The sequence below is a fragment of the Harmonia axyridis genome, chromosome 1 (assembly GCF_914767665.1).
Source record: "Harmonia axyridis chromosome 1, icHarAxyr1.1, whole genome shotgun sequence".
NCBI classification, from domain to species: domain Eukaryota; kingdom Metazoa; phylum Arthropoda; class Insecta; order Coleoptera; family Coccinellidae; genus Harmonia; species Harmonia axyridis.
Window position 1 is genome coordinate 87449538 of NC_059501.1, and position 144179 is coordinate 87593716.

The 144179-nt window shown below is 36.3% G+C and overlaps 1 protein-coding gene across 2 annotated transcripts; it reads right to left on the minus strand.

Annotated features, from left to right (window-relative positions):
- Positions 1 to 31021: 31021 nt before the first annotated feature.
- Positions 31022 to 119421, minus strand: LOC123688704 (homeotic protein distal-less-like). Of its 2 annotated transcripts, none has more exons than XM_045627335.1 (5): positions 118663 to 119421; positions 108321 to 108502; positions 42465 to 42639; positions 37962 to 38265; positions 31022 to 31939 (listed from the first exon to the last, which is right to left on the minus strand). In XM_045627335.1, the coding sequence occupies exons 1-5, from the start codon at positions 118970 to 118972 to the stop codon at positions 31921 to 31923; spliced, it is 990 nt and encodes a 329-aa protein (XP_045483291.1). In that variant the 5' UTR covers positions 118973 to 119421; the 3' UTR covers positions 31022 to 31920. The 2 variants fall into 2 exon arrangements, with proteins under 2 accessions (XP_045483291.1, XP_045483292.1); XM_045627336.1 differs by having other exon boundaries at positions 37958 to 38265.
- Between the last annotated feature and the right edge of the window lie 24758 nt (positions 119422 to 144179).

Sequence of the window (144179 nt, forward strand, 5' to 3'; positions counted from 1 at the left end):
TGCCACAATCGATTTATTGAAAATCACGTTTGGTGACCGCCTAATTTCACGTATTGAACATGTGAATTGGCCTCCAAGATCTTGTGATTTAACACCGCTAGACTACTTTCTGTGGGGCTATGTAAAGTCATTGGTCTATGCGGATAAGCCACAAACCCTTGACCATTTGGAAGACAACATTCGCCGTGTTATTGCCGATATACGGCCACAAATGTTGGAAAAAGTCATCGAAAATTGGACGTCCAGATTGGACTACATCCGAGCCAGCCGTGGCTGTCATATGGCAGAAATCATATTTAAAATGTAATGCCACAAGATTATCTTGCGGATAAATAAAATTAATGTCAATGGAATAATCCATCGTTGTTTTATTGCAATTTCTATAGCTCTAAAAAAAACACCCTTTATCTCTAATTCCGTTTCGAACTGAGCAACCACGTGGTGGTGTTCCCTCTCAACTAATTTCCGTAAAATCCGCCAGAAAAAAAAAATTGAGCACAATCACCCATTTTCACAAACTCCCATACTTCTAACGAACGCTGTAAAAGAGCGTAGAGTGCCGAGCTACCGCGCTACGACGCGATCTGTCTTGCCGGCCATCGGGCGATATTTGGAATTTCGCACGATTTTTGACGCGGCACTTCAAAGGGAATACGGGATGGTCAGAAAAACCGCTCCAGTTGCATATCGGAGGACCGGACTCGTCCCTGCAAAAAATCAGGACGATGCCGCGAATCCGCGGCGGGTACGCGGACGTACGCGCACCGCTTTTTACGCAGTCCGCTCTATGGTCTAGCTGCTAAGGGGGGACACGGATTATAGGGTTTGCACGAGGGTAAATATCGGAACAATTGAAATGCCGCCGATGTCAATTTTCCTTAGAATTGTAGATAATTAGATTTGGAATAGATCTTAAAGTTTGTACAGAGTGTCTCAAATTAAATGCTCACCGATAACATATCGAAAACTAAATACTCAGTGAAAAAATCTTCCAGGACCACTTGATTTCTTTTTTCGAGAGAATAAGAAATCAGAAATCATATGATTTCTGATTTCTTATTGTCTCGAAAAAAGAAATCATTGCTCTCCTCCCGTTCAAGACAATATCTAAAAAATACCATCACATTTTATTTTCCTTTTACAGGTTGTTCCAGAATAACGTCAGATAAATTCAAGGGGTTATTCCTTGCATTATTCCAAGAAAAAATATATCAACAATATTGTTGATATATTTTTTCTTGGAATAATGCAAGGAATAACCTCTTGAATTTATCTGACGTTATTCTGGAACAACCTGTAAAAGGAAAATAAAATGTGATGGTATTTTTCAGATATTGTCTTGAACGGGAGAAGAGCAATAAGGAAGGATTTAATCGCATTTAATCTATTTCACATCTGCCAAGTATCAACAATCACCTCTTTTTCATCTTAGTTAAAAAAAAAGTATATATCGAATCAATTCATGTACATACTCTTAATTGGTTTCCATTGATCGAAGCCTCTAGTTCCCTTAATTGGACAAGGCGGTAGTAAAGTTATCAGGCATATGATGAATCGCATAAGATTCTTGTGGTATTCATATATTCTTTTGAGAAAGAGCAATACAAAAAATAGTTAACTTCAAACTATTGAGCATATGTAGATGAGTCTCAGTATAAGGTCTACAACTTTGTTTCCGTTGTTTGAAATAAGTTGTAGTCAGAATAAATAGATCGTAAATATCATACAATAAGTTTGGGTATTTGTAAACATAATGCCATAGAAATGTTAGTCGACTTGTGTCTTCATCATAGAATTATTCTCGTAAGTATTTGCACAAGTGCATAAAAATTACCGATAATTTTGCATGACAGCGTGTTGGCATAAAAACTGCATGAGTCCGACACCGAAGGTGCGAAATTATCCTGTCAATTTGATGCACGAGTGTATTTCTGGGGAATATTTCCCGAATAAACTGTTAACTTGTCAAAGTGACATAGATTCCATAGATTCGAACTGTGTAAGATGCATAGAAACCATGCATCTATGAACAGAACAATTATCTCAGTGCTATTTCGTTTCCTACAATGCAATTATCGCTGTAATTTTCGATAATTGCATTCCATTTACATAGAATTTTTGACAGGAGGGAAATATTCGATTAAACATGTCAGCTTACGAGCCAAATTATCATCATTTGCGGGAGGTTTCAAGTTTTTGCTCCAATATGAAGAAATCTGCCGATGAGGCTCATCGAATGATCTCAAATACCTATGGTGAGGCCACTTTCAGTGAGAGAACGTGCCGAGAGTGGTTTCAACGCTCAAGAACGGTGATTTTTACGTCGAACACCAGCATGGCGGTGGAAGAGAGATGGTTTTCGAAGATGCAGAATTGAAGGCATTACTTGATCAAGACTCGTGTCAAACACAACAAGAATTGGCAGGATCATTAGGAGTGACGCAACAAGCCATTTCAAAACGCCTGAAGGTCGTGCAAATGATTGAGAAACAAGGAAATTGGATGCCGTACGAGTTGAAGCCGAGAGATGTTGAACGCCGTTTGTTTGCTTGTGAACAGCTGCGTGCAAGGCAAAGACGGAAGGGTTTTTTTCCATCGCATTGTGACAGGGGCCGAAAAATGGGTTTAGTACGATAATTCCAAGCGCAAAAAATCATGGCCATGCTTCCACGTTAACGGTTAAATTGAATATTCACATTTCCAAGGTCATGCTCAGTATTTGGTGGGACCAGCTCGGCGTAATATATTATGAGCTGTAAAACCCGGCTGAAACAATCACAGGCAATCATTATCGAACGCAATTAATGCGTTTGAGTCGAGCATTAAAAAACAAACGGCTGCAATATAAAGAGAGACATGATAAAGTGATTTTAGAGCTTGACGATGCACGACTCCATGTTGCGAAAGTGGTCAAGATATACTTGGAAACCTTTGGAATGGGGAGTTCTACCCCACATGCCGTATTCTCCAGACGTTGCTCCTTCGGTGTATCACTTGTTTCGACCAATGGCACACGGCCTGGATGATCAGCACTTCCGGTCTTATGAAGAAGTAAAGAATTGGATCGATTCGTGGATTACTTCAAAAGATGACCAGTTGTTTTCAACAAGGGATTAGTACGCTGCCCAAAAGATAGATAAAAGTAGTGTCCAGTGCTGGACAATACTTCGAATCATAATAATACAATAAAGCCTCGAATTTCGGAAAAAAAACATCGAAAGCAAAGTTAAATGCCTATGTAGCAGTTCAAATCTGAACGCGTATGTCCACCTTTACGGTAATCCGAGAATCCCAACCGTACGAATGTTTCTGCAAACGGCATGAGGAATAGAAGAGGAGGACAACCTATAACGTGAACCCGGCAACGTACACAGGGAAGCGCAAAAAAAACGCACTTTCCGAGGTGCGCACCGAGTGTACCATGGGAAACTGACGTATACGTATTGTCAGCGGCGACATTTCGAATTCTCGGAAATCGGAAAAGGTTTTTGCACAGACGTTGCGTCTCCGATGCACGAGGAATTCCTACGGGCTGAACCGACGTGAAATGGTGGAGATATGCGATGTGAAAAAAACCGGTATACCGAATCTAAAACGTACGGAGGAGTTTCTATCCTGGAACTGAGTCTTCAGGAATTTTTATAGGGTTTGCTGGGACGGGCGAATGTTACGGTCTTTTATGGTGTTGCGGTATAGCAACACCCTGTAGGGTTGGTGAGTTTGTCGTTGAAGAGAATATGTTGAGATTCGAATTTAATAGGATCGATCTTAAAAACTAATGTTGAAAATAATTTGAAAATTCGATCCATTACATCTTGATAATGATACATCTCCGAATTTAATATTCTGTTGAACGATTGGTGGTAGCATTTTCAATAAGAAAGGATGATTCGGAATATACTGAGTGTTAATAAATAGTTACGAAAAAATTTAAGAGGAGATTTCCAGTCAAAAACTTGGGTGGATCTCTTCAAATTTTTGTTTATTTGAGCAGACCCCGATCAAATACAAAAAAACAGAAATTTCAAACTAGCGAAAAGGAACTGAAAAATTTAGATAGCTTGATTATTTCTTTACATCATCTCTGAAATTAACTGTCTCATATTTATTGATATAGGTATATCATTTTATTTCAATATTCCTTCTATAAAGACATTTTCCCTGTTCAATATGACAGTATTAAAATGTCGAATCTGTGTAAAATTTGGCTGCCCTCTCCCCCTTATTAAATTTGACATATACTTAGGCTAGAATAATTGCAAGATCAGGAGAACTATAATTGTCGCCTATCATTTCGATTTACTAAATAAGAAAATATTGGGAATATTGGACACAATTTTATTCTATTCGTTAATTTGTAACAACGCCGACGTTTCGAAACAGTTCGTTTCTTTTTCAAGGCTAGTTACGACAAACAATATTGTACGCTCATTAAAATCATGAAGACAATTTTCAAGGAATCGAAATTCTTTCACACCTCAGATAATCAACATCAATGATTCACTTTGCCCCCCCCAAAAAAAACCTAGTTACTCCTTGGCTCCCCTGTTTTTGAAAATTGGCGTCGCCACTGTCATAGACATTTGCAAGTAAAGTAGAATTGAAAATTATAGATTCCTCAGTTCATTTTAAGAAAAAAATGGCCTATAAACATGGACTCACAAACGCTTCGTTTTGAGATTCAAAGTGTTAAAGTTGATTTTTTTCAATTTTTTTTCTAATAGCACCTTCCCTTCACAAAACATATTTTATCAATCGATCTTCAAATTAATTCAAATGAGATATGATTACTCTAAACCATGAACTTATATTCGGCATAGATTTTCCAATTCAAAGTTTTTATCATATATGTGATATGCTAATTTTGAATGCAAATCTACAGGGTGATATGCTTTCTGGAATAGTGCCCGCTTCTTCAATCTAGAACGTTTTTTTTGGTAGACCACTGGTAATTTAGAACAATGTAAAAATAAACTTTGGGCCAGTACTACACTTGCTTTCTTGTAGTTTTCTTTTATCTACTACCGATTTTGAGAAAAAAAAATCAACCAATTATCTAGTAATTCTCAGGAAAATTCATATTATTATGAATGTTCAGTTAGTCAGCTGTGATGAATGCATTGATTTTAAGTTTTGGTACTTATTCAATCAATCTGTAGCGAAGATCAATAAAGATTCGATAAACTGGTAAAATCATCACAAACAGGACCACCGCCAGACATTTTGGCGCCCCGGCAAAATAAGATTTCGCTGTCCTGCTTTGCCATATTTATCTTAATTTTCTTTGAAGGAGCCTCTGTTATTCTCCTCAGCCATCGTTTCAATTTCTTATGAAATCGTATTTCCCAACTTTGAATCACCTTGTGAAATTTATCAAAGAACGTTTTGTCGATTATATCAAAACACGTCCTGCATTGTTTAAAAATATGACGCTCTGTAAGTCTATAGTAAAAAGACGACATAATTCCTGAAGGTGCATTTGAGTACCCATGGTATGTTCTCTGAGAAAACATTTTTGTATCAGAATATATGTCTTTTTTATCAACTGACTGCGTCCCTAAAATTTGGCGCCCCAGCAAAATGTCCGGCAAATTTTACAAAGAATTAGGACTATAAGAAACACCCTGTATTTCGAAAACATAGCGTTTGCAGTCCTATGTTTATAGGACTTTTCCTAAAATTATCCACGAAATCTGTCATTTTTCTTTGTACCCCAATTGTAGGAACACCTTGTATGTTCTCTTCTTTTACATACACAGTTCAAGTTTAGTTGTTCCTCATCCAAAAACGAAAGAAAAAAAATATATCAAACAGAAACAGATTGATAACAACAACCCCCCCGAAAAACTGACATATCAACCGACCCCCTACCCCTAGGCGCGACCGGGTGGCACGCGTCAAGAATTAAAATATCGCAGATTGAAATCGACGAAAATTATAGTAATCGCCTCCTAAAAAAATTACACGTTACGTACAGACGTCACACGAGCGCCGGGATCGCATCAGGCTGCCCTTAAAAAAGAAAAGGAGCTGGATAACGGTTTTCCACTCGGCACAAAAAAGCCGTTTTCTAAAGGCCGGACCCATCCGTCAATGGTCGGAGTATCGGATGTCGCTCGAACGGTGAATATGCGATTTTTTAGCGATCCTTTATGAGCTGGGTGGGTGTGTCGGCCTTCTTCCGGACACCCTGTACTCGGGTCGGGTTCTGAAGGGTTCAGAGGGGATGAGGTTACAGCTTGGAAGCTTGGATGGAGAAGATCTGCATGCTGTGAGGTTGAGGGAGTTTTTTAGGTCGGTTAGATCTTTCATTGTGTGGGGACTTTAGTTGATGGTTTAAGTGTTTTCTTCAAAAATTACTACAATTCTTCTTTGATCGACTTGGTGGGAGGAATCAATTTAATTAAAATTGAATACTAGTCATTCTAATGTTCACTCTTTCATTATGTAAATTACAATTATTTCTCTACGTAGTAACTTCTTCAGATTTCTTGCATTTTTTGAATATGCACCATTCCTAAGAACTAAGTAAGGACTAAGAACTACGAACTAAGAACTAAACCTAAGAATTCAGTGGCGTTTATGCACTCTTTTGTTAGTTCTTAGTTAAGGCATGCGCACGTGCTCGAACTACTTTCTATTTGTTCTATACTTTGATGTTTGACATTGATATTGATTGTGAAAAAAATTAAATTTAATTTTTTCAGATACACCTAATACTTTCAATCGATAAACACGAATAACAGAACATAAAATGATAGAAACTGGTACTCGTTAATATTGAAATTCTATGCGGTGCATGCGCAGTTATATATTTTACCTAAGCACTTAGTTTTTAGTTAAAAAATGATCAACTTTCTAGTGCTAGTGTTAGTTCTTAGGTAAAATGCATAAACGCCCTCATTGATTTGTTAGCGTTCAATTCTCAGTTGTTTGTTCTTAGGTTTAGTCTTGGTTATTAGGAATGGTGCATAAACCCACCATTAGTGATGGACAAATTTCATATAACTAAGAGCATTATATTGCAGTCTACTACAGAGAACAAACGTACCAATTTCAAATTTTTCTACAATACATTGAATAGTGCGTTGACTAACTGAATAATGGCATACATAAATTCTTCCTAAATTTAAATATTTATGGAATCCTGACAATATGTCAAAATGATAGAGCATTCAGTCTGGTTACTGATCATTAAAAAATGATTGAAATTATTAAAATCGCGAGAGTTGAGTGTATAATAAGTTCTACTAGATAGGTACCATCCCAATAAACGTTCGAAGCATTCCACTTAAAAATATCCCAGATAAGCTTGCTATCCTGAAATAGCCTGTTTTCTGCACAATCCCAGACAGCAAAACTGCATTTTCTCGGATGGCGATTCCATATCGAATATTATTTAGCACGACGCAATGCAACATTAATAACGAATTGACAATTCCATCGGTCGAGAACATCTCGAATTGTCGAGACCAATGATAAATTACTTCGAAGATTAAGTTGCTGGGCCACAATAGCCAAACAGCCTCGATGGCAAATGCGATTGCCTTTTCGCTAAAGAATAAGGTTCTCTCGCATCTGTTAACCCGATATGGTGGAAGGTTCTCCTTCGTGTCCAGAGAAAAAGGATCTCAATCTCTGGAATTCCAGCATCCATGTATCTGCAATTGTATAGAGACGCCAAGGAGTTACAAGCTGTTGCAACACTTGACTTGCGAATAAGATAATCCTGATTTACATTTTCTGTAATCGTCTAAGGAATACCCTAATGAAAAAATCAAAGCATTTATTACGCAAGCTCCCGATTACATACAGGATGTTTCCAAATTAGACGTGAACCTTGAAGGAGTTCTTAGTATCACTCATTTGCTGTTGATCAATATTTATTGAAAACCGAAAATCAACAATTTCCGAGATATTTGAGTTATTCTGTTTTTCAAGAATGTTTTCTTTGTTTTTCGTCAGTTTGGGCAACTTCTCCGGGAAAGGTGTATTTGTTAGACGATTATAGAAATAGAAATTGCTTTTATCTTGATTTCTGAATCCTGAAAATGAGCTCCATAAAATATGTATATCGATGATCAGATTGAGCGTAAGCAGGTTAATCTATTGTATCAAAAAGGGTTTGCTTCGAAGGCAATATAATATACAATAAATTTGTATGAATAATTCATGTTACTAGTCTCATTACAATATCCAGTACTGTTTTGATATATGGGTGTTTTCCACTGAACGGATTAATGAATTAATAAAAAGTTATAATTATTATTTAATCGTTTTTCATTGTAAAGATTACTTTGATTCATTGCATTCTTACTCTGACATCTTATCTGAGCTTAGAATTAGATGTTGTTTGAATATCTTGAGTTTTCAATGATCTTTTTATGGGAAAAATTAATCTGATCGTACTCTCAAAATAACTCGCACTGTAAAGGGATGAAAATGCAGCTGAGCAAGTTATTATTTCAAATTGACTTAATCGTAAATACTTTTAGGAGTATTTCCGATTATTATAGCATCACTTGATGAGAAGTAGAGGTATTTTGAATTTTTGGAGAATTTTTATATTTCAAACATAATTTTTCATCAAATCAATATATAACATCTAATCTATGATCAAATCAATAAATAGGATAGGAGTCAAATATCTAATTTAAAAAGTCGTCTTGGAGATATGATCAATTTTTTTGTCTTCACGTTAAGCACATTTTCTGTCCTCTATACTCACTTAGATTTTAAGCATTGTCTGTTATTAAATTTTTAGAATGTCGCATTCATCAGATTATTTCAAGAATGTTTTCCAAGCATTTCAAGCATTGTCCTCTTATTTATACAACTTTCGATATCATGAAAACTGCGTCAAATAGAAAACGTCTTACAAGCATATGATTAAAGTATTTATCATTACCAGTAAATTGATTGATTAGCAGGATCCCAATAAATGATGATACGATAAGAGAAACTCATTTCTGAATTTTCACGGATTTCCTTCGTTTGAGTGGAATTTCCCGCGTTTACCTTGAAACCTCCAACCTACCATACTTTCTTACGCCGTTAACCAATCACGTTAATTTGTATCGATTAGAGAACAAATTTTCTGATGTCGAAATACCGATCATTAATATATGTTGCAGACACTTCAATTGCTACTTGTAAGTTCGATTTTCCCTGCCAATTTCGAAAATTACGATCGAAATTGATGAATGATTCGCATTGACAAAAAATGCTATGCAAATTTTCATGATGTAACACTTGCGTGATTTCGTTTATTACTTTAGTTTTTCAACGCTTGATTTTTTATTGAAAAATGCGGTTGTGAGTCCATCTCTTGGAAGTAGATTGGACTCTTGAACCTATAATTAATTTTTGAAATATAGATTGGTAGTATCTATGACATTCGGACTTTAAACACATGCAATCGATTTTCTTTGGACAATTTTTTTTTGAACAATAAGAATTATAAGACCATGTTTCTGAATTTTCTTAAATGCAATTCGATGATGCTGATTTTTTTTTGTCTTTGCACAAGCGGATAATTTATGATATTTCAGAAGGTTAACACATCAGAAAAACGTAATTCATACTTTCTATAAAAGGTGATCCAGAATAAAGTCGGAAAATTCCATTTTATTTTGTTTAGCGATGAAGTGCACTTCTGGTTGAATGGCTACGTCAACAAACAAAACTGCCGCATTTGGAGTGAAGCTAATCCTCAAGTGTATGTCGAAACACCGTTGCATCCAGAAAAACTGACTGTTTGGTGCGCTTTATGTGCTGGTGGAATCATTGGTCCGTACTCCTTCAAAAACGATGATGGCCAGAACGTTACAGTCAATGGTGATCGGTATAGAGCCATGATTACTCACTTTTTCATTCCTGACTTGAACAACCATGATGTCCAGGAGCTGTGGTTCCAACAAGTCACACAACTCGTGCCACAATCGATTTATGGAAAGACACGTTTGGTGACCGCCTAATTTCACGTTTTGGACCTGTGAATTGGCCTCCAAGATCTTGTTATTTAACACCGCTAGACTACTTTCTGTGGGGCTATGTAAAGTCATTGGTCTATGCGGATAAGCCACAAACCCTTGACCATTTGGAAGACAACATTCGCCGTGTTATTGCCGATATACGGCCACAAATGTTGGAAAAAATCATCGAACATTGGACGTCCAGATTGGACTACATCCGTGGCGGTCATATGCCAGAAATCATATTTAAAATGTAATGCCACAAGATTATTTTGCGGATAAATAAAATTCATGTCAATCGAATAATCAATCGTTGTTTTATTGCAATTTAAAGTTATATAGCTCTAAAAAGACACCTTTCATAAAATAACTAATACTATGCGCAACCAGTTGTTAAAATACTTTTGAATGATCGTCAAACGAAATGGCTCATGAACATCTTTGCTAGTCGAATCAGATGCTGGTTTTAGTGATATAAAATGTCATGATAGCTGGAAATATAGCACCATTGAAGAGAGTTATTTGGAAATTCATCGACACATAAGAAAATGAGTGTTCATGGGATTGTTTTGGGGAAACATTCGGACATATTTACAATTTTACTTTAAATGTTAATATGAATTGAATTAGGCAATATAAAATAATCTTGAATTAAGTTGGCCTGTCTCCAAACCTACAACTGTAACGCTGTAGTGGCATCACTTCCTTAAATAATTCCAAAACTACACCATTGAAAAAACTAAATAGAGCCAATAACAACACGAACAAGTGACAAACAACAATCGGACCGATTTAGAAATCGAGAAATTCCCATCAAGAGTGGCGTGTTTCGCAACAGAAAATTTTCCACAACATCCAAGCACACACAAGGATATGCGGAATCTCGTCGAGCGTAAAATGAGCGAACAATATGTGAGAATTTCCTCATGGGCAGTCAGTCATGTCATCGCCCAACATCCTCTTCATATTTTTCAGAATCCGATTGTCCTACAAAAACATTCCGGCTGCCGGAGTCGAAATAATAGAAGATTCGACTCCATAAATAATTCGTTTTCGGTAATTTACGTGCGCGGAGGTGCGTAACAGACGTAATTGACGGCGTTTCGGCCATTTTTTATTACAACCATCGAAATTCGATAATTTCCCACCCAGGTGGAAGAAATCACTTGTCTTTCATTATTTCGACACCAAGGCGTTCTGTTAGGAAAATTGTTCAATTAGATTTTATGTTCTGATAACTTTCGGAATAATCTGTGTTCTGTGAATGATGCATGTTTATGTAATTATTCGTCTCTTATGCATTCTTGATTTTTTTTAAATTTATGACTGTGTTTATTACTTTCTAAACACACTGGTAAATTAGGGGAAAGGACAATATCTCAAAAAAGTTTGTATACTACCCCTATTCTAGCCGAGTGACAGACTCTTTCCACGACATATCGCAAAACCTATATTTAATAATGACACTTATATTTATTGTATTTGAGAATTATCGAAATTGAAAATCAGAGTGGAGTTTTTCCGTGAAGAATTTCCTTCAAAATTTTTTTCAGAAGAATTTCATTTTCCATTTCCATTTCATTGATGAATAATAGGAATATGCCAGAATTAGTATAGGGTGTTTTTTTTTCGAGGTATATAACTTTAAGTTGGCATCACTGTTCAAGATGACGACCGATTTAACAGCTGTCAAGTGATTTATTCTCAGTTTGGTTTGGCAATTCATCATGAATAGACTCACTCCTGAACAACGCTTGCAAATAGTGCAATTTTATTTCGAACATAATGGTTCTGTGCGGAATACGTATCGCGCACTACGTCCATTTTATTTTGTTTAGCGATGAAGCGCACTTCTGGTTGAATGGCTACGTCAACAAACAAAACTGCCACATTTGGAGTGAAGCTAATCCTCATGTATGTCGAAACACCGTTACATCCAGAAGAACTGACTGTTTGGTGCGCTTTATGGGCTGGTGGAATCATTGGTCCGTACTTCTTCAAAAACGATGATGGCCAGAACGTTACAGTCAATGGTGATCGCTATAGAGCCATGATTACTAACTTTTTCATTCCTGAATTGAACAACCATGATGTCCAGGAGCTGTGGTTCCAACAAGAAGGCGCAACATGTCACACAGCTCGTGCCACAATCGATTTATTGAAAGACACGTTTGGTGACCGCCTAATTCCACGTTTTGGACCTGTGAATTGGCCTCCAAGGTCTTGTGATTTAACACCGCTAGACCACTTTCTGTGGTGCTATGTAAAGTCATTGGTCTATGCGGATAAGCCACAAACCCTTGACCATTTGGAAGACAACATTCGCCGTGTTATTGCCGATATACGGCCACAAATGTTGGAAAAAGTCATCGAAAATTGGACGTCCAGATTGGACTACATCCGAGCCAGCCGTGGCGGTCATATACCAGAAATCATATTCAAAATGTAATGCCACAGGATTATCTTGCGGATAAATGAAATTCATGCAATCGAATAAGCCATCGTTGTTTTATTGCAATTTAAAATTCTATAGCTCTAAAAAAAACCCTTAATTTCAAATTATATCGGGTACATTCCACTTGTATTATTTGAAATTTTGCAGTTGTAGGAAAAGTATAGTGAACAACAAGAAGGGGAAACCTCCAGTTTTCTCACGAGTGTGAAAGTTTGTGAGTTTCCTCGTTCATTGGAAATTTCATGAAAGGAATATGATGCTGCAACCGTAGCCTTGACGGCCATTTGGCTAATATCGTTTTCCATGGTTAATAGCATATTCTTTACAATGAAATAAACATCGATTTTTATCATCATATACTCGTTTGTTCATCAAAATAAAACGTCTTAATGAATCACCCTTCAGTTTATGGAGTATCAAGATCAATACTTTTTACGTTTGTAATTCTTGTATGGAGCCCCATTATTTTTTGTTGATTTGAATAAACTAATTTACACTTGATTACTGAAACAATGAAAGTGACGTTGATATGAAAATGAATAATTTTACTACATCAGTTTAAGTGAAAAATTTTTGACAGTCCTAACAACCATTAAAATTTTGTCATTTGTGTCATATGAAACAATTTCACCAAATCATGTAAACATTGCATTGCTAATTGCATTGAGTGCAATTATCAAATCACTATGACAATACGATTGAGTTTGACAACTTCATTCCAAATAAATTTAAAAATGTCACGTTTTGGTGATGCGGTTGTTCAAAGTATAAATGCGTTAATCAAAGAAAACATTCCTAGGAATAGGTACCAAGGAACGAGCTTTAGATTGTTATAAAATTATCCTGTCTAGGAGACCATTAAAAATTACCATAAAAATTGCGTTAACTATAATGCGTTTGTCGTTTATATTTGAGGTGTCCAATATTTTACTCACTTAGTCCTGGGTCTAGCACTTTTCTTAACATTTCCTCTAAAAATTCAACTTCATTCGTCAACATTGTCAAGATTCATTCTGTCCGAACACGATAAGAATATTTATCAGCTTTCACATCTGAAATAATATGTATGAAAATCTATCAGATACATGCTCAATCATAAAATATCAATAATACCTTCAGATCGGGAAATCTCTACTGATTTTGTTAGGAATGAATAGAAATCATTTTGCCAGAAACATATGAAAAACTGTCAAAACCGAGGTAAACAGGATGAGCGATCACAGATTAAAGTTGTTATTGTAGGTTGTCAACAGATAATCAGGTGTGTCGATTTTAGTTAGATGCGCGCAGATACGAAAATTGGCAGAAATTGCTACTTGATTCCTATTTCAATATGAACCAATTCGAATAATTTCATTTGGATCTAATGAAAGAAATTTAATGGAAAACCCTTTTCCCCACGACTGCTATTGACTATAGCTCTTCTTATTTAAAATTTGATCACAATATCTCAGTATTTCATTACTTGACATGTAATAATAATTTTGCAACACATGGTTTCTCAAGAATTTTGACTGAAATCATTACATCACTTGTTGTTATGGAGTTAATATTACGTATTACGCAAAGTTTTCAACTCCGCCTGTGGTGGGTGTTGGGTGGATTGAGTAGCCCAATAGCTGCCACTGCCGGTCCCAAGCCCGGATAAAGGAGGAGGGTTGTAGGGTGAGGCTAGCGACCTACCCTACGTAATCAAAAGAAACACTGCTCACAGAACCCAAACCGAGCCTCGGAACACGACGGATTTACTGATAACGGACCAAGCGAGAGTAAGGAACACGAGAGGTAACACGAAGATGAGAAGGAAGAGGAAGAGGACACAACTGAGGATAGGATGCTGGAACGTAAGATCTTTTAGTGGAAGAGACCAGGAAATCATTCTAGAACTGCGAAACAAGAAAATAGACATCTGCGCAATCTCCGAGACGAAGAAGAGAGGGAAAGGAACCGAACAGTATGGCGACTACATCTTGATATACTCCGGGAGGCCAAAAGAAACTAGAGCGACGTCGGGAGTGGGAGTACTCATAGATTACAAATATCAGAACATCATCAGTGACATCGAATATCGGAGCGATCGAATACTAAAAATCAGTCTGAAACTGGAAAACCACTTCACACACATAATATCAGTTTATGCACCGGATACTGGAAGGCCAACACAGGAGGCCCTCGACTTCTATGAGCAATTGCAATTAACAGTTGACAAGATACCCAAGCAAGACCAAATTATTATCATGGGAGATATGAACGGGAGAGTGGGTAACGAGGTAATTCCAGGAATTAAGAACGTATTCAACGAAGAAATCATAAATGACCGGGGAGAGATGCTCATCGAATTCTGCACCTACAACGAGCTAAGAATCAACAACACATACTTTCGTCACAAACCTCAACATAAGATTACTTTCCGTGGGAGCAGGGGTGTAACTTCTACAATAGACTACATCCTTACGAATAGAGCAATTGTACCAGAACAAGTGTTAGATATTAGATCATTAACATCGGCAAACATAGGGTCTGACCACAATTTGGTGCTAGGTGTGATATCTGGAATGAGAAGACCAACAAAAGCGGACAAACAACACGATCCAGTAACAAAGTTCAACATCGAGTCCCTAAAAACAGAGAGCATACTCGACTTATATAGGAGACGTTTGACAAACAAAATAGAGGAAACAACAATCGGTGACCAACATACGGTGAACGAGGCGTGGAAAATACTCCTAAAGAACATAAATGAAGCAGCCGAAGAAGCGCTGGGGAAGAGAACAATCAAGGCAACCTCACATCAGCGGAGAGAGAAGCCCTGGTTCACATCGGAAGTAAAAGATCTGGCACAAGAAAAGAAGGAGGCACATCTAACCTACATAAATAACAAGACGCCGAGAAACTTTCTAAAGTATACTGAAATTAGGAACAGAGTCAATAAAAGAATTAGAGAGATAAAGAAAGAACACTGGGAGAACTTTAGTCGAGAGATGGAAAATGACCTATATGGAACTCAAAAACGCATATGGAAGATGCTCAGAGCCGCGAAAAAAGAGGTAAATGAGACAGTGCAAATACATAACATCACCGCGGATAAATGGAAAGAGTACTTCACAAATCTGCACTCCCAGGATAATGACCAGCCACTAGAAAGGAGACAAAAACTGCGGCGAGAATATGCAATAAGCTTGGAAGAGGACAAGCGGGTTACAACAGAAGAAGTGATGGACGAGATGAAACATCTCAAAAACGGAAAAGCTCCCGGTCCAGACAACATTCCTAATGAACTGTTGAAACAAGGAGGAATAAGATTGGCTGAACAGCTCACCAAACTGTTCAATAAGATTCTAGGGAGCGCAGTAATACCAGACGAATGGAAAGAGAGCATAACAATACCTTTATTCAAAAAGGGAAAAACATCAGATCCAGCAAACTACAGAGGAATATCATTGTTGAACACCTCCATGAAACTGTTCACTCGTATACTGGGACAACACATATTGCAACACACCAAGCTATGTGAAGAACAACAGGGCTTCCGCAAGAATCGTTCCACGGTCGACGCTGTATTCGTTGTTAGACAAGTAATAGAGAAATCCATTGAATATGACAAACATGCGTACTTGTGCTTCATAGACTTGAGTAAGGCATTCGACAGAATACAACTGACGGATGTTGTGGAAGAACTGAAGCACAGAGGAATACATCCAAACATTGTAGAGACGATAAAACAACTAAACACAGGCAACACTACCACAGTCAAGACAAGAGCAACCACAACCGATAAAGTAAAGATCAACCTAGGAGTGAGACAGGGAGATAGTCTTAGTCCACTGTTATTTAATCTGATAATGGACAGGATAATACACAAAGTACGAAGGGTGAACCAAGGATACAGAATGGGGAACGAACTATTGAAGATCTTGTGTTATGCAGATGACGCAGTACTATTTGCGGATAGTGAAGACGGGCTGCAATGGTTAATACAGGCATTTTACAGGGAGGCTCTAGAACTCAATATGGTAATATCAATCCCTAAAACTAAGAGCATGGTGATCGCCAGGGAACCCCGCCGATGTAAGCTGGAGATAAATAACAAAATCATCGAACAAGTATTCTCCTTTAACTATCTGGGCGTAACGATATCGCCATATGGAAGCTTAAAAGATGGTGTAAGACATCAGATGAATAAGGCAGCCAGAATATCGGGGGCCCTAAGGAATATCATCTGGAAGAACAATTGCATGACAACAACCAGTAAAGTGAGAATTTACAAAGCATGTGTCAGACCCATAATGACATACGCGGCGGAAACAAGAGCAGAAACAGCTGAAACTAAAAGAATGGCACGAACAAACGAGATGCGAGTTTTGAGGGCAATCACAGGAAACACATTGAGAGACCAGAGAAGAAGCGACGAGATCAGAAAAGAATGCCAGACGGAGGACGTAGTTAGATGGACCCGCGCGAGAAGAAGGTTCTGGAATGAACATGTCTCACGTATGTCAAGCGACAGAATAGCGAAAATCGCGAGAAACGGAAGACCAGCATCCAAAAGACCTGTAGGGAGACCCCCAAAAAGGTGGAAGGACAGCTGGACCTCAATATCTCAAGAACGAGAGGAGGAAAATGGGTGAAACAAGCTAGCAAGCTTTCGTAAAGTAGAAGAAGAAGAAGCAAAGTTTTCGATAACCTATCTATGATCCGTTTTCAAAACGTCATATCATTCATTTTTCAATAAGGTACTTGATTCTTTCTCGGAAAACTTGTTAGTTGTAATAGTTTTTCAATGGTCAAGTCAAGTACAATAACTAAAAACTTAACTTAAGATTGAAAAACAACTACTTCACTTGACTGGATTTCGAGTCAAGTAGCTTGAATATCAAGTCAAGCCGTGAATCCCTACATTGACGTAAACTACCATTATTTAAAATATATTTGAATCGATTAGATAATTCCGGAACTGATTTTTTTAAATTTAAATTAACGTGTATCAGCAGCTAGGCCATTGACACAAGTTACAATGTACTTATCCTCTAGGCATAACAAATAATACAGTTCATAAAATATTGACAAAAAAAGGAAACATTGAACTAAAATGGTATCAATCAAATAAGAGTGTACAATTGACAATCTTTTAGAAATTGAATTGATGCTTCGATTTGAGTTTTCGAGGTGAGATTGTCTCTTATAAAGGGTGTTTTTTTTAGAGCTTTAGAACTTTATATGGCAATAGAACAACGATGGATTATTCGATTGACATGAATTTGATTTATCCGCAAGATAATCTTGTGGCATTACATTTTAAATATGATTTCTGGCATATGACCGCCACAGCTGGCTCGGATGTAGTCCAATCTGGACGTCCAATTTTAGATGACTTTTTAAAACATTTGTGGCCGTATATCGGCAATAACACGGCGAATGTTATCTTCCAAATGGTCAAGGGTTTGTGGCTTATCCGCATAGATCAATGACTTCACATAGCCCACAGAAGGAAGTCTAGCGGTGTTAAATCACAAGATCTTGGAGGCCCATTCACAGGTCCAAAACGTGAAGTTAGGCAGTCACCAAACGTGTCTTCCAATACATCGATTGTGGCACGAGCTGTGTGACATGTTGCACCGTCTTGTTGGAACCACAGCTCCTGGACATCATGGTTGTTCAATTCAGGAATGAAAAAGTTAGTAATCATGGCTCTTCACCCATCACCATTGACTGTAACATTCTGGCCATCATCGTTTTTGAAGAAGTACGGACCAATGATTCCACCACCCCATAAAGCGCACCAAACAGTCAGTTTTCTGGATGTAACGGTGTTTCGACATACACTTGAGGATTAGCTTCACTCCAAATGCAGCAGTTTTGTTTGTTAACGTAGCCATTCAACTAGAAGTGCGCTTCATCGCTAAACAAAATAAGTGCGCGATACGTATTCCGCACAGAACCATTATTTTATATATATAATATAATATATATAATCTTTATTTTTTTCTGACCTTAAATCAGTACAGGTGTACTGGTACCAAGGCTTCAACTCATATAACAAATAAAATTACACTATTTGCAAGCGTTGTTCAGGCGTGAGTCTATTCGTGTTGAATTGCCAAACCAAACTGAGAATAAATCACTTAACAGCTGTTAAATAGGTCGCCATCTTGAACAGTAATGCCAACTTAAAGTTATATACTTCGAAAAAAACACCCGTTACAGTTGACAATCTTTTAGAAATTGAATTGATGCTTCGATTTGAGTTTTCGAGGGAAGGGCGTCTCTCAGATTATCTTTTAGCCCTATTCGACGACGGAGTTCACCATAATGTGGTACTTATTATTTTTGCAGAAATTATTATATTATTCAAAATTGAATGAATTTAACTGAACAGTAACCAGATTAAAAACTTGGAACGACATATAGACAAACAGAAAGAGGCTGTTCGAAAAGCGACGTCGACGTGAATAGAAGAACCAGAACGGACATAGATAGCGGAGGTAATTGGGCCCAATAAAAACCGGTGGTCTCCCAAAGTGCCTTAGCGGGTCAGTCTAATTGTTGCAGAGGTCATATCATTTGATGTTGTTAATGTTTAATCTTTGGTTAAGACAGTGTTCCTTTTTAGCCTGCCCGGTTTAGAAGTGCATGCACGTCTTTATCTCTCTTAGCGGAATTAGCTCGAAGGACGTTTCGACATCCTAATTTAGCATCAGGACGTGGATCTGTACGTATGTGTGTGCGTTTATCGACAGGGACTGGGATTGGAGCATGCTGCTTGTCTTTTGTTCCTTGCGATTGTTGTTGTTGTTCCATATGCACCTGGGTAACCTTCGATGATGGTCTATTTACGCGGATCAAATTTACCTTTGTCCTGCCACGATGTTTTTCAATACGTTTTGCGATTCTGGGATCTCTCTGTTTTCCGGGACGTTGAAATTGATACGTGCAGTTCTATGCGTGTTGGTTGAAGTACTCGTATAGCGTAGATGTTGAAAAGAAGCTGCATCAATTTGATGCAAAAATCGGAGAAAAATTACGGCTATGATGCTGAATTAAATAATTTAACTCTTTTTTCCTTGAAAATCAGAAAATAACGACTTAACTCTGGACGAAAAAGAAGTGACGTGAAGTAAATTTCAGTTAGACATCCAAAATTTACTTACAATAATTCAAAATAACTTTTTGAAACTTTCAAGAATGTCTTTTTTTCGGTTTCAGACCACAAAATATGTCAATCCGATATTGTGCTTTTTGTCTGGAAATGTTAATTTTCCGGCCTATCCCCTCAAAATTGATTCCTTCTGGTTTTTATACAGGGTGTTCCTGAATTGAAGATATACCTACAAAGGAAAATGACAGATTCTTCAGATGATTTCAAAAGAAAAAAGGTCCTATAAACATGAGTCCTCAAACTCTTGGTTTTCGAGATACAGGGTGTTGTTTAGTTAGGATTCTTCTGTTTCAACACAATACGAATATTCACGAGATGTTACTTCTGAAATATACAATGACAATCAGTCCCATACATTCCTGAATCATAATAATAATAACCTTCACATCAGAAAATACCTGCTAATTTTTTTTTGGAATGAATGAAAATCATCGAATTAGCTTATCAAATGATGAAATGAAATATCTATACCGAAGTTGAGTTAAATATTCATAAGAGAACGTGCTATTAGAAAAAAATCACACTTCATCACCCTGTATCTCGAAAACAAAGAGTTTGCGAGCCTAAGTTTATACGATTTTTTGTATGATTCGAGAAATATGTCATTTTCGTTTGTACCCTCAATTTGGGGAAATTCAAGCCAGAAACCAACTTATATCAGGAACATACATAAAGGTCATTTGACCTTTATAATTCAAAGCAATAATTTATGGATTAGAGTAACATAAACCAAAAGATGAAATTGAATCTCTGTCTTTTTCTGGAATTTGTAATTCTTCAAATTAAATTTTTTTTGTTGTTTAATAAGAATATTTTGTTATTGGTTGCTCTTGTTTTTTTTTTCTTTGTAATTTAATATGAGGCCTAAGCAGAGTCCGGGTTACTGAAACTCTGATAATTGAGGCCTTTTGTTGTCCCATATGAGTGTGAGTATTATTATTATCGAATTGTTCATGAGGAATTGTATACCCATTTCACAGAAGAGTAAGACTATGACTACCTCTTGAGAATGCTATCTCTGTATGTATATTTTAGAAGAGAAACAGTTTGTTTCAGTTTACCTACATTGTCCTTAAGTTCAAGTTAGAGAAATAAATATAAAAGTTGATGGTTCAGTAAGTTTTCTGAACTATAAGACATTGATGAGGAAAAACTGTATTGAAAAAAATTGAAAAATCACGAAGCGTAGGTACGTCTGTCTTAGATGTGTTTTGGTTATTCAATTTATTAACCGTTTACTAAATTTGTACATTCTTGAATAATTCATTTTTATTTTGGTTGCCTACAATATTTTGTCAGTTTGAATTGAATCTTTAGACACAAAATGTATATATCAAGAATATATCAGATAAAAAAGGGTTTGGCAAAATGATCTCATAATTTGGATATCTTATTTTGGATATGCTGTTAGTTCCGTAGACAGATGGAGGAAGTATGCAAAAATCTCATTTGCATAGAGGAGGTCTTTTTTCTTGGCAATAATACATGAAAAATTTGTAAGATTATTCATATTTTTATTGAATTTATTCGGCAAAATTTCATTTTCAGCAACATTCATCAACTCTGGTTGTGTCTCCTACATCTGAACATCATCAATGTGCTTTTCACATATTTTTTGAAGATGAGTAGATAGTAAATTGAAGTCATTTCTATCTATCTCACTTTTGCACAACAATAAATGAATCGTTGTCAAAGAAATTAGATTGTTATTCAAAATCGTTATTTATCCATAAAAATCCCTTATATATGATAATGTGGATTGCGATTTAAAAAAAAAATAGTACGTGCACCACGTAGTACAAACTCAAATGCAACATATTTCTAGATTCATCCACTAAGCTGAAAAATTAATTAAAATCCTACAACTCTTTTTCTTCTCAATGCTCACCACATCCTGCAAATATACAGGGTGATATCACCACTCAAAAAAGTTACGCTCATACGATGCTCTCAAATCTCCTTTTCCTCTGTCCCCAATAAGCCAATTCCTGCCACACTAAGAACACACAACAGTAGGAGGAAATAGGCTCAAGTAACCATGGCAATTTCGCTACCGGATAACAAAGTCCATAACAAATTTCTTTATTAGTTTACACGGTGTGAATAGAGGGACCCCGTGGTGATGCTCCACCGGCTGAGGATGCTGTGGGAGGCCTCTATTCTCTTCTGGAGCGAGTCTTCTTGGTCAGATCTTGCGGCCTGTGTTATTCTTCGCTCTGTGATCTCTCGGATTGATTGATTAATGAAATCAGGGTTATTGTTCGGTGGTTTTTGATCGCGTTCAGTCGACTCAAAGGAAATTGATACGGAGATGAGCTAATCTGGACGCCGGGAGCTTTGAATGAGATTGTTCGTGATGATGGCGAAAAAAATTGTTTATAAAAGGATACCTGGGTCACTTTCTCATGAAGGTTTTTTTTGTAGAGATTGAGATGGAGTTGAAGGAACGAATTGATTGGTTGATCTTGTCCATATGTGGATATCGAATCTGGAGAATGCTCAATTTTTATACTTGATATGTTTAAAAAAAATGAGTCCATCTGCAGTTGAGAGGTTTGATCAAAAATTATAGGAACTATTTGCATGAAATTTGGTCTAAAAATCAATTGAGAACAGTATCCCTAGAAACAGTTATTGGAAACTCCCTGAATCAAAAAGTGTATGTACATAAATTCAATGGTAAAGTTCATTGAATTGATGAATTCAGTCATCATATTTCAACCGATGCGATGAAGGGAACCATTAATACAATGAAAATTCGTTCTACATATTGAAGATTTTTTTTATTATATCAAGGAACGTCTTCCATTATTTGCTTTCGATTCAATCTCAGCAATCACTTCTTCATTAGAACCAAATTTTTTCCGGGAGCAATCTTTTGAGGTCTGCAAAGAGACACTGGGAGACCGATGTGGGAATAGTTATTTATAATACAAGTGCAGAAGGCATTGATATTCTTCCACGAGTTCAAAATTCAAAAACGAGCCACGAAGTGGCGAGTTTTGGAATGAACGAGTGGTAGAATGAGCCTTCTGTACGAGTATTATACATTATTTTCTCTAATTCATTGCATTTTCATTGAAATTAATGAAATATTTCCATAAATATAATTTAGTGATTTTTGCATTGTAAAATGTTGGTTGGCAGAACTGATTTCTTTAAGGCAAATTGATGAATTGACAGATAAAGCCGTGGCGGAAAGTTCGGAGTACCAACATAGAATAATAAAATATAACCATAAAAACTGTGCGTTTCTGATATATTCTCGCACGATTTTGTTCTACAAGATGTGGAAGAATGAACGGAATAACCACAGAATTAGAGAAATAATTTTAGTGGTCAAGTAGTAGAAATCACAATTCGTTCAATTTCAACATGTTTTTTATCAATTTGTGACAAAAAGCATTCTCTTGGTGGAAGAGAATATTTTTCATATTGCATTTGAAGACGTTTCATCTCAATAATAACTCTTTATTTAATATGAAACACTAATTGCAAGTTTTACAACAGAAAAAAGAAACAAATGAAATTGAAATTAGTAATGTTTCCGTATATGTGCAATTGAAAATCTCTTGAAAGTACTACAACCAATTGAACCTCTAATCGTATTGGGTAGCTCATTAAAACACACTAGACCCCTCGCCAAAATGGATTCAGTACGGTAAGTATCTAGCAAAAATTATCTCTGGATCTTATATCGTGATCATGAATATCAGAAACATGTTATTTTCTGTGTTAAAAATTTGGTTGCAAGTTATGTCTAATCTTATGCTAAGTTTGATCCAAAGTTCTGAATAGAATTTTTTATCTAGCACTCATCAAATTGATGGCCTCCAACATCAATCTCACTTGGGTCTCCCTGCCACACTTTAAAACTACTCTCATGCCCCTATTTTTAATTTTATGCATTTTTTCATCTATAGTCTATACCTACAATTCGATGAAAAATTGTAGAAAAGGGAGGTACAGAAATCCATATGAGGCACTTCCAATGAAGTGAATTTTTTGCGCCATCTTTTTCATAATACATTCTGCATGTAGTTATTTTATTGACTCCACCCTTTTGAACTCTTCATTTTTATTTATATGTTAACCTTTTTCTATTAATCATTATGAGGCATTTCACTTCACAGAAAATCATAAAATGGCTTTTCTTAAAATTGATCTGTAATTGATTATTTCCAATCAATTAAATAATATATTCAGATCTACGTTCATTAACAATTATATCAGAAATAAATCCTCACCGATGATAAACCACATTGTGCCATCTGCAAATGCTTGACAAGATCATTCATATAAATCAGGAACAATAAAGGTCCCAAAGTTGTTTCCTGGGGCACTCCATACTCATACTTTCACTTAATTAATAATCGTAATAATATTCACAGTTGATATGAATGCCATAACCCTGCCAACTGCTCAATCACTCATTTCGTGGACTTTTTGATGTTTATTGAAACAATTGCCAAATTTTCTATTTGGACTACATTCTTTTGCACACAACTCTAAAAAGTTGTTTTAAAGTTCATTGGCTAGAAGAGAAAGGAAGTCTAAATAGAGACATATAGAGAAGCTTCAAAATGAAGGAATAACATTAGTGTTGTCAGTATTGAGGTGCAATGGTTTGAGTGATACATGTTTTCAAAATTTGGCAAGTCTCCTTTAGCTTCCAAAGATAAAAACATCGTTCTCAAATTGATTATAAAGACTAGCTTTTGGTGACTTTACTACAAGTTCACTTGAATACTATGTCCACTCTTAAAACTTCATATCAAATCGAGCATTGCTACAAATCAGCATGTTTAGATCAGCGAAAACTCTCCACCCAAACATCTCCTTTGTAAAAATATCCCCAATACGAAATCCTCGTCTGAATATAAAATTCCTGTCACAATCGTCAGATCTTCTGCTCGAGTGAAAGAAGAACCGGAAAGAGAGTTGCCTTTCCGTGAGACTGCGCTAATTTCGCGTCCTATAATTTCAGAAATACGTCAGCGTAGGGAGCACCCGTATTCGTATTCTCCTTTCTCCCCGCTTCTTTGTCTCATTTTCGGGTCGAGCTCATTAAAATTCTCGACCCGACGTAAGGAATGATATAATTTTTATCTCATGGGGAGGTGGACGGTATCTATCAGGAAATTGACCGAGAATAACTCTTTGGACTACCGTTAGGTTTTAGATATATACGTAGTTCACTTCTAGATCATGTATGCAGAAGATTGGGTATTCATAATACAGGTCGTCAGCCATTTCGCTACCAGCAAGTTCTTCGGTAATTTGAAGCGGCAAAATCGAAAATACATTTCTTTTTATGTAGTAATTAACTTTTTTCTTATAGATTTCAATTTCAAGAGAAATCAATGAGTGTTTATTTCATTGTAAAAAAGAAAATATGATATTAAAGATGGAAAATTATATCAGCCAAATGGTCGCCACCTCAACAGTTGAAGAACCATCTTCTTTCCATGATAAATTCATACATTTGCGCTTGTATGTCCTCGATAACTTCACGAATTCCATCTTTGAGGTCTTGAATCGATTGTGGAGCATTGGCATAGACCTCATCTTTCACGTGGCCTCTTAAGAAAAAGGTGTTAAATCGAAAGGCTTTTCGAGAAATAACTCGGCCAAGAAGTTTTTTTGCATAATTAGGTTTGTTCCTTTGCTGAGGATGGAGTGGCTTTCCAACAATCATTCTTGAATTTTCCAGGTCCCAAATGCAACTATTCGGCTCATTAACGTAGCCTATGAGGTGAAAATGATTCTCACTACTAAAGATGATTTTTCATGAAAATCCAGATCATTTTGATGCATTTCGAAGACTTAATCAGCGAAGATACGACTAGGACTCATGGCTGCACTTATAAAGGGTGTTTTTTTTAAAGCTATAGAACTTTAAATTGCAATAAAACAACGATGGATTATTCGATTGACATGAATTTTATTTATCCGCAAGATAATCTTGTGGCATTACATTTTACGTATGATTTCTGGCATATGACCGCCACGGCTGGCTCGGATGTAGTCCAATCTGGACGTCCAATTTTCGATGACTTTTTCCAACATTTGTGGCCGTATATCGACAATAACATGGCGAATGTTGTCTTCCAAATGGTCAAGGGTTTGTGGCTTATCCGCATAGACCAATGACTTTACATAGCCCCGCAGAAAGTAGTCTAGCGGTGTTAAATCACAAGATCTTGGAGGCCAATTCACAGGTCCAAAACGGGAATTAAACGTGTCTTTCAATAAATCGATTGTGGCACGAGCTGTGTGACATGTTGCGCCGTCTTGTTGGAACCACAGCTCTTGGACATCATGGTTGTTCAATTCAGGAATGAAAAAGTTAGTAATCATAGCTCTATACCGATCACCATTGACTGTAACGTTCTGGCCATCATCGTTTTTGAAGAAGTACGGACCAATGATTCCACCAGCCCATAAAGCGCACCAAACAGTCAGTTTTTCTGGATGTAATGGTGTTTCGACATACACTTGAGGATTAGCTTCACTTCAAATGCGGCAGTTTTGTTTGTTGACGTAGCCATTCAACCAGAAGTGCGTTTCATCGCTAAACAAAATAAAATGGACGGAGTGCGCGATATGTATTCCGCACAGAAACATTATTTTCAAAATAAAATTGCACTACTTGCGAGCGTTGTTCAGGCGTGAGTCTATTCACGATGAATTGCCAAACCAAACTGAGAATAAATCACTTGACAGCTATTAAATCGGTTGTTGAGCCCTTTCTACAATGTCTTCTCCCTTCTTTCAAAATACAGCATGGGCAATCTTAGCGCAGTATTTTCGATTTTGCTTTAACAGAACCTCTAATTCTCTGACATTATGAATTAAAACTTTTTTGAATCCTGTAGGAAGCAAGTGCCTGGTTTAGTGTTAGATCCATACACAAGCAATATTCTCAGTTGTTCTTGAGGACGCATATGGATTCGAATCTTCACCTCACTAACTTGTTTCACAGCTCAAATTTTCCCAACAATTTAACTATTGCCGACTGAAAAGGTACTTCACAAAGACCTAAAAGTGCTTTAGCTTTGCGTTTAGTTTTCAGTGACTGCAAAATTCCAATGACTGAATCTGTTGAACCAATGGTTGAATATATGTACTATCAAGACCAGCAATTTTAATTCAGTTCAAGATGAAAAATAAATCATTACTCCAATAAGAATTGGAGCCGTTGTTAGCATATCATATTATGATAGGAGAGAAAACTTTTCTAGCTATTGTTTGATGTTTGCAGAACTTGTAGTAGTTCCAGAAATTTTCAAGCATAGTATTCTACACCAGTTACATGAAGGTCATCAAGAAAGGATTGAAGTCCTTACCAAGAAGCTGCGTAAATATTGATGCAGATATTCAGGATTTCATCAGAAAATGTTCAATTTGTGCCGAATATGCTCCAAAAATTCCATTTTTCCGTTGGTCTACATCTAAAGGACCTTGGCAACGGCTCCATATGGAATTTTCAGGCCAATAAAAGGAGATTCTTTCTTCATTTTTGTTGATGCTTATTCGAAATGGCCAGAAATAGTGAACACGAAAAAAAAGACAACTGCATTCGCTAGTCAACTGACTGGCTTTACAGAGTCTTCACGTGGTGCCAACAAGAACTCACCTAGAACTCAAAACACTATCATATATGAAACGAGGAAGGACAAACCAAACTACAAAAAAAAAATTACGAAACTCTCCGCTTCATTTCAACGAGAACTCACCGTTTCAAATTACGCCAGGGCAATAAAACAACGAAACACCTCGTTTGTTCGAAAGTATACTTTTATATTTCTGCCATAAAATCACGGCACATTGTTCCAAGTTTTACGACCCCATTACCGAGTCCGGCTGTACGGCTGGCCACGGAGGCGCCCAACAGAAGCCGCCCGCGACTTTCCCGACGGTTTTCCCGCCCCCGGGCAGCGGACGCGAAAGGGGTATAAAACTTTTTTATTGCGTAATTTCCGTGAGACTCGGCCGATGGGGTACGGTCCGAAAATAGTTAAATTGAATAGCTCGTTAGGTGCGTTGAGGTATAAAGTATGGGTACTTCGGTCGAACTATAAAGTTGAGGAGAAATATGGCCGTTGCGAGTGGTACGAGGAGACAGGGGCGTATTTGGGAAGGGTTTGAAACATTTTCTGAGAACGGTCGCATAAGTGACACTTATGACGGTGAGTACATATAATTGGTAGTTTAGGGGTTTTGCGAAACACCTGCTGGATCTGAACTGAGGATTCACGGCTTGGCTTGATTTTCAAGCTACTTGGACTTGATTTCAAGTCAAGTTCAAGTCAAGAAGTAGTTTTTCAATCTCAAGTCAAGTCAAGTATTTATTTATCAAGTACTGGAATTATGTCAAGCTACTTGATTTTAACAGTTTTATTGTGTACCTAGTATCACATCAATACAAACATGATGAAATGAGAAAGAACCTCTCAAAAACACTTTTATATATTAAACTTATTTTATAAGAGAACCGAAAATATCAACTTTTTGAAGAAGAAATTCGAATTAAATCACTATAAAACATCAGAAATTGAAAAATAATGAAAAAATAGAGTTTCTTAATATTGAGAAACCTCCAGGCTTTGTTTGATTTCATAATTTTCCATCCAGGATCTAAGACAAATGAGGTATCTTATAGATTTGTCGCCTAACCTATTGCGGATTTTTGTAACTGTAAGAGCAGCTCTGGAAAACTGTCTTTCAACAGGAGCTGAAGATGCTGGCGTTGATAAGAAATCCTTGACCATTTGGGCCAAGTTTGGAAAAATATTTCTGAAACTACCAATAGATTTCATAGAAATGTGAGAACACTACTAATAAAGTCACACTGGCGAATGCTTCAGTCTCTCAGCGCTCGAGAAATCCTCTTATTTAGTCTAAGCGCGCTCGAGATTGCAGAAATACATGCCGTGCGACGCGTGCATATCAAGCTCAAGTAATATCAAGTAGCTTGATATCAAGTCAAGCAATAAATATCTAAAATCAAGTCAAGTCAAGCTCAAGTATGTAATTTTTCACGAGCTTGATTTTCAAGTCTAGTAGTTGATTAAAATGTCAAGCTACTTGGCTTGATGAATCCCTAATCTGAAACTGAACCCTTCTGTCGAATTGGAAAAGTTACTTGAAGGCAGCAATAAAGGCTTAATAATAAAAAATCCATATAAATATACAATTTGAGAGTATTTTGGAACAGTTAATTCAAGAACTTTCAAGATTCGATAGACTATTTGCCTCACTCTGATCACCTTTCCACTGAATTGAACATAGCTGAAGTGACGGAAAAGTTGAAATTATTGTGTAGGTCAGAACAGAAGAAAAATCCCTAAATCTTTTGTGTTTCAAGAATAACTCCTATCATTTGAATATGTGCATGGCGATCTCTGATAGGTAATATGCTAAAGGGTTTTCCAACAAGATGTTTTGATTCCTTGTCGATCTTGGGAAGGTAGGTACAACATATTGTGCATACAGACTTAGATCTCAAGGCTTTTAAAGTTCAATTAATACAAAAATTCAAGCCAATCGAACAACAGCTACGTCCTGATTGGGTCCTTGAAATGTATCAAAATGATTTTCATCGAAAAATCATCTTCAGAGATGAGGCACGTTTTCACCTCAGAGGCTACGTTAATAAGCAGAATTGTCGTATTTGTGGTTTCGACAATCCAAGAAAGATTGTTGAAAAGCCTCTCCATTCTTAATGTGTCACTGTTTGGTACAGTTTTTAGACTGGTGGTGTGATTGGTCTTACTTACTCGAAAATGAGGCTGATGCAACTGTTACGGTGAATGGATTGCGCTACCGAGTTTTGATTAATGATTTTTTATGGTCGGAATGTGAAGATATCTATCTGGACGATGTTTATTTTCCACAAGCAATGAAACAGTCGCAATTTTGCAAGAAAATCTCAATCTCAAATCTCTCAAATGGCCATCGAGGTCTTGTGATTTAACATCTTCAAACTTTTTCTTTGAAGCCACATGAAAGGTCTATGCCAATACTCCACAATCGATTCAAGATCTTGAAGATGGAATTCGTGAAAAGGCACACATCTATTACTTTTGTGAAATGAAGTTATTGTAACTGATGGTTATGATACCTGGTTTCGCAGTTTTGACATAAAGCTTCGAAGAGACCCTATCAACGATTCGTGCTCTTATTGCGTGAAATTCATCAACCGAATTCAAATTGAATGATAAAAATAGTACCAGAGTTGTTGAACTCAATTTCCACAAAACCACGACCCAAAAGTTCAACCCAATCAAGAAGTTAACACCCAAAACAACATCCTTAACCCAGTCCGGTCTTTATCAGCAAGTTGTCGGCAAATTCCCGAATTGGAATCGAACTTTATTCATCTGATAGGATTAATGATACGTCCGAGGAATTCCTACGCGTAGTTTTTATCTATATACGTACGCTTTTAGCACCTGATCCCCTGTTAGATCCGCCTCTGCTGATGAAGCCGTAAATTTGTTTTCGAGTGTGACGGAATAGACATATTCGTCTGTTCCGTCATTTTATTGTATCAATAAATTAAGAAACGCGAAGACGAATGTGAGAGGCCCAATCTAGCACCTAAAACTGGCTCGTAAAGCTCATTTTTCGAATGTCTGGCATTTGGACCTGGTGTGAAATTGTTCTCGGTTCTTTTGGAATCGGTGCTCTTTGATTTTTAGGAGGTTTTTTTGATGGTGATTACGTGGGACAATACAACTAAATCTTGTTCGTTAGATGGATATGCCATATTGGGTTCTTGACAGAAACTATTTCCAGAAACGACAAAAAGCTTTGGACTTTGCTAGTCCATTCAGTATTGTTATATCTTTCTAATTTTAAGTTTTTGTGTGTTTGAGTTTTTGAGAATACTAGAGGTCCAAAATTCTATACTCACTGAGAGTATCTCAAGAACCTTCAGACTTAGAGAAAGAATCTTCAAGGATCCCCGATAATACGATATCAGAAACCAGATTCTAGATAACTTTCTGCTCTAGATAGATACTAAAACTTGTTTATTTTTACTTACCTTCTTATTTCTGAAGAAGAATTTGGCTCAAAAGCTATTTCCAGGTTCACTGATGAAGGATTTAACCTCAAGGTTTCTTAATATTATGTTGAATGGTTTGAATATTTGGTGGCTTATATATTCAGTTATCAGTAGACAAAGTTCATTACCAGATTATATTGCCACTTTGAGCAAACAAAATTACCTATATCCAAAAATAAAATAATTATATTGTTTTCTTTCGCAGATTTAAAATTTCAAAATTTTCAAAAGATATTCGACGGCTTTCTTCGAAGATTTCCTCATTGTTGCATCAATCACTTCTTCTTTTTAATTCTTAATTATTTTTATTCAACAAGTTCTTTCTGAAAATAGAATTTGGGGATTCTCAGGAATGAAAGATGTTTTCTCGTTATTTATATATATTTTACACATTTAGAAATTTTCTCATTTAATAATAATATCTCATTCTAAACAAAAGACAGGTTCTGATGGATTTTAACACTACTTTACATTATAAGGTACATCTTCTTGCTTACTTTACACGCACCACAATCATCAACAACTATTAGTTTATGTTATTATACAGGAATCACTAAAATTCAGTATGCAATCGCTGTTTACCTCAAAGAGGCAGCAAAGAAGGGAATGAAATCAACAATATCTGACATTGATCACAGGAGATCGCTCGCTCTCTTCGGGTAAACAGCCTGTACAGTACCACGTCCGAACACGGACGTGGTTTACAATTTTTTTCCGCAACCATTCGCTAACTTTTCAGAAATAAAATCAACATAAAGGTCGGTACACGCCAAGGAGCTACCTGAACGGAGAAAACCAACAGTGGACTTCATCCTACAACCCGAAGGTCACATGATGAGTCACCAGAATTAAAAATATAAATTTATGTACACTTCGCTATATCTACAAGTGGTCATCTCCATGGCGAGTACGATTTAAACATATTCTCGAAGAAAATCGATACATAATCTAAAAACGTCTATCTCCAATTTTGTTTACAATATTGCACCAAGAAGTTACAAAAATGGAAATCATTCGTAAACTGGAACTGTCACTACCGTTTCAACATATCCGTAACTCGTCCTTTTTTGTCGTGGTCTCCTTGCAGGGAAAATATAAAACTTTTTTTTTTGGGAAACTATACAAGTTAGTAACAACGCAATAGACAAAATGTAATAACATATCTAACACTGAATGCTCTTTCGAGAGTCCACTTTCATAATATATGTTTTTCAATTTGTTTATCGTTTACCTAGGTTAGTAACTGATCACTTGGGGTTCACTAGACTGCTGGCCATACCCTGGAAAAGAAAAAAACTTTAGTTGGTAATTTAATCAATTTTTTCAGGTGAGGTGAAAATTGTAATTATACGAGTTGTGAATATGAGTATTTACGAGTCAATGAAAAGGCGCTAAATATTACACATTGGTGGGTTCCATAATGATATCGTAATATAAAATCAATGAAAAATTAGTAGTTCTATGTCAACTGGAAAAAGTTGTTGAAAAAATCGCATTTTCTGAGAGACATGGTAGAATTTTCCAAATTTCAGCCTTAATGTATCTTGTATGCCTTTTATGCACTCAAATAATTATAATCGTGATGATAATACTACTCCAAAATTTAGAAACAAAGTCTAAAATACAGAGTTCCACGAAAAAATGCTTTGCAGAATAATATTAATTTGATTTTCAGATAAAAACTGATGGCAGTGTGGAATGGTAAATATATAGAATGCAAACACCGGTGACGATTCCCCATAATTCTAAGAATTTTACAAAATTATCGTGAAACAAATACTAAAAAATTGCGTGAAAGATGACCAAAGCAATGATACATAATGAGATTGAAATTGTGTGAATGACTGTAATGAACAAGAAAATAGAGTGAATGATTGCGAAATACCAAAAACCAGTGAATGACAATGGACTACCTAATATTTGCGTAAATGACAGTACAATACCAAGAAACTGTGTGACTGACATTGGGAGAATGACTGTGAAGTACAAAAAATAGCGTAAATGACTTAAGTATAAACAACATTCTGTAAATGACAGCGAAGTGATAAAAATTTCAGTGAATAACTGCTAACTACCAAAAACTCGCGTGAAACAAAGGCAAAATATACAACAATTTGCGTGACTGACGGTGAAATACCAAAAATTGTATGAATGACATTGGATTACCAAAAAATTGGCGTAAATGACTATGAAGTACCAAAAATTTGCGTGAATGACGGTATTGTGATGAAAATCTTTGTGAACGATTATGGAAAGCACAAAAAAAATTGAGTGAATACTTGTCGAGAACAAAAAAAAATGCACGAATGACGGTGAAATATCAAAAAATCTAATTGAATGCTGTTGAAGTAACACAAATTCGGGTGAATGACTATGAAGTACAAAAATATCCTAAATAACAGAACAGCAAAGTGAATCTTTGTAAACTACCAAATATTGGCCGGAATGACTGTGAGATACCAAAAATGACGGCGAAATGACATAACCTTTGTCAACGACGTCAAAGGACCAAAAATTGACGTAAATGACGTTGAAGTAGTCCAAATTGATATGAATGACAGTGAAATACCAAAAATTGTCGTGAATTATATTGAAATCATAAAAAATATTCTTTATTGAGTGATTTCAGTATCTTAGTAAGTTTAATACCACTGGCAAAGTTTGAACAAAAAAAATTTTATATAAACAAATGTTTCAAAGTGTTTTTTCTGTTTCGGTTGTTTTCCAGAAAAATCGTGCTTGGTTTTCACCTCCACCGTTCCTGTTTTTCGAATGATTGATGTATTTTTAATTAAAGCGAGTTCTGTTACGCAACCGCGGTCAACGAGAGCGAGAGAGAAGGACCGACCGTGGAAAAAAGAAGAAACGACCAGAGAGCAACATATTCCGCGGAGATCGTGACGTATAGCGAGGCTAATTACCGGTTCTGTGTTCACTTGTTCGTTTGTTCTGTTACGATGTGTTCGGACGTCAACGGCTAGATGAACGTTTTCCTTAATAAACATTGTAATATCGCTCTTGTCTTCTTGAGCTCTGGCCTCAGAGATTGAGAAACGTCGTAGTTAATAGATCGGGGTTGGTTTGTGTTGGCACTACTGTCAGAGACGATGCGGATGATGCTCTGTGGCCTTTCAGTGGCGAGGTTATTTTAATTTTGATATTTTTTTAATTCCGGATCAGTCCATGAAATTGGATGGTATTCAATGTTGAATTTATGCACGAAATTTGAAATCCAGGTCATAAAGCATACATATTTCCTCATTTTGTCTCAATTTTCGGATTACTCTAGCTGAATTGATTTCAAAAATGTATCACATGTACACAATTGGTACAGGGTAGACAAAAATATATAAGTTTTGTGTGTGCTCATAAAGTAACGCGTAACATTCTTCATCAGTTAAATTAATTAAATTTCAGTTTCTGAAGAGGGCAATTTATTTGAAGTGTTCAAATCATCTTCTTGATTTCATAGATACAATGTACTTTTTCATTGATATAAAGAAAATTGTAGTAAACATTGTATTGGTTTAATGGAAGTTGTTCATTGATATAATAAAATAAATTCATCGATATGATAGTGAATTTTCATTGTATTGATGTTTCTGTTCATCGTTTGAAAAATGATGAATGAATTGATCAATACCATGAACTGGATATTATTCATCAAAAATACTGCAGAACCAGTATAGAGAATTATCAAGAATAGGTCAATGAAACACAGCAAATGCATTATTTAGGTTTTCATGCGTTTTACACACCAAATCTTGATAAATTTTTCATGAGTTGGGTTTTTATGTTAGAAAACAATAATTTATAAACAATCTTGTTAAATTTACAATATTTTTTAAAAGATTCATTATCAATTGGACTGGACCCAATTCTGATATCCAAAACTCTCGTCACCCGATTCTAATCAAGGCGCCCCTAGGTCCTAAGGGTCCCCACACACGATGACCCCCCTTAATTAGGAACCCGACTCGTCGGTGACAGATCTGTCGGTTATAATTCATCGCCTGGATCAATTATCGCGAATTATTAGCGATGATTACATGGACGCGACGCGTCAGTAGTTTTCTCCTATTCCCACCGATACCTAATAAACCGTAATCACAAGTTTGTTTATGTCGGTTCACCGCTAATTGGTCTAACGATTTGACCGTTCGGATTTTCTATTAATTTCGACAAATTGACGACTATCGGTTTAATTGGAACGATCTATGGACTCTCGCTAATGCGAGAGATTCGCAAGAAACGCGTTCAGAATTCGCACTTTTGAATTTTTGTGGTATATGGATTTTCTGAAGTTTATAGTTTGAGGCTACGTGGCTTGGCGTTTTCATTGAAGGAATAGAGAATGGTTTGTATAGATTAAGAGCTAAAGAATCAATCTATTCATCTATATTCAGTCGACGCAAGATATTAAGTACCCCCGAAAATAATTCCTAAAAATTAATGATCATTATAACGGGTGTTTTTTTTTCGAGGTATATACCAGCTGTCAAGTGATTCATTCTCAGTTTGGTTTGGCAATTCATCATGAATAGACTCACGCCTGAACAACGCTTGCAAATAGTGCAATTTTATTTCGAAAATAATGGTTCTGTTTAGCGATGAAGCGCACTTCTGGTTGAATGGCTACGTCAACAAACAAAATTGCCGCATTTGGAGTGAAGCAAATCCTCAAGTGTATGTCGAAACACCGTTACATCCAGAAAAACTGACTGTTTGGTGCGCTTTATGGGCTGGTGGAATCATTGGTCCGTACTTCTTCAAAAACGATGATGGCCAGAACGTTACAGTCAATGGTGATCGGTATAGAGCCATGATTACTAACTTTTTCATTCCTGAATTGAACAACCATGATGTCCAGGAACTGTGGTTCCAACAAGACGGCGCAACATGTCACACAGCTCGTGCCACAATCGATTTATTGAAAGACACGTTTGGTGACCGCCTAATTTCCCGTTTTGGACCTGTGAATTGGCCTCCAAGATCTTGTGATTTAACACCGCTAGATTACTTTCTGTGGGGCTGTGTAAAGTCATTGGCCTATGCGGATAAGCCACAAACCCTTGACCTTTTGGAAGACAACATTCGCCGTGTTATTGCCGATATACGGCCACAAATGTTGGAAAAAGTCATCGAAAATTGGACTTCCAGATTGGACTACATCCGAGCCAGCCGTGGAGGTCATATGCCAGAAATCATATTTAAAATGTAATGCCACAAGATTATCTTGCGGATAAACAAAATTCATGTCAATCAAATAATCCATCGTTGTTTTATTGCAATTTAAAGTTCTATAGCTCTAAAAAAAAAACACCCTTCACAATGCATCAATGAAATTAAGTTGATGATATAATAAACAATTCTTTGTAAAATATATTTGTACTGAAATTTGAAATGTTTTTCACACCTAATATTTTTTTCCTAATTTTCAAATGTGGGTATTGAGGTGAATCAAGAAATAATGAATAAAAGCAGACTCAGAGCCTCCAGGTTTTCGGGTTCAAAGACTTCACCGTCCGTCCAAGAAAAAGTGAGACAGCATGAACCCAGGATGTTCTCGGCAATATCAATCTTCCTCGAAGTCGGATAGCAACGCCCGACCACTTTTTTTCTACGCGAAAATTGACAGCTTTATGCTAACTTTCCCGCTGCAAGTTTCTCCGATTCTTTGATCAGGTCCATTGTCTTGAGAGAGAGACCGACAAGAGATTGTTCTAGCCACGCAGGATATTTATTAGATATAAACATTTCGATTCATTGTCGGCGTTGTTTGGTTTTTTTTTTAAGAAAACTTAAAACATGGGTGTAGGTATGACACAAGCCACTGGATGTCGAAGAAAACAGAAACCCTTTAGAACACGTAATTTTTATAAAAGACGCAACTACAACATCAACATTTTTTTCAAGCTATCTCCATACCATTTTTTCACTTCAATTGTTTTTAATGCGACAAGTGCAGAAAGTGGGCTATTGTTGTACGTGGCTTGAAATGATACCGTCAGTTGATTGTTGATCTATGAATTAGAACAATTTAGGCATCCATATTTTCCAACAAAACACCTTATTGAAGTACTGCATCAAAAAACTAGACTATTAAAAATATTTACTGTATGTAGATTATTTATTAAGGAATTAAGTGAAAACTCCATGAAGATCGGTAATTTATAAGAAATATCTCGTATTCCGTTTCGAACTGAGCAACCAATTTTCCAGAATTGTTAAAGGTATAGTTGTATCGCAAAGATTTGGTGAAATTTCTATTACCAGATATAAGATATTTTTGAAAATATTCAGTCTGTCTTAATTTGAGGATTTCAAAATTACTCGTCAATAATATTTACTCAATTTTCACCACTATATCATTACGTTAAAAATAAAAGAGAAAAAAAATAATTTGATTATAATAATATAATAGTCGACAATTCAAAAAGACTGAAACACTCTCAATGCTGTAGTAAAACTAGTTTTTTCACTGAATATATCAATAAAAAAGATATGTAATTATTCAAAAGGACTGAGACCCATTCAGTTGAATAAGAAACAAGAATATTTTTCAAAAAATTACAAAAAAATCTCAACAAATTCTATTCCCAGATATAAAAAAAAAACATTAGGGTTTCAAAATGACTCATCACAATTTTTCATTTCATTCCACCACGATATCAGTACGTTAAAAATAGAAAAAAAATATCATTTGATCATAATATAATATTTAACAATTCAAAAAGATTGAAACCCACTCAATGCTGTAGAAGAACTAGTTTTTTCACTGAATTTATTAATAATTCACCTTTGTCCAAAATAAACGAAATAAAGAAAAACAATAAAAATATGTAATAATTCGAAAGAACTGGGACACATTCAGTTAAAAAGGAAACTTGAATGTTTTTCATTTAAATAGGACAATATTGTAACTACTCCATCCCATATATTTTGGTTGTTAAATATAGAAAGATAAAAAATTTGAATGAGAGAAATTGAAAAAAAAAATGGGAAAAATTGAGCTAAAGAAAATTAACAATTCGAAAGGACTGATACCCATTCGGTTCAATAAAAAAATAGTTTTCCACTAATTGAACTCAATTTTTTTCATTAAAAAATTAAAGAAAAGAAAAAATTAAAAAATAAGAAAATTAACGAACCGAAACAACTGAGATTCATTTGATTCAATAAAAAACTAGCTTTTCACTGAATTAACAGAATTTTTTTTTTCAAAAGGAAAATATTGAAAAAAAGAGAAAAGAATTAAGAAATAAGAAAAGTAACAATTCTCAAGGACTGAGACTCACTCACGTTAAAAGGCCTGGATTGTCCGTCGGATACCACGAGTACTGTGGGAGGTAGTTGTGGGGAGGTGGCGCGTGTGGATGGGGCGGCGCCGGATGGGGGTGGTGCGGGGGGTGGATGGGCTGCTGGGGCTTCACGTCCCCCCAGCCTGGCTTCACGTCGTGGCCCCAGCCCGCCGTCGAGCCGGGACTGGGCGCGCCGCCTCCCTGGTGGCCGGACATGTCCGAACCGGGGGTGGAACTGGGGGCGGGGGACGAGCCGTGCTGCATGTAGCCCGCCGTCGACGGGGAGCCGCTCGATGAGCCGCCACCTGCAACAAAACATAGAAAAAGATTAATATGGATTGGTCTCACTTTCATCAAGATATTGTAGATGTATTCATGTTTCAAATTTTATGTACGTCATTTGTTTTTATTTTTAATTAGTTGTGCTATATTAAATTAGTTGAAATTATTTTATTTCAAGTTTTAATTAGAGTGCTCATTTTTAGTTTTAATTAGTTCATTTTCAATTGTGTGTTGTGCTTTGTTAAATTAGTTTTAATTCATTTCTTCATTTTTAATTAAAGTGTTGTGCTATTTTGAATTAGTTTAAATTCATCACTTCCAAAAAAAAATTGACAAATTCAGTAACATTGGCACCACAAATTTTAAATCCTTTATTGTATCAGAAGGGGTTGTGGCGTTTCTTGCATAATTCTTACAGTTTCCTGTTTGATGCAACAGAAATGCACATTTATTAATCTATTTTTCCAGTAGGATTAAAGATCTATTGAATCACTAGTTGAATGGATCTGGTGGTACCTAACTTCTTTTAACAAGTCTAAAAGTCACTACAAATTGGTTTTCCAGATTGTTATACACAAAGGATCACAACCTGGATTTCTCAATGGTTAAAGTTTCCATGAATTGTTCTGAAAGTATGTTTCTCCTATAAATATTTTGACATTTACTTGAGGTCCACAAACAGAACCCCAAAAAATATAATATGTGGCCTAATAACTAGATGAAATTGGCAAGAACAACAAGCTCTATCTAGTCTGGGGTTGCTGATGGTCACTCTGGATTTGAAGGAAATGAACACACTTGCCAAAAAAGGGGCACAAACTCCTTACATTAGCCCAGAACCTTTCTGTGGTATAGCTAAATATACCAATAAGAAATAGTTTTAGGCGAATCAAAAAACCGAAGAAGAAAACACTTTTCCATGGGTGGATCAAGCCAAGAAGTTTGAAGCTATCCCAGATACTGGAGCTCGTTCGATCGCCCTCTTTGGAGGGCGGGCTGTAAACTACCATAAGGTTGTGGTACAATGAAACCCTTCTTTAATACAAAATGTGCCCCAATATCATAAAACATCTATCTAGACGCACAAAGATATCAGAGACAATGAACGAGCCGAAGAACTCGCAGAAAGTGCTTAACAGGTGAGATCGGCTTGGAAAAGGAACACCACAGGGCAGAAGTGTAGCGATTTCAGCTCAAAAATAACAAATGCCTAACAACTGAGCTTAGGACCGCTGACAGGACACTGAATCTTCGGTAACTCTCACAACTTGTAAGTTGGTCATGGAAACAGCTCAACACATACTGTGCAAATGTCCCCAAAGTGATGGCCTAAGAAGCACAATTCTAGATGAGCCTAGATGGCCTACTACGGACACATTTTTGAGGGGTGATCAGTAGAATCAATTATTGCTCCAGTTGATTATAATGGAACAAATAGTGGGAGACCAGAAAGGAGACAATACTCCTGGATGAAGAATATAAAAGAATGGACAGGAAAGAATATCCAAACGTTGGTTTGAAAGAAAGACGAATTTGTTATGGTTGTCGCCCATCTCCACTAGAAGGGGCATTGTAAGAAGAATTATAAAAAAAGAAAGGAGAAGAGTGAACTAAAGGCTTCAACGATAAAATTGTTCTACATAACTAGAAAATTGCAGCCTTGATTTTGTTGGTTTTGGACTGATCCACGACCTACAAACCTCTTAAGTTGTCCACTGTATGTAGATGTAGGAAAAACCAATTAGATCATGGCTTGAAAAAACCGGGAAATTTCCATTTGTTGAAAAAGTGAACTGCGCCACTTTCAAGATCAAAAAATTAAACCATTGCGTGGAGTTCCTTTGTCTTGTGGAGATTTTCCGAAGGTCAGTCATATTTTACCATTCTGCGATTTATAGAATTGTAGATTATGAGAAATCGCACGATTCTTATCCAATCTCAATGGCGTATACGAGGGTTGGTCGTTAATTGTCGAAATCGTCCGGTCCAACGTTTCAAACGTACTTGATTTGTTCGTGTACAAAAGTTCCCATAGATGACCTTGATTTCTGGAAGTTGTTGAAGTTTAGCAATGACATGAGAACCTGCCGAAAGAAGTATGTAACGAATAATTAATAATTATGCGAGATTGGCAGACCTGTTTTGTTCGTTTCGAAGGAATTTGTTGCAATTTACCGATTGAGTTATTTTGAGCATTTCCATTTTTATGGGATGTTTTTTCCTGTTACACCCGAACTTTCGAGCATTTGATACGCATGAATTCTCACGTTGTTCATTTCCAGAAATAAAATCCTCAACTCTAGGTTTTTCAGAATATCGTGAGGAGAAATGCAGAATTTGATAGGATCAGTATTCCTTGTAATTCTAAATGAGGTGGAAAAATTACTAACACCTGAACAATTCTATGAATCACCACCAGAATCTGTCGCATTTCCTTGTTTAAAAAAAACGCATGTAACTGAATCACAATATGTTAATCCTGATGAATGAGTGAAATAACTCATTGATTCAAACGCAAGAATTTTTTTCGAACAGGTAAGCTTAGAAAATGAGTAATTACACAACAATACCAGTAATTATTTATAGCGGTCTGTACAGCCTTGAAACACCTCTGTTGTCTTTTCATATTCCTTATTCAAAACGTTCCTCATATACACAATATTTTGGACCTTATACTGTCTGAATAGTAGAAATACGATAGGACTATATTTAGAGAAAAAAATACTCGCTTCTTGAATATTCATTCATTGAAAACTAGCAAATACAAGCGGCAACATCACCTTACATGATTTACATATAAGCAATTAATTTAATTAAGAATTTACGTTTCATTATGTCTAAAACTTCTGATACAATTTATGTGGAGATAGATGTGTCCCCTATGAATAACTGATATGAATTTTATGTATTACGTTCACATTGTTGGGTTATTGAAATTGCAGTTTGTTTTGTGCCTGAATGGTTTTGTTGTCAGCTGATCTTTTGTTTGTTTATTTTATTTCGGGACGATGATCAAGAAATTGATTTTTTTGTAACTACCATAAATAATGCAAATAATCTGGATTCAAGACTTCCTTATTTTTCACTTATTTGTGAAAAATAACATAGTAGTCGAAAAAAGAGGAAATGACCTTGATAGTGTACTAGATTTGTACCTATTCAAAACTTTTAATTGTATGAAACTTTTGTGATAGTTTCAATGTATAGGGACAAAAATATTGAAATATTAATTGAGATTTTCAATTTGTTAACCGTTTACTTAATTTGTACAGTTTTAGATAATTGGAATTTTTTTAGTTGGATACAGGGTGTAGTTATATGAATAGTTGCGAAAAAATTCATAGGCAATTCCTTGTCAAAAAATAGGTCATAAAGATTTTTTCTTCGAGCCCCACTCTGCTTAGTTGCAGCCCCCTAAAGATGGCGCTCGAAAAGTAATTTACAATTTGTGAAAAGTTTATAATTGTTTGTTTTTGTTGCAGTTATTTTGTATTTGTATCAGTTCTCAATGAAAATATCGTTTTTACATCCGCTTATTTGATAAATTTAAGTTCGAAAATAATTCCAGCCTACACAACCCAGGCGTATTATCTGTTGATTATATTTTTTTCTCAAAAACCACGAATTTTAACAAAAAATTACAAGAGATCTCATTTGTTAATTATTAATCATTCTATCTAAAATGATTTTCTTATTGTATAATATAAACAAAGACAAAGTTATTGGGGAGTGGCTTTTAATACCCCTTGATCGAATCATAGAGGAACACCACCGAATTTTTTTGAATGACTTTTCGGGTGCCATCTTTAGGGGGCTGTAATTAGACAGGGGGACCTCAAAAAAAAAAGTTTATATGAAAGAACCACCCTATTTTTTGACAAGGAATCACCCCCTAAATTTTTTCGCAAATATTCATATACATCTACTATATCATAAAAAAATATATTGTGCAGGTTCTGGCACAATGTTGCCATAATTTCAGTAATTATTCTAAATGTTGTTTGTACTCGAAGAGAATGGCTCAAACCTCTATCTAGCTTGCAGACTTATCCTGCCGGTATAGATTGTCAAATTGAATAATGGCAGCATTAAAAAGAAAAATGCTTTTCCTGCATTTCACAACACTGCCAAGCATTCACCAGACTTAGCCCAGTCGACCAATTTAACTTGATTTAGCATTTTGTCGTCTCTCAATGAGAGCGCACACATCACAGTCTCTTACCTTGCATCATTCCCTGGCCCTGAGGGCCCGGACTGGACGATGGCAGGTTGGCATTAGAGCCAAGTAGGCCCGCGTGCCCCCCCGGCGTTCCATTGTTGTTGGTACCCCCGGGTACCTGGGCCGCTTTCATCATTTTCTTGTATTTGCTCCGCCGGTTCTGGAACCATATTTTAACCTGTAACAACCGGAGAAGAACATTAGAGTGGACGTTAATGCATGTTGTCTAATTGTTATTTAACTAACGACTGTTAGGTTAGTGGGAGATGGTCGGAAACGTAAGCAGGAACCTGTAATCTACCCTTCAATACCGCGTACTGGAGCTGATGTATTGGTTTTCCGGTTTTGTACCGCAGTTCCTGGAGATGTTAATTTCATATACCTTTTTTTTTGTATTATTCTCTTTTGAATAACAAAAATTATCTTCATTTACATGTATAATAATAAGTCGATAATCTATGCAACTGTAATGCAAATGATTTGATTTTTAATTAATATAAGAAGATATTTTACTGAAACCTTGTGGGTTCAAACAGTTCATCGAAGAAATGCCAAGATGCAAGAAATATTTCAGGAGATATAATATATAGCAAGAATAATTATTAAAAGTGTAAAAATTTAACTTTCCAAAGAAAGATTTAGTATCTTTATATGCTTCTCTTCTTGCTGCAGAATATCCTCAATTGTTTAACCTGCAGATTCCCCCTTGCAAATATTGTGGCACGTGAACTTAGAATGCAGTAGTTTCACGACTTTAGGTATATACTATGCCGATAATTTTCTTGAGTTTCAAATAACGACTGTTGAAAAACCACAAGAATGTGGATAACTTTGATATCGAAACTCATTTGCGGTTAGCAATTTAATGCTAGATTTTTAATGGAAAATATAATACAAAGGTTATAACATCAATCGATACCGTTCTGAATTATGATAGACTATTGTATGCCAGTGTCTGGTCTTCATGAAGATTTTTTAGTGTAGAAAACAATCGAGATGTTTCGAAAAATATCATAATATCTGGAACTATTAAAGAATTGAAAGGAATATTTCAAATTCCATGAAAAACACGACATATTCAAGATAATTTTCTTTATTGTAATTTTCTATACCAATCTTTTCTCTATTTAAGGTTTCAGAAGTTCACATTTGTTATACTACTACCTCAACGAAAATTTCCCTTTTTTGCATTACTTTCTAAATATACCCTATACTATACGCCATTTTTAGTCGTCAGTTACCAGTCCTAAATTATTTCACTATAATATTCGATAGAGGATTCACAAATATTTCCATTAATATACCTACAATAGTCTTTGAGTAGAATGGCTTGAATGTAACAATATTATATGGGTATCTACAAACTTGGTTGTAAGAATACAGTACCCTATATACAGCCTAAAAATGTAGTTAAGATCCTCAAAAATCTAAAAAAAAAAAATCAATTTTCATTCAAATGCCTTTAGCAGTCTTTGGGTGAAATGGCTCTAACATGTCCAAGATATAAGGGTACCCATTTGGTTGTGAGGGTACTGTACCCTATACACACCTTAAAAATGTAGCTAGGATCATGAAAAATCAAATCGATTTAATTCTAGGCCACTTATTGATCAGCCTGAACAACCAACCATCGCCGACATATACAGGGTGTCGCCATGTAAATTTTAATGAACCCGTTGAGGAATGCGAGAGACGTTCTCTGCGAGAATCGGACTTGTCGTCGATGAGGAATGAATTATTTACGGTTGATTCGCAGCGTCTTTGGCTACGGTATAAGTACGTTATTAAAACAGTAGTTTAAATAATTCCCACATTACAGACGTCTTAGACCTGTACGCGCCGTAAAGGGAGCCGCCGATCTGATTATTTCGACCCGTTTTTGATCGGGTATCGCCGCGTTGCCAAGTCTCGCGATTCTTCGGTAGTTACAAGAAAAAATTGGATCTATTCGAATCCGTTTCACTTTTTTTGACCCAGAACTCTCATATACGATTTCATCTAATCAAGTCACGTGAAACAAAATCATTACGACTGTGAGCATTTGAGATCGCGTTGTCTCATCAACTGGTCGTATCGAATTTCTCGAAAGTTGTACGAGTCGACCTTTGTCGAAGATATCGATGTTCAGAAGCTTGGTTACTCTCTCTACCAAAAATTTTATCGTTGTATTTTATCGAAAAGGTTCACTGAGATGTAAAGATTCGATTCGTTTGCTACGAGTGGAATAGTCATTTGATTGTCCTATTTATTGACATCCTCATAGATTAGAGCTTGCCGAAAAGCCTATATGTCTGTCATTATATATTTTCACACATAAATATCTTGTTTTTGCTGAAAACCAGTCGATAAAAACTTCCCACGATATTTCCCCAAATCCCGAGAAAAAATCGTAGAATCGGCAACCTGCCGGGGATGCGAAATCCACGCGTAGAAGAGATTCCCAGGGAGCTCTAATTGAAGGAGAACATCTAATTGAATGCCATTTACAGGAACCGAGTTGACATGCATTAAACATAATAGATTCTATCATTATTATGCGTAATTGACATTATCTGGGAAACATTTCAGCTTTGCACATAATTCATAAATGCCGCCGCTCCGTCAAAGACAGGTGACGTCCACCTAGAGAGGCGGTAATGGTGGCAGATGTCCCTCCAGACGTCAATCGAATGAAGGTCGCGGATGTTCACACGGGCCGCAAGTTTTCTCCATCACTTCCAAGAAAACGCTTTAATCGCCGACTATTGCGAAAATTTCGAGCCAATCGACCTACCGGATCAATTGAACTACTACCGTATTGAATTGACCTACTGACACCTTTGACCTACTGGTAGTTCAAATAAACAACAGTATCAAAAGATCTAGTTTCGTCCGTTGATTCAAAGTTGCAGTCGGTAGATAGAAAAACAGATAACATCACACCTTGTGTAGTTAACATCAGTAATTCTGCGTTTTCGAGTTTATTACCTGATCAAAGGCAAATATAATTCGCGCGATGATTGATTCGAAATAAATTGCTCACTTCTGATGGCAGCACTCGCAGTCATTACAACAATAATTGTGAAATTAAGAGTGTGAAGCGTAACTGCTTCTCTAATCCGTTACTATATCTTCGTGAAGAGCGGATAGAGCGGCTTCAATAAGAGTTGTGCGCTAGGTAAACGTGCCAGCAGGAACCTGGAGGTTTCCCAACAGTCTATTTGCAGGTAACACGTCACTCAACTCTGCGCACTACTCAAAATTCATTTCTGAAATAATTTAAATACATTTGTAAAAATTATATGAGGACTAAAGTAGGAATTTATTGAGCACCAACCGTCACAATAGAAGGGTACTCACATGTACCCTAAGTACTTCATTTTCATAGTAACAACCGATAAAATAAAGGGGTGTACCTACTCACATGCACCCTAAGTACTACTTAGTACAAATGTAAAAAGAAAAGGATACACGTACCCTAAGTACTTCGTACTACTACATTTTTTAAGATTAAGTAGCAAGAAAATAAACGGTGTTCACGTGTAACCTTAGTAAAGTACTTAGTCCCACTAAATTATTAGACTAGCAACAGTCGAGGTACTCACTTACTTAGGGTACTTACACTTACCCCAAGTATTTCGTAATACTAAATTCTTAGAGTGGATAACGCCAAAAAACGGTACCTTCCAACCACTAAATTATAAAACTAACTATAGTACCCTGAGTACTTCGCAACATTAAATTATTACACTAATAACAGTCGAAATAAAAGCCTACTCATAAATACTCAAAGTCTTACTAAATGGTTTAGACTAGGGAACGTCAAAATAATCTATGTTTTCGCGTACCGTAAGTACTTCCTATTACTAAATTATCACACTAGCAATAGTCAGAATAAAACAGTACTCTCACGTACCCTAAGTACTTCGTTCTTGCAAATTTTTAGAGAAGCAACTGCCAAAATAAAGCGGTACTCTCACGTACCTACCCTAAGTACTTCGTACTTTCAAATTTTCCGAGAAACAAAAGCCAAAATAAGAGGGTACGTACCCTAAGTACGTGACCAAGTAGAATTCAAGTCGAGTACCACCGTTCTCTGGTCGTACCTTAAAGTAGATCTCCGGTCTAACACGTTGACATTTCGAGCGAGCTTCTTCCTAGTTACGCGTTCTACTTTTTGCTCTCGCCTACATACACGAAATTTTGCAACCATGATCAGACGAAAAAAGATCGTTTGAGGCTGCAGCCAGAGACATCAATTAAAAAGCGATCTAGGGTACGACTGCCGTTCTCCGAGCTTGGAATAGGTTGGCTGCCATCGTTACGAAAACCGACGCCGCGTGAATTTTTTTTTTCCTTTCGTCGATTCTGGCGATCCCAGTGAGCCGAGGTTCAATGAGTTTTACGAGGCTGCTGTCTCGATGGAGTTATGTAAGTTCAAGAGAGAGATGAAGGTCTCGGAGCTGTATCAGTTGATGAAATGTGTCTTCCACGTATATAAATTACATATATTTATAAGATCTTACACTTATGAGTCGAATAGAGGTTATCACTTCTATCAAACGCTCAATTTTAGAGCTACAGGGTTGGAGTTTGGCATTTTTCTTTTTTTGTTCTCATATAGGCTGTTTTTTTCGAGGTATATAACTTGGCATTTCTGTTCAAGATGACGACCGATTTAACAGCTGTCAAGTGATTTATTCTCAGTTTGGTTTGGCAATTCATCATGAATAGACTCACGCCTGAACAACGCTTCCAAATAGTGCAATTTTATTTCGAAAATAATGGTTCTGTGCGGAATACGTATCGCGCACTACGTCCATTAGCGATGAAGCGCACTTCTGATTGAATGGCTACGTCAACAAACAAAACTGCCGCATTTGGAGTGAAGCTAATTCTCAAGTGTATGTCGAAACACCGTTACATCCAGAAAAACTGACTGTTTGGTGCGCTTTATCGGCTGGTGGAATCATTGGTCCGTACTTCTTCAAAAACGATGATAGCCAGAACGTTACAGTCAATGGTGATCGGTATAGAGCCATGATTACTAACTTTTTCATGCCTGAATTGAACAACCATGATGTCCAGGAGCTGTGGTTCCAACAAGACGGTGCAAACATGTCACACAGCTCGTGCCACAATCGATTTATTGAAAGACACGTTTGGTGACCGCCTAATTTCACGTTTTGGACCTGTGAATTGGCCTCCAAGATCTTGTGATTTAACACCGCTAGACTACTTTCTGAGGTGCTATGTAAAGTCATTGGTCTATGCGGATAAGCCACAAACCCTTGACCATTTGGAAGACAACATTCGCCGTGTTATTGCCGATATACAGCCACAAATGTTGGAAAAAGTCATCGAAAATTGGACGTCCAGATTGGACTACATCCGAGCCAGCCGTGGCGGTCATATGCCAGAAATCATATCTTAAATGTAATGCCACAAGATTATCTTGCGGATAAATAAAATTCTTGTCAATCGAATAATCCATCGTTGTTTTATTGCAATCTAAAGTTCTATAGGTCTAAAAAAAACACCCTTTAGCATCTGCATTTCTCAAAATATTCGGTTACAATTAGGCAACGATATTTCACCCAAAGATTTACATCAAATGACATGTCACTTGCCAGTGAAAATCTACAGGGTGTCCCATTTCCTGTTTTGTTGTACCATTGCTATTTTGACCGATTATTTCGTTTTTCTTGCAATTTCTGGCACCAGCTGCACCTGTGGGAACCTTCTCCGGAAAAAACAGTCCGTTTCCAAGAAGTATCACGCTGTCACAGTCGTTGCATACGTCCTAGAATTCGACAAACGCGAATTCAACGGGACCTGGTTCTGCAACGCCGCGTTCTACCTGTTTATCTAGTATTAGAGGAGAACCGGCAGAAGAAGACACAACGAATTTTCGTTGGGGCCCTAGGGCCCCCTTTCGTTTCCGTTTCACACATGGAGTAACACACGTCACGGATGTTCACACGGTGCATCGCGGAACCCTGGGCGCGCACGGACATGTGGGCCACTCTTGAAGACGACCGCGACGGTCTCTCTAGGAATCGGCCACTCGATGATGATGGCACTTCAACATCAGGACCTGTCAAACAGCTGTTATAGTGTTGCTTTTCGACCGTTCGTAGGTTGAAAATGATGATCGTAGTTTTTATAATATTGAGATGCTTCTGAATTGATGTAAAACCAAATGTGACTTCAAAGAAATCCACCCAGAAAGTCACCGCATTTTGGTAACTTGTTTTTTTTTATAAACTTATCAACCATCTATATACCTATCATAAACTGAGTGAAAATTCTAGGTAACAAAATATCAAAGAAAACAAATCATATGGTCTGAACTAAAAGAGTACATAAATTCAATGAAAAAGTTCAATATATTGAAGAACTCAGTAATCATTTTCAATCAATGAACAGAAACTTTGATACAATATAAAGTTCATAATATTAATGATTTTTTTTTAATTGTATCAAGTAAAAACTTACAATGAAATGTTTATCTGATGAAAAAAGTTATTTTGTCTAGGTAGATATACCAATTTCAGAATCGTGAAATTGATGAAAAGGAGTTCATAATATCAATGAATGCGTAAAGGAATGAAATTTCATTATATTGATAAAAATATACATTGTACCAATGAAATCGATTTGATTTTATTAGATAATTTTTTCTGGTTTGAAGAAATCTTATTTGTCTTCAAATGTAAAAGTTTATTTCACTTTATTTAGGTATTCTTAGTTACTCAGATTCATCTACAATGCCTAAACAATTCATTCTGCAATAATTTCAAATTTATATGCCTGATACTAACAAGTGTCATTCAAAAGAATCAACCTAGATTGTAAGAATAGCAACTAAAAAACAAGGGTTGCGTCATTTTGAGCTACATATATTTTTATGGCGTAGAAAACAATGTACTCAAAAGTTACAAAAATCAATGTTAAACTACAATAGATAATTAAATAATTTTAAACTAAATTGCCACAAATTTCAATACAACACAATAATTAAATCCTACAACAATTAATTAGAAATAAATGGAATTGTTTCGCCATAGTGTGGATTCATCAAGTATTTATATTTCAACTGTTCAATAACACAATAAAAATTGCAACTAGTCTTACGTAGATACATTGTATGTAGTTAAAAAAAGTACAAAAAGAAAAAATAATAGTTACACTAGGTGTTTTCTGCCTGGGATTCCCAAACTTGAAGATATCAAGTTAGATTTTATCTTCACAATCTGAATTTTTATTCAGATATACTGAGCGATATTTTTAGATGTACTCTGCTTCGGTTTCAATTGAATTTAATGGTTATTCTACGAAATATTGACAAAAACATAACAAATTTTTTGAACATTTGTATCTTCCCCAAGCATTTCAAGCCTTATTATCCCAACCAATTGGAGGGAACGAAATCACAACCCAAGCATAAACAAGAGTATAATTCTAAATTTTATACGCATATCAAACACGTCTTCACTAATACAGAAAATTACGCATAAACAGATCAACAAGCATGAATTTTCACCGAATAACTGTCTGAAATCAAATCTCCCCAAAAATTCGACAGTTGCATATGTATGAGAGATCATCAATTTTTTTTCACATAATAACGATAACGATCTGTAAGGAAGACGCTAATAGTGCGTCGAGAAGCGCCTCCATAACAATAATTGGCTGGATAGCAGCAGCCACTACGATTAATTGAAAGAACTGTTGATGGTGTGCGATAGTCGATTTAATGGTAATAATAACGATACAGAACAAATTACCGGACGATATGATCTCTGATCGCGTTAAATGGCCGCCAGTACTGGCTGAAATTAAACGTTGGTATTATTTCTTCTGCAACTCTCTGTCTTGGTCCACGATCTCCTCAACTTTTCAAACGGAACAGAAATGAACGCTCTACGATGAATCGTTTTAATAGTGAGCGTGAAGTGAAATATGGAACGAAAAACGTTGGGAATTTATTAAAACATCAATCGGAATGATTACACTAGGAATTTCGTAACTCCAAAACCATTAGGAGTGAAAATTAATCAGTCTATTTGGTGTGATTATACTATTAAAGTTCTACAATTTCATGATAGGTGGTTTGCTGGAATGAATTCGTTCTGAATGTTTTGGATTAATTTATCGGAATTTAAGCATTGAATTTTACAGATTCTATCGTTCAATTTTGAACAAAATATGTGTGAGTGAAAAGCTCTCACTTTTAGGTTCCATGGTTATTGTGCATAATGTCAATGAGTTTATATAATAGTTTTCTTGTTTTTTTATTTAGAATACCTCTGAATATTCCAAAAATTGAAACTTAGAAAAATGTTGATCTGTCAGCTCTATAAATCTACCATCTTTATTAATCTATCGGTTTTGAATCTTTAGACTGAAAAAAGAATTTGTTCATTGATTTGAAGAACGGCAATTATCAACTCAATTTCATTGATACAATGTAATTCGACACAAATAAAGGGTGTTTTTTTTAGAGCTATAGAACTTCAAATTGCGTATCATGTATTCTCACTTAAAAAATTGTCCATAATCAAATGAACAATTTCAATCAAAAGACTCGCTTACAAAGGCAAAACACACTGAAACCGGCCCGTAAAAATTCTTCCGAGTTTGCTGGAAAAGCGTCCTGACAAAAATTCCTGGCTCGCGTAAAAAAGGCCCGAGCCGGTAGCGTACAATAAAATGCAGAAAATATTTCGCCGGTAGCCTGTTAGTCGAATAGGTCGGTCTTTTTGAAAGGACTCGAGCCTGGCTTTTTCGAATAGCTGAGCAGGTGGAGACGTCTTCTAGAGGAATGGAGCCGTTTCTTGCGCGTTACTGACCTATACGGGACGTCGAGGGTACGTTGCCCGACAGCCCGTATACAGGGCGATCACGCCGGACGAGACACATTAAAATTTCAATTTTCATTATCGTTTCGAATTCAATTAGTTCGTAAGTGCTACATACAGGTAACGCGATTTGTAGTTATAACGGGTGTTTTTTTTTCGAGGTATATAACTTTAAGTTGGCATTACTGTTCAAGATGGCTACCGATTCAACAGCTGTCAAGTGATTTATTCTCAGTTTGGTTTGGCAATTCATCATGAATAGACTCACGCCTGAACAACGCTTGCAAATAGTGCAATTTTATATTTCGAAAATAATGGTTCTGTGCGGAATACGTATCGCGCACTACGTCCATTTTATTTTGTTTAGCGATGAAGCGCACTTCTGGTTGAATGGCTACGTCAACAAACAAAACTGCCGCATTTGGAGTGAAGCTAATCCTCAATTGTATGTCGAAACACCGTTACATCCAGAAAAACTGACTGTTTGGTGCGCTTTATGGGCTGGTGGAATCATTGGTCCGTACTTCTTCAAAAACGATGATGGCCAGAACGTTACAGTCAATGGTGATCGGTATAGAGCCATGATTACTAACTTTTTCATTCCTGAATTGAACAACCATGATGTCCAGGAGCTGTGGTTCCAACAAGACGGCGCAACATGTCACACAGCTCGTGCCACAATCGATTTATTGAAAGACACGTTTGGTGACCGCCTAATTTCACGTTTTGGACCTGTGAATTGGCCTCCAAGATCTTGTGATTTAACACCGCTACACTACTTTCTGTGGGGCTATGTAAAGTCATTGGTCTATTCGGATAAGCCACAAACCCTTGACCATTTGGTAGACAACATTCGCAGTGTTATTGCCGATATACGGCCACAAATGTTGGAAAAAGTCATCGAAAATTGGACGTCCAGATTGGACTACATCCGAGCCAGCCGTGGCGGTCATATGCCAGAAATCATATTTAAAATGTAATGCCACAAGATTATCTTGCGGATAAATACAATTCATGTCAATCGAATAATCCATCGTTGTTTTATTGCAATTTAAAGTTCTATAGCTCGAAAAAAAACACCCTTCATTTTATAGTTTTTAAGCGGAAGCTTTGGGTAACATGCTACTGATTATGATGTTTGTTTTGACACGTACCTAACCAGCCACTTTTTCTATAATTACGTGGAAAATACGCTGGTAGCACTCAAAAGGAGAGACAGACCAATGTCAATTGGTTTGGGTTAGCCTCAAGGTTAGATATTCAGGAATAACAACAAACGTGAGATCTGTCTATCTCCAAGTTTTTGCTTTTTGCTGATTTTTTTTTTTAATTCACGTTGAATTCAATGCACTATTTGTTGATTTATCAATTGTGTGAATTATTATTCTGCAAATGAAAGTGAAAGGTTCTGTTAATTCTGTAAAGGCAAATAAGAGATTTTCAAAACTGCACGAATATAAACAAAAATTGAGCTTTACTTTTTGCTCAATGATCAACCACTAATTGCATAAAACATCCCAGTGCATTTTCAATTCGCATAGGCAAATATGTACCTGCAGATCGAAAGTAAACAGGCAGGAAAGTCCCACATTCTACGTTCTTATGTCACAACGGCAAACAGGAGAGTAGCCTGGACCAATATTTGCTAGAGAGCGAGTGCAAATAATCAATATATTCAGTCGTGTGTTCTATTGCCTTCCACGGCCAACTATCTGAACGCTATAAGTAGGTTAGTCGGTGGTGAGAAAAATATTGGCATGTGAAATATGCCAATATTTTTTTCGCTGATTTATTCCTTAAATTTGAGAAGAATCTGTTTAATTCATTTTAATAATGTATATCTCGGAAACGAGAAACAGAGAATTTTCATTGTTTTTTTGAACAATGAAACTTTCTGTATTACTTAAAGTGATTTTACCGACCCTTGAATTACTTACCGAAATCCTCATAGTACACATAGTACAATGTTCTTCGCATTAAGAAATGACAATCATCAAGTGAGTTTTATTGAAACAATGTACTTTTTTTTTTCGTTGTTTCGAAGAAATATTCATTGAATAAAAGAACTTTTTTTTTAGATTTTTGAAATCGCACATCAACTGTTTCAACAATTTCAATGAATTGAATAATGAACTGGACATTATAATAATGAACATTGAATTCGTTTAATGAAATATTTTCTTCGATACATGAAAAAAAATTATAACGAACAAATTTTCATTATACTAAAGTTTCTGTTCATTGATTATTTGAGGGAATTGTGTTTATAATTAATTAATTATTTATAGTATTTTAACATCGATTTTCATAACTTTGATATCGATAAAAAATGCATCGTTTTCCACAGCGATAAAAATCTTTCTAACTTGAAAGGAAGCAACCTTTGTTTTCCGTTGCTATTCTTACATACATATAAAGTTTATTCTGACGAAGGTTAATCGTTAGTATCAGACTTATCAATTCGCAATTATATTATTAGATTTATGGATAGATCTAAGTATCTAAAAATAACTGAATGAAATAACATAAACTTTTATGTATTCAGCCAAATAAGATTCCTTTCAAACAATTCAAATTAGAGAAAATATCACTAGATATAAACAATTCAGCTTTGCTTTCGTGTTTTTATCGATACCGTTAATTTTCGTGAAAGTTAATTCCGATGAAAATCTCTACACTATGTTCGTAAAGTATGGAACAAATTCATTTTTAACTGAACAGACCATTGTAAAAAATAATCCTGAAACACGTCGATTTTTTATTTTAATTTACCGTATTTTAAAATAATGATCTAATATACAGGGTGAATAACTTTCGAGTAATGAAGTCACCGTAATTTTTTTTAAATGGAACACCCCCATTTTGTCTCAATTTTCCGATTACTCTGGCTGAGCTGATTCCAGATAATAAAGTAGAAAGATATCCTTAAAATTCATTGTATCATTTCTGTTCAGAATTTCATTCTCGATTGAAAAATAATTTTCCAAGTTATAAATCCACGATCGAAGTAACCATGAATGTTCCGTAGATGCTGCGGTGGGCAGAATGTTTAAGGTCACATATTGCCTGGAGTTATTGTTGGAACTCTTTGACACGATAAGGATTTTTTTATTCAAGCAGATAGTTGTTTGGAATTTTCATTCTCCTTACGATTCTACCCGAGGCTTAGACATTTTCCGATTCGCAAGAGAAACACTCCTAAATCACCTCCGAGAAAAACACATCGTATTTCAACGGGGGGAAACTGATGGGCAGTGACGTAGAAAAAGGGGGCAGAGTTCAGGTCCTAGAAGTTCATGATTGATGTCTAGAAATGGATAGGTTACGAAAGCCGATTTGGGCAAGAGCGGTTAGAACCGTCTTGACCGCTTCCATCTAGCGTTTGCCCACGGCGACGGCCGCTGAAGAACATCGAGCGGGGAACTGTTACAAGGTCTCCGAGATGCTGAGTTTCGTAACTATAGGAGGACGTAGCTTTTCTGCCGTCACTATCAAGGTTTCTCAGCGAGAATGGCACCTACATCGCTTTGAAACAATATACGAAATAATTCATTAAAATTTTTTTTTACTATTTCACTCAAATGATAAATTTCCCACGACATTTTTCACCTACTCGCCCTGAGGTTTTTTCAATTTTCAAAGATTTATTCCCTTCATTCTAAATGTTTATCGTGCAAACCTCCATCTTTCAAATCCACAACTTTTCCATCACACTGAGAGAAATCCATATTTTTTTATTAATGAAGCACTTATTTTGAGGTTATTTATTCACAACTATTACAGTAGATTTACATTTAATATATTCATTAATATTTAAATTAAGTATTCAAAAAAGTTTATTAATAGAGAATAAAATATTTGATTACAAGGTATTTGAGAATATTTGATATATTTCGGTGATAAATAATTTACATGAACTTACGTTATCGCCACAAATAACATAAATTCAGTGTCAACAAATTTTCAACTCGTAGTAAACAAACATTTGCGATTTATGAATAAACTCTTACAAGAATTCAATAATTTATTCAGTCAAAATATAGGATTTATTAATAATTAACAAACTAACATAATTCTAGCGATCCAATCTGTGGAAAAGTTTAAGGACACACCCCTCAAAGACAAGCGCATCCTTGAAGGATAGGTCCTTGAACTTTTCCTTTGATTTGAATTTCCTTTTTAAACATAAAATCTGTGTTACTATGGGCTTATTGAACGCCGCTTAGCACATCTGTACCTGTTTAGTTATTAGTGATGTTAGCAGAACAGTTGTTAGAGGAACAGATGCAATCAAGATGACTAGGGTTCACACCCGGATAGCCTCAATATGAGCTCTAAAAAATTACCTAGTTTGGCAAACAGTTCTTCTCAGAGAATTATCAGAGAAATATTACTGAATTGAAATATTTTTTTTTATTCAGCATGAATACATATTATGTACATATAAATAAGGTTTATTAATTATAACTCAATGATATCTTAACCACAACTATATTTATTTCCGTCAAATGGATATTTCTTCAGAATTATTAACATAAGTTATGCGTAAAAAAATGAAGTGTAATAATAAATGATGATTAGTGGTGGGATTTCAAATAAATTATTTATTTCCATGAAACTAATATTTGTTTGTCCATATATCCAATAAATGATTTATTAACTATAATGCATTTTCGATAATATCAAATAAACACTTCTCTCAGTGTGCACTCAAACTAAAAGTGAAACCAAAACATTCCATTATTTCAGAGCCACCTCTTTTCGGCCTTTAATTTAGCGCTCTATCGTGGTAATTAGACAGTCCAATTAGCCTCATCGCCGAGACCATCGATTACGAGGTCTATGCAAGAGGAAGAAAAAGAACCAGAAACAATCGATAGCGACAACTTGTTATTGTTGCGCTGTAGGCGAGATTCGATCTAAACGCTTTTATACAACTTTACATCTTTCTCATTGAATAATGAATGATCGGGAGCAAATTAAGGTTGTAAACGTCTGTTCTATTAACGGATACGAGTTGTTTACGGATTCAGACACGGGGTACGGGGGCTGTACGAAAAATTATCCGTCCTAGAAATCTTGACGGGTATGGAAACTTTATAGGAACAAAAATTTTGATATTATGCAACTAAAATGGTTGAAGACCTCTGCATTTATTGAATCAATTCAGTACTTTGTTGACGTTTAGTTCAATAGGTATATGAGCACCCCTATGTTAGAAGAAATACGATTTTCGTCCAATAAAAACGTTTCTCAAATCAAAGTGTCGATTTAAAAATTGAACCAAAGCGCAGTAGGAATATCTGAGCAAAATTCCGCCACGAACTATATTTATTGAAACAAAATGAAGCCAGCTTTGGAAGGCACCAGCAGGCATCCTATATTCGCTTCGTTGAGCAGGAAGCTTACGGGAAAAAAAAATTGAAACGTAGATGTGAAATCCCGAAACTGAGATGTCTGTGACGACCTTGGCTTGCATCCGATTCTGTGTTGATCGTACTTTGGACCGAACGATGAGAGATGGGAGATTTCAACGATCGGTCGAGAACGAAAAGTAGCTCTGTTTGAATCAATACATAAAATTTGGAGATTTAGATTATCGTGTTACATTTACTGTGTCTCTATAAATAATTTTAACATCGGAGTTGGCCTTGAAATATTTTAAATTTGTCGTTTCATATAAATACTGTTTCCCCTTTAATTCAAGCCAAAGAATTGATATGAAATGATACTGACTGATGGGCACAAGACAAATATAAAGACACTTTCTTCTTTGTTTAAACTTCAATTGAGAAGTAACCAAACAATTGTCATGGTTGTCAATTCCATGACAATTGAAAATTGGATGATATATAGGTAGCTGGAATTAATTGATTGATCGGTTTAGAAAAGCCCAATAATGGCATAAACGTCAGTTATCAGCCAAGAAAAAATGTATTTTCTTTCTTGAGAAAACTTCTCTTGAAACGGTCATTTAAAAATAGAGATAAAAAAACATCCAAAGCGAAAGAAGTAGTTGGGATAAGAATCCCAACTAAGAAGTGAGGAACGGAAAATAATATTTTAAAGGTAACTACAATATTACAAACATTTATAAAGATCCTGTATAACCTAAACATTCTGTATAATACCTATAGTATAAACGAATCGACAGTTTTAGTTTTCGTCAACACGACTGTCTACAGAAACAATATTCTCAATTGCTCTTCAGCGACGCACACGGTTTCGAATCCTTACATCACTAACTTGTCCCCAAAGCTCAAATTTTTCTACCAGTTTGACTATTACTGGCCAAGAAGGTGCTTCTCGACGACCCAAAAGTGCTTTAGTTTTGGGAACTGAGACTGCAAAATTTTAACTAATTTTGTAGTGTATTTCAACAATTCCAGTGCACCGTTGAATAGTGTATCGTTCCATTATTATGATAGTAATGGCATAGTTTTTCCTTGTCAAATGTCAAAAGATGACGGTTTCAAAAGTGACAGTTGTCCAGATAGAGGGTTAATCGAATTGAAACCTCTTATTGGAAAACCCTATCATATTTTTCAACTGAAATTTATACAACCTTTAATGCTTCATGGCAATTTTTTATAGGTGTGATTGAAATTTTCTGGGCAATAAAAGGAAACTACGAACACTTATAGTCTCTTACAACCTTGACTTGGGTCATACCAACATCCTGTTAGAAAATCACCTACCTATTTCCGTTTTTCTCTGAAACAACCTCACCAAAAAACAATTTTTTCTCGAAATCAACGTTGACTCTAATGGAAAAGCAGCAAGAAGATTATGAATGAGATCTCCACGGTTCTTAGGAACAAGATAACAGTTACCAAGGATATCAATCAACAAGAGCCAGGCCGCCGAAGAGAGACAGAGATAGCGAGAGATAACATGGGCATATAATTGAATAGAAACGCGATGGTAAGTTGGTACCTCATGCATACTTAATCTATGCAATATAACTATCGGGCGATTTTTCAATTTGAACCTTGTTCAATTACTCAGAATTGCAACATGCCTAATCCGTTTCTATCTATCAATCATTTTACCAGAGACTGACATCTGATTTTTTATGGTTTCGACCTTAGAATGTTCCTTCATTAGTCGGCAGCGTTGCTGCTGATGAAATCGACCAAGAATTAATGGCTATCTCTGTTTCTTTCGTTCCTAGTGGTTTTTTTTTTATTTATTTGTCGGTTTTTCTTGTAGGTACTGAAATAATAGGGATTTCCTACTTTGTAGCTACTCCAGAGCTCATTATTTTCGATTAAATCCGAATACTCAAGGATATTATACAATTCTAGAGCTGTAAGGAGCAGAAAAATATTCATTTATACCGTTTTCAAAGAATAAGAGAAAAGTGAAAAAAAAGTTGTGGTGAAATTTCAATATCTCAGAATATATACATAATACTTCATTTAAATTGTGTATGTGAAGTTTGCCAATAAAATGAGTTGTACAAATATTGAACGTTGTAGCTCAAAAGTAAATTAGTTTTTTTCTATCCTATAATATAATATAATAATTTTCAACCGATGAACGAAAACATTGTTGAAAAGTACAATTCTATGTTTTCATTGCAGGTTAACTTGGTTTTAAATTAAGGATTCACGGCTTGGTATGATTTTCAAGCTACTTGGCTTGAGCTTGGCTTGATTTCAAGTCAAGCTCGAGTCGAATAGTAGTTTTTCTATCTCAAGTAAAGTCAAGTATTCATTTATCAGTACTTGAATCATATCAAGCTACTCGATTTTTAGCAATTTTATTGTGTAGTGTCACATCAATAAAAAAAATGATGAAATGAGAAGGAACCTTGCTAAAAACACTTTTATTTATTGAACTTATTGTATAAAAGAACCGATAATATCAACCCTTTTGAAATAAAAACATAAATTGAATCACTATACCTAAATCGTAAAAAAATAAAGAATAATATAAAAATAAAGTCTCTTAATATTGAGAAACCTCCAGGCTTTGATTGATTTCATAATGAGGCATCTTATAGATTTGTTGTCTAAACTATTGCGGGTTTTTTTAAATGTGAAAGCAGCTCTGGAAAATTGTCTTTCAACAGGAGCAGAAGATGCTGGCGTTAATAGAAAATCCTTTGCCATTTTGGCCATGCTTGGAATAGTTATTTATAATACAAGTGCAGAAGGCATTGGTATTCTTCCACGAGTTCAAAATTCAAAAACGAGCCACGAAGTGGCGAGTTTTGGAATGAACGAGTGGTAGAATGAGGCTTCTGTACGAGTGTTATACATTATTTTCTCTAATTCATTGCATTTTCATTGAAATTAATGAAATATTTCCATAAATATAATTTAGTGATTTTTGCATTGAAAAATGTTGGTTGGCAGAACTGATTTCTTTAAGGCAAATTGATGAATTGACAGATGAAGCCGTGGCGGAAACTTCGGAGTACCAACATATAATAATGAAATATAACCATGAAAACTGTGCGTTTCTGATATATTCTCGCACGATTTTGTTCTACAAGATGTGGGAGAATGAACGGAATAACCACAGAATTGGAGAAAGATTATTCTGAAACTACCAAAATCTACCAATAGATTTCATAGAAATGTGAGAAAACTACTAATAAAGTCACACTGGCGAATGATTCAGTCTCCCGGCGCTCGAGGAATCCCCTTATTTAGTCTAAGCGCACACGAGATTGCAGAAATATATGCCGTGCATATCAAGCTCAAGTAATATCAAGTAGCTTGATATGAAGTTAAGTAATAAATATCTAAAATCAAGTCAAGCTAAGCTCGAGACTGTAATTTTTCACGAGGTTGATTCTCGAGTCAAGTAGTTGGTTAAAATGTCGAGCTACTTGGCTTGATGAATCCCTATTTCTAAAGTTAGCAAATTTTTCATTAAACCATGACTATATTCGTCTTTATATTTTCTCTTTCAAACCAAACTATACAGCGCGAAATTTTATAGTATAATTTTAAGCAGAGAACATTTCGTTCATTGATCAAGGTCTCGGCATACTCGATAATGCATGTAGATCTCACGGTTTCATGAATATTAATGCGAATCTTGTGGAAAAACAACAGGAAAAGAGTGGAAAGATTACAGTTAGCTCGAAACAAGACGAATCCGTGATCTAGATACCGGGTGTCGGGTTCTGTAGAGCGAGGAGGCCTTGATGCATCTCAGATAAAGTTGGCGTGGGCGTTTTCAACCACAAACAAAAAATGTACGCCAATTTTTTCTTTTTTTTTTGTGGTTTATCACTCTCAGAATACTCACAGTCCGCTTAAAAGTGTCGATTTTATGGGACAACTGTCTTTTATACTACCGCAGGGATGCACATTATTTGGCATTTTGTTTTTATCATCATTTTATCGTGTTTTACAATTAAAAAATATCGAACAAATTTGTCTTGAACTTCGCATTGCAAACAGAAATTCTTACACAAAAACGTTGGAAATTACTCAATTCTTTTAAAAACAGAGAGAAAAGAACACTCAACACTCAACATATTCGAGATTAAATGAAAACAGTTGCACAAACTAAGATTGAAAAAGAATTTGGTTGATATTTTTCGATGTTCAGCTTGAATTTTCTATGATTCTGATGACCCGATCAATAAAAAAATTTCGCATCTAGCCGGAAATTACTGTTATGCATCCACAAACAAAATTAAATTTTGTTCAGTCTTTCATTATCTGCTTTTTTTCAATATTCTACTAGAATTTTCTGGTTCTGATGATGACGCGACCAACACTCCTGATAATGTCAGAACCACAAATTCGATCGAGATGAAATTTTGTGTTTAGATGTGAAATAACAATTTTAAACTTCGTGGAAAATTTCATATTGATCGCTTCGCCAGAGCTAGAGAAAATTCAAGAAGAATATGGAAAAAAAATCCAATATTTCCCTGACGCAAAAATCGTCGAAATTAATATTTTAGGGGTGGATATGAAATATAAATTACAAGCACTGTGCAGAATTTCAAGCTGATAAAATTAGCAGAACCACAAAAAATTATTGAAGAAGTATATTGAAAAGAGAAAACGATATTTTCGAGACAAAAATGTCAAGCTTCGTGCAAAATTTTGCTTTTATTAAGCGATTGAAATGATATTGGTGATTATTATGTATCGCCTTGTATTCAATTAACGTGGTTCTGTCCTGCATTTTTGCATTCTTGTCCACATTTGATAAATCGACGTCCTCTTATGAAACCTGGCGTACGAGGGTCATCCAACAAGTAACCACTTACACTCGGATAACACAAACAGATAACGAAGTCGTAAATGTACCTGCTGCATAAAAAATTGCAGTCTAATTTCCGCCGTGTCGAGTTGGAAGCATCACGCGAGGTTATCAGTTGTGTAACCGTGAGAAGAACCTTGGCTATTATTGTATTTTTGTGTGTGTGTGTCTGTTTATGTGGAAAGGTACGGGCATTGTGCTAAAGTTGCGAAATGGACGTAGATGAATCGTTTGGAGGATCAATTATTGTTTGGAACAATGTCCTCTTTTACATTGGATTGGGACGTTTCAATGATAACCATCCCAGCCATCCATTTGATGGTATCCCTAATTGAAATCTTTTTTTTTTTTTGGGATGGTAGTACTGACGTAATTTTAGATTTCTCATTGGATTTTAGGTTCAACTCATGTTGAGGATGTATTTTTAAACGATTTCCGTGTGTGGTGGACGTAGAAGAGTATAGAGTTTTCCAACAGGAATTATACAATTTCAAATTGTTCCATTGGCCACACTGTGTATTATTTTTTCACATTTCCTATGTCAATTTTGTTCAGTAGGTTATGCTATTTAATCGTGGAAGAATACATGCTTCAACAACATTTCGAAATTTTTAAATTATTCTATCAACATCAGTGTTCATTTTTCAATACTGAGAAGAATTTAGAAAGAATTCTTGGATGATATTATTCAGTTAATCATCGTAATGTAGACAAATTCGTAAGTGAATTTTCTCAACACGATACAAGAGTATCAGTAGGACAAAGACGCACCCAAGAGCATATTGATAAGGTAGTAGCAAAATCCAATTCATGAATTGTGCACCACCTGTACAGTCAAACCACGGTGTATAGAATTTATACCGTGGTCAAACATGATTATTAGATGTGGCGCCACTGTGCTCAACGTGGCAAACCCCCCCTGTCTCAACAATTACACCCTTAGTACGAGAGTACTGAGAGAGTCCTTCTTTCCTTCTCGTCCAGACCTTCAAGTCATCAACACGTGCTCGTTAAGTAACTACGCGCCGCACCACCACACTTGTAAACCTTGTAACCAAGCAAAATATACACGTAAACCCGATACAGTCTATTTCTCGTTCTCGAAAGGGTGGTACTTCACCACGCATTATTCACCACCATAAAGAGTTTTTTGCCTAAAGACATTGAAAACAACCACTCTGTTACGACTAAACAACATTTCACCTTCTCTAAAACTCAATTTTTTTTCTCGGCTACCAATTTCATCTATATAGAACGCAGAAGACAATTCGCATTTACGGAAGTCAAAATAGTTATTTATAATACAAGTGTAGAAGGCATTGATATTCTTCCACGAGTTCAAAATTCAAAAACGAGCCACGAAGTGGCGAGTTTTGGAATGAACGAGTGGTAGAATGAGCCTTCTGTACGAGTATTATACATCATTTTCTCTAATTCATTGCATTTCCATTGAAATTAATGAAATATTTCCATAAATATATTTTAGTGATTTTTGCACTGAAAAATGTTGGTTGGCAGAACTGATTTCTGTAAGGCAAATTGATGAATTGACAGATAAAGCCGTGGCGGAAAGTTCGGAGTACCAACATAGAATAATAAAATATAACCATAAAAACTGTGCATTTCTGATATATTCTCGCACGGTTTTGTTCTACAAGATGTGGAAGAATGAACGGAATAACCACAGAATTAGAGAAAAAAATATTCTGGGGTCATGTACATTTGAGAGCATCCAGAGCATCAATAAATCTATCTAATATTGTGATTCATTTATCCACACTCACTACAAAATTTTCTCTTGCAATACCGTTTCAATATGAAATGATTAGATTCTTCTTGTAATCCAATAACTATAATGAAAGTAACGCTACTCCAATTCACAGGTTTCTTGAGCTGTCATCTTCAGAAACTAAGAGTTACTTAATTAACAGAAATCAGCGCTCAAAAATACGTAAAAACAAGCGCTTTACTCATTTTTTATAAAGGTGGGACCCCATCTCAGGAAAAACCGTCCTGCAAATCGGACCTAAAGGTCAGCACACATGACGTATTCTCTAAAATACACGGTTAACTCTGCGCGAGACTCTGCGATATCTTCACCAACGCGTCTTGAATCCGTATTTTTTCAAGTTGAACCAAACGATCGCTCAAAAAATTGTAGTAGTGAAGGTACGTCGTGACGCGTACAACGACGCGTCCTTTCGCGACCTGTTGCTTCATCCCCACTCCACGACAATCGTCCAACTAATAGGCCCCCATTTATGTGATATCGAGCGATAAAATCCATAGAATTTTTATGTTTTATCGCAGCGCGCCGCGTCCATTAACGAGCTCAGGCCTATTACCGGGATCGATCTTCAACTTGTTAGCGGCCAATTATTGCTCTATTTACCCTTTATCATAATTGATAAGTCCGAGTCCGGCCGCGACAACGACCACTTCGATTGGTTGTAGCGCATTTTTTTTCATCGGCCGTTTCTGTTACGTTTCGACTTTCGGTTGCTGTTCTTGTTGTTGTTTCGACGAAGGGGACGCTTCGAAATGTACACATTGACGCCGTGGGCGATGATATAATCACGTGAGGAAGAATTATTGCGTCAATTATGGTAATTGGTTAGAGTATTGTTCGGTATGTCGGTCTAATTAATTTGATCACGTAATGAGGAGAAGGACTAGAGGGATTTTGGGGGCTACAAATGACGAATGAATTCCCAAATGGCCTGATGAATTTGATATTACCTCTATAAAGATGATCGATGAAAGCCCAAAGCTTAAACGGCACCATCTAAGTGATACATTGATGATGAGATTAGATTAGATAGGGAACAATTCCCACAGAGATCGTTTACCATATTGGAACGTCCATAGGAGTTTTGGCTACCACTTGTAAATTTGCGACCCTATGATCAATTGTGCCCCCATCAGAGCTGATCTCGCCTTTAGCCTCCGTAGTCTACAGCTCGCCATTGGGAAGAGGCTGATTGGGAAAGAGTTCTCTTCACAGATGAGTCTAGATTCTGCCTCTACCATTGTGATCGACGTTTCCTTGTATACAGACGTCCACATGAAAGATTTATGCTCAGTGCACTCTTTCCCAATCAGCCTCTTCCCAGTGGATATGCTCTCTCGCAAAATCCAAACGCGCCCTTCGATGGGCTGGGGTAAGAGCTGGGACTCTTGCCGCGACACGAGGCTTAAATCATATTCTCTGAGGCGATTTCTTATTGTCTGAGTGCTAATTTGCACCCCATGAGTTTGCTGAATCTGATTTTGAAGGAGGCGAGCGGTTGCAAACCGTTGTCTCAACGAAGAAACTCCGAAGTAACGTTCTTGAATGGCAGTTGTTACCCGTGGTCTACCCTGTCCTGGTCTTCGGACATTCATACCTGTATCCCTGAATCGCTGCAACATTCTGGACACACTTGTATGGGAAACTCCAAACCTTTCTGCAATTCTTGTGTATGTCCACCCTTCTTCTCGCGAAACTACCACTTGGGCACATTCCTCTTGGATCAAATTGCGTGTTTCGCATTGCATAGCGATCGAGTGTAGAAAATCAAATGAAAGAAAAACTATTGATCACTAGAATTGATCGAGAACAACTGATTTCAGAATGGAGCCAATACATTCAAAATCTGATAATCTCATCTTTTTTTATTCCTTCTGGGAAAAAACATCTGTATTGAAGAAAAACGTTGAAAGTGGATAACATATGCATGCATAATTCTGATAAAAATAATTATCATTGAGAACACCTTCAGTTGCAGAATAAATTTGAGATTTCCATAATGTGCGTTAATTCTTTTGCGCAGTGTATCTTCCATAATTTTGCACTCCAGTTTTGTACCAAAACACTATAATTCTTTGCCTAATGAGCATAGATTTCTGCATCCAACAGAATTGAGCAATTTAAGCGAAGAAATGCAGATGAGGTCACCTAATTCTTTGTTGCGAAATCCGCGTGTGTATGATCGATCTTCAGCCTGAGGCAGCGGCGGACTTTTACGGTTATTCGGGCAGGTAGCTGGAGACCAAAGAGGAAACGGACGTCGTCCGTTCTATGGTTGATGAAGAGCCTGCTGCAAGGCATTAACATAATGTCTTGTCATTTTGGCTTGTAGATCCTATCAATCGGACGTCGGGAAAATTTAACTGTTCGATATCCGATTCAGAAACGTGGGAGATTTAATAGCTGCTCGCAGTAGAATGAGTGTTATACACTGAATAGAAGGTGATGATCAATGTAATTTATTTATCGATGGAAAAAATCGGCGAAGTAGTAGTTTTTAATCATGATATTTATAATGAGGATTATGAATTCGATCGACTGAACTATCGGAATATATTGATCATGAATTTGGTTGAAGAATAGGGAATTTAAAAGACTACAGGGTGACCCAATGTTTTCATCCAATGTGTCTAAGTAAGACTAACTTTGTATGATATTGTTAGAATATTACTTCATCCGAACAAATCACGAGAAAGACAATCAACATTATATCCTATCCTACACTTGTAGTATTACTTCATATCGTCACGGTGGCGCTGCGAGTCTGCTCGTGACGAGGCCATCGAGGGCTATCGAGCGAAAGAACAAGAATAGATCTTCAATGACCGAGAGCAAACGACAGGGACATAACCTTAAAGATTCAGTCCTTCTGCATTGAGCTTGCTTAGAGAGAGACTCACTAGAGAGTTTTATATTAAACGATTAAAATCATCATCTGTGTATTAGTGAATACTCTGTATTTAAACCCCATAAATCCAACAGATATTCCATAACTAAAACAACATTTATATTCAAGCCAACAGGCCAATTGTAAAGTCTCCGGTCTACCATAGTAAAACACATTTTTTTGGCAAAATTCGATTTTATTATTCAATATAGTTGCCTTCGACGGCGATACAGCGATTATAGCGATCTTGCAACTTTTCGATACCATTTTTGTAGTACGATTTGTTTTTCGCTTCAAAATAGGCCTTAGCTTCGGCGATTACTTCTTCATTGGCGCTAAATTCCTTTCCAGCGAGCATTCTTTTGAGGTCTGAGAACAGGAAAAAGTCGCTGGGGGCTAGATCTGGCGAATACGGTGGATGCAGAAGCAGTTCGAAGCCAAATTCATGTAATATTGCCATTGTTTTCTGACACAGCGCATTGTCTTGATGAAACAGCACCTTTTTTTTCCAAATGGGTTTTTTAACGATTTCATCCTTTAAACGATCCAATAACGCTATATAATAATCGCTGTTGATGATCTGACCCTTTTGGAGGTAATTAATGAATATTATACCTTGGGCATCCTAGAATACTGAAGCTATAACCTTGTGTTTTTATTTTGTTAAATTTTTCTGATTTTTTCGTTGACAGCTTCTTTTGGGCGTCCACTGCGTTCGCCGTCTTCGGTTCTCATTTCACCATGTTTAAACTTAGCATACCAATCAATGATGGTTGATTTTCCTGGTGCAGACCCCGGAAACTCTTCATCAAGCCAAGATTTTGCTTCAACTGCATTTTTTCCCTTCAAAAAGCAATATTTTATCATCTCCCAAATTTCTTTTTTTTTTCATCTTATTTCAAATAACAAAAGTAGCTACACTTACAACGCAATATCTCACAAACTAATTGGCGGACTGCTGTCAAATTTTGACACGTAGTCAACGTACTAACTAAAAATTTAATACTAGCACCGCCATCTGTTCCTCAACCGGGGACTAATAAGTCAGGGAAATATTACAATTTAATCATTACTATTTTATTATACAACAATTACTATTCTATTGAGTAATTGAAGTGATAAAACATGATTTTATGTATCACATTAAAAAAGACTATCGCTGTCCACAAACAATAGTTGCTACGAATCCACCGCAAAGATATAAACGTTAAAAATAATGGTGAGATCACCTGGACAGGACAATCCTGACGCAAACCCTTCGACCGATGCCACCAGGTGCTGGTGGACCCGCTGTAAGATACACCAAAATCGTCAAGAGACGGTATCGGTGTCAATTTTTTTTTTCGTGAAATACGAAACGCGATAGCGATACATCGGTAGGATTTAGACAGGACTGACAGTCGGAAATGATACAGAAACTAGTTTTATCCGAGTGCGTTCGACCGTTTTGAAATTTGGAGATAGGGAATCGCTCACGTGATGTACACGACCCGGATTCAGATTTTTTTTCGTTTAATTTATTTCGTTACTAATGTCACAATCACTGATTGGTAGTAGAATTAGAATTTGAAGTCAGCTCTGGTGTTCCTCAAGGGTCTCATTTGGGTCCCTTTGCTTTTTAATATTTTGATAAATGACTACAAAACTGTTCTAAAACACAAGTTCTCATCATTTGTAGCTATTCGTAAATATTTTCTCATGTAAGTAGTATGATGGATTCTCTAAGTTTCATTATATTGATGGAAAAAAAAACATTTCATCAATGAAATCAATTTGATGATTGTCATTTTTCAATACAATGAAAAATTTTTAGTTAGTGTACAACGTGAGAAAAATATGTTCAAATTTATTGGGATATAATTTTTTTAATCACCTCGCTAAAGTCGACCACGTATAACTATCAATGTCATCGAACAAACTTTCAAATGACAGTAGAATTGCGTAGATATCTTACGCACGACTTGATTCGTTCTCAATGCTTCAACAACATTATAACTTGTAAGTCATTTAACAATCAATCGACAGCTCAAAAGAAACCACCAGAAATCGATAATATCGAATTAGGGGGTAAGCAACAAAGAATACCTCTTGATTTTTACAGTGTTGGCTAACCTCAAACCTGTTCAATTGCTTTTATTTTGCCACTTCAACGAAGACATAAGGGTTGAGATTAATAGAAGAAAGGGAGAATCAATAAAACATGCACACGTGCGAAACTTAGTCACGTGAGTTGTTCAAAGGTTCTTGGCGCGTAGTAGTACTCAGAGGTGTATTGGGTACAGCGCCTAACATGAAAAAAATACCAAAGAAATACAATAGATATTGTAGCCCAATCTGAGTTATCTATACAATCATTCTAGTTTGAGTTGTCAGCAAAAGTTAGTTTATGGTATGAAAATAAAAGAATTACCAACCAAATTGAACGAAAAAGTTTTGCTAGTGTATTTTCAAGAAAAAGAGGAAATGAAGAATTCAACCTTGTGGAGCGTAAAGTCAATGTTAAGAACTGAATTGTGGTTAAATATAAATATTGACATTGAGAAGTAAACAAATTTAGTGGCATTTTCAAAACGCTAGTTTTATTCACGTGTTAAAATTGTATGAATTTATGAATCTTCATAATATATACTTCATCAAGTTAAACGACAATAAAAATATAGTTCAAGTATAAATAGTTTTCATCACCAGTTGTGAAATATTTTGAGTTCAAAACGTATATTGAAATAATTACGATTTCAACAAGTCTTATTCGTATTCTTCAGGTTCCCAAAGCCGTTCTCTATGAAATCAACATGTAGATTCGTAATCGATCATAACGAATTCATAGCAAGAAAGTCCAGAGAGAAATTTCACGTCACAGACATAAACAAGAAGGTTATTTATGCATGAAATCAGTCATTCGACGTATCCAAACAGTCATTCATCAATATTGAAACCGATAGGGCATTTATGTCAGTTTAATTAATATATAATTGTTGTCGGCGATACCCTTGTACGACTTGTATCTGTTGGGAACGATATCCAGCAAGAAATTGAGAAAAGTCGAAGGTAGTTAGTTCTGGAGAATACGGTAATTGAGAATATACACTTTCAATTGATTTTTGGAGGGAATATTAATAAATTATTAGGTGTACAACTGTGCTTCTGTCGTTTTGCAATAGATGGCTGTAGCGGTGAGTGGTAGTCGAAATAAATAGATCGTAGATGACATACAATTAGCTTTGGTATTTGTAAACATAACGCCATCGAAATATTAGTCGATTTGTGTCTGCATCATAAAGTTATTATTGATTAAACATGTCAGCTTACGAGCCAAATTCTCGGAGGCTTTAATTGAGAAATCTGCAATTGAGGCTCATCTGATGCTCTCAAATACCTAAAGTGAGGCCGCTATTAGTAAAAGAACGAGCCGAGAGTGGTTTTAACGCTTCAAGAACGGTGATTTTGACGTCGAAAACCGGCATGGCGGTAGAGGAGAGAAGGTTTTCGAAGATGCAGAATTGGAGGCATTACTTGATCAAGACTCGTGTCAATCGCAACAAGAATTGGCAGGATCATTGGAAGTGGCGCAACAAGCCATTCCAAGACGCCTAAAAGTCATGGAAATGATTCTGAAACAAGAAAATTGGGTGCCGTACGAATTGAAGCCGAGAGATGTTGAACGGCGCTTGTTTGCTTGTGAATAGCTGATTGCAAGGCAAAAACGGAAGGGATTTCTACTGGAGACGAAAAATGAGTTCATTACGACAATTCCAAGCGGAGAAAATCATGAGGATATCCTGGCCATGCTTCCAAGTCACGGTTCTAATATCTTGCTCAGTATTTGGTGGGACCAGCTCAGCGTAATGTAATATGAGTTGTTAAAACCGATTGAAGCAATCACAGGCGATAATGCGTTTGAGCCGAGCATTGAAAGACGAACGGTTGCAATACAACGAGAGACAATAATATAATTATGAGATTTTTATACAAAAAAGAGTCGATCGATGCAAAGATCGAAGCAGAGTAACTGCTCGATGAAAATTTCAAAATTGAAGGAGCGAAAGAAGATGTTTACGATCACGATGATCAAGCAGGCGTTTTAACGTAGACCTCCGTGGGACGGACATCAAGAACCATCATGCAAGTATATTTAATTTCGACTAGTCTAAAATCTTGATCGTCGAAGCAGCCGAAGCGTGGAATCGTCCTTGACCGAATGGAAATGAAAACTGCTCTCAGTCAGCAGGTCCGTCCGTAGTAAATACCAAATATTAAAATCCAATCAAAAAGACGTCCTTTCGCAATCTTTTATATTTTTCCGCTTGTAAGCGCGGCACACTGCGATGACTAAGACCTTGCTTGCATAATATTCTCTCGGTCTTCTCCTCGATAAATTGCATGCATTTTTTCATATCTCTTGATCTCTCTAATGACCTTCGGGAGTCTTACAACCGGAGTTTGTTTGAATAAGTGGGTACCCACGGTGTGTACACCTCTGACTAAAGACTTTGCACACGCTATTGACTGTGATAGTTGTCGGAAGACGAGTGCATATTTTTTTTTCACTAGGATGTTGTTCGCCGTCATCAGGTGACTTTCAGGGATTCCCGACTCTATTTGCGACGCAGTTTGGAACGAGAACGATGGCTACTTGTTTTCTTTTTTCACAGATTTTTCAATTTTTTTCAATTTTATGATAATAGATATCTTGAGCCTTGGTTCGAAGATTTCAGAACTCCTTAAACTATAAGGGGCTAGACGGATTCAGTTTGATGGTATTAAATGCAATATTAAGACTTCACTCAATAAGTTACGGGCCCAACCAGTTGAAAAACTTTTTCTTGAAAATTCACATCTAACTGTTCAAAAACTTTTCAGTAGAGATATTCGTCTTTGCTTTCCAATGAAGCTTCAACCTCGACAATCACTTCTTCATCAGAGACAAATTTCTTTCTCTAGATTAATCTTTTGAAGTCTGCAAGAATCCAGTGGGGCCAGATCTGGAGCAATTGAAAGAGCAATTGGTCCAATTACGTTGTTTAATATTTACTAGTGATGGTTTTACTTTTATCAAGATAATGAACGTCCATGTACGTCCAAAATACAGATGACACAACTTGACAGCTGATATTTAAGATTTTGGTCACTTTGGACAGCTTTCATTGACTGATTCCATTCAGCTGAAGCTTTCTTTGGGTTTAGATTGAAGTGATGAATCTATGTTTCATCCACTGTCAGATATAGATGCAGAAAATACTGCTTATTAAGCCTAAACAGCTTCAAAAAGCGTTCGAAATCGTTCCTACTAATCAAACTGAATATTTATTTGGTAACCTACGAACTGGAGCTTTAAGCTGCATTAAAATCATATTCTAATGTTATAAACAAACGACCAACTATTGAGATTTCATCTTCAACGGAGAAACCTTCGGGTGTGTGGCCTCCTTTATCGCGACGCACACACATCAATTCCGTGCCGTGTGATCCGAGCCGACTTTGTGTAGTTGTGGTCTATTGTTTTTGACTTTGTAAAAGCTGAATAATTCAAGCAATCCCAGTTGCGAGCATTCGCCGAGAGATCTACACAATGGGCGATTTCTAGGCCACGACGCGATGTTCCTTTTTGCGCGCTCATTGGGAAATTCCTCGCAGAAGAAACGACCATCGATTCCTTCGAGAAATGCAGAGAAAGAAGCTACTTTTGGTTAGTTGTGGGGTTTTGATGGCCGTCTGAATTTCCGGATTTTAGTACGGTGTTTAAAAATGAATTTGAAATGATTTCATATGCACGTAGCTAGGAATTGTTGACCTTGGAGGAATAACTCGAGAAGAGTGAGCTTTATTCATGCCGAGATTGCACTCCTAGATACCACATATGCTCATATGCCCACATACAGTTCTACGGCATTAAGGGCGCATTAATGATCGAACTACCAAAAACACTATTCAAATGTTTCAAATTAAAATTGTTCCATATAGCTTAAAATCATCTGATTTTAATGCTTCGCTGGACAAAATTTTGAAGATTTCTAAGATTGCTAAATTATATTATTATTTCTCCAATCAAGCGTTGTCTTATGTTGTTTGAAATAAGAGCTTAAGTGTTTTTGGATCCTTAAGAGAATTGATATCTGAATTGATCTAATCTCTGTGCCAGTAAATTCAATAATACCTTCAATAAACATTATGGTATGAATAGTGCCTGTATAGGTAAAACACATCAAAAATAAATAACCCCAATCTAACAGAAAATAGGTAGTGAAGTGCTGAAAATATTATACAACCAAAATAACTTGATTTTCATCAAATTTGCTATTGCGCCAAAAACACGAAAGACAGTATTCCCCATATGGGTTTTTCCTCGACAAGTACAACAAAAACCTCTTGTCTCGGTTTGTCAATCGCAAAACAAGAGAAATCACTTTGTAGATAGGAAAAGGTCGTTTTCCAAGACAGGCATCGAACATCAGCACACGAAACTACATAATAGAAATAACAACGTCATGTCTATAGAAATGATCGTGTAAAACAAGGCTTGTCATTAATAAATCATTAGGATTCGTCATTGTTCGTGGAAAAACCGGGGGAACTTTGCGATCAAATTCGTTGATATTAGATTTAAAGAAAAATCTAGCTGGCTAGTAGGCTTTTCAAAGTGAATTGTTTTATTGGGGAACGTTTTAGATGGTGCCCTCCACCAGAAAGGCATGTACCTCACGATGTAACCCCTTGCATCATAATCAATCATGCATTGGGAAAAACCATAGAGTAATAAACATAGATAGAGGGAGTATACGCAATTTTTACATGTCTTCAACATGGTTAGATTACGTTGTCGGATTGTGATATATTTTTCAATCCACAATTTTACTATATCGTTGTGAATGTATATTATATAGAATGAAATATATTTATTTCAGTGATTCCGGATTAAATATGCAAATTTGAATATTTGGAATCCGATATTTTTCCAAATTGTCGAATTTATAATGCTTGAACGGAGTTCATTTCTGTGGTTGCATCACAATCATAGAAAAAAATTTCTCTAATTCTGTGGTTATTCCGTTCATTCTTCCACATCTTGTAGAACAAAATCGTGCGAGAATATATCAGAAACGCACAGTTTTCATGGTTATATTTTATTATTCTATGTTGGTACTCCGAACTTTCCGCCACGGCTTTATCTGTCAATTCATCAATTTGCCTTAAAGAAATCAGTTCTGCCAACCAACATTTTTCAATGCAAAAATCACTAAATTATATTTATGGAAATATTTCATTGATTTCAATGAGATTGCAATGAATTAGAGAAAATAATGTATAATACTCGTACAGAAGGCTCATTCTACCACTCGTTCATTCCAAAACTCGCCACTTCGTGGCTCGTTTTTGAATTTTGAACTCGTGGAAGAATATCAATGCCTTCTGCACTTGTATTATAAATAACGATACTTGATTTTGACACAAAATGGCCTGAATCTCCCCGAGTACTCTTCCGATTGTGATGAAACTTTGCACTGAGGATCACAGTCCTTGAACGGAGAGTTGTGTCAAGTTTCATTTCTGTGGTTGTTTCACAACCATAGAGTTATTATGAAACGTTGGTTCACTTTGGGTCATAAGAAGTGCGTCCTTCGTGGAGAAACTCGCCAATTGAGTGAGATATCGTATCACTGATATGTTTTAATTTCCGCGCGCTTCATGTCAAATGTAATAGTTCATGTTGGGGACAAAATTTGCTTACTGAAAATGAAATATGTTTCCTTTATCTATGTTTATTACTGTGGTGTTTCATCCCAATGTTGAATTACATTAGAAAATTTCAAAATTTATACTGAACAAAATTCTTCGAATCCCCACAACCATAATTTTATCGAAACGACAAAGTGATAGCCGTTTTGTAAACGATAAAAACGACTGGCTTCGATAACCAACCAACTCAACCTAAAGTTCCATAAATTTACCATCTTCTCGAGCGTGACGAACCGACGGAACTCCCAAATGCCTAAACGGTGCGCGTATGTGATCGATAGACGGACAGACATACGGTCGATAGATCCCGTGACGTTTCTACGAGCTTACCCATGTCGAAAATTAATTCAATTGTTTTACAAATGATGACATGATTCATTTTATATAATGGTTTGTTTATACGAAAGGGAAACGGCTGAGGCGGCCGTGAGATTTCCATTGTTTCTGGCTTTCAGACTGCTGAACGAGGTACAGGTTGATTCTGGGGATGGGTATCCGCCTAAATTTGTGGAGGAATCTGAGATTATTAGTGTGAAAAGCAGTTGAACCAGTATCATAAACCAATCTGCAATTGGTATTGACTATTGGTGTACAACTTTGATTTCGCCTTTTTGCAAAGGATGGATGTAGCGGTAGGTGGTAGTAGAAATAAATAAATCCTAGATGTAATACAATAAGCTTAGGTATTTGTAAAATAACGCCATCGAAATATTAGTCGATTTGTGTCTATTTTCGATTAAACATATCAGCATACGAGCCAAATTCTCGTCATTTGCGTGAAGTTTTAATTTTCTGCTTTAATGTGAAGGAGTTTACGGCTGAGGTTCGTCGAATGCTCTCAAATACCTATGGTGAGGCCGCTATTAGTGAAAGAACGTGCCGAAAGAAACGGTGATTTTGACGTCGAAGACCAGCATGGCAGTAAAAGAGAGAAGGTTTTCGAAGATGCAGAATTGGAGGCATTACTTGATCAAGACTCCTGTCAAACGCAACAAGAATTGGCAGGATGATTGGGTGTGACGCAACAAACCTTACAAACCTTTTCAAAACGCCTGAAAGTCATGAGAATGATTCAGAAACAAGGAAATTGGGTGCCGTACGAGTTGAAGCCGAGAGATGTTGCACGGCGCTTGTTTTCTTGGGAACAGCTGCTTGAAAGGCAAAAAAAGAAGGGATTTCTGCATCGCATTGTGACTGGAGATAAAAAATGGGTTCATTAGGATAATCCCAAGCGCATAAAATCATGGAGATATCCCAGCCATGCTTCCACGTCGATGGCCAAACCAAATATTCACTGTTCCAAGGTCATGCTCAATATTTGGTGAGACCAGATCGGCGTAGTGTATTATGAGTTGTTAAAACCAACTGAAGTAATCACAGGCGATCATTATCGAAGGCAATAAATGCGTTTTAGCCGAGTATTGAGAGACGCAATATAACGAGAAACATGATAAAGTGATTTTACAGCATGACAATGCTTGACCCCATGTTGCGAAAGTGTTTAAGTTTTACCCCACCCGCCGTATTCTCCAGACGTTTCTCCCTAGGACTATCACTTGTTTCGATCAAAGACACACGGCCTGGCTGACTATCACTTCCGGTATTATAAAGAATCAAAAAAATTTATCGATTCGTGGATCGCATCAGAAAATGACCAGTTTTTTCAACGCGAGTTCCGTAAGCTGCGTAGTTTTTCACAATAAAGCCTCGAATTTCGGCAAAAACGGCAGAAGTAAAGTTGTACGCCTATGTAGTACTGAAATACCTCTTTCTTCTTGGTTCTGCCAAGTACCCAAAAAAGTACTCGCATTCATGACGTTTAGAAACAATTTTCTTCAAGAGAATACAAAACGTAGAAAAATAATCAAGGGGTGTCAAATCCGGTAAAAACGACGGCCACAACCCGAAAACCCCCGCTTTCTTCGCGGCAAACACGATCGAACAAAACGAATAATAGCCCGTACAAACATATATCTGCTCCATTGCGCCCTGCGCTGGTTAGCGCAATCTGCTTTCCGCATTATTAAGCAGGATATAGGCGTTGGCGGCTCTCTTCCGGCCTATCTAGGAGGGCCCCCCGTTGTCACGCAACAACGACGGAGCGCACCGTTAGCCCAACGGACAGATGGATGGGACTCTTCTTTTGTGTGCGTGTGCGCTGCTGGATCAAAAAAAAAACGCGACGTAGTCACGCACTTCTTATGGACGATGGTACCGCGAATCTGACGATGGTAACAGGAAGGTCAGGTGGTCAGCGGTGAGAATGACAAGTCTTACCCCGATACGTCATATGGTGTTTGATCGAAACGTCGAAGAGGTCAGCTTCTTACCTGCAACAAGAAGATAGGAAGAGATTAGTGGGGAATGTTTTTGTGATGCTAGAATGTTGTGGGTATTCGAAGAAATAAGGAATGTTCCTGCATCTTAGCGATTAAGCCTTTTTTGCACTTTAATAAAAAATTGTGAATCTGTATTGATTTTTCGATATTGGGGTTTTAAATTCCTTATTCCTCCGTTTTTTTGTACAAGTTGGCAACAGCTTTTAGTAAATTGGAAGTAAGTACGTCAATTCTCATATTACAATATTGTTCAAAGGTACCGACAATACAGATTAAGTATATATAATACAAGTGCAGAATTTCACAAGTTCAAAATTAAAAAACGAGCCACGAGGTGCACATATTGGCAACAGCTTTCGTGAATTATAAGTAGGTAGGTAAGTCCACTACCATATTACTACATTGCTCAAAAGTACTGACAATGCAGAAATTATCGATTATATTCATCCAAGTGTAATTTAACATTTTTAAATTTACGAAAGATTATATTTTCGAAAATTTCCTCCGTTATGAGAATCACAAAACATAATTGAGACGAAAATCTGAATAGTTTTGACCCAACATGCACTGAACCAAAAGTAAACATACCTGGATTCAATGAATAACTTCATTGTATTGATGAATTCACTCATCATTTTTCAACTGAAGAACACAAACATTAATGCCATGAAAATTTGTTCAGCATTTTGATGATGTTTTTCATTGTATCAAGGAACATCTTCCATTAAATCAATGAAAATCTGATTATTACAATTTTCGGTTCATTTTTTTATCGTTCGTACTTTGTAGTTTGTATCAATAATATAATGTATTATTGTTCATTGAAATTGTCCGAAGCAGTTGATGTACGAATTAATACATCTTATGAAAAATGTTTTTCTTTCCAATGAAAATATCATCGAAACAATAAACACTCAAAATCAATTTCACAATCTAATCATGACATTGATGTTCATGTCCGTAATATCAATGAATACATTAAGGAATGAAATTTCATTATATTGACGAAAAAGTGCATGGCATCAATGAAATCATGTTGCTGCTTGTCATTCTTCAAAACAAATGTGTCAAATTTGATTCAATTTTATCAAAAATTCTCCAAGATCTTTCAAAAAATATGGTTTCTTTTAAGAAGTATCACTAGATATCGAATAAAGAGTATAAGAATGAAAATATGACAACATCAATTGAACAGATTGGATGTGAGTAAGATAATTGAGGAATGGTGTTCCACAGGGTATCACCTTTGGCTCATATAACTCGGTGGATAATTATTGCTGATCTGAAATATTCAAATATCAACTTGATGATTGCTTTTCTTCAATAAAATGAACAAATATTTTTTCAGTGTAGAGAGTCTCCCTTTCAAAACCGATAGAAACGCTGTATAGGTTAGGTAATCGTTTCTAATTTCGCAACTGCGCAACACGCAGCAAAGAAAAAAGTGTTGCACCCATTCCAGAGGCTGTGCACGCGTTACCTTTGGCTCCGATACCCTGTTCGGATGTTAATTATAGAGCTGCTTCTAATTAGGACTGTGCGATTTGTAATTGCGGCAACGTGTGTGACACGGCGGCGAACTTCAAAGCGAGTCCTTCTAACCGCAGTTTGGAACGCGGCCCCGGGGGTGGGTGCCGTCGTTTCTGTGACTGAGTCACAGAAACGTGGTGACGGTGGCGCCCCTGCATGACGAAGTGGCTGCTGGGCGTAACATGAATCAGATGGATGATGATTGTTCTATATTCATTTTCCTGTAATTGTATGAGATCATAGAATTACAGAATTACGAATTTGCTCCTTTCGTCCATTCGTCTGAGTTTCGTCTTTTGAAATCAACAATTTGGCGTTGTTTGAGAAGAACCTAACCTAAATTCAACTGCTATCAAAGATATTATACATACAAATATGGATGCTTTCCTCAAATCAATGTTCGGTTCATTATTCGATGAGTGGTACTTTGTATCAATAATGTATTACTGTTAATTCAAATCTAATGAAAAAAGTTTTTTTCTTTATAATGGATATTTTATCGAAACAACTAACACTCAACATCAATTTCAGTATTGATGAACAGAGATTCATTCGATCAATGAAGATGGGTATTCGTTAGGGATTGAAATTTCAACACTGTCCTATTGTCACTGAAATATTAGGCTGTTTTTTTGATATTTTGCTTGAACTTTCTATGGTTCAGATGGCACTATCAACACGAAATTCACCACTCAGCTTGAAATTTTTTTTTTTATATACAGGAAATAGCTCAACCCGATTCAATATGTAATCACAGAAATATTGATTATTTCTTTTCCAATATTCTTCTTGACATTTCTATGGTTCTGATGATGTGGTCCTCTTGAAATTTCGCATAGAACATGGTGTTTTTATTTCATATCAACACCCATTATCTCAATTCCGTCGGTTTTGTAATCACGGGAACGTTGGGTAATTTTTTTCAATATTCTTCTTGAATTTTCTATGGTTCTAATGATATGATCGTCTTGAAATTTTGCCTGGAGCATGGAATTAGTGTTTCGTATCAACACCCAAAATCTCAATCTCATCATGTTCGTGGTCATCTAGATATTGAGTCATTTTTTCGATATTTTTTTAGAATTTTCTATGGTTCTGGTAACGCGATCATCACGAAATTTCGCAGGAGACTTTATATTGTCGTTCTACATCCAAATACAAATTTTCATCCCGATTGAAAGCTCCAGTTTTCAAATCGAAAAAAAATCTAAATTTGAAATGTTCTCGACTTCCGATCGACCAGGGATGGCCCAAAACTACGTCATCGCAATTGTCGACGCGGAAAAACAGCCTCGCATCCCGTGACAAGCAAAGGAAGCGAAGCGAAGGTCGTCGCAGCGTTACGCAAGCCATCGCCGGACAAAACGATTTCCTCCTCATAGAAAAGCTAGAAAAAAGGCACAAAAACGCATTGTCCACTTCTTGTGTCGTTCCGTGCGCCTGCACACGGCATCACAATGGCGCTGGGATCCTTGAAACGCCGACGTTCATAATGGAAATCCGAGTTTCGTCACATCCTAGAGCGCGGTTGAAAAATAGAAAAAAAAACAACGGCGTTTGTGCCTTTTCATGTGAGAAAAAATCGGAATCATCGTTGCCGGGCAACGTGCAATTACGAGGTTCGGCGTATGTGACGCTGTTATTATTCTGTGGTCGTGTGATGCCAACCTGAAAAAATTCATATTTCGTGTTTATGAATGGATTGTTGCCTCGACCTTGTTCTATGACCCGGATGGCGACCCAATTATTGTTGGGTAATTAGGGGATGTACCTTTGGTTTTATGCAGGTATACTCAGTGACATTAGACGTGTCACACTTCGTCGTCATCAAATTTTAAGAGTTTGTCCCAATGTCGTATTTAGTAGTCTTTATATTCACTCGCTTAACAAAAAATCTGTTCACAGTATTAAAGAGTAGCAATCATCAACTACTTGTAGAGCTACAAAAGAACTTGATTTCATTGATACAATATACACTGTGTTATATACCTCGAAAAAAAAACACCCGTTACTAGTTGACTACTACAATTAATTTAGAAGATATGAAAAGCTGCAAGCGTCAACTCAAATGTCCATTGAAACAAAGGATCTGATACCACAAAGACAGTATGGTGAGTCTATAGGACTTTTTATCTATTTGAAGTTATGTTGAAATCTGTTAAAAAGTTTGCATAATTCTTTGGTAACTGTCAGCCAGAATCTTCTGCTGATCATCTCATATTCTAACTTTCAGTGTGGAGAAAAACTCAGTCTCTTTCAAATTCGTGCAATTGTCTCAATTCTAATTCTCGACACTTCTGATTGTCGTTTTGCATATTGAAAATTGTGTGTTTTGGTTTGATATTTCTAGTTAACTTCTTTGATCGGTATCATCAAAAGCAAATAACATTATCGAGTTGCCTGATTTCAAAGTTGTTTCAAGTATGGCTATATATTTTATTGCCTTTATGTATTTGCCATATTTTATACTTCCCTGTTAGTGTGTTAGTGTATCTAGTATTTATTGCCTCGAGTTATCAAGTTGCCCAACAAACAGTAACTCCCTTACAACTCTCCACTAGTTCTGCGTGTTATTTTTTATCGTTTCTGCAATTAGCGTTGCCTCTAATATCTGCTGTGTGTGCTTGTCCTTCGAGGAGGATCTAGATTTTCCCACGGAAAACAAGTTAATGCGCCTCGCAATTAGCCTTCCTAGACCTAATTACGTTGACAACGTAAAAGAGACATTAGATCCTCATTTGCCGAAACGATAAAAGAGGAAAGTAGGTGAACCATGTAGGAACGACTGTACAAGGAGATAGATTCGGTCATATCCCACCAAAACGTAGATGACGGTGTCTTCTTATACCTTGGCGAACATAACCATTCGCGAACTTTACAGTTACTGGTTAGCGAAGGAAATGTATACTTAGAACTCCTGATTTTTCTACGTTTCCTGATACCTCTAAATCGACAATTAAAATTGTCTCAAACTAGTAGGAATGTATACCTTCATACACTGAACCAAAAGTGTACATGAATTCAATGAAACAGTTCATTGTATTGATGAACTCAGTTATCATTTTTGAACCGATGAAACGAAACATTGATGAAATGAAAAGTCGTTCATCATATTGATGAATTTGTTTCATTTGGATCAAGGAACAACTTTCATTAAATCTATTCAATGTTCATTGTTTCAATGTTTGGTTCATTATTCGATTGGTTGTACTTTGTTGTATCATTATTACTTACGTTCATTGGAATTGTCTGAAGCAGTTAATTTACGACTTTATACATCTCGAATGAAAGAAGTTCTTCTATCTAATGAAGAATTTCATGGAAACAAAAAAACACACAACATCTTTTTCTGAATCGTGATATTGATGAAAATGTATACCCAGTGTCCGTGAAGTATGGAACAAATTCATTTTTAGCTAAACAGACCATTTTAAGAAATAATCCTGACATGTCGATTTTTTATTTTAATTCACCGTATTTTAAAATAATAATCTAATATACAGGGTGAATTACTTTCGAGTAATGAGGTCACCGTCATTTTTTTTTAATGGAAAACCCCCCATTTTGTCTCAATTTTCAAGTCATCGGAAATTGGACGTCCAGATTGGATTACATCCGAGCCAGCCGTGACGGTCATATGCCAGAAATCATATTTAAAATGTAATGCCACAAGATTATCTTGCGGATAAATAAAATTCATGTCAATCGAATAATCCATCGTTGTTTTATTGCAATTTAAAGTTCTATAGCTTTAAAAAAAACACCCTCTATAAAATATGGAAAATAAGGACAATGAATAAAACAATATCTAAAAAATGAAACGAAGACTTTAAAAAACAAACTATAGGTTCCCTTGTATGAATTGGCAGCCTAGTACCAATTAAACGTCAATCGTCTCCAGTACCACGTACTGGCGAGCCCAAAAAGCATCCGGCAGCCTGAAATAGAGACATATCTATCGAGGGAAAACAGATTGACGATTATGCTAAAAAGCGTAGTGGCATTTTTTTTCGAAGCAGGCCTTCGGCGACTTCTATCCTTGCCGAGCTGGCAGTACCATAGGTGGTACTTTGGTACTGACACAAGTACTACCCGCATGCCTCTACGTCCCATCTAATTGATACGATAATGAACGCGTATTTACAGATATAGCCTGCTTTGTTTCTGTTTGTGTACACACACACATAGTTTTAATATAAAAATACGAGGAGGCTTAGGTGGAATGGACTGCGCGCGTTTCTAAAAGGAACAGCCTACGTTTGGATACCGATGGCAGGCGGTCAGGGGCGTACTAAGGTCTCATTCGAGCAACACACTGGACGAAAAGCAGAGTCAACATTAATCTGAATTGAGAGCAAAACAAAAATTATTAACTTCAAACAATGAAGCATGTTAAGATAAATCTCAGTAGTAGCATAAGAGATGTGAAGGGGGCATCATAAATTTCAACCTCATAAAAACCTGAGCAAACACTCTGTCTACCTGTATAAGTGTACTAATTGGTTTGGGTATTTGTTTACAGGACAAGCTGACTCGTTTAAAGGGGTTTTTCTTCATTCAAACAAAGTCTTTTCTATCCTACCTTTTCACCAAAATTTAAATTAAATCTAAATCTAAAAAAGGAAAGAAAAACAAAGAAGTAATAAATGTTAAAATTCCCATTATATCGACTTGAAGTAAGCGACCCATTCAAAAAAGAATCTGAAACGAAATGGACAGCTTGGAAACCACCATGAAATTTATAAATTGGACAATTATTCACCAAGTGTTCAATAGTTCCTTTTAAACTACGCTCACATAGTGGGCTTTCATTAGAATGCCATTTGTATAACATACTATTGCAACGACTTTAACCTGTCCTAATTCGTTTTGAAGTACACCAAGCTTTCCTAAGAAGATTGAAACCTGGAACTTTCTGTGAAGGATAAAAGATTGGGCTTTCGTTGAAGACCTTACAAAAACTCCATTCTGAACGCCAAGTTTCCTTGTCATTTTTATTAGATTGAAGGAAAGTATCGATTCATGAAGGTCCCTGCTCGGGCGCCATTTTGTAACGTCTTTTTTTAATAATCTGGCAGTTTTAGTATCTGGAAGGTGAGATACAATTGGAAATAAGTTCGGATAGAAATGAAATGTATCCAAAGAATTCTTGACTGCAACCTGTCAGTCAGGTTGAAGTATAAGTGGTAGCACTAGTAACCAATGTAGAGGTAAATATCTAATAATTTCATAGCAACGAAGATCTGTGCATCTAAAATCAAAAACATGAGCAGAATCAAAGAGAACCACAGTATTCAGCAGCAGAAAAAAATCAAGACCAAAGCTGCGTACGAAGAGTGCTGGCATCAGCACTCCAAGAATAACCAGCTAATTTTTAAAGAATATTTTTCCTCCATTTCAATTCCATATGCTAATTATCCAAGTAGACCTTGAAATTTAAAGGAGAAATGCTGACTTCATTGACAAAATTTTTATTTTTTGAAGAGTGAAGAATTTTCTCAGTCCCGCCCTGCGCCTAGCCAGTGGAAACTTCATGTGGGATACCTCCGCATCGTGTCAGCGAGGCTTAACCGACGATGTCGAGCACACATAAGCGGGACCCTCTAGTTTTACCTTTTCCGTTAAAACGTGGAAGTCACATACCGTAAATTGACGTTTTATGACAGTAACAGGAAATTTCAAACTAGGCACTTGCACAATGCCCGTTTATGCCCCGTCTACAATGTTGCTGCATCGACCAGAACGGCTCTGTACTTTGGGAACGGCTGTCTGGTCTTCCGGAGCTGGATACGATTTATTTTTCTGTTGAAATACATTTTTTTTTTATTTTTGACCTGTTCAGACTCAATCTTGCGACGATTGCATCTAACCTTGGTGCACCTGACATTTCAATGTCAAAGTCGATTTGATTTGACAGAATCTATTAACACGTTAACTATTCGATGTAATTTTCTTTTCCTGTTTTAATTGGTATGACCTTAGGTGCAACTCAAATATGAATTAGTTATTCTTCGATTCATGATTTACAATTGAATATTATGAATGAATATCTCGCACTATTGCCAACATAATCACTTTAATGAATCCATATAATCATTTCTTGAATAGTCAAGGAAGCAGTGTTCTGTCCTAATCTTTTTAAGGATCATGTTGAGTGACTGGATACTAGCTCTTGATAACACCAATCGAAGAAGTTAACTTAAGTCAGAGCAGTCGAAAATTACACCCAAAACAGTTACACTATTTGAAAGAGATCGAAAAATAAGTATTTGAGATGATCACTTTAAGATTCTTATACAGGCAGCTAATAAATTATGCAAAATCACAAACAGATTTTAACATACTAACTTCTTGAAGTTCCATAGGATAGCTTAACTGCTTTGGAGTATCAGAAGTTCATTTCAATGGAGAAAAATATGAAAGGAAACTTAAATAATGTTAGTAAGCAAGTTCGAAGCATTCCTAAAGACTTGAAAACTAAAAAATTTTCGAAAAAATGAGCTATTCTCCATGCTTTTCCATCGAACTCAGTCAAAGTCTGAATAAAGCAGAATTGGGCATACGAAGAATCACTAGAACACCTAGAAACGTTATTAAACGTCTCACAACCCTAAAAATCGCCAAAACCACCCGCCCACAGCCAGTAGCAACGTTTCGCATCACCAAAACGCTCATAATCGCGATAAGGGAATCTGCAAGGGTCCAACCTTGGCCCCGCAATATCCCCGCGTCCAATCTCCGCTTGGCGTTCTCGATTAAATCGAAGAAGAGACAGACCCGGCCGATAAGAGAGCCACGTGATTTATTCGATCCCTCAATATCATCGCTCGTATATCATCCGAGGCGACCACAGAGCCGATCGTAAATATCTGAGAGAGGCTTCTCCTCCGTTATAAATCGAGGTGAAGAAGAAGAAGAGGACGCGGTATACATGTCGGGATGGGCGTTACCGAATTATTCTTTTTGGCCCGTCGTGAGGCTATGCAAGCAGTATGGGCGGTGTGGGTACAGTCAAAGGAAGAATCGCCGTGTATGTGGTTTGGCGATTTCGAATTGGATGTACGTTCGTTCTTCTTCTTCTTCTTCTGGGTACGTGATGCGGTTGCCCCGGTCTGGTTTCGGTGTACGTCGTGATCGTATGGCCGCATTCCTCGATGTCGACGCTTTTTGGTCAGATGTAGGTGGTTTACCGCTCGAACACGAGATGATATTTCGTATTTTTTTTTTTTTTTTTTGATTAGGCGTTTTGGTCGGGTGGAAGACGAGAGCTTATATGTCGAGTTTTGGAGCAAGCTTTGTGTAAATAAACTGAAGTGTGCGTTTCCATTGAAAACCTGAGTCATTTATAACTGAAAAAGAAACAAGACATAGAACTTCAAACACTCTACATTCTTCACAATCTGCAGAGGGTCTTTATAAATTATTGTAATATTGTAGTGGTCTTTGAAATGTGCCTCGCAACTTCTCTATGTAATGATATTTCGTGAAAGACTATTATACATTATACACTATCACTGCAGAATCAAATCTAAGATGTCTGAAATACTGATTTTGTTTCGAGATAATTCTGGCGACTTGGCCTTGCTTGGGTACCTATTTCCTTTTCTTCCTTACAAAGAATTGACTACAATGGCTTTATAAAACACAGTGGTGACAATTCGTTCAAACTGAGCCTAAAAATGGGAAACCATATGATTTAACCATAGAACTTGACTAAACTGAATTGACACTTTGTCAATAACAAAATTATTAGACCTGATAGTATTTGATTGTATATAGAACAAAGTGACGTAATAAAATGGGCTTAACATTTTGAATAAATTTCAAAAATTAAGTAAACAGGTAATGTAAACGAAGAGCTGCCATATTTAGGATCATCCAATCAAAAACTAGACCACTCGTGTCGCCACTGTGGTTTATTAAGTCACTGTAGAATTCACCAATCAACGGCATCATTTTGAAATGTTCATTTGTTCGGTCAAGAGTTGATCGACTTTAGATTTAACTTCGAAATGACAAGAAAAACTACGTGAGCGCCATAAGAAACGATATGGAAATCAAGTGGAAAGGGTCCAATACCATTGAAATCCAAGAAGGCTGGTCCCTTCAAAGGTAGCCACTTCAATCTTAAGGATTTTCAAGAGTAAGTGAGAGCACACCAGTGTTTTAGACATCTTAGTTAAATCGAAAGTCAATCAAAATAATTCAAAGGCCACTACCATATTGCAATAAAGACCAAGATAAAGACCTTGTATTTATGCAGTGTCTTCCTAAAATGAAGGTAGTAAGGAAAATGAGAGATTCCTTGGAAAGTTTTGAAAATAAAGTCTTATAAACATTAGTCCGCAAAAGCTTTGTTTTCGTGGTACAGGGTGTTTCTTGTAGTCTTACTTTTTTGTGATGATTACACAAGTTTATCGAATCTTTTGATTTGAAATTCAATAGGAGTTGAAAATAACAATTATCCAATTGAATTCGTTACAAAATGCAAATGGCAGTATGGTAGTTCATTGAAACTGAAGTTGTAACTCTTTTATTCAAAATTAAGCTAAAAAATGGAAGCCAAATTTTCGGAATGACTAAACCTGCACAAAGGATAAATGCCTGCTAGATCCTCCCCAAGCTGGATCAACTTATGGCCCACTTCTGGCTACATTAACCAGACGAGCCATAGAACGTGACGACCAAATTGCGCTTGATGACTGTTTCTGTTTTATTTCCGAGCTAACGAATGATGACAAAGCTCGTAAGAAATCAAGCATGCATCGCTCTCAAGGCCTGCTACGAACGGAAGCGTATATCTAACATCTCTCGAGATGTCATGCTTGTGAAAAACTATAAAAACATAATAAAAATATTTTACGTCACTTCTAACCGGTAATTATTTGGAGAAAACGTTATGTAAGCTGCCTCTGCTCTGATCAGCCTAGCGTGATGGTTTCATTTTTATCTTAGAGGAACGGATGCAGGTATCACTTGTAGGAGTTTGCCTGCTTATCTTTATATCGGAGAGGTATATACGAAACTTTTTTATATTGTGGTGATCAAAATCAATTTTTTTTTTCTGTATTTCATTCATTTCTGGAGCCGCCATAAAGATTGAACTAAAATCAGTAGAGTTTTCACTAATGGCCATATGGTCGGCCGGATTCACATCCCCTAGTTCTCGACCGTTGAACACCGAAAACGTTCGCGTGAATGCGGTCCGAAGGGGTGACTTGGAAAGGGATGTTTTTCATGTTATCCAAACGGAATGGGCGTTACTTCCCCTCACGGAACTGAAGGCTTGCAAACACGGAATTTCAGTCTGGGTCTGGCAGTTGTAGCACGTTATGTCAGAGGGTTAAGAGAACTCGAGATGAACGTCTAGATAACTGGATATATCCCTTCGAATTGGATAGAAGTGATATTATTTCGTATGAATATGAACTTGTTGGAATTTCCGTAGTCCACCTATATCGCCAGACTCGTCACCGACAGACCACTATACTATAAAAAATCAAAAACTCCAAAACGTAAACAATTAAATCTTTGTAGACCTTCAATCAGGTTGTGATTCGTGGAAAAGATCGCATCGTAGAGTTGCACCTGTCACGTGCGATTAGAAGGACAAACCGTGTGACACATCGACCTCCATTAACTCCGCGATTGGCCAGAATCAATTAGCTTTAATTAATGCAAGCAGAATATACATATATATCTGGTATCGATTGAGATCGTCGATACCAGAACGGTACTTTCTGAATGATCGCTCCTACAGGGTGGTCGCGATGCGATCTGCGTTCATTTCGTGATATTCGGCTTGTTAGCAGGTGCCTATGCTGAGTTCATACAGGGTTTTTCAATAAAAGGTGTCATTTTGAATTGCCCGCTATCTGAGAAGGTGTCACCTTTGAAGCTGCCATCATTTGACATTTGACAATTAAAAACTAGGTCATTACTAAAAATGGAACGATACACGCTTCAACAACACATTGAAAATGTTCAAATTGACTACAAAAATGAATTTTGGGACAAGTTAGGGATGTGAAGCATCGAAAACGTGTACGTCGCTCCAGAACAACTGTGAATATTGCTGCTGTAGCCTGTAGTGTTGACGAAAACCAAGGTTTCGAGATTCCTCGTCGATCTTGGGAATTGGACTTTCCACTAACGACATTAAATCATATTTTGCATAAAGACATAGGTGTTGAGGTATTTAAAATTCAGTTAACAGAAGAACTCAAGATATGCATCAAAATGATCCGGATTTCATCGAAAACTCATCTTCAATGATGAAGCCCATCTTCATCTCATAGGCTACATTAACAAGCAGAATTTAGGCTTGGAAAATCCAAAAATGATTGTTGAAAAGCCTCTATCTTCAACGTGTCACTGTTTGGTGGGTTTTTCTAGAAGGGTGGTGTGATTAGAAATTACTCATTCGAAAAAGAGGCTGGTACAACTAATTTGGTGAATTGATCGCACTACCAAGCTAGGCTTGATGATTTTTATGGCCGAAATTGAAAGATATTGATGCCGACGATATTTATTTTCAATAACTTATTTATTTATTGCTTCTACATGTTAATGGGGATTCCTCCTGAAACTGCAACCTTCAGTGAGCCTAGCTTTACCACCAGTGGATGTGCTGAGAATGGTTCAACAACCCTTGCATGCTACAGCTGACTGGGCATGGAAAAAAATAGTAAATATAGCATAGCACCCTGGACCAAAGGAAGTTTTATGGTCTCCGAGGGTTCAATCGATGCATTTATAGAGATAATTTAGATATTCCTGAGTCTGTAGTCTTGTGGAAAATGGAAACCGAAAAATTCCCAATGGGTCTCAGCTAACGCAAACTTGAAGGCTCTCTTCATTCCTAAACCAAATTCGAAGCCGTAATAACATCGAGCGAAACTCTATTTTCCTCGTTTGTTTGCACTAATAACAATTTCCATAAAATGCAACATGCAACCAAATCTAATAAATAATGCATATTGAAGCGGCGGTCGCAGTTAGTTTTGTGCCACAACAACGCCATCGCAAGATGATAATTTCATTTTATATTCAATCCCGCCTGATATCAAACTAAATTAAAAATCTTATTTTACCGCACAGTCCGGTTTATGATTGATGTTCTTTTTCTCTTTTTTTGGACGTTTCTCATTCTCATCTGCATAACTGGTATTTCTGTGATGAATTGTTGGCGCATTATACGCGTGTAGGTGTTAGATGATGGAACAGTCGAAGGAATAAGAACTGTTGCGGAAAGTGAGTTTTAATATGCAAAATTTTGGACTTCAGAGAAGATTCTTCTGATAGAAACTTCAAAATGGTTGTGATGGCAACATTTTTTGACATTCCTTATGTCATTAGTGGTCAAAAGTCATTTAATCATGGAAAGATATACCTACGCTTCAACAACGTTTAGAAATTGTTAAATTTTTACATGGTCACTGGGTGACAAATGTGCTTTGTCACTGAACAACATTCAATACGCAAAATTGTCATCAAAATGTTGATGTTCGAGCAGCTAATCGCCATAATATATTTTACGCATTCTATGGTCAGCTGACTTCAGTTCTTGTGTCAACTGAAGCTTATAGGATGTAGATGCAAATCTAGATGCAAAACACGCCATAGCGTGACGCAATAGAGGCCCAAATATTGTGCGCGCCGTGGAATGGATAAATTTGGATCTTCTTCAACACTTTCTCTTACAGTAGCAATATTTTCGGTTAAGTGTTCATTTCGATGTTGTATGGACCTTAAGACATGAGTAACAGATCCAGTCTCTTCGAATTTTGTCACTGTCTTACCAATTGTACGCTCAGATAGACGACTATGTCGACCATAATTTGTTTTCATAATTTTCACACGTTCAGCAATAGATAAACGATCTATGTTGTTGAACCTTCAACTAAACATATATGTATAGAGACCGAGTCAATCCAATATTCGAAACAATCATTTCCAGTCCGTCCCTGTCCTTTTCTCCTCAACCGAGAAAAGAGTGGCAGGCAAAAACAACTGAATTAAGTGTACCGGCAATGAATAAATGGACTGGTGATATTTTTCCGTCGCAGAAATTAATTTATAATGGTCTAAACACCTGGAACAGAATGTTATAATCAATCAAGCGAATGTCTGTTTCTTCGGAACAGTTCGCATTTTGTATAGCGGTCGAAGACTGCTGCGACGATATATTTTATTCATACAATCTTCAAAAGTACAACCTGCAGCGTATTCACAAGACACACATACATAAAGGGTTTTCTAATAATTCTTTTTATTTTGACTTAAAAGGAGTAAAGGTGTTACATCACAAGATCTCGTTGGAAAATTGTGATCAACTCTTTGAGAAATAACAAGGGCAGGAAAATTTTCTCGCAAAACTGCTATAATTTCGTTATATATTTTCTCTAATTCTGTGTTTATTCACTTCATTCTTCCACATCTTGTAGAACAAAATCGTTCGAGAATATAAACGCACAGTTTTCATGGTTATATTTTATTATTATATATTGGTACTCCGAAGTTTCCGCCACGGCTTTATCTGTCAATTCATCAATTCGCCTTAAAGAAATCAGTTCTGCCAACCAACATTTTTCAATGCAAAAAAACTCGCCACTTCGTGGCTCGTTTTTGAATTTTGAACTCGTGGAAGAATATCAATACCTTCTGAACTTGTATTATAAATAACTATTCAGTTGATTTTAAACAATGCACACTTTTCGATTCCTCAATTCACTAACCTATTGTCCCAACAGCTCAAAGCTTTCCACCTGTTTCATCATTGCCAAGAAGGTGCTTTACGATTACCTAAATATGATTTTGTATCGCTGTTTTTACTTGTCAAATGTCAAAAGATGACAGCTTCAATAGTAGCAACTAGCCAGATGGCGAGCTTTTCAAAATAAAATCTTTTATTGGAGATCGGGAAATTTAGAAATTATTCAAAGCAATTAAGTAGTACCAGAGTTTTCCTGAACTGATATATCAGTTTATAAAAGTTTCGAGTTGGCACCACCAGGTGGCGCTAGTTGAAAATCATCACTCAGAGCATCAATCCTGATCTGATTACCATAGAAAACGCTAGTAATGATCCTTGACGAAGTAAACAAGGTACAGTCGAATAGCAAAGTTCACCCACACAACGCAAAACGCAGTTCTGATGAACCAATGTGTGTCAAAGTTTTTTACGATCTCCGCTTTTCTGTACACATAACCGTTTCGAACGGCCTGCAATAAATCATGGGCATTATTTCTTTGTACCTCGCGCAGATAAGTCCATAGGTATCGACTGCTACTACCGTATACACAAACAGACGAATCGGGCAAAGTCTAATTTACAAGACAGCTGCATTATCTGACTTAAAGCGAACAAGTGCATCACACGATTTATATCTACGTGCAAACATAAATTAAATAGTGGAAAAAAAACAAAAGGGAACGTACCGTGGGTACGTTAGGTTTACGACTGCAGTTGCCTACATGGCTTTTTTACGATCGATATAAAATAATAAAAGTACGGGAGAAAATGAAAAGGTAAGAACGCGTAATGACCGGGGCATAGAAAAAAATCATGGAGGAAAAACACCTGCGTGTGTAACGGGCAAGGCCAATAAAGTGGGTTCTGTGTTCCACGATCCACTTTGTATTGATCTTTGCATTCATCTCTTGGCTTCGTGGATACGACCGGCCAGAGTTCTATTCTCGCTTAGATATTTGCAGGGAATCAAAAATTGAAACACTGAATGCTGGTTCATTCATTATAAACGTGGCTGAAGGACTCAGGTCGATGGCCACAAATACATTTATTATTATTATAATTATAAACATTCCATTATTTGTATTTGATGATATATTACATTTTTCCATGGAAAAGAGAATCAAATATTGAAATTTGGGAGAATAATACGCTCAGCATGGGCAGCCTTCGGCAAACTGAGTTTCATCTTTAAGAACAAAAACATTCCTTTACACTTAAAACGCAAAACCTACGACAGCTGTATATTACCAGTGGCAACTTATGGCAATAACGAAAAAAGTGGCAGAACAACTGAGAGTAACTCAAAGGGCCATGGAAAGGATTATGCTGGGTATAAGCTTGAGGGACAGAATTCGAAACAACGAAATACGAAAAAAGACCAGGGTAACTGAAATCATGAGTAGAATAGCGAAACTTAAGTTGTAGTGGGTGGCACATGATATAAGGCAGAGTGTGGAGAGATGGTCACATAAAGTGACGTTTTGGAGACCTCGAGAGACAAAAAGAAGCATAGGAAGACCGAGAAAAAGATGGATAGACGACATAGTCGATGTAGCCGGTGCGCAATGGATGAGATCAGCAAAAGACAGAGAAGCATGAAAAAAACTGGAAGAGGCCTATGTCCGACACTGGATGAAAGAGGGTTGAAGAAGAAGAAGAATATATTGAATGGAAGTATGACCTTGATGTGACTTGGGTGTAGGTATTCACGGCTTGGCTTGATTTTCATGCTACTTGGCTTGAGCTTAACTTGATTTCAAGTCGAGCTCAAATCGAGTGATAGTTTTTCAATCTCAAGTCAAGTCGAGTATTTATTTATCAAGTACTTGAATCATATCAAGCTACTCGATTTTTAGCAGTTTTATTGTGTAGTGTCACATCAATAAAACAAATGATGAAATGAGAAGGAGCCTTGCAAAAAACACTTTTATTTATTTAACTTATTGTATAAAAGAACCGAAAATAACAACTTTTTGAAATAGAAACATAAATTAAATAACTAAATCATAACGAAATGAAAAATAAAGTTTCTAATACTGAGAATTGAGAAACCTCCAGGATATGCTTGATTTCATAATTATCCATCCAGGATCTAAGACACATGAGGCATCTTATAGATTTGTCGCCTAACCTATGCGGGTTTCTGAAACTGTAAGATCAGCTCTGGAAAATTGTCTTTCAACAGGAGCTGAAGATGCTGGCGTTGATAAAAAAGTTGAAGGAACGATTTTTTTAGAGAAAATGTGGTTTTACTATTCAAAATCGGGACTTATTGAGTTGATCTAATATATATTCAGCCGTTTGGATAAGAATCCAGAGACTGATTTATATTAAATCATAATTATTCAATGAACACATTTGTTGCAGTGAAAGAACCATAGATCTACTCATTTACACCAATTTAAGTGTTAAGTACTTACAATAATAATAATAATAATTATTATTATTTATTGGAAAGAAGAGAGAAGGCAAAAACCTATACATCTCAGGTATAAATAAATTCAAAGAAATACATTGTTAGTGAGCGAGGAGTTCAAAACAATAAAATCAAAAAGAGAAGGTCCAATTTTTTCACAAATTTTTTCTCTTAGGTACATACAATGCAAGTTACATTTTCAAACCACAAGTAAACAAACCCATAAAACTCGAGGTTGTGCATGGGTATAAGTGGAACACTTTAGTTTGAAGAATTTCTAGGTACAAATACAATAAGACACATAAAAGGACTGGTAAGTAAGTACAACAAAAAAAGTGAGATAACTAGTTTTAAATTAGAAAAGAGTCGAGAAAAAAAAGAAAACAATTGAAAAAAATAAATAAAAAAAACAATAAAAAATATAAATTAAAAAATGCATAATTTTCAATAATAAACCTTTCAACTCGACCTGCACAAACCCATAAACGAAACCCTTACGCTATAAAACTTCTCGCCGAAGAGGAGTAGTATCCGCGGGTGTGCACAGAATATATCACCGCGCGCCGGAGAAGAAGAAGAAGAAGAAGAGACGGCCCGAGCGGCCGATCTCCTTTGTGAGCGGCCGTTTGCAAAAAACTGGTCGTGAAACGGCCTGGTCCGAGCCCGTTCCGCATAGCAAATGAGCCCATCGATAAACATTTGTATTCGACGTTTGTGGTGGCAACAGTGACACCTCATTTGTCAATATAAATTATTCCGAGAGCGATGTCTTCATCGAAACGACGTACTACGTCGGGCCACTAGCCGTACAGCAGCGCTGGAAGACGAAGACTATCGGTAGTTTTATTTATGTTTTTATTATTTTTTTTTTCAGGTGAAGACTACGAGAAATACTATCTACTTGTTATGGTGTCATCATGGAAAGAGTTTGTAACGTCGAGTCTTGCTACGTACAATTCATTTAACTTGTTATAATTAATATTATTTGTTTTGTAAAAGACGTCCATTTCCACAAAAAAATATGAAATCGTTGATTAAAAAGTAAGTATCTATAGTATAGGGTGTTTTTTTTTCGAGGTATATAACTTTAAGTTGGCATTACTGTTCAAGATGGCCACCGATTTAACAGCTGTCAAGTGATTTATTCTCAGTTTGGTTTGGCAATTCATCATAAATAGAATCACGCCTGAAAAACGCTTGCAAATAGTGCAATTTCATTTCGAAAATATCGGTTCTGTGCGGAATACGTATCGCGCACTACGTCCATTTTATTTTGTTTAGCGATGAAGCGCACTTCTGGTTGAATGGCTACGTCAACAAACAAAACTGCCGCATTTGGAGTGAAGCTAATCCTCAAGTGTATGTCGAAACACCGTTACATCCAGAAAAACTGACTGTTTGGTGCGCTTTATGGGCTGGTGGAATCATTGGTCCGTACGTCTTCAAAAATGATGATGGCCAGAACGTTACAGTCAAAGGTGATCGGTATAGAGCCATGATTTTCATTCCTGAATTGAACAACCATGATGTCCAGGAGCTGTGGTTCCAACAAGACGGCGCAACATGTCACACAACTCGTGCCACAATCAATTTATTGAAAGACACGTTTGGTGACCGCCTAATTTCACGTTTTGGACCTGTGAATTGGCCTTCAAGATCTTGTGATTTAGCACTGCTAGACTACTTTCTGTGGGGCTATGTAAAGTCATTGGTCTATGCGGATAAGCCACAAACCCTTGACCATTTGGAAGACAACATTCGCCGTGTTATTGCCGATATACGGCCACAAATGTTGGAATAAGTAATCGAAAATTTATATTAAATCATATTTATAAAATGAACACATTTTTTTGCAATGAAGGATCCATAGATCTACCACACCAATTTTATTGTTAATTACAATAAAAGATAAAATTTAGGATGAATCGATAAACGAGCAAGAAGTCATCGACCAATACGGCCCTGTACGGGCAGTCTTTCGGCTGCTATTCTTTCTTTCACACACTCCGTCGGCCGTAATTTTCACAAGGCAGCGGCGATATTTGTCCCGGCCTATGAAGATACGCCAAAAAAACGCGTAGTCGGTGAAATAATTGAAGACGACATTGTTCTACCGCTACCGACGGGTCTTTGTCTCTTGCGTTTTTTTTTCTTCCAGTCGTCACATTTTAGGAGGCAGGAATACCGAAAGGGAGATTGTAGAGACGTTTGGAAAATTTGGGAAATTCCCGGTAAAACACACAGAAGGATTTTGAATGACTTCGAAACGTGGATTTCAAATTTATAAAAAATGACCAGCAGTGGCGTACCAAATTTGGATTGGATTTGTGACTTGGATGGAATTCGGCAGGATTCTAATCATTATAACACTTTATTTTATATATCTGTCAAATTTGAAACAGTTATATCAGAAACTACGAATTGTAGTTTCAGTTTTCCAAATTTTGGCATTAAAAGATCCTGATCCGTTGTAGATTTTCTAGTTCACAAGAAAATCTGTTATCGTGCTCCAGGTCAGAAGATTCAAGTGGGACACGACTCCCCGCATATGTGGCAACGTCGCGTCACCGGCGATAATTACAGGTAACCTAAAACCTCTTGACATTTGACCCGATCGACTAACGAGCTCATCGGGGGCAAGGTTGCCAAGTCGAAGTTTTCCCAGAAAAGCTTTTCCGACCTGGGGGAGATCTCATGTCTTCCAGAAAATCGTTCAGGTGAATTTTTTCGGATATTCGTCAAAAAAAGAGTATCAAATGAAAAGCACAAATGTATCATTCGAATATCGAAGAGTTGGTCTTCTTCGAGAATCTTTTGAATATCTACGATCCAGTAAATTTTTTCAAATATATACAAACTTTATAGAATTATTATTGGCTCTATATATTTACCCTTCTACCTTTTCTATAGATCTAGTCTCTTACATTGGCCTACCGGATCTACCTGCTATGCAGATGTTATCTCTATGGTTTCACACAATGATGATATAGGTATGTTATTTAATAACCAAAAAAAGCATTTAAACCTCGCCTGATTAAAACTTTTATCACGTGATGAAATACCAAATAGAAGAGACTTATGATATTTGTTCATAACCAGAACTCTTGTATCGTGTAAAAAAATTCATATTTAAATTTGGCTGCAATTCGACGAATAGTGAGTGGATTAACTGAATAATAGCATCCATGAATTCTTCTTGAATTTCTCTTGATATTCACAAATGTGCCCCTCAAGAAGGGATGAATATAATTAGCGATGTTGCCAGAACGATTCAATAATCAGTAGAAATTATGAATATTACAATAGTTCCAACTTTCCTCGAAAGTAAGTACTTTACGATTCTTTTCAAAAATTTTCACCTTTTTAGAAATTTGCCTCTGATTCGTAAGAAGAAATAATTTCGTTTTGAACTGGGCAGTCACGCTGAACACAAACGACATAAGGAATGTCAAACATAATACTCGGTGTTGCCACTATAACTATTTTAAATTGTATCATACCTATTGGAAAACGCGTTTTTAATGCGAATTTGAAATATCTACTTTTCAAATAGACATAACTGACTGAATTGAGAGCATTTAAAAAGTTCCTCAAAATGATTGAGTGTGATGACAATGGGTAGAGACCATCGAGAGAGCGAGATAGAACGTAATAAACAACGTCCGTTAGAGGGAAATCCCTAGGTGGTTTTGATTAATACGTCACGGCTCGCGCCGAGCTGCCCTCTGCCGGCGACTACCGGAAAATTGCATATTTTGCTAGTGAAAAATTACGAACAAATATAATAAAGCCCATTTTCAGCCGTTTAATAACGATAATTATCGGAATTTATTGTTGTATTTTCTCCCCGGCAACGTGTAATTTTGTTGCCGGGACGTATCAGATCGCGGATAGCTGGGCATGAATAACGCGGGCTGAGGCCAGACCGGGTTCCGAGCCGTGTCCGCCCACCGGAGCCGTCGTGGGCCGGGTTGCTTAACCCCCTTGCGCTTCTTCCACCCGGTCTTCTCCGTTTCAAGAACGGGTTTGGGTCGACTTCGACAAAAAAAAAATACGGAAAGGTCGTTTTCCCTCGACGACGCCGTCTGAAATACTTTCTAGACGCGTTGCTGTGAATATCGCGGTGATAACGGTGAATTTTCGAAAATCCCGGATTCGGCGTGTGTCGACCTTTAGGGCCGATGTGCCGGACGGTTTTTCCTAACGTGGGGCCTCACCCTTATTCGGTTTTCAAGTGGATAAGTAACGGGTGTTTTTTTTCGAGGTATATAACTTTAAGTTGGCATTAGTGTTCAAGATGCCTGTCAAGTGATTTATTCTCAGTTTGGTTTGGCAATTCATCATGAATAGACTGACGCCTGAACAACGCTTGCAAATAGTGCAATTTTATTTCGAAAATAATGGATCTGTGCGGAATACGTATCGCGCACTACGTCCATTTTATTTTGTTTATCGATGAGGCGCACTTCTGGTTGAATGGCTGCGTCAACAAACAAAACTGCCGCATTTGGAGTGAAGCTAATCCTCAAGTGTATGTCGAAACACCGTTACATCCAGAAGAACTGACTGTTTGGTGCGCTTTATGGGCTGGTGGAATCATTGGTCCGTACTTCTTCAAAAACGATGATGGCCAGAACGTTACAGTCAATGGTGATCGGTATAGGGCCATGATTATTAACTTTTTCATTCCTGAATTGAACAACCATGATGTCCAGGAGCTGTGGTTCCAACAAGACGGCGCAACATGTCACACAGCTCGTGCCACAATCGATTTATTGAAAGACACGTTTGGTGACCGCCTACTTTCACGTTTTGGACCTGTGAATTGGCCTCCAAAATCTTGTGATTTAACACCGCTAGACTACTTTCTGTGGGGCTATGTAAAGTCATTGGTCTATGCGGATAAGCCACAAACCCTTGACCTTTTGGAAGACAACATCGCCGTGTTATTGCCGTTATACGGCCACAAATGTTGGAAAAAATCATCGAAAATTGGACGTCCAGATTGGACTACATCCGAGGCAGCCGTGGCGGTCATATGCCAGAAATCATATTTCAAATGTAATGCCACAAGATTATCTTGCGGATAAATAAAATTCATGTCAATCGAATAATCCATCGTTGTTTTATTGCAATTTAAAGTTCTATAGCTCTAAAAAAAACACCCTTTATATGAAAAATGAGAAATGCACTGGTATTTGCCTATTTTTTGAGCGATTGGTCCCCAAACCAGGAAATATTCGAAAAGAATATTAGAAAAAAAAATACTTGATGAAGGGAGATATTCGGACCCCAAGTCTACACCGAAAATTTCAAATCTCTAGAACATTCCGTTCGAGAGTTTTCGTACGATATGATTCATCCCGATTTATTGTATCATCTCCCAACGAGACAAACAACCTACGAGCAAAAAGAATCGCGATGGACCTTGCGTCAAAAAAATAAACAATAGATCGCTAATAATGCAGAATATTCTGCATGTTGATGCGGATCGGCCTCAAGACGTAGGAATCCGACTTATCCGTCCTCTCCCAGTCGTTAACAAGCGAATTACAGTCGATTTCTATCAACTGGCAATCAATTTGACTGCGATCCCATCGGCAAACCGTAGAAAACGCAAAAACGGGCACTGCTAAAGTTACCGGCAGTGATTGTTTTCTTTTCTGGGATACAGAGAGAGAGGCAGGTGCAGTTTCTAGGAGATTTCGCATCCGCTGGACCGTGAATCCACTCCGGGTAAATCGAGATGAAGTGCGCTAAATCGAGTGTGGCTACCGTTGCCGAAGATCTCTGCCAATGGGAGTTGTGAGATTGAGAAAGCTCGATAGGAACCCTTAGCAATTGACTCTCTCACGGATTTACCAATTTCAACAGTAGACTGACATTAATTACGAATAAAAGTGGTCCTAAAACTGATCCTTGAGGAACGCCCGAAGTCGCTGTGAACTATTTACCCTTCATATTCAATGTAATGTTCTGTATTTGTGAGAAAGGACTCCAAGAGAGATATAAGAACAGCAGATGAAGATAATCCATATTCAGATAGCTTTCTGAGTCTTTGTTAACTACATCACGTTACAAGAGAACACAGCATCAATTTTCTGGATACAGAATATTTTTCTTCCATGATTTAGCGCCAATTTATAATGGCATACATCGGAAAAAAAGATATTGAACCTACTCAGCACGAATTTATTATTTTTATATGTTTTTTCGTTTCCTGAACAAAATTGTGATGGAAAAAAGTGATGAATGACATTGTGTTGAAAGTATCTCGTAATGCTAGGTTTTTGTAGCATGTTTCTTTACAGTTTGATTGAGTAATTGTATTCTATTAAAACGGATTGAAGGTCGATGGTAGGTAAATTTGATGAAAGCGCGTTTTTCTTATTTTTTCTTGACATTGAACTTTATTGTGAAAAATCATTCAATTCTTTCAATTTTCAAAATTCAAAACATTACTCCAAAATACGGGTTATTCCTAGGTTAGTGTACAAAGGAAAATTAAGAAAGAGAAGTACTTTAAACATGGACCCGCAAACGCTTTGTTTTCGAGAGATAGGGTGTTTCTTGTAGTCTTACTTTTTTGTGATGATTAGACCATTTTATCGAATCTTCATTAATCTTCGCAACAAATTGGGTAAATGAATACCAAAACTTATAATTATTTTACTCATATCATCTTACTAACTGGATCTTTATAATATTTTGGATTTTCCTGAGGATTACTATAGAATTATTTGAAATTTTTTTCTCGATATCTGTAGCAGATACGAGAAAACTACAAAAAACCAAAAAGTGTAGTACTGGACTAAAGTTTCTTTTTACATTTTTTCTAAACCACCAGTGGTCCACCAAAAAACGAGTTCAGCAGGAAAGAAGTGGGAGCTGTTCCAGAAAAATATCACCCTGTAGCTTTGCATTCGGAATTAACATATCACATGATGTAAACTTTAAATTGTAATATCTCTACCAAACTTGAGTCAAAAATCATGTGAAGAAAAGGTGTTATGAGAAAACACTTGAAAAAAAATCAAAATTTAACACCCTGTATCTCGAAAACAAAGCGTTTTCGGGCCCACGTTTATAGGACTTTTTTTCTTAAATTATTCCTTAGAACCTGTCATGTTCATTCGTATCTCCAATTCAGGAACACCCCAGTATACAGTACCAAACCAAAAATAGGAAATCGCCTAACATATCTAAGCTTGGTATTATTTTCGGCATCAGCGCATCTAGAAGGCATGCGCCTTAATGAATTATTAAACGTCGATTAGTCCGCCGGTAATGAATCGATTTATATGATACGCCAAACCTATAGAGTGCTGGAACCGAAGTTAATTTACAAGTAATTGATAGATCAATAACAAGTTTCCGAGTAGTCTCTTAGTGGACAGCGGACGTTGGGGCAAATTGACTTCTTCAAATAAACATTCGAGCTGAGCCCGGTTTTAATGGGATGACTAGGCGATTCAATTGCGATAAGGGATACTGAGTTTCCTGTTCCAAGATACAATCGGTTACTTTACAAGAGGAGTCGGACATCGTGACGCCAAAATCATTCATGCAACTCTAGAGTGCTAGTGAATCGTTGAGATGTGCCTAGATGATAGATCTACGTAGTCCTTTGAAAATCTTTGAATGATCGTTAATAGCTTGAATTCTGCCAGCTACCAGATCTATCTGTCTCTAGAATCTATCAATAGGGCTGGTACAAGAGAGAATTTTAGCTGTTAATGATTATTTGAAGATTTTCAAAGGCGTGGAAACAAAAGATTCGAAGTACTGGGTTTTTTATGTCATGGTCCAGATTTCACAGCCCTGTTTCAATAGCATATGTCAATCAGAACAGTCATCCTAAGCGTCATCTTTTCGGTTGAAGGAAAGCTATTCAACAATATGAATATCTACTGCTGATTGTGTGAAAATAATGAAAACTTACAACAATTAACATGATTCTGTAGTGAATACGTTTCGTCCATTTCTGGCAGATTATGGTCGACATAATCTTCTGCTTGAATGGCTACATCAACTAACAAAACTGCCGCATTTGGAGTGGAGCTAATCCTCAAGTGTATGTCGAAACACCATTACATCCAGAAAAACTGACTGTTTGGTGCGCTTTATGGGCAGGTCGAATCATTGGTCCGTACTTCTTCAAAAACGATGATGGCCAGAACGTTACAGTCAATGGTGACTGGTATAGAGCCATGATTACTAACTTTTTCATTCCTGAATTGAACAACCATGATGTCCAGGAGCTGTGGTTCCAACAAGACGGCGCAACATGTCACACAGCTCGTGCCACAATCGATTTATTGGAAGACACGTTTGGTGACCGCCTAATTTCACGTTTTGGACTTGTGAATTGGCCTCCAAGATCTTGTGATTTAACACCGCTAGACTACTTTCTGTCATTGGTCTATGCGGATAAGCCACAAACCCTTGACCATTTGGAAGACAACATTCGCCGTGTTATTGCCGATATACGGCCACAAATGTTGGAAAAAGTCATCGAAAATTGGACGTCCAGATTGGACTACATCCGAGCCAGCCGTGGCGGTCATATGCCAGAAATCATATTTAAAATGTAATGCCACAAGATTATCTTGCGGATAAATAAAATTCATGTCAATCGAATAATCCATCGTTGTTTTATTGCAATTTAAAGTTCTATAGCTCTAAAAAAAACTACTAAATGAAAAGATGTCTTATTTACGTTCTCTCTTTGAACCGCATACTGGATAACCCTTCATCATTCATATTGAAAATCCCTATAATGAGGTATATTTCAATTCTTTCAGTTTTACATAATTATGAATCATTTCACAAGGAATTCATAACTAATTATCAGTATCAGCGATCAATTTATTCATTACTGCATGATTGCCTTATAAAATTACAAATATCACGCATAAACCTGGAAACCTTGAAGCTGTCAAAACTATATTAGCCATTCATAGAATCTTACGATTTCCACGAAAGATCCCAGTACGGACCACAGAATCCGACCCTGAACGATATCAACCACTCGAGCAACAGTCTCAGCGGTACCATAAACCATCCAGCACGTCTAAATTAATTGAATTATGTAAACTAATGTTAGTTTTATTGCCGCATTTGTTACCAGAGGAAACTTATTCACTCATTAGAGCGATTTCAGCCGGTTCTAATTGAGTCTTTAGCTTTCCGCGGTTGGTAGCAGTGAGAAATGACATTTTGAAGCGGACGATTAGGGTTTTCTCTTTTTGCCTTTTATCAGCTGCCTTTTCGATTTCGACCGCTAATCCGTTTGGCGCTAAACAAAGACGGAGTTTTCTATTATTGCGTTGAATGGGAATGTCTTGCGTTCATCGAAATGATTATAAATTGGGGGGACGACGGTTCAGGTGGAAAGCGGGCTTAATCCGGTGATTTATGGAACGCGACCTCGGACGGGCATAGAGTAATGACGGATTTCTATGGGCGAAGGAGAGTATTCCTAACAGAATTCTGTAATTAGAGGAAAGGGATAGTAAATTGTGTAACTAGTGGGGGACCATTGATGTTAATGACATTATGATTACTCTTTGTCTTTCAGATATTCGAGGTTTTTACCGAATTCTATGGATACCTTGATGTTTCAACTATATGAACTTGATTTTGTGAGACTGATATAGAGATTTATGGTTAAAACATGATTCTATTGTTGTATTAATCTTGTTGATTACATCAGGAGTACCCCAAGGATCTGTAATAGGCCCTTATTGTTGAATTAACGGATAAAAGAACAGTTCAAGCAGCGGAATAATCAGAATATTGGAATACTGATAATTTTTCTGCATGGTCCATTTATAATAAGCTCTTTTCCTGCCTTAAAAGAGGAAGTAAAGTGAGTTATCTTCCACTACCTTGAGTTTTGAATTGTATCACTCTTATATCGAAAAACTCTTCGAGATTTTTGAGGAAATTTCCCTTATACTTCTGACAACACCTGCAGTAACGCAAAAAAAAGAATCATTCGCCATCCTTTTCGTCATGTAGAAACATTTGATCCACACAAGTTTAATGAAATTAATAACTATTCTTTATGTTTTCGTTCACCAATCCTCCAAGCACACAGAAAGAAGCATAAGACGTGGCGACACCTGCATCCAATCCGCGACAACTCAATCAACCTGCCCGAGGTGACACATCTGTCCTTCGAGGCTCCCTCTACCACTAAATTGAGGCATCAATCATACAAAATAGAACAACGTCACCTGTTTTCGGCGATTCATAATGACCCTTATGAAATTCCCGCGACCGCAAAAACGCGTTTTTTCCTTGCTTTAATTGGCGCTGCAACTTCTAGCCCTAAGGAAGACTCGTAATACTAATTATAATCTATGTCTCTCTTTCTCTCTATGCTCCGCGCGATTTTTTTCGGCCGTGTTTCGCGCCGTGCAGCGCTTATTCAAATTAATGGAGCTGAACGGATAGAATGCGTCCGTTTCCGTTATATATAGACGGCGTTGTCCCAGAAAGAGGCTATATCAAGTCGATTCATTTTTTCTGAGAGCTTTTCGGAATTCCTGAGCGTAGCACGGTTTGCGGTGGTCAGATGCAGAGAAACGGATGAAAATTACGAAAATTACTGAAAACGCTGGCGTATTTGCGGCGGCGGGCGATGCCGTGGGACCGGACTGTTTAAGAAGTCTAGGCTGGACTCTGCGAACTAGTTCTCACAAAAGAACTAGGTTCCCTTGACCCCAGTTCGATATTTCAGAGATCCCAGGGCAGCCAGCTGTAACTTTTTTTTTATAAACATAATGTGTCTGTGTATTTTCATGAATGTCACAATTATAATTTATAATTTATAAAACACTGATAAGGAAAATTGTATTAAGTATTAAATACAAACATTCCAAACGTACGTCTGTCTTTATGTTAATTTAGTTATTCAATTTATTGACCGTTTACTCAATTTGTAGTTTTAGTATAGTTGTTTTGGATAATTTATTTTAGTTTTGGTGGGTTTTCAATATTTTATCAATTTGGAATGGTACTTCTAGTCAAAAAGGTATGTATAAATCAAAAAGACATATCAAACAGTGAACGTTTGGGCACAATCATTGGAAAACCCCAAATTGACAGATACTCATTTTGTTAATAAAACAAGCAAGGTGTGGCGCTCCTGTGATCTTGTCGCAGACATTTCGTTCATCTAGAATAGTTATTTATAATACAAGTGCAGAAGGCATTGATATTCTTCCACGAGTTCAAAATTCAAAAACAAGCCACGAAGTGACGAGTTTTGGAATGAACGAGTGGTAAAATGAGCCTTCTGTACGAGTATTATACATTATTTTCTCTAATTCATTGCATTTTCATTGAAATTAATGAAATATTTCCATAAATATAATTTAGTGATTTTTGCATTGAAAAATGTTGGTTGGCAGAACTGATTTCTTTAAGGCAAATTGATGAATTGACAGATAAAGCCGTGGCGGAAAGTTCGAAGTACCAACATAGAATAATAAAATATAACCATGAAAACTGTGCGTTTCTGATATATTCTCGCACGATTTTGTTCTACAAGATGTGGAAGAATGAACGGAATAACCACTGAATTAGAGAAAACAAAAGGATCTGCGTATAAGGAAAAAACTTTGAAATCCACCCACTATCAGGCCACAGAATCCGCCGTTAATGTAATCACTAAAAAAAACACAGAATCAAGAAAGTAAAAACTTCCAAACTCTCCACTATATCAGACCATAGAATCTCGTAGTTCCTCACGTGAGGCCCTTAAGGTTCAAGGTCGCAATTTCCATTTTCATTTCGGTGTTTACACATTCCTTGTCCGTACGTCGATGGCCTGTTGTAACTCTCTCCAGACACACTCGATAGCGACACACATTCTTATCGATTAAGTCATAATTTATCGACGATGGGTGGTGGGGATTTGAGTCCCCTTTAATAAATGGGAATATTGAAATAAACGCGCAAAAGAGGGTGGGGACGCGGAATATATCATGTCTTGGGGGGCTTAGAGTGGCCATTACTTATTAATTACTACGACCCTAGTTTCTGTGTTAAGCCCTGCGAAAGATCCGGTTGAAATTCTATGCCACAGAAAGTTGAGAGGTCGAATCTAATTCTGTGCAATCGTTAACACGATCACTTTTGGGACTTGATGTCTGATGAAGAAATAGATGAAATTCATGGCTTATTATTATTGTTATTTACTGAATCGGGGTCGTTGAGGCTATGTTAGCCTAACAGGAACTGTGACCAAATTGATCTTTAGTTTTTAACCCTACCTATTCATACAAACCCAAGGAGACCGTCGATACGGTTAATGAAACCGACAAAATCCTTAGGAGCCTTGCCTATTACTTCGTGAGTATCCAGGACTGACTTTCTCATATGGTTTTTAGACCAGTCAACATTTTCAAACTATGTGTTCGGCTGTTTCTTTCTCCTTTCCACAGAGCCTGCAGTTCTCATCTGCTGACTTAACCATGAGGTACAAATGGTATTTGCACCGACAGTGTCCTGTCAGCTGTCCCACCATTACCCGAAGCTCAGCTCTTGGTAGCTTCAGGAGCTTCCTGGTATAGGTCGGTGAAAGCACTACAAATTTCTTTGCCTGTACAATACCAGATTGTTTCTCCAGAGGGTTTTTCTATTGACCCATTCCCATTGTTGGACCGCAGTCTTATATTGGTCTTTTCCAAGCCCACAGAAGGGCTCAGTACCAAGAGGTGTTAACCTCGATGCCTTTTTTGCTAATTCATCGGCTTTTTCGTAAATTGCAGCTTAGAAAACGAGTTTAAAATATAGTTGCACAGATGCCAAGAGCTCAAATGGATTTCCTTTTTGGAAAGTCAAATTTTTTAACGGAGAACGATATATCAACATAAGCAGATTGTGATGAAGGTTCACTATGCTTGAATTGTCCCAAGAATTGGTAGACCCGGTTAATCGAAAGTACTAAGAATAAAATTAGAAAGTTGAGAAAACTACCACGGCTTCAAGGTGTTTCCAAGGATACCATTTCCAGAAAACTGAAGAGAAGAAGTATAGAATTGATAAGAATTAGTAGGAAAAATAAATTTCCAAAATATACTTCAAATCAGTTAACTTGAAAACCGATATTTCGCCTTTCTACATCATCTATATCAGCGGTCTCCAACCTTTTCGATGTGTTGAGCTAGTTTGGTAAGTTAAAAAGGGACGGTGAGCTTCTTACTTCAGTGAATAAGTTAATAAGTTACACCTTAAAATGCACGCTCACAACGAGAAAAAGTATGTCGATATCATATTCATTTATGGTTATTGCAATGAAAAAACACGCGCGTCACAGCGAGAATTAAAATATCTACTGACAATGAATTGGCGAGTGTATTATGCTTGTTTTTAAGCCTATTTTGTTGTTATAAATAAATCATATCGATAGATGTAAATAAAGCTTTTGAAAGCAGTTATTTCCTGTAGTATTTGAAATCGGAAATATGCTTTTCTTGGTGAAGAAAAATTTCCGTTTTTTTCGGCGCTCAGTGAAGTTAAAAGTTCACCATCCCTTTTCAACTTGCCAAAGTGCTCACCCCATAGAAATGGTTGGAGACCGCTGATATAGATGATGTAAAATAGTTACACGGGACATCCTGTAGATGTCTTTGCAAACCGATGAGAACAGAAAGTGGCCATTAGCAAGCCGGCTTTCACATCGTCCTCACAGATCTCCAGATACTCGAACCACGCAGTTTCCGTTACTTCTCTCTCGCATCTCCCCCCTGCCTACGCCACCTCACCCCTCCAGCGCACCATCAGAGATCGCACCACACGAGTGAGAGACCCAAAGAAGCTGCTCAATAATAAGAATAATAACATACCTATATCGAATTAATAATTGCGGGCATGAAATTCGAAATTGCCCCGGTAGCTAGTAGACCAAACGTACAATAAGAACGAGAGAAAGATAATTATCGTTTTTTAACTCGATTAATGAAGAACTGCTCGGCTCATCCGAGCGAAGAAAAAGAGTAGCGGCGAGGCGCATTGTTATGGTCCGCTCTTCTATGATCGCGGCATGTGTCAAGTTGGATTGATGATCTAACTTCGGAACGGTAGCGGACTTAATAAAACGCAATATGCCGGGATTCGATACGACGACGTAGCTTCGGCTTTTGACGTGCGAACGGCCATTTGTCAAGCCGATTTTCTTTTGTTGCAGGGATCGTGGGGAAAACAATGAGGAGGATCCATTTTTCATCGTCGTGTTCACTTCCTTTTCTTCTTCTTTAAGTGAGCGGCGTCGCGATTGTATCGCGCTGACGATTGACTACAAGGCTTTTGTGTTCACGCATATTGCTCTGTGATTGGATCGCGATTGAAGCAATTTTGGTTAGATGGTTTCGCCATTCGTTATTTTCAGGTTATGGTGATTTGACAATCGATGTCACTTTGACAGATATCGCCATTATAACACGAAAACGACATTTCCGATGTTTATCACAAAATAACTGTCAAAATAACGATAAATCAATTAATGTAATATTGAAAATTTCGAAAGAAATCATGAGAATAGAGAAAAACGTTTTCAATGGATTCCTAAAACCAGAAAATTTATCTGTTTTTTATGACATACTGTTGATATGTATTTTGAAAATCAATTGAGCCTCAGAAACACAAGACAACGCCTGCTGATTCCACTCATACACTATAAAGATTTGACATTTTATGATCTATGGAATATAGATATTCAAAAAATTATTGAGAATTGGTCATTTAAAAAGAATTTTTGTTGGAATTATGTCGTTATGTTGGAACTCTAGTCCCCCTATGCTCAAAAGGAGTATAAATTTCATCTGTCATTCAGTTTGTTCAAAGTGAGCTATATTGTCAGTACATCTCAAGTATGTTCGTGATTTTTACAGTGTATCGATCTATCTAAAATTGTCATTGTGATTTCTTATCTTTTCCTATTGTAACTTGAATAGACTTTCCCCTGTTCTTACTAGAAAAAATTGAATATCAACAATTTGAGGATCACCTTGTGTAGCACGCAGTTTCTAACTTATTCCAAGCTCATCTTCAGGAACTGAATAAATAGGAATCCTAGACATTCTGAGAACCTTACTTTCTGAAAATGAACTTAATAAGTAATAATTATTGATATCCAATTTTTGGTAGTAAAAACATAGAAAGTATAAAGCTTGTTTTATGTTTTAATTATCTACCAAAAAGTATCTTGCCGTTATCTTTAAACATTGAAGCTTCTAAGTTTCATAAAATTCTCGCTGTCAATCTAAAAAATACCCAAAAACCTACCATACCAGAAAAAATTGTCAACTTGACTTACCTGCGTTTGCGTCAATCCTAAACTTGCTGCCAGCTCAGCTCTTTCCGGTAAAGCTAAGTATTGTGTCCTTTGGAATCTTCTATTCAACTGCTGCAACTGCAAACTGGAGTATATCGTGCGTGGTTTTCGCATCTTCTTCCCTTTTCCACCACCAGACGGCCTTTCCAACGACAGGCATTTGTCTGAAACGAAAAGAGCAATCGACGATCAGACATAACCTCAAACGTCAAACGTGCGTGACATATGTCACCTGTCACGCGTCATTTTCGATACGATTGCGTGGCGTACGCGTGTAAAAGTCAATGAAGACGATTCACGTGTTTCATTTCTGAAGATATCTGTCATCTGTCAGACGTGAACGGGTGACGGCGATTATAAATATGTCAGTCAGAGCGATGGCAGGCCATTGTGAGTAGCGAGTCGCGTACTCTATTTATATATTAGATGTTTTATGGAGGCGTATCGATCACAGACGGCATTACCGATTCTGTGAATCGGTGCCGATTGACGTTTAGTCGAAGGCATAATAAAAAACGTCGTTTTTAGAGGTGTTTATGGACGGTAGTTGAATTTACGATTGGATTGAAAGGCGGTGTAAGGAGAAATTGGCTTTTTGTGTTTTGTGCTGTACTTAATCTTCCAGCGATCGTTTACATTTATATATTACGGGAGATATTGGGACATTTATTCGTTTTAGTAGGTACATAAACGAAACGCTTCTGTTCCAAGGTCCACTGTCTCGAATTGACAGGTCTCGATAAATTTTTTTCGGGCTATGTTGAGCATTACGTAATATGAAATTTATACGTCCAAAGTTTGATCATTGATGAATGTGATTTTAGAATGAATTGGAAAAATCTGCCAATTGTTGTAGCTCTATGCTTCTCTCCTACTTAAAAGTGAGCTTTCGTTATTTCGACATTGTGACACTTTTATCTACCATCTAATTTGAAAAACTCTCAACTTTACAAAATTTCAAAAAATCGTATAAGAATTGAAGAGATAGATGGGACGAACAGATAGACAGGCACGAAAGCAATGTACAGTTTAGATAGGGGCCAATTTGCTATTTTTGCACCTTTAGCTACGCCACTGATGCATTGACTAAAACCCTACAGGCTATTCACAAATGTGTTATTCCCAAATGCTTACTACATAAACTTATAAAATGTACGATATTTTCACAAAAAACCACCGTGTATAGTAAATAATTTTCAACAATAGATGCAAATATGATGTTCAACCTTTTTACGTTATTTGGGAATTTGATAAGAAAAGTATAAGATAACGCTGAGTTCATTCCATTAACGTTCGAATGAAGTAGTAGTAATATTGGTTGTATTACTTTTAGAGTAGATTTTTTCAAACGAAACTATGTGTCGGTAAAATGGAAATAAAAGGTATAATTTTGTAATTGCAACAGGAGTATTCTTTCTGGGACGTTGATAAGATTGCAATACTCGAAAATTAAATATGTAATAACGTTTTCAAGTAGACAAGCAGTAGGTACAAGTGATGACAGTTAAAAATATTTGCAGCTAATAGGTTATTCGACGAGTCTTTCGAATCAATCATTTGAAATTATTCAATGATATTTATTGAGTTCATGAGAAGTAGATATTTCAATTCAAATAAATATTTTAAAAAATAAACACAATATAAAAAATACATTCTAAAGGGCCGCTGAATTGCAACTTTACGCATTGTGGCTTCAATGACGTCACTTGGATGTACCTACAGGTCCAAATTGGAGCTATAAGGTGAAGGTACTATGAACATGTGCCCGCAAACGCTTCATTTTCGAGATAGAGGGTGTTAAAGTTTGATTTTCATCTCATAGCACCTTCCCTCCAAAAGGTATTCAACTTAAATTCAAGGTTGTCTTGAATGACCTAGATTTCTATAGAGGAAATTTACCTGTTGAAAGTTTCAATATAAATTAGCATATTTTATTGTAGTAAATTTCGAATTTGACCAAACCACAGAGGCAATGCAAAAAAACGAAAAAGTAAATTACACACGTGTTTACTCCAATTCGACGTCATCAGTTATTTTATCATCAAGTGATAATTGCAACGAATGTTCCGAGTTTTCGGTGTCTAATTTTCATGTTTGCTGACATATTTTCTTGTCAAATTAATGTATCTTTTCAAAAGTGGATGTCAATCAATTGGGCAATACTTTTTGAAGCCTATTCAAAGAAAAGTCATTCTCAATCTAAAAACACAAATGTTGGCTCGAAAGTATACGTTCAAATCGAGATTTTCACTCAGTTTCTATCGTAGACTGTTTGTTGGAATTTTACTCGACCTTATTCCACAATCTCCATATTCGGCGTACACATGGACATGCTATGATACTATCGCAATGAACGAAGAGGTGATGGTTCAGGTCAAGTATCCTATGTAGGTTGTGTCTTGACCCCCATAAATCAAATAATCCATCGAAAATTCCCCACCTTTCCCGAGGTTGGCAACCATGCATGAAACGTTCTATCCGACCGTGCAGAGTTTTTATCGAAAACCGAAAATGGCACATGCATCGCGAAGGCGTGGTATGTTTACGTTGGCATCCATGGGTGACACGACCTCTCCAGCCCATACATCATATAGCGATTTCATAATAATAATAAAAAAAACGAGGCAATTGAACCAACCATCGAATTTAATTATCGCCGTAAGTTATAGCCCAATTTTCCAATTAGGTAATTAACGTTGGGAAATTGATCAATTAGGTCCTAATCCATGGGAGAAACGATGTAATTTGGTATGTTGCAGTTGGCACCATTGGAAATGTGTGATACTTCGGGAAAGTAAAGGGTGTACGGATTGGGACGTGAGGTTTTTTTGATGCGGATAAAACGGATTGTGTGTGGAGACTTTAGCTGATTTTAGGAAGGGCTGATTTATTTCATTTTTTTTAATTATGTTATGGTGAGATCGAAGAAATTTCAAGATGGAGACAGAATTTGTTTAAAGTTAAAAAGTTAAAGTTGTTTAAAGTTAAATATGCTTGAAACTGACCGTTTTTGAAATATTCCGATTTTTTATGTCTGTTTGAAAAAACCTTATGACACAAAAATAAATTAATTCATTTTAATGAGATTTCGAAACTGAATCCAAGAAGAATGGAAGTAAGTACTAATTTTTGATAATCGTTGAGAACGCTTCTGGGTGTTCAAAATAAGACAATTCATTGACGACTTATTCAAACGTTGATATCGGGATCATTCCAAATGACATATCCTGTATTGTATTTCTTTCTTAGGTAGCAAATTTCATTATCTTCGAAAAATTATCTACCAAATAAGTAAAAAAATATAGGGTGCGCCATTTAGAATAAGCCCCATATTAACGTTTGAATAAGTCAGCAATGAATCGTCTCATTTTTAACATACAGTAGAGTTTCCAATGATTACCAACAAGCCATTATTTTGGTAGGTACCTTGATTCTTCTAGTATTCAGTTTCAAAATTCCATATGAATAAATTCATTCATTTCCAAGTCATTAGGTATTTCCAAAGACTGTTTAATTCATGAAAAATTGAAATATTTTCAAAGACTGTTCAATTTGTGAAAAATTTGAATCGAAATAAGTATCTCAAAAACGCTAATTATTAAGCGTATGAAACTTCCAACAAACTTGGGGTTATTTATTCCATGAAACTTAAAAATTCAACAAAAAACAAAATGTTCCATAAGAAAATAGTTATTTATAATACAAGTGCAGAAGGCATTGATATTCTTCCACGAGTTCAAAATTCAAAAACGAGCCACGAAGTGGCGAGTTTTGGAATGAACGAGTGGTAGAATGAGCCTTCTGTACGAGTATTATACAATTTTTTCTTTAATTCATTGCATTTTAATTGAAATTAATGAAATATTTCCATAAATATAATTTATTGATTTTTGCATTGAAAAATGTTGGTTGGCAGAACTGATTTCTTTAAGGCAAATTGATGAATTGACAGATAAAGCCGTGGCGGAAAGTTCGGAGTACCAACATATAATAATAAAATATAACCATGAAAACTGTGCGTTTGTGATATATTCTCGCACGATTTTGTTCTACAAGATGTGGAAGAATGAACGGAATAACCACAGAATTAGAGAAAATACTTTTTTGGTACACCCTGAGTACCAAACAATTTCATAATGTAGCTCCAATGAAGTCTAATGATAATGAGTCGAAAAAAATTTTTCACGTTTTCACGATAAAGTTATAAAGTACCTACTTCAGTTATCTACAACAGAACGAAGTTCGTGCAGCTTCAACATAATAAATTGATAATTATAACGACAGAGCGCGCGTCGATCGCAAATTTTTCCCGATGACAGATCGAACAATAAATTAGTCGGGTTGTGATTGATAACCGTGAAATGGTCGGAGCCTAATTGCCGCTTTGGTTTACAAATTACGCGCGCCTAATGGTTCTCTCGCTCATCCGCCGAAACTCGGACTCTGGGTGTTGAAAATGCTCGATTTTTTCGGGGATGATGACGATGACGAGAGATTACCTGCGAGAGGATGACAGGCCAAAGCTCTCCGGTAGTCGTGATACACGTCGACGCCGATCGATTAGCATACATAATCGATTTCGGCATGTAATCGGATCCGACGGGTCGAGCGAATATCGCGACGTTCGTAGATTTGACCTACGGACCACAGAAATGTAGGATTACAGGAATCTGTATACTGGGTAATTACAGATTTCTGTTATCTTCAATTGTGGGTTGAAATGTCAAAAATGCAGGTAGATCAACAAAATTTTTATCGATTTGACGTGATATAACTCAAATCAGAAAGAGTAGTGTGTGTGTGACAGTAATTAGTGGTGCTTTTTCTAATAATGTTTGTTGCTTTTATAATTGTATACATCAATCTCTGGATTCTTACACAAACAGCTGAATCTATATTAGATTAACTTTTCACTTATAATAAGTCGCAGTCTTAATAAATATAGTGATATGATAACAGTCAACGTTTTTCTCTTTCCAATACTGATATTACCATAGCAGCGCATGGTTTAAATTGATAGAAGACAAAGAAAATTTGCGGGGAAGAGCTGAAATCAATCTCTGAAAATGCGTTCCGATAATTAGATCATTTATTAACTCAATTCGAGAGCAGTACAATAAATTTGGGTGAAAAATACAGATTTCGTGTTTCATCAACAAAATCCCAGTATTTTTGGACACACTTGTAAAACAGATTGGGATATTTGCACCTCACATGTTTTACAGATGTACGAATCAATCAATTATTTTCTGAATTCGATTGAATTTTAATTTCTATTGTCAGCGTTCGCGGAAAAAGCAATTCATTCTGCACCTGTCCATCACTCACTGATTCTTTTGTCTCAATTTCTCGAATAAACTTGTAGCTAAAATATTCACATGAATTATTCTATTTGCACGATCCTATTTTATAATTAACCTTTGTCACCTGTTGCACCTGACTTTCTTGAAAGAATTTTCCTTTCTTCCTTTTTGGAAATGGAAGAATTCTATATTTCTTAGAATTTTCGAAAAGTAAACAATGTAGGTTCACGTATCCTGGTGTTAGAAAGAGATTTTATTTCCATTAAATCATGAAATCTAGAATGCTTCATGAGATATTATATTTCTAACGTGAAATAATCTTTTAGAATTTTCGAAATTCAAATACAATTTCGTTTAATAGGAATCTACTAGATTATCCTGTCAAAGGGTTTTCCAATTTAAAATAGTTATGATTGATTATTTTTTGGCATTTCTTATGTTATTTGTCTTCAATATGATGGGAAGATGAATGCTTCAAGTTCAGAAATTGTTAAATTGTTTTATGAATATCAGTGCTCATTTTCGAATACTGAGAGAAATTTGACATGTTATTCATATAACTATTCGGTATATTGCAGACAAATTTACATATGCATATTGATAAGAGCAATGAGAATTCTGTTCATTTTTGAGAACTGCATGTTTTATAGATCGGTTCATTCAAGCAAGTCACTTTCTTCAGAATCAATTAGTATACAAACTGCATTCTTCGATAAGTCAGGAAAATCCGTTTCATAAAATTCAAAGAATTGTGGATTTATCGTTATCGTCCATTGGTAGATGAATTTATTCAATTTTGAAGGGCGTTTTATGATCTCACCTTTTACACATTGTTGATGAAACTTATATCCGCCAAGTAGCTCAAAAAACGAACAAAACAAAAAAAAAATAAAGAAGTTACGAGAAGTGGAAACAGTGTAAACCAAAAAAAATATCAGGGGTGGTCGTATCTTTTTTTCTCCAACTATTCCTCGATTATCTCCGATAATAAACGAAAAACAACGTACCAAACTATGGGAATCTTGATATAGGTACAGACGATTAACATTTAAGCATATTAGCATTGTGTATACCAGTATACCCGAAGTTCGGAACTAGATAACTGTAAAAGATTAATTTCTGGCCAAAACGATTACCAGCCGAGGCCGGTCCACCGACAGCATCATTCGGGTTGTTCGTTTAATTTGAAAACACTGATTAGATTTACTTTGGCGATCCCTGAAGCCCCGTTCAGACCAATGAGTCGTAAATGGATGGAAGTGCTTGTTAGACGTTTATTTATAGTTTCATTAATTCTTCATTTAGAGTTTGTGGTTTCAATTTGAATATTGGAGAATTTATTAACGTTTTTCAACGAATATAATGCAGATGTATGTAAAATTTTTCAAGAAAATCATTGAGCTTTCGGATTTTTTCAAATTGATAATAAGGCTTGGTTTTATCGAAAAAATACTCTTAATTGGTCAATGGAACCCAAAATAGGAATGGTTTATTGAAATTTATTGTATTTGATTCAAAGTACGCCCTCACCAGAAACATGAAACTTATATAAGTATAGGTATAAAACAATAATCCAATAAAAATTTCAGAAGCATTTTGGTAAAAATTCTTTTTTCGATGTTTTTATCCAATATAAAATTGCAAAAAGCCTGATAAGAACTACGAAAAGGTAATATAAAGCAATATAAAAATAAATAGATAAAAGAAAGAAATTGAAAAATATAATGAACCTACATATTTCATCATTTCAATATTCAACATTTCAATAAATTTAATGATTTTCAATGATTTTATACTTTATATACCTAAATAATTCACGAAAGAATTAGTCATTATAACATCCCATAATTTCTGAAAATATTATTCTCCAGTTAAATTTTTTTTTTTTTCATATTTTTCAGGTAATTTTATCAAGTTTCACTGTTGTTATTTTCGCTCTCTACAATTCGGCGAGCACTTCAAATGTGAATTATTCATATTGACCCCCGTTAATCTGCAAAAGATTATTCCATCCGTGTAGAATGGGCTTAAGTGGGTATTTTTATTCAGGTAAAAGAAACTGGGGATCTTGAACCAAAGGAGAAATAGGCGTATCTGTCGGGGCTTTTCTCTTCTACGTATCTTCACGAGAACTTAGCCGTCGGTGGGTATAGAATAAGCTTTTTCGTTTACAATCAAGTGTTTTGACATGATCGTTTTCGAGCTTTATGTTAGTAAGATTCAGTGTTGAACTTGTATGAGCAACACTGTATATTCAATATTTATATCGAGTTGAATGATACTGGAAAAATGGAAACCATACATTTTCAAGTTAAAAATAAATTAAAACTAAAATATTCACATTTTATGTGTCTAAGTAATTTTGGTGATGGTTTGATGAATATATCGAAATTTTTCATTTTTTTCGTGAAAGGGAATGTAATTTCATAAAGACGTCGGTAAAAAATTTAGGAGTCAGTCCAACAAAAAGTTAACAAAACATATCAGCAAAAGAAATAGTAATTCAGAAAGCTTTATGGTACCAAAACATTTTACGCACAAAATAAATATAATTGGGAGCAAGAAGAGCTAGACTCGGAGTTAGAAAATTGAAATTTTGTATAAAAATGAATTTCCATGGAATTCTGATCCTACCAACATGATTCACACGATTCATGAGCTTTGAAAACTCCAACAAAAAAAAATGATAAAAAGAAATTATGTGTGAAACTACACAACTAGAAGTACATAGGTACGTATATCGTGAAGTAGGTGAAGATGGTTATTGCTCAAATTACGCAATTCTTCATACAAAATGCATCAACACTTTGAATAAAACAAGAATTGTTGTACATACAACAACAAAAATTATCTATGCCAAAGTGAAAAAAAATAGGCAATTGAAACTCTAACAATTGCAGAGCGTTACAGACATCCTTCGACCAATGTGTCAAGAAGATAACAACCCGTGAAGTACTCGACATGAAGTGCATTTCAAAGAATAATAAAGAAAAGAAGAACCTATAGCTGCAGGTACCTCAACAATACATCCTCAACTATACACAGAAATAATAGCATTGTCAGTATTGAGCCGTGCATTCTAAATCCTGAATAGATTGGTTTCCTGCCACGTTAGAAGCTACAAAAATCGATAAACAACTTGTTAATATTGAAGAGAGATCAATCGAAGAAAGAAAATAATAAACATGTGTACCTATTGATCGGGGCTAATACCTTTATATCTGCTCGATCAAATATTCATCGACTGATCATTCGGAATGTGGAAACTTTGAAAGCTGAGTAGGAAGTTTTATTTCTTTTACGTCTATCAATCGTTGTCCTGTCAGGCATATCGTCCTATTTTTATTAGCGAATAAAACGATAATTAAGATGTTTTTATAGTTTCCAACTAATTGCTCGTTTTATAGTTGCTACTTTGTATCAATCGTGTATATATCATGCATTAGTTAATCATAATCGATTCGTTTTACAAAGTGGGTTCTGAAACGACGGGTTCGTTATTTTAATGTGACAACTGTTAACCCGCACTAAGTTTACTTTTGAGCGGTTTTTCCAATTGCAAAACTTCTCCTAAAAGATTCTATCACGTTGTAACAATGCGTCGTATTCTAATTTTCTATAATTTATGGATAGTTCGATGAACAATTCATGATAATAAGTATGATTAACGAATACTAGCAGCTTCCTACTATCGATAACGATTATAAAATTATTTCAAAAATTTATAGAGAACATCAATTTCGAATATTCCAGTTTAGTTTTTTTGTTGAAGCACATTATTGTTTTTAGCTTAATTTCTCATTTTTTTCTTTAGTATTTTGATTCAATATTGAAATAGTCAAAAATTATACTACGCTATTTTTATTCTATATAATTTTTATATATGTATTTTTAATTAATCATCCTCCAATGTACCTATAGTTTTTATAAATGAACCTTCTAAATTTGATCTCTGCATTTTCAGTCCATCAATAGATCTCAAAAATACACTCATGGGGTAAAACAAATCATGATTACATAAGCAAATTTTCTGACCTCAATGAAGAGAAAAAACATCATCGCAAATATTCCTAATGGTACACTAATTATATGACTTTGAATATCGGTTCAACCGAGGGTTCAACTGACTAGTAAACAAAGCTAATGCTATCGACGGTAAAGGATGTAAATTCAAAAACTCATAACTCATGAACAAATCAAGATATAATGTTAACATTAGAACGAAGAATTCATTTTGATTGAAGAAACTGAAGAAAAAATATAGCAAAACTCTAATTCTAACAGATTACGAGTAATAGAACTTTGGTTATAGGTACAATCAAAGAGTAACATGCGAATATATTCCTTGTTGTTCCTTAGGAAGATATCTATGAGTTCAGATATGTTTCTCATACTAATGAACTTAACTACAGTCAATTTTTGGAAGATATGGACAGTTGACGTCAAAAGATAGCAATTAAAGCCTATGTAGAAAATTTGTGTATCGACGGCAATAGATCAAATTTAAACAACCCATAGTTCGAAAACTATTCGAGATAGAATCTTAATCTTTGAACATAGTCATTGGACTGCTTATAAAGAACGTAAAAAACTTTACCGCTAAGCTCTAGTCCTAATAGTTCATCAGTTAGAGTACTTCGGATATAAGGCCCGACCCACGAGTTAAAATTCTCTTTAGAAAAATACCTATGAATTTGATCGGTTTATCCTTCTATGAACTTAGTAACTGTCACTTTGAGGATGGTATCTACAATTGACATCGAAAAATATCAATTTACAACCTATATACAAAATTTGTTTATCGACGGCAAGAGATCAAATTTAAAAAACGCCATATCTCAAAAACTATTCAAGATAGAGAGTTAGGTCTTGGACAGATTCGTTGGTGTGATCATAACGAACTTAAAACACTTTACCGCAAAGCTCTACCCCTAACAGTTCCAGAGTTACACAACTTCGAACATAAGGCCCGCTCGACGAGTCACTCTCAACCGGGCCTTTTTCCCATTTCAAGTACTCACCGTCATCTTTGGGCGAAGGAGGACAGTTGGCCGCGTACGATCCCAAGTGGTATCCCGTATACGAATTCTGGTGCATCGGCGGGAACGGATACGCGCTCAGGGCGCTCCTGGGGCTCGGAAAACCACCGTCGTGACCACCCCCAGGGCCCCCGTGTGCGTTCGCCGCCGGCGAGTTGAAATGGTGCTGATAGCTCGTTCTCAACGGCCCGTAACCGTGCTGTTGGAGCTCGATGAAGGCGCTCTTCGACACCGGCGTCGAGTTGTTCGACTCGTGAGGCGTAGGTGGCCCCAAGTGGCCCTCGCTAGACATCGTCGGCGTCCCTGGTGGATCCTCCTGCGGGCCCCCAAACGGGGAACCCAAATCGGTGAAGTTGAGCGTGGTGAACTGCTTGGAGTCCACGGTGGAGACGTCGGCAGGCGTCCCGACGTTACAGACAGAAACGGAGACGTTCCCAGTCCAAGTACACTTCACCCTCAAGTCAAACTCATCCGTAAGCACTAAGTAGGCACTGTCACAGACCGCGGGGGTGCGTAAAAATCCACTTCCGAATCAGTCCCGGGTGTTTTCGAGGAGCGACGAGCAACGTCCCGCTAATGACATCGATTACGCCTGGCTAATACGTGTAATCCGCGCCGTAATTGAGCACCGCTTGGAAATTACACGAAATTGACGGTTTTTTACGCGAGACTACGTAAATTGGCCGATACGAGTGAGGAGCATCTACTTCCTACGAGCGTAGGTACTATAATGAAGAATAATCATTTAATAGCCGGCTTGGAGAGAGTAGTTGCGCCTACGAACCGCGAGATAACGCTATCGTGCGGCGACGTAACCCGATTCTCCCCACCCACGGCGCTAGCTATTGGTCGGGCGACTGGTGGGGCGGGCCGCTGACGAGTTAGGGGCCCGCCTGGCGAGACTCGCGGGCGCTTGGCGATTTTTCGACCGCAGAGTCGATGAGGCCCTCGGAACGTTATCGTAGGCCCGCTGTGTTGCTGTCAAAGGACGGTCGCGTTGCGGTTTTCTGGACCCACGGTCGGATTTGTTGTGTGTTTCGAGAATGAGGAGATGCGACGGCTTTTTCTGGATGGGATGTTGTTGCTGGGGATTAAGTTCTGGTTGTGGATTTCATTGGAGTATTCACGTGATGAGTGAATCTGTAGAAATATTACTTTTGAGGAAGTTTTGTTGTAAAAAACTTGGGATATAGGAAATTGTTATTGATGTTGAAAATTTCAAATTCTTCGCTGAAATGTTTGAAATCATGATTACGAGTGCATTGAAATTGAGGATGAGTATTAGATTTCAACATTGCTATGCTATTGAGTAAGATTAACCAAAAGTAGTATGGCTCTTCTTAAAATTCTTCAGATCATTTTTAACAGCAGTTTTTCATGTAAAAAGCTAGATAGAGATAATTTTTCAGTCATCGAGCTTTATAGGTATTTCTTTCTGTTTTATAAGACGAAAAGCTAGGTAGGAAAACCCCTGATTTCTTTATTAACCATTTTGAGCGCTTAAAAGATCGCTTAATCATTTAGTCACAATGCCTGATTCTCGGTTAGATTAGGTTAGATTCAAATTGAATTAGAAAATCTAGGAGCTTGAAATTTTCACGGTCAGCTCGCATCTAGGATTCTAAAATTAAGTTCATTTATGAGCAAAATAAAGATGAAAGTTTCAAAGTTATAGTAATTCCAAAATTTATTTTCTTGATTTTCTCAAAACAACAAATACGATGGGGTTGAAGTTCAGCTCATAGATGAAAAGTAACAGCTCGAATTTTCATGACAATTTTCAATAGGGTTGTGTTATCAGAACCATAGAATTTTATTCCAATCACAAAGCGCTGAAAATCTCCAACTAAGGAGTTTTTATAAATTTTTAATAACATAACCCAATCAAAGATACAAAAACTGAAGTAGCTATGTTATTATTGAAAATCGCTTTTCTTTCAAGATAATTGAAGCAATACATTGATTCAAATATGGAACTTCTTCCAGTCAAAAAAATTGTAGGCTCTACTGCACTTCCCTTGAATAGGTACCTATACCTAAATTTGATTTTTCATGCTGCTGACTTCGAGAATCCTATCAATTCAATGGATTGAATTGAATTCTTATAATTTATTGCTCTTTGAATGATTCTATTGAATGATTCCTACAGTATACATAATATTTTGACGGAATTGTTCTTTCAATTGAACACACCTTTTACGTCTGATGAATTGTAGATTTCAGAAAGCAGTATGATTCCAAAATATTTTATATCCAGATAAGAACTGGATTTCTAGCTAATATGTAGGTACATATATATTATGTAAGATAAAGATATTACTTTACATATTCTCTAAGAAGTAGTGTGAACTGCTGATGGACATATTAGGTATTTATTTTGTTTTTAGATTCAATAAATACTTATACATGAGTCATGAAAATTCGAATTCCCAAGGTTTATTATTAAACGTAAAAAAACAGGAAAGAATTTCGCCTTTATAGGTAGTTCTGTTTTTCAAGTAACTAGCAAATTTCATGTTTGATTAATTGAAAACTTCAGTAGGTACCTAATTGTTGTGGATAATCAAGGGGATCATTAGAGGAAAAATATTTGTCCAGTTTCAAGATACTACGGACTTACTACGTACATACAGCTAGTGTGGTTGAATAAAAAATGTTATTTGTGAAGCAAAATGAATTTGAAGGCCTTTTTCTAGTTGCTCATTCCCAAAATTTCTATCAATACCTCATTTTTGAATGATACAATGATTCCCATATAATTGTATCATCTCTGTAAAAAAAATACATATAAAAAATATAAATAGCCTACTTATAATGAGGCTAATACAATAGAAAATTCAATACTAAATGGGTTAATGCGAAAATGAAATGAATTGATTTTCAATATTATCGAACCATATGTAGAAAGATTAAATATACATTTAACCTTAAAAAAATAGGAATATTTTAGAAAAAATTGCCGGATTGTTCAACAGAGTTCCTGGCTATCTAGTCATTAGGTTTTTCACTTGACTCGCACCCACCAGATACGGTAGGCATCTTCAGAGGTCTCCAAGTTTTATATTATAGGTAACTGGACACTATTCCAAACTGGAAGAATTTCAATCTGAAACCTAGAAACCTTTGCTGGATCCAAGATGCCAAGATCTAGTTCACTGGTTGGTAGGCGTCGGTAAATGAATTTACCAGCGTTTTCAATGAGTAATGCATGTCTACCATTCTTCAGACCTACTTAATGAATTATTATATCAACTACGAATTTCAACAGCATTATATCATTATAAGACTAAGTTTTGGGACAGTTTTATGGGCTTCAAATATAAATTTACTTGATAACTTACTGAGTTTGAGGATAAGGTTTACTTTATACTGGTACAAATTAGAGACGAACTGTCGAATAAAAATACCTTTGATTTGAATATTTCTTCGACAATTGATGATACTCACACTAAATTAATCAAAGGATTGAAATCTAAACATTTTTTTTTCATTTTTTCCTCAATATTGCATAGGTACTGGGTCTTCTTTAATGTTACTATTAATGAGTTATGGTATAGTATCAATCTTTAGCTCTCGATCCCCTAGAGCTTAGAAATTTTGTGATAATTGTGATAATTTCCAGAATAGGTGTAACAAACTGATAGACTAAATATTATGTACTAATAAATATAAATTGGTGGGTCTAAACTTTTCTCACTCCCAAAAGACAGGGTATAAAAATCAATTAAAATTAATTTTGTCTGTAATTTTCGAATTTTGCGCCGAAATTTTGTGCTCCTATTAATTTCAAAACTATAGATTCGTTCAATAAAAATACAATTTGCATTTGGAGGAATATTAATAATTCAAAGATCCGTTAAAAATTCCATTTTGTTCGTTTAATCGGAACCATAGAAAATGTTGGAAGAATATCGAAATATTTGACCGAATATTTTCTTGATCACATAACCAACAGAATTGAGATCTGAATGTTGATAGTTGATATCAAATAGCAATTGCAAGCTCTGTGCAGAATTATTACCTGATGACATCATCGGAGCTATATAAAATTCGAGGAGAATATCGAAATAGAATTACTAATTAATTATTAAATATTGAATATTTCTGTGATTAAGGATCTGATCTGATTCAGATAATTTTTGAAGAATATTCTTCAAGAATGTCGACTCCAACAAAAAAATTCCGAAAATGGCGCCCAAGCAGGGATCTTCGTTGTACTATCAAGTATCCATTTAATGTATACCAATGAATCAATTTGGAAGATGCAAAAAACGTTGAAAGTTAAATTTCTACAAGCTGTGTGGCTGTTTATATTCATATCATGATATATTCATCCATCTTGAAATACTCGCAGAACCACAACTTCAGCATTCTGTAACTCGGTAGTGAAAAGAGTAAGAACCCATGTTTTTAGGAAATTTGTTTCTATTTGCATCGGTTCTATCTATCCTATTACCGTGTTACACGAATTCTGCAACACCCTGTATTTCTCCAATTATTTATTGTTTTCACTAAAAGTTGAACCAGTCTGTACACGATAAAGGGAGAGCAGTAAGAGAAAAAATATCTTCTGAGTGGTTTTCACAATCTTTCTCGTGCATCCTAGCAATGCGTTAGTTTCTAGTTTTCCGATTGGATAAAGTTACATTCCGTGACCTCGCAAGAACTTCATCGTGCTATCAGAGCATTACGCATATACATTTCAGTCGGCCCTCTTTTTTTTTCGGCATCCAGAAATGGCAGAGCGTCACACAATCCCATTTTCCAAGCATGCCATGCCACCTATCTGTTTCTCTTTCCGTACACTCGTGGCCGCCAATAATGCACGATTTGCGTGTTGTAGCTTATTAGCGGGCTCGGAACCGAGTGGGATTGTTCCCTGTTGGGACTTGTTGCGGTTTCTCTCGTATTTCTTTGTTTCTTACACACGTGACTGCGTCTTTTTTTTTTCTGGATACGTGTAGAGGTATGTCGACCTATATCCATCCGTGTTGAAATGAGTTTTTAAAATTGCAGGGAGATCTTTTTAGATTACTTGGCTGTTACTTATTGTTTCAAATATTACACTTATGTTTTCTTCAAATATTTATAGGTATCTAGTGGTTATATTATAATGGAAAATATGTAAGATAATTTAATTTTTGATGAATAAACCTCACCAATGGTATATTTGTTTGTTCAATTCAAAACGCAAGAAAAAATAATTTAGTAATTTCTACATAGATACAACTACTTACATTATTTTCTTAGAAACAACTTGGCATTAATAATATCTACAATGTCGAAAAAGTATACGGAATAGGTGTAAGTATGTATTATCAAATTAAATGAAATTAATGTTTTCAGAAATTTATGTTAGGGCATCCAATAAAAGTTATATGACATTTCTAAAGTTTTTAGTTCTAATTAAAACTTTATGAAATAAAGAAGCTGAATTATTTTTTTTTTAATCCCTAGCAAAATGGAAAATCATTCTGGGGTAAGTGGGTACCAGTTGGTTGAATATCAAATCTATTTGTAAACACTTCTTAGTATCTTAAATATAACGATAATGGGAATTCATATTGATTTGATCCAATTCAGGAATAATATAGAATTCAATTCAAATTATTCACTAGGACAAAATAATTTATAGGTCAAAATTGTGTATATTTAATGTTAGTTCAATTCAATACAATCAGTAATATACTTCCTATAATAACTTTAAAGAGATGTCCCATAAAGAATAATGAAATAAAATTTTATTATAAAATTGTTAATTTAGGATATAATATCGACAAGTTGATGATAATTGGAATAGATATATAGGAATGTTTAAATTGAACAACAAAATGTATTTAGTCAATATTTATTGTAAATTTAAAGTATTATTTTTTTTGTATATTTTAAATTATTCAACAGAAGCATGTTGTTCACCATAGAACATCACCTTGTATATAATTAAGAAGGCTTATACTCTAATAATACATGTAAGATTTCAGGAGATATAAATGGAAATATTAGTATATAATATAATATTAGTAAATTTCAGGTCAATGTAGAATATTTTATCTTAGATTTCATAAAAACTATCGAAATGTTTGAAAAATATGGACTACAAGGCAATACAGATTCCGAATTCTTTTTGGAAGTTATAAATAGCCTGTTATTCTAAAAAAGGGTTTAGCCGATGGGAGTGATAATAATAATGAAGTTTATACATCATCCTGACATAATATATACATAATAATAATAATAAATTTTATATACAATTACGATGATCTCGTGAATTAGTTGGAAATTGTACCTGAATATCGAAAAAAATCTTCTATAAACCTTCAATAAACAAAATTGTATTCAATTTAAAAAAAGAAAATAGATTATTTGGTATCTTACATGAGGGAGAAAGAACCCAAATCTCATTCAATATATTTTGAAGTCTGAAGGTTATAAAGGACAAGAAGCTGGAATGAATTCGAAGGTGATTGTTTGTGAACAGAAGACTGTTTGGACGTTTAGTTGAATTGAATTTAGCAACTTCAAGGCTAGGTACTTGAAACCTCAAAATTTGACTAGTGGGCTTTGGCTGGTTCATTTTTCAAGTGGCAAGGAATTATAGATAAGTGGTTTTATTGAATTATAGTTTGTAAAGTTCGTTGTAATTTTTAGATAAGTTAATAATTAATGGATTTGAAATTTGTATGTATATGTTATTTTGGTAATAAATAATAACGTATATCAAACGATATATTAATCGAAGTATTTGTGATTAATTAATTATTCATTAGTTATTCTCTACTAGTCTTTTTCGAGTGACAAACGAATCGAAACGTAAAAATTTCGACCTACAATTCCAAACAGTAGAATAGTTATTTATAATACAAGTGCAGAAGGCATTGATATTCTTCCACGAGTTCAAAATTCAAAAACGAGCCACGAAGTGGCGAGTTTTGGAATGAACGAGTGGTAGAATGAGCCTTCTGTACGAGTATTATACATTATTTTCTCTAATTCATTGCATTTTCATTGAAATTAATGAAATATTTCCATAAATATAATTTAGTGATTTTTGCATTGGAAAATGTTGGTTGGCAGAACTGATTTCTTTAAGGCAAATTAATGAATTGACAGATAAAGCCGTGGCGGAAAGTTCGAAGTACCAACATAGAATAATAAAATATAACCATAAAAACTGTGCGTTTCTGATATATTCTCGCACGATTTTGTTCTACAAGATGTGGAAGAATGAACGGAATAACCACAGAATTAGAGAAACTCCCATAAAAAATTCTTAATAAAGCATAAAACGTCCCACTTCAAACTTAAAAAAATCCAGCAAGTAATCCCAATTTCGCATGCTACAAAACCACCCAAAAATATGAAATATGCACTTTTCACGGTCCATTACAACCCTCAACCTTATATAGAGCAAATTCCACTTCAGGTCCATGCAAATCTCCGACGTATGTCACTGTCGGAGATAGACACAGGTATGGCACATGCCGAAAGACGGGGCCACAGGTAAAGGGGGCCTCCCGCAGCCTGAACCGTAGCGCGGCGGCCCGCACAACAAGGGCCCCCTGCCGGGGGCCCATTGTACTAATGATGTGTCAACTAGTTTACCTCAGAACGACCTATTTCGACAGTCTAACGGGCTGCTAAGCGTTTGTAAGTTATCTAGGGGACACCTTTAATGTCGTTCTCTGTCTTTTTATCTGGTAGATGATCGTGTCTTGGATCTTTATGGGGTTGTTTATATGACGGCTCGACAACCCTTCGCAGTGTGATGTTTGCCGGACTCTTGGTCGGACTGTGACATTGCTGTGAAAATCACTGGTTTATTGGGCGATAAATAAATTTAGGATTGAGGGTGATTAGGTGTGAAATGATAGGTCCATTTTGGAAGGCTGAGAGTAAGAGGATTGGAGCGTGCCAACAGGGTGGATAATGAGACAAAATGTTTGGGTCTGTGAGGCTCATTAAAAAAAAATTATGTCATGTTTCTTTGTTATTTTTATGTTATTGCTGCTTAGTTGAAAATGCCATGAGCAAAATCTGAATATTGTATTGCCCTTGGATTTAATGTAAAAGAATAAATAAATAAATCTAAATTTTTTTTCATTTGGATTAACATGAAATTGGCGATTTTGAAAGAATCCTGTTTATGTTAGATTGCCTGTAGCATACATGGATACATGTTTCATTGGCTGGTTATCAACTTTCTAGTAGGAAAACCAGACTCAAATGGTATCCTGCATGCATTCAAGAAGCCTCATTTTTGAAGATATTAAATTTGAGGTACAAAGAAAAATGAGAGATTCCTTAGACAAGTGTTTTCAAACTTTCGAACGGGCGCCCCAAGAGGGGCGCATTTACATGATAGGAGGAGCGCACAAGATATTGAAAATAAAAAAATGAAGATCAAATGCTAAAGGGAGATTCAAAAAATATGTCAAAAAAACATTTTAATACTGAATAAGGGGTTAACATGAGCTTATTTTAAGGTGCACGATTTCTCTGGTTCCATGTTAGAGATGGCCACTCATTTTCTACTTGAAGTATATTTCTGGAAAAGGCGAGAAAAGCGCTATTGCTTTTGTAACAGAGAAGTCGTTCGGAAGATCAGTCCAGAAGTTTCTTAAAGATTTATTAACAAAATTCGACTTTTGTAAGGTACTTGATGAAACATCTATTAGTTGTTTTTTTTCTTGTAATGATAGTGTAACAGGTCTATTCTCAAAAGGAGTGTAATTGTGTAATTTGAATTCTACATCTACAGATAGGGGGAGCAAATTTTTTTTAAATTACAACAGGGGGCGAGAAGAAAGGCTGCCTTAGATAATTTTAAGAAAAACAAGTTCTGTAAACATGGACCTGTGAATGCTCTGTTGTCAAGATGAGGGTGTTTCTTGTAGTCTTACTTTTTTGTGATGATTATACTAGTTTATTGAATCTTTCATAATCTTCTCTACAGACTGCCTAAATAAGAACTAAAACTTTAAACCAATTCATTCATCACAGCTTGCTAACTTATATTCATAACAATTTAGATTTTCCTAAGGATTACTAGAGACTTAATAATGAGTTTACTCAAATACAATAAGTACAAGCTCGAATTAAACTTAGAAAAATAATAGAGAGTTATCTCTACAATAACTGTTTACAGCTATAAAATAAAAATATGATTCCAACGACAGCAAAAAATTTTATTATTATTTGTTAATTGTTTGAATTATTTTTCTCGGAATCGATAGCAGAACTACAAGAATCTAAAAAGTGTAATACTGGACTAAAGTTTCTTTTTACATTTTTCTAAACTACCAATGCTCCACCAAAAAAAACTCTCTAATTCACTGAATTTTCATCTAATTTAATAGAATATTTCCATAAATATCGTTTAGTGATTTCTGTATTTGAAAATGTTGGTTGGCAGACGTATTTTCAGTATCACAAATTTGACATATCCGTGACAGGAGAGCTCTGAGTGTCCACACAAAATAATAGAATATAACCATAAACTCTGTGTGAAACTGATATTTCCCCACATGATTTTGTTCTACAAGACATGGCAGAATCAACGGATTTGCCACAAAATCAGAAAAAATATCGTCTTGAAATAACTGTCTCATTGTAGAAGATGAAATCTTGAAGTAAGTATTCAATTTCCTCACATCCTAGTAAACAATCACCTGACACAAAGACCTATTTTCATCCAATTTCAAATTTCGAATAGTAATTCGACAATAAATTGTAAAATTCAACTAAAACCCAAATCACACTAATCAATTTCAGCGTTAGCGTAAGGTATTCATCAGCGCTACGTTCCAGGGCCGCGAAAATTCCTGGAAGCACGTGGTGGCGCTACCGCTAAGCGATCCTGACCCCTTCAGGTCAACAACAACAATCCGAGACTCATCAATTTTTATCTCCAGAGTGCGCGAGCGTTTTAAATCCACCGAGGCGTTGACGCCTCTAAGGACGCTGTTAAAAATGTATTATTTTTTGCCTTTAACGAAAGCCGACTGGCGCCGTCAAAGAACTAATTTATTAATTAAGACCGACTCTCTTTTCGCCGTTCGAGAAGAAGAAGGAGAGATAGAGACGGTCTGGTTCCCACAGGCTGAATTGTTGTCTTTGTTTCGGCAATTTGTTCTTGTTTCCCTGCGTCTGACCGACCTCCAAGACCGAAGGGTCATGAATATTTGACCGTTCTTATCAAGGACGCATCTACAGGGAAATTCAATTTCGGTCGTTCTGTGTCGTAACGTAAGTCTGGCGGGTATGTTGTGTTGTGGTGCCGTTCTGTCAAATTTTAGGAATGGCAATAAGGGCAAACCGTTTAATTTGATTCTCACATTACTGCTTTCATGAAAGGATTGGTTCGTTCGTTTGATGCTAGGAAAAATTCGAACCTGTTAAAATTTTTTCTCAATTGCATGAATATAATCTCAGCGTAATCATGGTTTTTAAAATATAAAACTTGCAATTTCGTTAAAGGCGCATCCACCTCATTTGATAATTGAAAAAGTAACCTAGGTATTGATTCATTATTTTAAATTGGGAGAAATATTGCTATACTATCAATTTCGATATTATTTAATGAATTATTTCCTCTGATTCGAAAAAGATCTCAATTGATAGAATCCAAATTTTTTGCCCTATGTAAATATGTATATACCAAGAAAAAAAAATTTGTTTCATCTATTCAGATTTTCTGGTATATATTAATAATTTTCGTGATGATGATAATTTTTTTCAATGTATCGAAGAACAACTTCGATCAAACCATTTGGTTATTCATTATTGCAATGTTTGGTTTATTTTGATCGGTTCTATTTCGAACCAATGTGCTATATTATACCTTAAATAAAAAAGTTCTCCAATGAATAAGTTATTTCCGCTAACTAATTTAGTTTAGCGGAAATTACTTTGTTTTATTACATTTATAATGAATTTCCGCCATCTAAGGACGCAATTCATTGAATAGGGATATACGTTCAAGAATGAACTTTCTTTATATTAATGAAAAAGTACATTGTATCAATGAAATCGAGTGAAGTGGCTGCATACTTCAATACAATGAAAAAAAATTTTTGTTAGTGTACTTACTAGAATATTAGCTGGTTCTATTGTATATTTTGCCAATATAAACATTAATGTGTTAAGTTCGATTCAATTTCATCTAAAATTTTCATCTAAAAATTTTTGATAAAATAAATTCTGCAAGATATTACGAAAAAATGAAAGAAATTAAATAATGAAGTGTTGTAAGAAGTATCACCAGATATTGAATGAAGAGTATAAGAAAGAAAATATGAGAATATCAATTAAGTACATTGGACGTGAGTAAGACAATTGGGAAATGGTGTTCCACAAGGTATCACCTTTGGCCCATATAATTCAGTGGACAAGTGATCTGCGGACTGCGATACATATTCAAATATCTGCAAATTATCAAGCTTTTGGACTGCCACAAATAGGAGCTTGAACTTGACTTCTAGATCCATATTTCATCGCTAACAAAGCATTCACATAATATACTTCTTTTTAATTGATAAGATATTTCTGATAGTTGACATAATCTAGTGAATTAGATTTTGATAGCTGGAGTTATCATACAGTTCAAAATTATGTAAGATGTTGCTTTTACCTTTTCGAAACATTGTATTTGATATATGTATATCAAATAGTTGATTGTACAGGATGGTCTCAATTGAAGGTACCAACAAAAATCATTTTAAGAAAAAAAGTCCAATAAACATGGGGCTGAAAATGATCTGTTTTCGAGGTACAGGGTGTTATTTATATCAAATTTGGCATAGCTTTTCCAATTTGAAGTTTTCATCATGTGATATATTTATTTTGAATGCAAATCAACAAGGCGATGGTGTAATCATCGCAAAAAAGTAGAACTATATAAGAAACACCCTGTATCTCGAAAACGAAACGTTTACGGGCCCATGTAAAGGAGAGTGTGAAATTTGTGAACGATCAATCACTAACTGAAGAGCACAAAGAATTAAGTGTACTATACTCAGAGATTTATTTATTCCACGTGCGTATTGCACGTTGATGGCACACCAACAAGAATATACAAATTGAAAGAACCGCTCTAGGGCCAAACTGCCTTTCACATTCCAGACCTAACGTCGTTAGATTAAAAGTAACATCGACAGATAGACAACTCGCGTTATTCAAATCTACAGAAACACCTTTCCTTCCTTTCTAGGTATCCGTTGCAGATGTTGGCCTCCTGGAAACGCCGCTGCAGCAGGAGAGGAGGGCCAGTCCTTTGCCCGAGGTGCATCTAGAGGAGAGGAGCGTTCTGGCGTCACGGGCGTGGTGCGTCTACGCGATGCCTTTGAGTCACGCGACCTGCGGTTGCGACCAAGGTTGCTGCACATGGAATTTTTTTTTCGGAAGTTTTTCGAGAAGAAGATTTTCTGCCGCCTCTTAGATTCTTGGAAATTGTGGCAGGTTCCGGAATTTCAGAGTTTCCGATTGATTTGTATCGTTTTCACGGAGAATTTAAATGTGTTTTTATATGACGCATCTGAAGTAGTAGTGCTTTGGTGTTCTAAGAAGTTTGAATGAGATGGATGATAGGTGAAAAGAAAGTAACTGTTTTGGGAATTCCATGAGATTTTTTTTTGGTTCTGAATCCCCATATGCAAAAAGAGATGAAAAAAGGTTTCACTGAACCTAGGAATTCACGGCTTGACTTGATATTCAAGCTACTTGACTTCTCTTGACTCTTGACTTGACTCAAGTTCAAGTCAAGTTCAAGTAGTTCTTCAGTGTCAAGTCAAGTATTTATTTATTAAGAACTTGACTTAACATTGAAAAACTACTACTTGACTTGAACTTGTTCCTAAATTGGAGATTCAAGCGAAACGGCAGATTCCTCATCAGATCATTTCAAGAAAAAAAATCCTATAAACATGGGCTCGCAAACACTTTGTTTTGATACAGATTTGATTCCTTTTTTGAGTTTTTTTCTCATAGTACCTTTCGTTCACAACATAATCAACCTAAATTTGTCATAGATAATCCAATTTGGTATATTCATAATGTTACATGCTAATTTTGAATGCAAATCAATAGGGTGATATTTTTCCTGAAACAGTGCTCACTTCCTTCCTCTAAAACTTCTCTGGTTGACCACCGGTAGTTTAGGAAAATGTGAAAAGAAACTTTAGTCCAGTACTAAACTATTTAGTTTCTTGTAGTTTTGTTGTATCTGCTAGAAAAAGTTTCAAACAATTCTCTAGTATTTTTAAATTGTATCACAATTGAAAAACCCATTACAAGTAGAAAGTAGTAAATGTTTAAATATCTATCAAAAATTATCGAAATTGAAGCTGATTACCAGAAAAACAATGCAGAAAAACTTATTGAAGTGATCAAATAATTTTTCTGATATGAATTTCACAACTGTGCAGAACATTTTGCTTTGAATTCATAATAGATACATCAATAAAGAAATATAATTCATAAAATGGTTTTTATTGCTACACCCTGCATTTCATTTCATTTGAAATAAAATTCACCATGTAAACACAACATCACAATGAAGTTCTAATCCACAGAATCTTTATAAACTTTTAATGAATCATATCGACAATAATGTTGTCGTCTTTAGAAACTAAAAGTTACTGAGTAGGTAACACCTTTATCGAAATGATTCCTCAAAAGCGGATAAAGATACTTTGAAATATTATACAATTTATTCTTTCCTAGATCAAACGCTCATAAATGTAAATAAGAAGGTACTAGTAACAGCGAGAATTAAGAGAAATGAAAAAAAATAGTTCAATGGATTTCCGAAAATAAAAAGTTCCAAACTAACAAAGGTTCCATTAAAGTATCTTTAGTACAGTTGTTGAAATAGCTCTCGTGTAAATAACGCTTTCAGCCAAGTGTTTGATTAGATTTTTGGATGACGCATATCAAGAAGAGATCTTAATCAGAATTGAGACGAAAAGGACCGAAATTGACTTATCTACTTTGTCCTATAATGATTTCTGATGGCTAATCTTCCTGGCGCTAGCTGAAGAACGTTTTTATGGGCAATTAAATCTTGTTATTACTCTTCTTTGATATCTCACCGATCTTTGTTATGTTCCGACTGCCTACACTAAAAGTGGGAGTTTATTTCGAATGTCTACATTCAGTTTATGTGATCTTGATTGTGAGAAAATGAAAGAGGAAAAATACATGTCAGACCTAAATAGAATTTTCAGACAAAATGCAATTCTGACAATGTTTCCATAGCAAATTTGTGAATTTGTGAGGATGTTCTAGCTCATAGATAGATAGATATAATTATAAATTCATTTATAAGAAAAAGTTAATTGTAAAGGGTGTTTTTTTAGAGCTATAGAACTTTAAATTGCAATAAAACAACGATGGATTATCCGATTGACATGAATTTTATGTATCCGCAAGATAATCTTGTGGCATTACATTTTAAATATGACTTCTGGCATATGACCGCCACGGCTGGCTCGAATGTAGTCCAATCTGGACGTCCAATTTTCGATGACTTTTTCCAACATTTGTGGCCGTATATCGGCAATAACACGGCGAATGTTGTCTTCCAAATGGTCAAGGGTTTGTGGCTTATCCGCATAGACCAATGACTTTACATAGCCCCACAGAAAGTAGTCTAGAGGTGTAAAATCACAAGATCTTGGGGGCCAATTCACAGGTCCAAAACGTGAAATTAGGCGGTCACCAAACGTGTCTTTCAATAAATCGATTGTGGCACGAGCTGTGCGACATGTTGCGCCGTCTTGTTGGAACCACAGCTCCTGGACATCATGGTTGTTCAATTCAAGAATGAAAAAGTTAGTAATCATGGCTCTATACCGATCACCATTGACTGTAACGTTCTGGCCATCATCGTTTTTGAAGAAGTACGGACCAATGATTCCACCAGCCCATAAAGCGCGCCAAACAGTCAGTTTTTCTGGATGTAACGGTGTTTCGACATACACTTGAGTATTAGCTTCACTCCAAATGCGGCAGTTTTGTTTGTTGACGTAGCCATTCAACCAGAAGTGCGCTTTATCGCTAAACAAAATAAAATGGACGTAGTGCGCGATACGTATTCCGCATAGAACCATTATTTTCGAAATAAATATACACTATTTGCAAGCGTTATTCAGGCGTGAGTCTATTCATGATGAATTGCCAAACCAAACTGAGAATAAATCACTTGACAGCTGTTAAATCGGTCGCCATCTTGAACAGTAATTCCAATTTAAAGTTATATACCTCGAAAAAAAAACACCCGTTATTTATATTATGGACAGTGATAGCGACTTAGAAGTATTTACTCCTCCAAAAATAAGGGAGGTGGCTAATAATATTGATTGTCAGAAAATGTCGAATGTTTTATTCCCATTGAGAACAATCATTTTGCTGCCTAGGCAGAAAAAGTAATATTTCGCTGATTGATATGAGTCTGTTAAATTAATTTACTGTCAATCGGAAAATAACAATTTTTTTTGCGAAAATTATAGCAATCAGTGAATCAACCACATGAATTATTAAAGTTAATCACGGACTATCCGAATTAACGTAACTAGATCGATAATTCACCGCATACAACATTCTTCCGAGATAGACACGAAGAAAAGCCACCCCGTCGAAGAAACATGAACGGCCCGTCATCTTTACCTGTCTCCTAGGCCCCCCCTAATTCCGTCATTACCGTCAAAAGGCACACAAAGAAACATTCGAAAGGTAATAACACCGTTCGGCGAATCTAACGCATCACAACACAAAAATATAATTACACACGATATAGAGCGAGCGGCTCGGACCAAGAAAGAGAAGAAGAAGAGTACGGTTTGTGGCGTGAAGGCATGTGCCCTTTCCTAATCACACACCGCTAATAATGGGGTCGCGCTTGTCGAAATGGTGGAAACAAGACGGGCCCTTGTCTTTTTAGACGCCAGCGGGCCTGGGGCCATTTCCGTCTGCTTTTTTACGTGGCCAACTTTTTACCTCGGGTTTTTTGGTTTTCGGTGAAAGTCAGATGATCGGGGAAATGGCTATGCCAATTCTCGATGACGGCAGATGGCGCCGCTTGCGTTCTTGTGGTTTTCGTGTGTGTAAATTTCGCTGAAAATAATTTGCTTGAATACTTGCAGTTTCAAAAGTCTTTTTGTAGGACCCATATACAGGGTATTTCCAAATTAGAGGTGGACCTTGAAGGAGGTGTGTGAAGGAGATATTTGAGTTCTTCTGATTTTACTTCGTTTTTCGTCAATTTTTTCTACGTTGGCCAAATTTGGTTATAATTTCAGATTGTTTGAATGGCCAGCGAGAAGTTCGGATCTAACACCGTTAAAATAGACGAAGCAGCGAGAAGATAGAAAGTAAATTTCAGGCGGAAAGTAACAATTGAAGAAATAAGAAAGAGGGCACGTGCTTGAATGAGGAATGGTGGAGGTCATATCAAACATACTTTATGAATATATTTTCTATTGAGATTTTGAGTTGAAATGCAATAAAAATATTCAATTAATTACTTTTCTTTCTTTGCTTCTTTCCCTTTGAAATCAAAATATGCTGAAACAAAACTAGTGCCTGCATTCTATAACGTAAACTTTCTTAGGAAATGAAGAAGGAATTCTGCAGGTTTTTAAAAAAATTATGTCATACATAAATTGTTGAATTCGAAAATTGCAATTGTATTAGAAGTTTACTCTACTTTTCTTCATATATCAACTTCCAAATCATACTAATTCTTATTCAACATCTAATATAGCATAGTTTTTCATACATATCATATCTTTCCTTGATGAAAATAATTCAAACTTAGTTAACGTAGAAAAAATTGTCGAAAAATGAAGAGAGCTGAGAAATTTTTCGAAAACACCAGAACTCAAATATTAATTTTTGGTTATCAATAAAGATATCTAAATCGACAGCAAATGAGTGATACTAACACCTCCTTCGAGGTTCACGTCTAATTTAGAAAACACCCTGTATAATGATCTATTTCGCTACCTCAAAAGGGGAAGTACAATGAATCCTTCACTTCCTTGGGTAAAAAGGCATATCCAACCCAATTCACATTATTTTATCATATTTATTTAATATTAACCTTAACATTGGCGTTGTAATCACCGCTTATACTTGATGAAGGATATTTAATATAAATCAAATAATTTGACAACTTTGTGTCTAATCACAAGATTAGACACAAAGTTGTCAAATTATTTGATTTATATTAAATATCCTTCATCAAGAAGACTCATTAAACTTTTATAATTTGATGTAATCATTTATTGATTAGAGAGTCAGTATCAACCAATTGATAAATTTAGAATTTCTGAAATTGTTTATTCAATTGTAAATGTCGATGTGTATATGTATTTCAAAAGAATAACAATGAAGAAATCTATGACTACCTTAAGTAATGTTCTGTGAATCCTCACAAAAGCAACCGTTACGGTTAGTTAGTAGTTTCTTACTTGCAATTTTGTTGAGGTAGATATACACGTGGTAAGTTTGTAAATTTAATAATTCCGTTGAACTATAAGGCACTGATGAGGAAAAATTGTATTATTAAATACAAAAATTCCGAAACGTACGTCTGTCTTTATGTTAATTTAGTTGTTCAATTTATTAACCGTTTACTCAATTTGTACAGTTTTAGTCATTTTGAATTTTTCTTTTGGTTGATTATTAAATTTGTCATTTTTAGAATTGGAATATATTCCAAGACAAAAATAAACTGAATATATCATACAGATATATTATTGTGAAGGATTAGACACAAAGTTGTCAAATTATTTGATTTATAGTCTATTTTCGGTTAAATAAACAAATAACATCACTGAGGTATATAAAGATATCACAACCAGTGCGTGAAATTAAATTAATAATAATCATTCTAATATCTCCATTAAGAAAATTTAACAAAAAAATGCAGGAAAAGTAAAGAACATCAGGATAATGGAACACATATGTTAAATTTTTTCTTACTATAAATAGAATTGAATCCAAGAATCGGGGAAGTAAAGAATGTCTAATCAGGTAAATTATGTAAGATCAAAGAATTCATTTTGATATTGGTATATGAAGAAACGAATGGTAAATTTCTAATATAAATTTGGAATTTCACAATCGAAGTATGATAAAATTATTTTAAAAACTTTCCAAATCTCTTTATTTCCTAAAAAAAATTCGTTAGAATGCAGGCAATAGTTTCGTTTCAGCAGCTTTTGATTTGAAAAGAGAAAGAAGCAAAGAAAGAAAGTAATGATTCAAATATTTTTTTATTGCAATTAAACTGAAAATTTCAGTAAAAAATGTTTTCATAAATTATGTTTGAAATGACCTTCACCATTCCTGAGACAAGCACGTGCCCTTTTTCTTATTTCTTCAGTTGTACCTCCGCCTGAAATTTATTATTAATCTTTTCGCTGTTCCTCTATTCTAACGGTGTTGCATCCGAACTCCTCGCAGGCCACGAAAATAGTCCAAAATTATAATCAAATTTGGTCAACGTGGAAAAAATTGACGAAAAATGAAGGAAGGTGAAAATCACAAGAACTCAAATATCTCGTAAACTGTTGATTTTTTGTTCTGACTGAATATGGCTCAAACGACAGCAATTTGGAAACACCCTGTACCTATAATGTTGAAGGCTTTAAGGGCCGGAAGTAATTGAAAAATATCTTTTTTTAGGCATGATCCTAATCGATTTTTCACCTGAAGTTTCGCTTATTATTGCGGTAAGCATTTTCTTTGACGTAGATTGTAACTCGAAGCTGGATTTCTCCAATATGGAAATACGATACACCAGAACCAGGAAGCGGTAACTTCTCTCGAAAAAGAGCGATTTCTATATCCCTAAATCGTTCGGAGATGCCTTCCAAACAGATAACTCCTTTCCATATTTCGCTCTCGATCTCGTATCATCTCTTCCATACGTCAATCTCCTCTCTTCAAACGGTTGGCGCAATCGATAAGAACAAAGGGACCGCTCGCCATCCTTGTCTATCTGGCCTGCCCCGGGCCGTTTCGTCCTCGTCTGGCGCCAACCGAACACACCTCTGCATCCTTTGGGGTACGTTCCGAACAAAGGTGAACAGCCACTGGGGCGAATTGCAACCGCACGTCGGTTTGTAATTATACGCGAGGAAATATCGGGCCTCAAAACGGAATTTATGGCTTCGAAAACGCGAGATTGGCGACGCCAGGCTCGCTCGCCGATCCCCACCTTTAGGGTTTTTCATGTACCGGGGTTTTCACCATAATTTGACACCCCCTTTAACTTTGTGAAACTTACTGAAGAGGTACAAAAAAATGTTTTCTACAAAAGTTTCTCGAAATCGACTAGTGTTTTTTAAAATGATTTCACAAAATGAAATATACAGGGTGTCCCAAACTCGATGGCCTATTAGACGTTTCTGGAAAACTAATCATAATTTTGAGCTGAAAATTTGCATATTGGGGTTTGAGACAATGATCTTTCTCCCTAAAATATTTTCAGATCTCTACAATTTCCGGTTATACCGGAAACAGACTACTAATTCCTTATTTCAAATGGCACACCCAGTATATTATTGCCTCATTAGATAGCTTTTTTGATGGCAATTTCGGCAATATGCCATTCCTTGGGAAAAACTCAACGGTTCATGAGTTATTGGGATTCTTATGAAAAAAAAAAGTGGCGATGAGGACTCACATTTTTTTGAATATTTCAGCAGAAAAACCCTTTTTCGAAAAAAATTTGTTTTGTTTTGATTACGCAAATACGTAGTATTATAAGACTGCTTTCGGCTTGGACCAAAAATGTACCTAGCCATAAAGATTGATAACAAGTTGAACTTCAACTTAAAACTTCAAAAGAAAAAAGCCATAACACGAGCTGGGCACTTTAGATCTCTTACATATAAAAACAAAGGAATCAGTAATAAAACAGCTAGTACCATATATAAAATGATATGCAGACCTTTATTAGACTATGGACATATAATCTTCTCAAATTCGACAAAAACAGCTCTGAATGCAATTGTGGTAGCGGAAAGAACTTGCTTACGTAAGATTACAAAAATGAGACATCCCAACAACCCACTGCACAATCCATCCAATCAGATTTTATATCAGACAACGGGAATAGAACCAATACTGGAAAGAATGCAAAAGCTAAGCAAAAAATTCATCAATAACCAAAATAATATCAACATAATGGAACCATTGATACAACATTACAGTAGAGCAACTACACCAAAGGCAAAGTTGACAGCTTTGCCACTTTTCGAACACTTGGAATCACTAGAATGATGTTTATTCTTATTTTTTTAATACTTATAAATAATATGTAATATAAAGATGTATGCAACTGGCTGAAAGACTGTGGTCGATAGCCATTTGATTTATCAATAAATTTAATTTCTCTCTCTCTCTCTCTCTCTACGTTGTACATGAAGCTAGATATGGGTCTGAACAGTAGTTGAATCAAAAACACGCGAATCTGGAATAGCTATAACCTATCCAAGCTGTTTAAAACCAGCTGAACTTTCATTCATAACCCGATAGGTCTAATCCAATCGCATCTTTTTGTAACCGGGCAAAAACCGAAAAAAAACCCTCTCTCAGATCTCCTCTTCTTCCTTTCACCTTTACATCACAATTAATCGCGATGATACAGAAGACCCGGGCAAAAAATCTCACGCTCCGGCAAAGTGAAGAGGAGCCACCAGGTCCGGCCGCCTCCAGAGATGCCTGTCATCGCTAGATGATATCGTCCCGATCAACTGCGGGCCCAGTCATGGTGACTGTCGAGGTGCTCTCCTCTTCAGGTGCCCCGGCGTCAAATCTATTACATTAAATAGATAGAAGATGAGGCTACCGGGCTTTCGTAGTCATCCTACTCTTCGCCGGATCATTAAATGGAATGACTTTGGACTTTTGGCACTGACAGGAAGGCATTGGATTGTCTACGGCTTGTCATACGCTTTGTTCTGGTCGAGTTTGTGTTAGAATCGTTTAATTGTTGGAGGAAGAATAGGAAAATGACGGTTGTGTGTTGATGTTGCATGAATTTTTTTTTATGGGTTTTGTTCTTGTTTTTCTTTTGGTGGGACGAAAGTATTGGTGCTATTCTGGTGCTGGTAACATCCCACATCGTTGAAACGAGAAAGAAAAATTCAGAACAGACTTATCTTGAACGTGGAAAAAACGGTTGCTCTTCTTTTCAAACAGAAAAATAAACCCTCAAAGCCGCTGAACATCAAAATAAATTAAATCAAAAAAATTTGCACACCTACCTTGGATTGAATATTGATACAAAACTGGAGTGGACCGAACATATAGAATACTTGTCAGGTAAACTTACACCTCTAATTGGAGCATTGAGAACAGTCAGTCCCTATCTTAGTATCTAAGCAAGCAAAAAAGACATTATGTTACTCGAATATTCATTCTGTGCTGGCATACTTGATTAGTGTGTGGTCAAATACATTAGTCAGCAATTTACAATGCGTACAAAGATTGCAGAATAGAGCTTTGAAGGCTATATATAATTTACCATATGATACTCCAACAACTGAGTTATATGACACCCTCAAGATACCCAACATGAAGGTCACAAAGGTCGTTGAGCAGTGTAAACTGATCTTCAAGATGGACCATTGCCTGCTCAAATTCAACACAGAACTCAAAAAAAGATTAGACATACATATTTAGCAGACAAGACAAATAAACAATTACCATCTAGATAATATAAGAACAAATAGAGCCAAAAATTCTCCGATCTACCAGGCTGCAATGGAATACAACAACTTACCAGAAGAAATAAAGAAGAAAAATTTATTAAAATTTTTTCATAGATCACTTAAAAATTATAATATGATACATTCATCATAGGCGTTTTCTCCAGATACGCGCATCCGTTGGCACTTCATCGGCGACCAACCACACACGAGGAATCGACAAACCACCGCTTCTTTGAAAATTCCAGTAGCTTGGCATGAATTGAAGCGTGCAAAATCGTTACGCTTACGTGAAACACCCTGTACCTCGACAACAAATCGTTTTTTTTAACTTCCAATTTAGGAAGGTTCATTCAAGTATAGGGTGTTTTTTTTAGAGGTATATAACTTTCAGTTGGTATTACTGTTCAAGATGGCAACCGATTTAACAGCTGTCAAGTGATTTATTCTGAGTTTGGTTTGGCAATTCATCATGAATAGACTCACGCCTGAACAACGCTTGCAAATAGTGCAATTTCATTTCGAAAATAATGGTTCTGTGCGGAATACGTATCGCACACTACGTCCATTAGCGATGAACCGCACTTCTGGTTGAATGGCTACGTCAGCAAACAAAACTGCCGCATTTGAAGTGAAGCTAATCCTCAAGTGTATGTCGAAACACCGTTACATCCAGAAAAACTGACTGTTTGGTGCACTTCATGAGCTGGTGGAATCATTGGTCCGTACTTCTTCAAAAACGATGATGGCCAGAATGTAACAGTCAATGGTGATCGGTATAGATCCATGATTACTAACTTTTTCATTCCTGAATTGAACAACCATGATGTCCAGGAGCTGTGGTTCCAACAAGACGGCGCAACATGTCACACAGCTCGTGCCACAATCGATTTTTTGAAAGACACGTTTGGTGACCGCCTAATTTCACGTTTTAGACCTGTGAATTTGCCTCCAAGATCTTGTGATTTAACACCGCTTGAGTACTTTCTGTGGGGCTATGTAGAGTCATTGGTCTATGCGGATAAGCCACAAACCCTTGACCATTTGGAAGACAACATTCGCCGTGTCATTGCCGATATACGGCCACAAATGTTGGAAAAAGTCATCGAAAATTGGACGTCCAGATTGGACTACATCCGAGCCAACCGTGGCGGTCATATGCCAGATCATATTTGAAAAGTAATGCCACAAGATTATCTTGCGGATAAATAAAATTCATGTCAATGGAATAATCCATCGTTGTTTTATTGCAATTTAAAGTTCTATAGCTCTAAAAAAACACCCTTTAGAAAAACATTTCAGTTCCTAAATGTCGGTCTACGGGACTCTGGAGGTTTCAAGCTCCAAACTAAGCGAATAATTTTCTTACGTGCGATAAAAACACCTCCCCCTGAGGGACCCCTTTCACGCCAATCGACGCACCATCAACACCGACTTTCACGCTAGGCGCAACAAATGAAGACGCCGCCGAAGATGCCGAGTCATGCGGCGTCCATCTATAATCTTCTGCCGAGTTTGCAGGAAGAAGAAAAACTTTAAACGGGACGTTTATCAGGGATTTTGCCGATGATGGATGGTCCGAGGATGACTCCGTTCTTATCCAGCGCTAACGGCCGTTAACCGCTCGATTAATCCTCGTTAAATATTCATTTATCAAGATGTCTTTGTCCGCACGAGCGAACCTCCGATATCTTTTTCTCGGTTTATTATACATTGATGAGGCTGTGTTGCGGTTTATTGTTTGTTGTTAGCTCTGTTTTGTGTTTCGTGGATTGTGGAATTCGTGCAGTTGGCGGTGGAATTTGCGTTTTCACGATGTTATTTTTGTTGTTGGCGGTGCTAGTTTCAAATCCATATGATTTTGTTTTTGTTATTGAAAAAACTGGCAGAAAAAAGAATTTCGTGTGCTGATAAAATACACTGCGCAAAAAAATTAACGCACATTCTGAAAATCTCAACTTTTATGAAAGTTAACTCTACATTGACTTTATAACTTATTTTTTATGTTCTCTCGGGAAGGTTTTGAACGAAACAAGACACATTAAATGGAAGTAAAATTCAGGATTTCACCGAATCTTATGTAAAAGAAGAGAAATAAACAATTTTCAAAATACTGGAATGCTGATAAGTGATTTAATACTTGGTATTTCCACCCCTTGCGTTAATTACAGCTCGGCAACGACGGTTCATACTCAAAATGAATGATCTTAAAATGTTCTGATCTAATCCTTCCCAGATTTCTCTGAGTTGGATTCCTAAGTCATTAAGAGTAGCTGGATGATTTTCTGAACTTCTCAGCCTTCTATTGAGGTTGTCCCAAACCTGCTCAATCGGATTGAGATGTGGACTTCTTGCTGGCCATTCCATTCGAGAGACTTCAACCTCTTCAAGGTACTCCTGAATCCTGAACGATGCGCGCACGATGGGGTCAGGCATTATCGTCCTTAAAAATGAAATTTTCACCAATGTATGGGGCAAATGGCACTACATGCTCTTCAAGAATGTTCCTTATATACCTATCAGCTTTCATAGCTCCATTATCAACGACCACTAGGTATGTGCGAGCAGTCAAAGATATTCCACCCCATACCATAATCCTCCCCCGAAACCAGTAGTATTCAGGAAATTGCACTGAGCATATCTTCCATGTGGACGTCTGTATACAAGGAAAGATCGATGACAATGCTAGAGGCAGAATCTAGACTCATTTGTGAAGAGAACTCTTTCCCAATCAGCCTCTTCCCAATGGATATGCTCTCTCGCAAAATCCAAACGCGCCCTTCGATGGGCTGGGGTAAGAGCTGGGCCTCTTGCCGCGACACGAGGCCTTAAATCATATTCTCTGAGGCGATTTCTTATTGTCTGAGTGCTAATTTGCACCCCATGAGTTTGCTCAAGCTGATTTTGAAGGAGGCGAGCGGTTGCAAACCGTTGTCTCAACGAAGAAACTCTCAAGTAACGTTCTTGAATGGCAGTTGTTACCCGTGGTCTACCCTGTCCTGGTCTTCGGACATTCATACCTGTCTCCCTGAATCGCTGCAACATTCTGGACACACTTGTATGGGAAACTCCAAACCTTTCTGCAATTCTTGTGTATGTCCACCCTTCTTCTCGCAAAACTACCGCTTGGGCACATTCCTCTTGGGTCAAATTGCGCGTTTCGCGATAGAGTGTAGAAAATCAAACGAAAGAAAAACTATTGATCACTAGAATTGATCGAGAACAACTGATTTCAGAATGGAACCAATACATTCAAAATCTGATAATCTCATCTTTTTTATTCCTGCTGGGAAAAAACATCTGTATTGAAGAAAAACGTTAAAAGTGGATAACATAATAATTCTGATAAAAATAATTATCATTGAGAACACCTTCAGTTGTGGAATAAAGAGATTTCCATAATGTGCGTTAATTTTCTTGCGCAGTGTATTACAACTATTACAACGTTCGGGAATTGATACTAAGGATTCAGATTATGAGAAATCTTTACTGGAATCAAACAGCAAACATTAAGCATGGAGACATAACGGGTCAGGACATTGCAATCGCTAGGGGAGTTAGAAAGCGTTGCGTCCTTTCACCACTGCTGTTCAATTTGTACTCTGAGGAAATCTTTGCGGAGACACTGGAGGAACATAATAAAGGCATCATAGGGTACCGATCAGTAATCTACGTTTTGCAGATGATACTGTCTTGTGGATAGTATTGAAGACTTACAGATGATGCTCAATAGAATAACTACAATAAGTAACCATTTTGGACTTAAGATCAACAGAAGGA

Coding starts and splice junctions, on each gene's coding strand:
- LOC123688704 (XM_045627335.1), bottom strand. CDS start 118,972: ATGTCTAGCGAGGGCCACTTGGGGCCACCTACGCCTCACGAGTCGAAC. Junction 108,503..118,662: donor TCCTTCGCCCAAAGATGACG/GTGAGTACTTGA, acceptor TTTTCGTTTCAG/ACAAATGCCTGTCGTTGGAA. Junction 38,266..42,464: donor GGGCCAGGGAATGATGCAAG/GTAAGAGACTGT, acceptor GTTTTGTTGCAG/GTGGCGGCTCATCGAGCGGC.